At 40.4% G+C, this 144,179-nt stretch overlaps 3 protein-coding genes and 1 long non-coding RNA gene across 6 annotated transcripts; 2 read left to right on the top strand and 2 right to left on the bottom strand.

Moving 5' to 3' along the window:
* Positions 1-3,750: 3,750 nt before the first annotated feature.
* Positions 3,751-12,975, bottom strand: LOC122770182. Of its 2 annotated transcripts, none has more exons than XR_006360500.1 (3): positions 12,734-12,975; positions 5,864-8,336; positions 3,751-5,433 (listed from the first exon to the last, which is right to left on the bottom strand). It is a non-coding gene; the product is annotated as an uncharacterized LOC122770182 (long non-coding RNA). The 2 variants fall into 2 exon arrangements; XR_006360501.1 differs by having other exon boundaries at positions 5,870-8,336.
* A 3,212-nt stretch (positions 12,976-16,187) lies between these two features.
* ela3l (elastase 3 like) lies at positions 16,188-21,174 on the bottom strand. Its single transcript, XM_044025433.1, has 8 exons — positions 21,093-21,174; positions 20,773-20,861; positions 19,749-19,846; positions 18,567-18,695; positions 17,827-17,963; positions 17,333-17,478; positions 16,363-16,515; positions 16,188-16,241 (listed from the first exon to the last, which is right to left on the bottom strand). Exons 1-8 carry the CDS (start codon positions 21,130-21,132, stop codon positions 16,224-16,226), a joined length of 810 nt encoding a protein of 269 aa, XP_043881368.1. The 5' UTR covers positions 21,133-21,174; the 3' UTR covers positions 16,188-16,223.
* Positions 21,175-27,364: 6,190 nt separating this feature from the next.
* On the top strand, positions 27,365-45,126 carry bco2l (beta-carotene 15, 15-dioxygenase 2, like). 2 transcript variants are annotated; one of them, XM_044027108.1, is made up of 12 exons: positions 27,365-27,547; positions 35,977-36,154; positions 36,538-36,749; positions 38,027-38,142; positions 38,233-38,335; positions 38,422-38,562; positions 40,916-41,076; positions 41,721-41,891; positions 42,886-43,023; positions 43,291-43,473; positions 43,649-43,759; positions 44,118-45,126. In XM_044027108.1, the coding sequence occupies exons 1-12, from the start codon at positions 27,397-27,399 to the stop codon at positions 44,232-44,234; spliced, it is 1,782 nt and encodes a 593-aa protein (XP_043883043.1). In that variant the 5' UTR covers positions 27,365-27,396; the 3' UTR covers positions 44,235-45,126. The 2 variants fall into 2 exon arrangements, with proteins under 2 accessions (XP_043883043.1, XP_043883044.1); XM_044027109.1 differs by lacking the exon at positions 27,365-27,547 and adding an exon at positions 32,916-32,996.
* Positions 45,127-53,877: 8,751 nt separating this feature from the next.
* Positions 53,878-135,809, top strand: LOC122770138 (GDNF family receptor alpha-2-like). The gene is made up of 8 exons (XM_044027141.1): positions 53,878-54,514; positions 56,783-57,124; positions 75,108-75,194; positions 93,634-94,012; positions 111,275-111,387; positions 114,780-114,920; positions 123,406-123,548; positions 135,185-135,809. Exons 1-8 carry the CDS (start codon positions 54,463-54,465, stop codon positions 135,326-135,328), a joined length of 1,401 nt encoding a protein of 466 aa, XP_043883076.1. The 5' UTR covers positions 53,878-54,462; the 3' UTR covers positions 135,329-135,809.
* The last annotated feature ends 8,370 nt before the right edge of the window (positions 135,810-144,179 follow it).

The raw sequence follows: 144,179 nt of genomic DNA, 5'->3' as shown, positions 1-144,179 counted from the left end.
GTCGCTGGAGGAACAATAGATGATTCTGGGAGAAAGAGGACAAAGGATGGAAAATCCTCAGAAGCTGGTTGAAAACAAAGAGGAGCAAGAGGGAAGAGGGCGGAAAGGCTTTTCTGGTGTGACCTGGTCTTTGGGAATTGAGCTTCAGTGAGGAAGGTCTGGGTGGTGGAGATTACATAGAGATGATCCTTTTTTTAATTCAATACCTTGCAGTTCCAGTTTATTACCTTAAGAGGGCAATAGCACAACACAGAGAGTCACAACTATCTCACCTCACGTCATTCAATGCATGAGCCCTAATAAATACACACAGAACTGTCCAAAAGAAAATCAATTTTAATCTGTTACCCTGTAAATGCAAATGGCCTGAAAATAGTTAGCCCAGCATAGACTTACAAGGAATATATACATTCCACTGTAATGGATGAAAATGTAAGAAAAACAATAATCTAAATACAAAATAAAACCAAGAATAATTTTACCCTGGCCTTGCTGCTAGCATTGCAGAAGCAGACCACCCAACAACTCATTGCTCTGAAAGTCAATTAACAATCACCTCCATTATGGAAATTCAATTAAAACTGATTAAATTGTTCCTGCTGCTCTGAACCAATTCATTAAAGTACCAGAAATTGTAAATTGATCAGGAACGGAACATTTGTCTGAAGAAAAACTGTAATGAAGAGGTCCTGATTTGTTACCTGTGGTCTGTGAAATGGTCAGTATCTCGAGACTTCACTCTAAATTTCCACTGAGTATTAATGAGGTTGAATATATTGGGCTTCTAATCTAGCAAAAACATTCAGTTTATTGAATGACCATTTCAAATATAAATATAAAATATAAAGAAATTGAGAAACATTACAGCCAACGTTCAGCCTCATGGAATAACTGAAATAACAATAAATTCATCTTTCATATACATATATTTAGAGACTATTTCAACTTTTTATAGAGCAAATGATTAGCTTCCTAGCAAACTACCTAAGAAGTTTTACTTTAGTACATATAGTATGTGTTGTTGACATTTACATTTGTAGTTTAGTTAGATTCAATTATTGTATTACATCAGGTGTTTTCAGGAAATAAATTAATCTGTTAGCTCGCTAGATAGATAGATAGATAGATAGATAGATAATTACTCAGTACAAAATGACTTTATTACATTCTAAATACCTGAAAATTAATACAGATAAAGTTTCAAATTACAATAACAGAAGCATATTAGAATGTGCAATTATACAGCAATCCAATCCAAATGAACTAGCACTGAAAGGTAATTGGGAAAAGTAGAAGAAAAAGAAAAACAACATTCCTGTGGCTTCCACTCCAGAAACTGAGCAATCTCTGTGCCATAGTTCACTAAATTAAACCAAATCAAAACAAAATAAAACTTCTTTATATTGTTATTTACAGCATATTGTGCCTCAAGCTGTTGTTGAATGATGATACATTTTGGCAAGAAGATTTAACAGTGGAAATAAACACCAGATTAGCACAATGGGGGAAATTTGTAAACAAATAAAAAAAATAAAAAAAGAGGAAAATAACATTACCCCCGGGTAATCATGTCAGTGCCAGAAGAACATTCGCAAATGTGTGTCTTGTTGTCATTGATACGTCTGACTGCACATTGTCCGTACCTGGAAATAACAGCAGAGAGCAGTAATAGCATGCTCTGCTGCACAATAATAGAGAAGAGTTCTGGCAGCAGTGGGTTTCTGCTGTGACCAATACTGGGAAGAGTCAACATGAGACTGTTTCTGCTCACATGAATCCTGCAGGTGGCAGTCTAATTCTGCACAACGTTATAGGAGGAGGATGAATGAAACTGGTCTGTGAGCAGTGCACAAAATGTAAGCTGTTTGATATTTGGTCAACATTTGCATCAGATATGACTATTGTAGCCAGTGCTGGGGAAGTTACTCATCACACATTACTTCTTTAAAAAGTTATATTATCCATTCATCCATTTTCTACTGCTTTATCGTCATCATGATAATCACACGGGGCGCTGGTGCTAATCCCACCTAACATAGGGCAAAGGAGGGGTACACCGTGGACAAGTCAAGTTATATTACTACGATACTAATTCTTGGTATCAAAAATAATAAGTTACATTACTAACAAATGACTCCAATAAACACAAATCAGCAGTCAAAGTTGGAAGCAAATCTGGCAGCCTCTCAATTGTTTTCTGCATATTCCATCAACTGTGACCTGCCATGTATATTTACTACCTCATAACATAACATGTCTTCTAAAGGATGAATAAAGAATGCAATAACATATTACTGTATTTTTAGATGTACAAAGAAAGAAAGATAAATGCTCTGTATTTAATAGCACTTTTCTTGATGACCACTCAAAGTGCTTCAATCACTTCAGTCAACCATTCACACACATTAATGCAGCAAATCTGCTTACGCAGCACTTTTTTGATTTCACATCTGTTATAACCATTCACGCCAACAAAGCTGTTTGTGGAGCCACTTGGGGGTCCTGTGGACCTGCGATCCCTGGAATCAAACCCTGACTTTCCACAGAAAGAGGTACAGAAAGCCTGACGTATTCCCATAACCATCATTATTTTGCTTGTTTCATGCAATAATTAGAGCTTTACGATGACTATACGCATTAAGAATAAGCATTCATACTGACCAGATTATAATGATTTCAACAGCAGAGCAGCACTGTTGTAAAATCAATTTAATTAGTGTCTGTCTCTGTGGGTAATTGAGAAAAGTGTTCATGGCACTGTAGGGGTTCTTTGTTATGAAGATGTGATTAAAGGTCCATTGTGTAACATTACCAAGAGTTTATTGGCAGACATTGAGTATACGACCCATAAGTTTGTTTGTATGTGTATAATCACTTTAAAATGAAAAATTGTTTGCTTGTTACACAGTGTGTAACCTCAGGTAAGGGTCTTGCTTTGTGGAGGTCGACATCTTGGGAGAAAAAAATCAAAACAGTAAAATATTGTGATATTTTGCGTGGCAATATATCAATAAACCTTTATTTGCACATACTCAGTGTTTTGCAATATTGTGACAATATCGTATTGTCACTTAAAAAATAGACAGACATCACCTGCAACCAGCACTCCAGACTGGTTTGACATACTGCTTTTTTCGTGTGTTATTCTCAAAATGAGAACATAATTTACCATGTTGACATTATGTTCTGTTGGAGAAGAGCTGGAACTAGTGAATGAGACCATTAATTCTTCATGAAAATGTTCACAGGAATTGTAAATCACGAAAGAAGTAGGCTCCTTTTCCTCAGCCTTGAGTGGGAAACTCCCATGGTGGGTAGTAAATATAATCTTACTTCCTGTTTTGTTTCAACCGGGCAAACGGGAAGACAACAGATAAATCCACTTTTCATACATGGTCTATGATTCGTATCTGCACTGTACCTGTAAGAGAGATCCTAATATTTTTAGTAATTTTTCAGCAGCATTTCATCCATTAATACCATGGTTCTTAAACTGTGGTATGTGAGCTTCCTCTGGTGGTACTTAGAGGAAAATCAGAAATACTGTTTTGATGTACATACCAGAGTATGTGATCTGAGTGGAGCTGAGAAATTTTGACCAGAGCGTTCAGAAAATGAAACAAAATGAACAATAATTAGAGTCACCTTATCTCTTGCTCCATCTTAATCTAATTTCACTATATCAGTGTGTGAAGTATATGTGAGGAAGAGGAGGATGATGAGAGAGCAAATGATCTCATTGGAAAAGTCTGTAGCTGACTTTGCTCGGCCCATTTAGACCACTGTATGTTGGTGATAATGGAGCTCAATATTTCCTCAGCTGGTACTTGGTATAAAAAGTTTGAGAACCATTGCCTCAGTAAGTCAGACACGCCGACTCAGATACCAACATCGCCCCAAATCACTCAGTCTGGGCTGATGTACAGTAGGTTACGCAACCTACATGGAGTGGTACAGATGGAGCCCACAGATTACTGGCTCGTCATATGTCCATTATTAATCTTTATGTGTGTAATGTTTGTACTAATGATTACATAACAGCATATTGAGGTCAGCGACCCTGTTCCATCTCAGTTAGCGGTGAACGACCGGGGGAAATTGTTTTGCAGCTGTGTAATGCATTAGCTGAGATGGCGGGTTTGAAGTGCACTGTCCACGGCTAATCTCCAACCGATGAAGTCAAAGTAAACAGCATCTGAGCCATAACACTCATTCCCGAGATGAGGGGGATCAATAAAAAAAGACTGATGGGCAGGAGAACAGATGTGTGACTGCACAGATGATTGCTATTGCTTGTTTCTCTCTCTCTCTCTCTCTCTTTGGATCAATTATAGAAACTACAGAAAGGACACGGATAGTGCAGCCCTTCTTTTTCCAACAGTATCAATGCACTTTTATTTATATAAATATATACATATATCATAAGGTTATATATATATCATAAGGTTAACAATTCGATCACCAAATCACCAGCAAAATACTAATGTTAATCAACTTGCCCTCTACTTTTTCTACAAACTGTGAAGTCCAGGTAGTAGTAATGCACCAGGGAGAGACTCTAATGGTTGACTTGATTTATAACAATTTCATGAGGAGTTAATGGTCTCACTCTCTAGTTTCAGCTATTGTTCAATAGAACATGATATCAATTTTATATGTCATGTAGAGGAAAATAGACGACAAACATGGCACATCAGCTGCTACCTTCCAAATTGGTCAATAAATTTCATGGTCAAATCTGCTTTCACAGAATGAGCTAATTCTGCAGCTTGAAGACTATGTCCGTAACACCACATTACAATTATGTAGGGAGGAAATACTTTGGTGAAACCATGTTATTTTCTATAGTAATCACCGTGTAATAGCATGTAATAACACCCATTGTAATAACAATGGGTGCAGAAACCCAAATGCACAAAACTTAATTGAAAGTAAAATTAAAACAAAATGAAATAAAGGAGAACAAAACGAGAGAAAAACCAACAGCAAGGCTGGGCAAACATCAAAATCAACGGAGGAAGGCTGGCTGGAGTGGGAAGGGACAAAAAGTGCAGGTGTTCTGGAAAAAAAAGTAAAATAAGTGGCTGGGATCAAAGGTTGAGAAGGCAAGCATGAAGGCTTGTTACCAGTAGGAAGAGAAAACAATTTGGCGAATACTGGTGAGCTGGGGCCTTATTTATAAAACTGCGCGTAGATACAGCGGATACTTGGCGTACGTCATAGGAAACACAGGATTTGCTTATGCAAAAAAAAATGGAATATGCCAAACGTTGTGTAGAAAGTGGTGTGCGCATTCTTCTGTGCATGCACAAGCTTTATAAATGAGGCCCCTGGTCCAGCCTTTTAAACAGGAGCGAGTGAGTGGTGGCAATCAGAGTAATCTGCAGCAGGTGAGTTGGAGGGAAACCATGTAAAGGGGTTTCTCCGGCCAGCCTGCAGGGAAAAAAGACAGGCTGACACACCCACTCATGCAGACGAGGGAAAACAGATAGCCTTATAACAGGAGGGGAAAGGGGAAGAGGAAACAGGACGGGAGACATTTTATGCAGATCCTAACAGTGGGTAATAAGGGAGGATGGATTTTAACTCAATTTTGACTCACAAACATTTTAATGTGAATGTATTACTTTTGAAAATAACTCGATATTTTGTAATATTAACTCTTTGATACCAAATTTAAATACTGCTGTGATTATCAAGGGTGAAATTGCATGAGGAATAAGATGAATTTGCCAAAATATTAACCCCCTACTACAAAATGATTAACAGGAATGTTATAAAGTGTTACTGAGAATGTTATTTGATAACCAGGGTTTTCAGGTCACTGCATTGGTTCATAAAGTGTGTGTCCGAGCATACAAACCCTCACATCCACATCCAAACTGCACACTGCACGGTCGATGACTGCTTCTGTGCATCGCATGGGTTTTGGCACCGGTATAGCTCGAGGGAATCAGGGAAACAAAAGAAAAAGGATAAAAAAAAAAATAGAGGAAGAAAGCCAAAGAGATGAAGAGCGAGAAAACTGGCAGACACATAAATAGAGGCAAAGCAGATAAACACGAGACAGCTGAGCGGTTTCATCTCGACATCAGACCAAAGGCTTGTACCATCTGCCTTGTATGTGATATAAACAACTGTTTTGTTCACATTCACACATGTGTTTGTACAGTTACTGTCACACAGACTCACAAGATATGCTGCTTTATCTTTAAACAAATGGCATCACACTGTTCTTCACATTTGTTTTTCTCACCATGTAAGATCTGGGATAAATCCATGGCTCTTACATTTCTGTTAGTAGCAAATCATCATCCGTAAAGATCAATCATTCAGCCAAATCACTGTAAGGGTTCAGGTCGAGGTGAGTTTTTCTAGGAGGAAGCGGAGACGGAGCAAAAGACAGGAAGAAGTCAGTAATGCAACAAGAAGTAATATGAAATTTACTAGGAAAGCTACCTAGCAAGTTAGCAAAATAGATAGATAGATAGATAGATAGATAGATAGATAGAACTTGCAATACTTGTCATCAACAGATTCTATTTATTTATTTTATCTGAATCAATCCATCAATCAACTCTCCGTTATTCTTTTATTTTTTTTCCCCAGACATTTCACATCACAAAGTTTCCTTTGCTAAAAACAATGTTATAAACAAATACCTGAGATCAGATTTCATCTTTTATTTTTCCATCACAAAATAAGAAATACTTTTAAAGCCCTTTCAATGAAATCCTGTAAACCAGACAAAAGATTATGCAACTCCTTTTTTTCTATGAATGATGGTGAATAACAATTGAAGATGAAGTTATTATCGGCTCTACAATCATGATTTGTCACAGTTACTTGCTGCTGTACAAAAAAACACTCACTTGTTAGACAGTGAGTGTTGAGTCAGTCTGTCATTTCTGGCAAAGGCTGTCAATAAAAGTGCTTGTTCAGTCTTTAGAGGAGTTCACAGGATGAAAGAGAGGCACACCGGGACACGAATAACAATTATACGGTAACTTTTAATCCTTTGGGAGTCAGATCGGCAGAGGCAGAGACGTGTGTCAAATGGGAAGACTGTCAAATACAAGCCGCGAGCTCCCTTCTCTGTAAACAACACATCAAAGCCACTCTTCCTCTGCACTTTATCATCCCTGCCCTTTATCACTCACACATAGTTCCTCCAGCTGCATCTCTCTCCTTCCTGACTTCTCCCTGCTGCTGACAAACACTGCTCGTGTGCTACATGATCTGTACATTAGTATCTCCTGTCAACCCTAAACTTTTCACTTGTTTAGGGTGTTTGTCTGTCTGTTGCTCAAACAGTGATGTTAACACAAATAATGAACATCAGATTTGGATTCAATTCTCTAAATAATTAAATAATTTGATTTTGATGGTAATCTGGATACAGATCAAAATTCTACTACAAAAAATCTGTTTCCAACATGTTTCGTTATAACTGCAAATGTCAGTACTGCTCTAAAAACGTTTATTTTTCTGCACTACTCTCCTGATATCTTCATAATCTTAAGAAAAGTGAATTATAAAATAAAAAAGCTAAAGCTACATATGGTTTCAGAAATGAATGATGCTTCGGAGTGTGTTGACACTTTGGGGAACCTTTGGCGGAGGTTTGTGCTCTCTCAGTGCTTTCTCTTATTTTGCTGTGTTATTTTCCCCCACTTCTCAGCTGACAGGATGAAAGAGAAAAGAGAAGAGGAGGAGATCATGGTCTGCCTGTGTAGAGCAGAGGAAAGAGACTGACAGATGGACAGTCCCTGTGACGCACAGCAGAGATAAGAGGATTGGACTCGCCTCTTGTTGTTGGTGCCACAACTCTTAACGCAGTTATCTCACCCTCAGCTGAGCCCCACTAACTTTCATGCAGTAGATGAGACTGATGGTGCTGATGGTGGAGATATGTGAACGGTCTGGAGAAGACACTGAGCCAAAAATGATGACAGGAGTGTTCGGTTTGAAGAGGACTCAAGACCAGCTGGTCTGCTGACGTTCTGCAGATACACACATTTGTATTTTGTTGTCATGACTAGGCTGCAGTCAGCAGGTACTTCTGTTCTTTCCTCTGCTGCACCTCTGCTGTGAAAACTGGCACTTTGTCCGGGTGTGAAGGCACCTTACAGGCCTTGTAGAGGATAATGAAGAGAATGAGGATGAGGGCGCCCACCACAGAGTTGCAAACAATGGCTATAATGGCCCACACTGACAGACCCGTCCTTAGATCCTGCTCCATGGTCAGCTGCCTCCACACTCACTGTGGTCAGATTTCAGAGGTCAAAGGTCTGTAGTTGGTTCCACGCTGGTCACTCCAGTCCCTCCATTTATCCCTGAAAGAGATGGAATGGTTTCAATGGAACATAGAGTTTCCACACACACACTTTGTCACACTTGGCAACAATTAACCTGCCTATCACACGGGCCCTCTGAGTCTACAAGTGAGGTCAGTTCAGCAGTGATTACTCTCCCTGTGACAAGCTAGTTACTGGGCCACGGCAGCTTTATCCCTGTACAGTAACCAACAAAGTGTAGTGCAGTGTTTCCCAACGTTTTGTTATGGCAACCGACTTTGTAAAGATGACAAACCATTCTGACCCAGTTCATTAAATTAACTAAATAAAGCGTCCCCCATATTGAAAGTTTGGGAAAGGCTGCTGTGCGGTGTATGATATCCACCAGCATTAGTAGGTTTTACACTCAACACTCTGTTTGTAGAAGCAAGTGCTATTTCAGTGTCAAATCGAGAGCATTATAAGGTTCTCCAATAAAGTTACACAATAAAGCACGAGCGCAATATTTCACTGCAACTAATGCACAAGAGAGGTGTCAGAGATGCAGAGGGGAATTCATTGTACTTTGTTCGTTGTAACAATCTGTGGCTGAAAGGAAAGTATTACATGACAAAAAAGTGCCTTTTGGCTGCAGTTGCATGTCAAGGCCCCTCTTTAAAAAAAATAATAAATAAAAATCTAGCGTTCTTTTATAGTGTCAGAGATCGATGAAGTTATTACACAGATAAAGAAGGTGCCAGCGAGCACTTTTTCTAACTGAATTATTCTGAATGAGTTTCAGCAGTAATGTGTTTTCGAGGAGGAACATGTGGGAATTTGGCTGACAGTTTTGTGGCTGATACTAAATGGGTCACTGAGGTGTGCTGCTGCTGCTGCTACTGCTACTGTGTGAGAGAGAGAGACAGTCAGCCCAAGCATGAGACAGAGTGTGAATATTTCCCACTCGGAGTATAACAGATAAAAAGTTGAGCTCACTTCTACACCGCTCTCCCTCCCCTCTAATGCATTTCTAATGAAACCACATATTTCCTTCTCTCTCCAACCGAGGGATACACTGCAACAGTCCAAACCTGCAGTTGAGAACTCATTTCAAAGTCATCCTTCCCTTTATAGGCATTTTATGACCAAGCAAAATAAAGATGGATTGCTCCGAGTCAGAGTAGGTGGCAGTGATGCATTTCATCTGCCCTCCAACTAATGCAGTCGGTCTCTGCACCAGATGGGTCCCTCTCAGGATGCTGTTGGCATCACTGTGGGCAAAATTATCCTCATAATCACTGACTGGGATTACTGTCAATAAAAACAGCTCTTCCAGTTTTGCTGAATATTTCCACAACCATCCATTTTATGTTTCCTGTTGTTGCTGCAGAAGTCAGGTGACAGTAAATGTAGCGTATCCAGTTGACAATTTCAATTAGAGTACAAGCGAGAATGTGTCAGCTATTAGATGACAGCGAGATGTGTGTGTGTGTGTGTGTGTGCGTGTGTGCTGGGGAGAGAGACAGAAATCAAATGAGTGAGAGCAATGTACTGGAAAAGACTGTTTGCGAGTATATATTGATTTCACACAATCAGTGGTGCATTTAACAAGAAAACACACAACCGCCACACCAGCTATTCATTATCACTAATTATAAAACATTTTCATAATGTACACTTAACCAAATGAGATGATGTTGCTTCATGTCTTATTAACCATGAAGGCAATTTGCTCTCATTCGCAAATACAAAGCCATTCCCTCTGAACACTGTGCTAACTATGTTTCAATTAGTGACCACATTTGAGGAAAGTCGATGTAGTCACAATTCACACAGAGCATAAACGGAAGCAGAGGTTTTGACTGGAATCTGTACACACACATGTTTGAGGGTCACAAGTACAAACAGGGCTGTAATTCAATAACAATATACATTACATTGCATTAGGGCTGAACGATTATAGAATATAAAATCTAATTAAAAAACATTTACAATGACTAGTGTGTGTGCAAATCTGTACAAAACAAAGATGTTTTCCTGTGCTCCACTCTGATCACATACCCTGGTATACAGTAGAACAGTATTTCTGATTTTCCTCCAAGTACCACCAGGGGAAGCTCACGTACCACTGGTGGTACACATGCCACAGTTTGAGAACCATAGCCCTAATGATTACCTTATTCAGTGGACTGCGTGTGTAGTAGCAGAAGTGATGTTTATGAGTGTTCTTTGAATGCATCATCATTAGCAGGCGTTTGGTTAGTGAACAGATTGTGTGTTAACGGGTGTATTGAAATTTCTGAGGGCCACTGAATGCACCTCCTCTCTACTCAACACGCTGTGGACCCTGCATTATCTACCCCCGTCTTTTTCAACCTTTTTAGAGGCAAGGCACATTTTTAGATTAAGAAAAATCTCACAGCACACCACAAACCAAAATGTTACAACACAATGGTATAGACTACTATGCTCCCTACTGACACCCACTGACAAGGAGGAGTATTACTCTACCAGTCACTACAACGCTGACAGTGAATAAGTAATATTTTTTTGGACCTAATAAGTGAAATTGGATAATTTTTACATGGCACACTGGACAATCCATAGCTCTCATGTGTTGGAGTTTGTTTGTGGAGGTTTGCCCTAATAGTTGTTTTGGTTATCAATCATCAGGAGTAAATCATCAGTCATATTTCAGCAATAAAATGTCAAATTGGAGATGAGTAATCTGCTAAAATTATAAATCTTTCACCTCTAGTTTTTGGCCATATAAAGCTGCCATAGATATCAATAAAGACAATGAATTTATCCTTTGTGAGTTGGATTCTAGCAAAGTTGACAATGCATCACTGTCAAATAAAAAAAAATTAGTTCAGTTGAATCAATCTGAGGGTTAAATGGCTGGATGTGTGTTTCAGAAGATTCAGAGGTTCAAAGGTTCTTAAACAGCACATGACTGACCCATCACATAGCTGTATGTGCAAACAAACGCACACACTGACTGACAGTCAATGAAAGCTGCTGTGTGTCTGTTACGCAACAACTCTGTGGCTGTCCTGAGAAATAGTTCAGCTTTGGGTCTGAAACTGGAGTCAAGTAACAGCAGCACGCAGCATGAGAAGATTGAGTTTGCATGTGTGTGTGTTTTTTCATGAATTCCGTCTTTGGCTCACACACACGGACAATAAAGGGAAGTTTGTGTGCACAAAACATGCAAATAAGCTACAGTAAATGTATGCAAATATAGGCTGTGCCAAACAATGTCCTCTTTTAAAGGGGAAAGGCATATGGGCACTGCCACACACACACACGCATATACACACACAGAGCCTGCAGTGACCACATGGAATACAGGCGAATACTTGTGCATAATGCATCACCTTGCAGTGCACTATCACAACAGCCTCTTTTATTCAGCCTGTTCATTTGCCTTCCTTCCTCCTTTCAGCTCACTTGGCTGCATGAACACAAATACTGAGCTGGAGAATCACAATCCTGACTGCAGACACACTCTTACTCTATATGTGATTGTTGCAGCATGTTAAATTATAAGTTATAAGTGACCTCTTCCATCTCACTGTAAATGAAAATAGTTGTATCATTTTCATATATCTGGTTGTAAATCTGTAAAAATGGGAAAACATGGCTGATAAACATCATCAAATGATTGGATGTTGGTGTTATTTGACAATATCACGTTACATTTTAAAGATATGTACCCAATAAAGATACTATAGCTGTTGTAAACATGACACAGTAAAAACATTGTAAAAGAAAACATTTTATATACATTTTTACAGAGCGACATTTATAATCTGTCTCCATAATCACGATTTTGCATCTGCACTGCAGTGCACTTGTGTATTCTAAACATTTAAAACTCAACATTATTTAAATTAATCAAATACTCAAAGCTTAACTTGTCATTCAAACTAAAGTATTATTTTAAGTTATTGAAAGTTCTTCCCATCTACCTCTTGCTGAAAGGAAATACTGGGTGTTTTATTACTTGTACCATTGCAGTACCCCTTCAATATGTGGCTGTTTTTTAATGTTTATATAAGCTTTTGTGGGTTTTTGGTTTTCGTTTGTGTATATGTGGTGTGAACAGAATCTCTGTCACTTGTCCACTTGTCTCAATCTCTTGTCCAAACAACGTCAGCAGCCAAATTCCAAGCCTGTCAAGCAAATCCTTAGACAATTGTGTGATTATTAACAGTTCTTTGCATTTATATAAAGATAAGTGGGCTGAACCCAAAGGGGGGCTCCCAATGCTCTATTTTAGCACCTATGAGGCACTAAAATGTCTAGAGCCGGCCCTGAACTTTGCCCTACATTTATGCTGACACTTTTCACACTGTAATCCAAGCACATAAACACCGAATGCTTTCATTCTTTAATCTTTATTGTGTACAAATGTGGACATTTTTTGCCTTCACAGCACAGAAGCGTCTTACCCAGGTTTTCTGTGCGTGTCCATGCGTCCCGAGCTGCAGCTTTTATCCTCCTCCGATAAAATTTCTCTCAACTCAGCAACTTCAGAAACACGTTAGAGAAGCGGAGAACTTTTTTTCTGACCCGAAACAGGTCACAAAACTCGGTGATCGGTGAGCTGGAGGTGTCTGCTGACCGGCGCACGCTGGAGGACAAGGCGGAGATGCAGCTATTAGTGTCGGCTGCTCATCCTTCCCCCACCGAACCTCCCTCCCTCCCTCCCGCGATCCACCCTCTCTCCCTCCTTCCTCTATGTCCCCAATTCTATTACTACTGAGCTATTTATATAAAGACGCTCTTGGTTCTGGATCATCCCATCACAGGCTTTTCCCCCTCACCTCTGTGAAGACGATCCCACATGTAGGACTTTTGGAAACTGCGCACAAAGTGACAGCAACACTCTATTGTTTATTATCCTAGAATCATCATGGGAAAAATTATATACAAATAAATTAAAACAAAGCAGAGGTATAAGGTGTTTTACAAAAACAAACAAACAAACAATAATGCAGATGTTAAAATCATTCATAATATTAAATCATAACAACCAAAATACGGATGTAATTAAATTAATGTGAACAGGTCCACCGTCCACTATCAAAATATCAAAATCAATTGCACATTATTTGATATAGGTCTGGTATTTCCAGCAAAGGTAAATATATCAAATGCTTTAAAACCATAACATCTTTTAAAATCTTCTAAAAGTAGAAGAAAAAGTCCATTTAATGAGGTCTTTTACATATTCAAGGTATTTATGTCAGAGGTCGCAAGACATAATTGGCATTGGCAACGTTCCTGTTGAAAGGTTAGTAAAAAACATAGACGCAAATGTATCTCAAACTAGCCATTGTTAGCAAGTCTTAGCTATTGTTAGCCAGTGTTAGCTATTGTTAGCCATCGTTAGCCATGTGCACAGATACAAATTGAAACAAATAAGACAGAAGTACAATTAACATTAAAAGCAGTAGAGTGTTTTAAGTGTTGACACAAATGCAGCCATCTTTGTAAGGGTTGGCGTAGTTGCTCAGTGGTTCAGAGTTGGACGTTCCGACTTGAAGTCCAACAATTCCTGTTAAAGGAACACGTACCCCTCAACTTGGGAATTCTGACTTCCAACTATAACTGGAAAAACATTTGAGGGATTGTTCATTCTGATAATAAGAATGCCCACTTTATGATTTTTCCAGAGTTCCAAAGTATAACAGAAATGTCCTTGTCACAGTGTCCATGAACATGTGACTAAATATTGTATTTAAATTTTCATTCAGAGGAATTCCTCTTGCAAATGTTAAAAAGTATATTGTGAAATGTTTATTCCCATAATACAACCGAAATTACGAGGTCATGGGGAACTCATGCAAACTGCAGACTGGGAACCGAAACCACCGTGAGGCAACAGTGTTAACCACTAATCCACCATGAATAATATAAATTAATAATGGCTGATTCCAAAAACCAAGATACCAGCAGCTTATCCATAGCTTAGTTGTGAACAGTTTATTATTAAAATTCCCCCTAAAGCTTCTGATCTTTCTCAGCAAAGATCAGCAGAGATAGTATTTTTAAAAACAGTCGGTGCAGCAAAGACTGCACAGCCCTAAACATATTTTTGTCTTAAAGGTGCAGCGAATTCCACTTGTTCTTACAAGAGGAGAACAAGTTGCACAGAGCTGAGACACAGCTGCACAAAATTTCCCACTTTGCCACTTATTTTTCCTCATTGATATGCAGAGCAACAGCAGGGTGTTCCCCCAGTGAGTCTCTGCTGTGTGTGTGTGTGTGTGATGGGGTACGTTGACCCACACAGTTCATGCAGAGACAAAGCATTCTTTCAAGGCCTCAGTCTCTCACACCCTCACTACTGGCATGGGGCAAATGTTTGGCCGAGCAGCACTTTAATAAATGAAGATTCAACGACTGAATTATTCAAATAAACGCGCTGAATTATTTAGATTTAACATGATTTGCAGTAAGAAGTGAAACAATGCACGGACCTTATAAATGAAAATAAAATGAACAGCAAAGTCAATCAAATAAAGTACCAGGTACTATTACTAATGGAAAAGCAAAAAAAATGTTGTGCCGGAATTGTGTAATGGAAATGCACCAATAGTATTTCTCATTTTCCTCCAAGTACCACCAGAGGAAGCTTGTGTACCACTGGTGGTACACGTACCACAGTTTGAGAACCATGGTGTTAAATTATTCAATATTCACTGAGTGTGTTAAATTATCAGTTCAGTGTGCTGCAACAAAGTGAGCTGCTCTTCGGTTTCCTTTTGCATACAGCAGTTCAATGTAGACGGTCAATACTCACAAATCCCTGCATCACATCCAATAAGACTCGTGCTCAAGCCGACATGTGGGCTTAGATGGGATAGTTATCAGAGTATCACAGGCTGAGGCTCCTGAGAACGCTTCTCCACAAGTGAGACAAATGCTCTCAAATATAGTCAGGGAGAAGAAACACATGCACAGGCTGAGTACGTGTCATGTCTGATCAGCAGAGACCCCTGCACACCTTCATTACTCTGTCAAAAATGATCAGAATGTGTGTGTGTGAGTGTGAGACCGCGTGTGAGCTTTGCAAATGTGACACAGACAAAAGAGAAAGAATGAGATTTAAATGAGAAAAGTTAGAGGAATTTTAAATCCGCTCTTGATTATTTATTTTTTTGCCTCGACTTTCTGTTCCTCGCCACAATGTGAACAAAAACGGACAGAAGAGCGAATCTGTCCTCTCTTGCCCTCATCTGAGTGTCACTCTCGTGGGGTAATGTTAGACTATTTTCCAGGATTCTCAGTGACTCGTAGACATAATGTATACCCGTGCTCCTTACCCTAACATCAAGTCTTAACCCTAAGAAACCCTTTAAAATTGTGATGACAGGACAAAATGTGCTCACGCAGCCCAATCAACAAGCAGCCCAAAAATTCTAAGTCTTAACCATAACAATGTAATATCTAACCCTATCCTTAACCTAATAACAACTTAAAACCAGGTCTTAATCCCCCAACAGCCCTTTATAGTTGTAAGTACCAGACCAAAATGTCCCCATAAGTAGGTAGGTTTATACATTTTATTGGTCCTCACAAACATATACATATATGTACAAGTATACACACAGAATCACCTCCCAGCTGTATGTGGGCTGTTTGTAGTGACATGTATTTGTTGGTGTTTTCTTTCAGACTGAAACAGTCTGATCAGTATTGTGCTTTGGAAAGACTGTCAGAACTAATTCCAGATCATGAGTGTATGAGGACACCTGCTGGGCATTTGTTGACACTGTTTCTATTTTCAGAAAATCTTTCCAGAAAAGAATAGAGAGTCAAATAACGCCCACATAGTTGTTTTTGTTGTTGTTTTGTGCAGTAATTTGGTTGTTATTAAAACACTCAAGACAAACCGAGTTTCTTGACTTTTCTTTTATTGACACTTTTTCTTCTTTAGTTGTTCATCATTACCTGAGAAGACAAATATTCAGTCATGATTTACTAAACACAAACAAGAGACAATGTTAAGAGCAATTGAAAAACATGAACTCAAAAAAGGAGCTTAATTCTGTGTTACGTTGCTGTGTCTAACCTGGTCGATCCAGTCATTGAAAGCAGAGACACGGGTGAAGACAGTGGGTTTCTTCTTATAGTTGCAGCCTAGGCCAGAGACGAAGCTGGCAATGCCGTGGACCTCCCACACACCCTCAGAGTTTTTACAGTTCAGAGGTCCACCGGAGTCGCCCTGAGCCAGAAAGTGACATAGTTAACAAGACATATTTTAGTCGTTTAACAGATGTATTGAGAGACTGGCAGGATAGTAGAATGGACACACAAGTAATATGCGTTCTTGGCAGCTAAAAAGACATGACAGAGACCCCCTTAAATTCTTTGGATGTGCCTTCTTTAGAACACACCTGCTGCATATATATATCTATATACGGGGTCAAACATGAGGTTTAGGGCCCCTCAACTTAGAATGACCTGTCTGAGGAAATATAGCTCGTGGAATCAGTGAGCATTTTAAATCACCTCTTGTATCCTATTTTATAAATCGCCATTAATGTGACCTTATATTTTTATTTATTTGACCCTTTGGTATTTCATTGGCGTGGCCTTTTAGCAACTTCCTGTCTATTTTGACGAATCAATCAAAATGGGTTTTGCAGCAATTCAAATGTAAGCAACATGGTTTAGTCACATTGAACAATACATTTCAGCAATATCTGAACAGATCAAGATTAACTTTGTCATGTCTATGTAAGATGGTAAACCTCTATACAGATCAAGAAAGTCTTCTGGATCCGGTGGATCAAAATGTGAAAATATTTCAGGTGCTGTTATGTCAATGCTCTAGATGTTAATGTTGTTTTTTCCTTGCTATTTATCCTGTTTTTGGCTCATAATTTCCTCAACCTGGTTTGTCAAAGCACTTATATCAATAATGTTATTTCTGTTATTCTTAAAATCCTGTGTTGTTGATTTTAATTTGTCTGAATGACTAATGTTTTAAAATTTCCAGTTTCCTCTGTCACGCAAAAACACACTAAGCATCAGCTTACGTTGCATCCAGCCACGATTCCATCCCCACCGGCACACACCATGGAAGTCCTGAGAGCAATACCCCACCAGTCAGGCTGGGAGCAGGTGGCATGATCAGCCACAGGCATCAAAGCCTGCTGCAGCTTATCAGCGATGGGGCCTCCAGCTAAAACACACAGGCAGAGTCTATTACTGTCATCCTCATACACTAGCTGTCTGTCAAATCTGCTTTGCAGCATTTCCCCAAGCCCCATATTTTCAATTTAGAAGTAATCCCCCACCCCCAGCTCCTCCGGCAGGAAGTTTCAGCTAAAGTGACATGCGTGTGATTTTCATCCCAACTTTGGGAGGTATCTCTGATCACACACACGGCTGGTTATGAATTCAAAAATCACACTTGCATCCAATTTTACCACCCATGAGGACACTCTCATCAAGGATCTTTTAGAGATGCTGAAAAAAACAACAAGACAATATAATGACAAACATAGGCCTTCCACAAATAGAGACTTACTGTACAGCCTTCCCCATCCGGTGATGTAGCAGGGGTAGAGGTTGGTCATCACAGTGCCAGCAGCAGGGATACATGCAAACTGCACATGGCTGCTCAAAGTCACAGGCTCTGACAACTTGATCATGGCAATGTCGTTACTGAACGAGAGACACAAAAGAGAGTAAGAAACGGTCTGTGTGTACAGAAAAGATGCCGTACTATTTGTATGCTGTGTCGCGCAAGCGAAAACAAGCTATGTCAAGCAAAACTATCAGACGTAGCCGTGAGAGCCTCTGTACACAATTGGATAGACCTACAATTAATCAGACAATGATTTGGATACGCAGAGTGACGGAAAACACGTCCACAAATGTGCTTGTCGTAGTTTTCTAGGAGCGATGGCCATCTAGTAATGACGTCTAGCGACGTTTGTCCGGGGGAAGCAACAGTCCAAGTGCTGCTCTTGTGGATGCCAGGTTGGTTGAATGCAATGGCTAATCTCTTATCGTTTCTGATGGTTTATCTCTGTAAAAATGTAGCTGCTTATTTGGGCGGTAAACACCATTAAAGCATGTCCTAAATGCTCCACTTTTGTCGATACCTCTGTTGATGAATGAAGAGAAGCTGTGTCATAGGCACAAGCTGGAGGGAGGTGAATAAATAGAATCTGTGCCTCAGCACAGGACGTATGAGTTTATGATGGACTGTCACAGTAGGAGGCTTGGCCTACTCTTTGTACTGCACGCCGGCGCTTGTCTTACCCGAAGGCCACAAAGATGGGATTCCATTTCTCATGCACGATAAACTTCTCAGGCAGGATGGCCTGGGAGCTGGCTTCCTCCTCAACCAGGTTGTGTTTGCCCACAAACACCCTGTAGGAGAGCTTGGAGCTGTGGGACAAAGCAGACGGTTGAAGTTCAAGATAAACTACACAGAAGATTTGCTGCAAAGTAAAAGATTTGCTGAGGTCACACGAGACTTTCCACTTCAGCGTTTGTCCTGTAGGATCTCTGCATGGTTTGTGAACCTGACAGATCAGGTCGAAGGCCAAAATACAGACAGCAACGAAGATTATTGGAGTCAATCAACATCAGGTCCTCCTTTCAGGCAGATGATTCCACTTGTTTAGATCCTCAACACCACCAAGGCATATGTGTACACCTTGTTCAATTTTATTACTCAGTGATGTGCAGATGAGCACATGCAATTGAGAACTAATTAAGTGAAAGAAGTGGAACCCAGTGTGGTCTTGCCTCCATTCATTCACTCTGCATTTAGAGCTCTTAATTCAGAGGTCTTCTGTCGTAACATGTGATTATTTGAGTTACTATTGCCTCTCTATCATTTCCAACCAGTCTAGCCAGTCTGCTCTTACCTCTGACATTAAACAACTACCGCTCACTGGACATTTTATGATTTCTCTGTAATCTCTGGAGCTGGTTGTGGCCAGTAGATTAGCAGTTTCTCAAATAGTCAGACCAGCCTGTCTGGCACTATGTCCAGAGTCACTTACATCACCCGTCTTCCCTATTCTGATGCTCAGTTTGAGCCTCAGCAGGTTGTTTTGCATTTAGTTGCTGCCATTAGTTCTGATATGAGCAATAACAAATAGTGTAACAGGTTTATTTAAAAATGTGGCTGGTGAGTCTGTGTATATGTTGTTTTAACTTGCTTTTATAGTGAACATTTTCTACTTAAACAATATTGTATCCTATCCTATCCTGTCCGTTTCTGTCCTTTCCTAATTTGAGTACAACATTTAAACCTTGGGTCTTCATGTCCAGTCCTAATTGCTCTTGGATAAGCTGGGGTTCAGGGTCCAGAATAAGGCCAAGCGCAGAATAAGTGCTGAACACACATACTTGTATGTGATTTGTTGACGTGTCTACTGGCGGTTGCGCTCGTGTGTTTATGACCCTCTACAGGAGGGATACTTCTCATACTTGATGCAGTGAGCAGCAGTCATGACCCAGTTGGCAGCAATCAGCGATCCTCCACAAGTGTGCCTCCACTCACCGTCCCTCTCATACTGCAGAGAGACCTAGAGGCAGAGAGAAACGACGACGTCATAAAGGAGACTGTAAGTGGTCGTGCTAGGATGCGGCTGCACATAGAGATGGATGTTTTAATGAGCTGATTTAAAACCCTAACTTTTAAACATAAACAAACGGCTGTTCCTTTCAAACCGTAGTCAAATGAGTTCACAACGCGCTGATTAAGGCCATCGGCTCCACATGACTCTCTCTGCATTTCTGAGCGCGGTGGCGTTTAGATCTCATATCTGCACACAGAAGGTGATTTGTTTTGTATCAAGACAGACGGAGGCAACAGCAGGATCACTTACTCCATGAGTGATCTTGCGGGATAAAAACATGCATTTAATGTAATGTTTTTTGTTGTTGGTGTCATTAACTCTATAAAAAAAGGGAAAAAAGAAATGCTGGTGATGGTGTGTAAAAAGTATGATTCTGTGCATTATTTATTTCTCCAAACAATGGTGCATATTTTAAACATATGTGTAATTTCCTAGTTATTCTTTTGTATATTTTGTCTTAATAGTTTTGATTGCCCATTGTATTGACTAGTATAGAGTATATTATGCCCCTATAGGTTTCAACTGCACCTTCACTGAACTAAACATAAACATTTAATAATTTTGCCGTCAAAAGCACAAACAGGTTGGGTCAGAGTTTCACCTGCCTCTGCACTGACACTGTCAGGTCTGACAGTATTGCTTGCATTCAAAATAATGTCACATTGTTTCTGTTCATAAAGACCAAACGGAGAGAGAATAATAAAATAAAAATAAAAAGTTACACACTGCAACTTTAATTCAAACACAATTTAAGTACAGAATTCTTCAATAGCCACTGGGTCTTACATGTAATAACCAGATGTTGGGCCAACTTTGTTTGCCAGTAAATTAAAAAATAAAAAACATTGACAGATGTGTGCATATTAGCATACCTGCCAGGGCCAGCTGTGGGGTTTGGCATCTACTCCGTTGACGACACGGGTAGACAGGGGTTCAATGGGTGGTTTGCCGCACCCGAGGGCTGGACACGGAGGAGATAAGTGTGATGGACACGAGAGAAGGAGAATAGGAGAACAAATAAATGACTTTACACTCCTTCATCAGGCACATCATTTTTCTTTTCATTTCGGAATTGAAGAAAAATTAGTGCGAGCTCCCTGTGTGGCGAGATGTGAGCTCACTCGCTTCAAACTTCAAAACATGGAGAAACAATTATACATAGACTCGTACGCAGACTGCCAGATGTTCTTACCGCCAGCAATGAGCACTGAGGCCAGCACAATGGGGAACATGTTGATTGATGCTTCTGCTGAGGGACGGCAGGACACCAACACTCTCTTTTAAACTTTTCCACCACAGGCAACACCCGCTCTTAATGTTTGATAAAACAATCCCATTGGTTCATCGCTGCCTCTGGGGGACCGAGATGCACCAATGGCAGTGAGGGTCAGTGAAATCGGGAGGTTGACAAATCACACAGGTGTGTTTCTTGGAACATTTCCCATGACCTTCATGTCGGGCCACAATCCAGGCTCCGCTGACATGTATTAGAACGGTGGCTTCAACAGCTTTCAGGTGTATATTTGCAGATTATGTATATGTATGTATTTGCCGAATGCAGAGGGCAAATCATATATGACTTTGTGTATGTTAACTTAGCTTTACCTGTTTTCACAAGAAAAACAAACACAGAGGTTTTCACTGTTGCATAACCGCATGGGAAGCCAACATCTGGGATGACTGGCACTGACCTGTTTTCTCCTAAATGTAAAGGCACATTAGTCTGATAAATAAACTGGACGGCGCAGAAGCAGATGGTATGATGACGACCGCACCAGATTGCTGCGATCTTGATATATATAAAGATTTTATGGTGGTGGTGGAGGTGAGGGTTGCTGATATGTGGGCAGGCAGGCAGGCAGGCAGGCAGGCGGGTGAGGGTGGATGGTGTAATCCATATTTTGATTTCTAATGGCAGCCTTATGCTCAGCAACTCTTCGTTTTAATATTTCATTTTGTCTGACTCAAATACATCTGGCTACAAGGGCATTTCAAGACAGAAACTATGTTTTGAAAGACAGTTAATAGATTCCTTTATATTGTATATCTTTTCTGAATGGAGGTGAGTAATGGTGCATTTCAAGTGGAGTCTGATTTCTGAGTTCCTTGTTGAAAGTTTCAACTGGAACGCCCCCTCAAGTTGGAAAGTTTGAGTGACCTCAAAAACCCCACCATTGGATTCAAAGATCGCTGCCTGTTGCCACACACCAGGGCCACATAATGGTACATTCCAGTTATAGTCAGATGTGGGAATGTCCGAGTCGGATTTCCCACCCGTAAAATCCAAGCAACCTCACAAACCCCACCATAGGATTCCAAAAATGGCTGCCACTTGTACACACACCACTGCTTTTACTTTTAATTGCACTACTGTCTTATTTCTTTTACGTTAAGTCAGTCATACTCAAATGTATTCCATGTAGAGCGCTGTTATCGCACATCATGGACTTGCACCACAACCCTTCAAAATAAAATACAGACGCACCACTTTCGGACAAGCTGTCATTTCATTCCCAGGCAGTAACATCTGGAATAACAGTAAAAAATGTAAAAAAAAAGTTCCCCTCTTAAAGCAGAAACAAGGCCAGCAGGATGTACTGGATGTTTCGTGATATGCTCATATTCCTGAATTCTATTCTAGTTTTCCCCAGTATTCCTTTTAGTTTAACTCAATCAATCTTCTTCTTCTTTAGGCTTCTTTCGGCTTCTCCCTTCAGGGGTCGTCGCAGCATGTGCAGCATCACAGCACATCATCATCTCCCTCCGTCTTGCCCCAGTTCAGTGATCCACATATTGCATTTGGCAAAGGCTTTTACGTTGGATGCCCTTCCTGACACAACCCTCCCCATTTATTCGGGTTGGGGAGTGACATCATGTGAGTCCACTGGATGTGGCCCCCACAGTGGCTGAGTTATAGAAAAGGCAATCAGTCAATCCATCAATCAAAAACCTGCGCTGCAGCATTTTGTGCAATTTATTGCCTTCACGGGCAAAAACAGCGTGATAAAGCTGGTCTTTCAGTGTCTGTTTGGAATAAGACTTGTTGGTTTTTTAATATTTCTTAGATGGTAAAATTCAGTTTTAGTGAGTGAACTGATGTGTGCAGAAAAAAGGATTTTAGAATCTTGCTCGATCACTCTCTCTCTCTCTCTGGACTTTTGCACCTAAAATTAAATGCTATATTTTGTCTTTATTTATGTGTAAAATGTTGTCATCAGTGCAGTAAACCAGTTTGTCATTTGCTGGTAGGACATGTATAGTTGTGTATCATTGGCATAGTGATGAAAAGCTATTTAATCTTTTCTGATGGTCCCAGAATAGAGACCTGAGGGACTCCGCACGTTATTTTACTGACTTTATTTTAGCCAAGGAGTCGTCACCTATGGACACCCTACACCAGAATTGAATATTGGGCTAACATCATACCCTCATCAGGCAAAGTGCCTTAAAATGTCTTCGGTCAGAAGTTTGCTGCCTTAAACTAACAATGTAGATGTTGTCTTGTTCTGAAGACAAATGCATGAGAGATACGTACTCGTACTGTTAATATATATTGTGCATCATTTCAATTTTAAGAATTACTGCTTCTTCTTTGAGCCTAACATATAATAACAGTTATTTGACGGACATTTACTCCGAAAACCTGGCTGTCCATGACAACAGCAGTGTTTTTATCTTTCAAACTAAACATTTAGTTTAGGTTATCTGTCAATTCTAACAACAGAATCTATATGAATAAGTTCACATTTTTCAGAATAAAAGCACTAAACTTTTATTGTGAAGATAAGCAAATAATTTAAGATCAGATTTGTTAAATCATCTGCCGGGCCAGATACTAATGCTGGCTGGCCAGTTTTGGCCCACGGACCACCAATTGTTGATCACTACAATACAGTCTAGGTCTTTTTCTGTGCAGTGTATTTGACGCCATGAGGCCACATGTACTGTACATAAAATCATGTATCAATAACAACTCGACTGAACGGACGTTTAATAAGTTACGAGACTTGGAGGGCACAGACACAACTCCTGAGGTATGAAAGTGTCAGAGTGTGCAGGCCTGCGGTGACTCAGCATCCAGGCTCTGTAAATCTGCCAAAAGCTGCTTGAGTAACATTCAGTGGTGCAATAAAGGTGTAGTAGCCATGTAGGGTCAATAGAAAATGTGTGTGCGGAAATAGTGAGCTTTTGTTGATCATGATTGTTTCTAATGACAGAAGTGATATCAGTTCCATCAGCCATGAGAATCTGAACTCCCTAATCTGAGATTTTTCAACTGACGTACAAGAAATTCACAGATTTCAATTATGGGCACATAATTTACAAAATTGACATCATGTTCTATTGATGAAAACCTGGAACTAGTGATTGGATTATTGGTTCCTAAAGGAAATGTATACTGATGTTATAAATCAAGTGAAAAGTTATTTTCCCATATGTCTTCCATTCAGGAGGAGTCGCCCCTAATAGTGGCCCTAATAAGCTTCCTCAGTTTTCCTCTTTTTTTGGCTGATTCATTTTATCATGATATTTTTTATACCCATTTCAAACATTCATTAATTTACTCACCAACTTCTTTTGCACTTTAAATATTTAATCTTTTTATTCATTTGTACACCTTTTACCACTTTACCAGACATTTGTTTTTTAAGTGCTCCTGTACAGCACATTGAATCTGTCTTTGTGAATGAAAAGAGCTCTATGAAAAATAAAGATTAACTGGCCGTGCCTCATCCTTGAGCTGTGACATCTTTAAATAAGCATTATATTGTAATAAAAGCAGTATTTCAGAAAAGAAATCACATGTTCATCAGACTATGCATCAAACGACAGACTGGACTTTCGGCTCATGAATCAATTAATCTCCCAGTTCACCACTAGATGGGACAATTTATCTGTTTAGACACCAAACTGATTTGGTTTTAAAAGAGACAGACGGGGAGATAGAGATACATTCCGTTGCTTTATTTTGTGTTTGATGCAAGAAAACAGCATCCACGCTTGTTGAAGTGAGCCACTCAGGAAATCAATCCTGTGTCTAAACTGGGGAACGGTTCAGACAGAAAAAACAATGACATCTAAAATAATAGTCAGAGCCCGACATACATATGAGAGTGAGAGAGAATACTTCACAACTTGTAACAGCTGAATTTACGTATCAAGTTTGGTGAGAGCCACTTCTCTGTAGTTTGCAGACCGTGGAAAATTATAGGATTCAAAAAAACAATGACGGAAACAAAATAATAAAAAAAAACACTTGAAAAGCAGCAGCAACAACAACAAGTGAGACATGCTGAGCCTGAGTGTGTGTGTATACATGTATTCATATCTTTGTGAGGACCAAACATGTACAAACCTATCTTTGAGGGGATATTTTGTCTGCGCCCCACTACTTTAAAGGGTTACAGGGTAAGGGTTGTGATGGTTAAGGTTAGTTTAAGGGGTTAGGGAATACATTATGTTTATGATGTGTCCTCATGTGTGTGTGTGTGTGTGTTTGAGCCTCTCCAAAGCTGTGATTTTCCCAAATAATTGAAAAATGCCTCTTGAAATCTGCAGGCATGTGTCCAGAACAGACACTTCTCTTTCCAAATTTCTGATTAAAACCCATGTGTTCATTAATCTGCAGTGGGCAGATGACACCAACATCATGAACTCAAGCTCACACACTGAATGATATAAGTGCATAAAACATTAACCTGACCTGAATACCACCAACCCTTCACATTTGTAGTACAAAGATCCAAAGAGAGAAGATATTCATTTAAAATGAGACATTACAGTCAACAAAAAAAAAACTGCAGTTGATTTAATATAAAACTATGCTCAGAATCTGCTGCACAACAGATAAAGTCAGTAAATATGATGCAAGTGAATTATCTTAAATGTGGAAGTTATGATTAATTAGAAATAAAATAATTTTAGAAATGAAATACAGAAAGTTTGCTCTCTTGGAGCGCACTGGCTATTACGAGTAGATCTTCCTCAAAATTGATTTTTGCTACAGATATCAAAAGGATTATTATTAATAAAATATCTTTTTTTTTTCACTGCTGCAGTTGAAAAAAAAAGAAATGCATTGCCATTTCAACATAGTAACAACAATAGCAACATAAAAGAACAAATAAAACCCGGTTGTGACATACTAAGTCATTATTAAGAGATACTAAGTTGTTATTATGAGATACTAAGTCATGCTATACTAAGTCATTATTATGAGAAACTAAGTCATGAGATACTAAGACAATATTATGTCATACTAAGTCAAAATAATGAGACACTAAGTCATTATTATGAGATATTAAGTCATTATTATGAGATACTAAGTCATTATTATGTGATACTTAGTCATTATTATGAGATACTAATTCATTATTATGAGAAACTAAGTCATGAGATACTAAGACAATATTATGCGATACTAAGTCAAAATAATGTGACACTAAGTCATTATTATGAGATACTAAGTCATGATATAGTCATTATTATGAGTTACTTAGTTATGAGATACTTAGTCATTATTATGAGATACTAAGTCATTATTATGAGATACTAAGTCATGATATAGTCATTATTATGAGTTACTTAGTTATGAGATACTTAGTCATTATTATGAGATGCTAAGTCATGATATAATCATTATTATGAGATACTAAGTCATAATTATGAGATCTCTCTTGAAAGAGAACCTGTAAATAAAAAGTTAAATAAAAAAGTCCTAATCATGAGATATTAAGTCATTATTATGAGATGTTAAGCCATTAAGTGTCGGTAAAGGGCTTCCATAGAGCTTTGTATCCATGTGTCGAATACATTTGTCTTATTTATTCATTTTTATATGTGATTGGTGGTATTGTGGCCGGCTATGAAGGAAACAATGAAAGGGAAATAAAATAACCCTTCACATTTGTAGTACAAAGATCTAAAGAGAGAAGATTTTAAAAAGAAAGGAATGTTCTAATAAAACGAGAGACATTGCAGTTTATTATAAAACTATGCACAGAACCTGCTGCACAAGAGATATAGTCAATAAATATGATGCAAGTGAATCAGGAATGTGTCTTAAATGTGGAAGTTGTGATTAATTATAAATGAAAGAATGAATTTTAGGAGTAAAATACAGAGAGTTTGGTCTCTGATCTCTTTTTTTTTGCTACAGATATCAAAAGGAGTGAGATTATTTCATTTTATTTTCACTGTTGCACTTGAAAACAATAGGAAATGCATTGTCATTTGAACATAGTAACAACATAAGCATCAGAAAAGAACAAATTAAATCCACATGAAACCCAGATGGGTTAAAACCCGGTTGTTTGCTTGACTCTGAAGTTGTTATTGCATCTTATCTTTATAGCTTCAGAGGTTTGTCTGATTCTGCTCAGCAGTTACAATCTAAAGCTCAAAAACAAGCTGCTGGAAATAAAAACAGGCATGAAAAGAGTTTCTGCAGTGAGAAACAGGCGGAGGACGGACACAATGTTTCCTGTTGTAGTTTTATGGGAGAGAGAGTGAGAGAAAGACAGAGAGCGAGGCTGACTGCATTAGTCATGACTCTGTGGAAGATTAGTAGGAACCTTTTCGTGGGCACTTTCTGGCGTTTTCAACCAAGGATGCAGACAGTGACGTCAGACTCTCCCCACTCCACAGGTGAGCATGCAGAACGTTCTGAAGGGCTGATTCTAAGTCCATATCCCAACAATCTCGCTTTGCTCGCGTCGCACTTATAGTTCCGCCTTCACTTCACTGTCAGCTGTAACATGAGACGCACCACTCTCTGTGCGGCACAGGAATGTTGTCAGGTGACACAGAAGCACACGACGCTTTCTGTGCTGAAAAACTGCTGATTGGCAGAGTTACTTTTCTATGCCCATTGTATTTCTAACTTGCAAATAAAGCTTGGGGCTTTAAAACTTCACGTATGTCTTCATCGTCCATTATTTCCTCCACAACAGGATGTCTTTGTGTTGAAATTGTGTCTTGAAAAAGTGGCTTGTCTACATGTTTGTCGAACAGGAGGTTTGGTATCAGTGCATTAATCTTCTTTATGTTATGTACAAACAGTGACCGACAGAGACATTCACAGACTTTGGTCCACACTAAAAGCATATAAATGTGAATGTGTGTGTGACACACCCTCAGCCCCAAGAATGTTGTTTCAATTTTACATGATTTTAATCTCTTGAAGCCTTGAGCTTATTCCTTTTTTGGTTATTGATTTATTTTTTCATTCATCCCTCATTTTTAAACACTTTTTGAATCATTAAAAAATGGTCGGTTTGTATCACTTTAAAGTGATACAAACTTCAACTTTAACTTGTTTTCTTTGGTTGACGTATTTTGGTTGTGAATTGTAATTAGCATCGTTGATACTAAGTCATTATATGAGATAGTAAGTCAGTAAAACCCCATGTTGCAATGGGATTACGTGTATAAATAAAGGTAGAAAAGAGAGCTACTAAGTCAAAATTATGAGATGCTATGTTATTATTATGAGATGCTAAGCTATTAAGTGGTAAGAAATGGCGTATGAAAGCACACATGGAGTGTTGAATACATTAGTCTTATTTATTCATTTTTAAATGTGATTGGTGGTGTTGTGGCTGCCTATGAAGGAAACAATGAAAGGGAGAAAAAAAGAAATCTAACATAGAAAAAGAGTCCATTTGAAAGCCCTGCTCCCCTTACCACATAAATATGTTTACATACGCTTAGATTCAGTCTGTTATGTTCTGAAGTGAGGTTTACTGGTTTCACGGCAGAGTGAGAATGAGCGAAACCCTCGGGGAGTTGGTAACATACACACTTTAACTTGCTCTGCCTATCGGAGCAGATGCTGAACTATGAGTGACACTGTGTGTAAAGTTTATGCTTGGTTTATATCACTTTGAGGCAGTAAACACTGTACCGGTCATTGCTATTCTCCGTGTGGAGCAAAGGCAAAAGATTTTGCAATAATGTGTAAATATTATTGTGGCGGCTTTGGAGCCGTTGGCTGCAGTCAGCTGTAGGGTTTTGAATTGCACCACTGGAATGCTATAGTGAGGTGGTTCTTTTTTGATTTGCAACAAAAGTCTAATTTCGCCACTAACATCCATAATATTAAGCTTGCTGGCCTTTAAAAATATACAACTGCATTTCCCAGTGGCTGCTTTATTTGCAGGTGGTGTAAATCCAAACACTGGCTGCCTGATTTTGATTTGCTTTTATCATCATCCTTTCCTGCTGACGTTAACATCCCCCGTCGCCACTTCCCAGTTGTTACGGCATATGTTTATTTCATTTTGATGCCTCTGCTTAGTGCAGTTTCAATCCGCCACTTCTCGACAGTCATCCTGTAAATACTCCCGGGTCGGAAATTATAATGACTTTAATTAAATCCTCCGAGCAGATCATGACCTGACTGGTTCGTGTACAGGTCTTGTATGCGCTTGTCAAAGTTTCCATTTCTTTCGCGATAAGTGGGAGCTGGAGGAGTGGGACTGAGTGCAGCCTGTCACGTCACATAGAAGCCGTGTGAAAAACTGATTGCTGCTTTAACAACTTACCATTTATCTGGTGGGTGTTCTTGCAGGGCTGGCCCAAACCTTTATGGGGCCCTGAGCAGAATTTGATTTGGGGGGACCACCACCTCAAAATAGCCAGTGCTTGACTATTGTATCACTTACAATTGTAGAGGGATCTCACACATCATTTTATGTCTTAATATAATTCATTTTCATATTTTTGCTGTCCATTTTTTTATCTGACACACATGTGGAACTTTTGTTTTCAGTTGTATGTTTCCCTATTGTCTGGTTTTGTGTATGCACCTGTGTATACGGTCTAAAGTCTCTATCGTTACCTCTTCACTTTCTGTTGTGATACACCAGGAAAGAAGTCCCTGACTTTTAGATCCCTTTATGTTTTTTGCTGTAGCCGCCTTATTTTTTTATTATGTTACATATTTTATTATATTTTCTTGTCATAGTTAATCACATTATTTTCATTCTTTTATTTATTTGGGGGCTCCACATGTGTCTGGCTGCTGTTTTTGGTTTGTTTTATGCGCTTTCTGTCTGAAATTAAACGGAGGCTGCCTCCAAAATAATTTGTGGTCTGGCCCCCGGCAGGTATGAAACTCGATAAATATCAGAGGCAAGCATTTCATTACCATCTTGTCTACATTTATCAGTCCCTCTGTTACTTAAGATTTATTAGTCCGTCTATTTTTACACTCAGTCTTTGACTATTGTTCTTTTGCTCTGGCACATTTGTCATAGTTAAACACAAATCTCTGTCTACGTGGTTTATTTTGGTTGTGGAGTCACCACATCTGTTTCAGATTTGCGCCGCTTGTTTTTTTCTGTGCAGGGTTACGTGGCATAATTGCTCCGCACACAGTGTCATAGAACCAAAGGCGACGCTCATCAGAACTTGACATTATTATTTGACAGAATATTTACGGATTTAACAGGCAAATAGATACGCATGAAAAATAACAACCATTACCTTCTTTTTGTTTCCACATGTGTTTTTTATTGACAATATCGATTACCCATGGAGTCTAATGGTGAATTTTCAGGCTCAAAAGGAAAAAGGAGCTGCAAAATGTTAAATTTATGTAAAACAATTCAGCATGCTATGACCCACAAATTGCAGGAGCCAGACAGTAACTAGTGAGATTAGATAAAATCAGCCAATGTGCACAGACTTCATGACTATGTGTAAAGCTAAACTAAAGGTCATCTGCATCAATGTATAATTGTTCTAAAATACAGCGGTAACAAAGACGAGTGCATACTACCACCATTTAAAATCACAAATGATGAAATGATGATTTCCATGTTATTATTTGCTATTTTTGGAATACTCAATTTTTTGCTCTTCTATATTTAATTCTTATGGCTTCTATACATTCATTTTTATTTTAATTTTTGTTCACGACAGTAATAAATCTGCACTACTGTGTACTACATGTCATACTGTGCACATTAACCAACTGATAACCTGCATCATATGAGCCACAGCAATTGGCACATCTGTTCCAAGTGGGGGCTATAATTATAAATGTCCTTTTCTTTGAGTCGTGCTGTGTCCTTTTATCCTCCTGTTGTATAAATGAGCACGTTTCAAGTCTGACCGGACTGTGATTGATCTGAAAGCTGATTCAAATGATTTTATTCTAAAAAATACATAAAACAAAAATAAAGGTGTTGGGATATCATCTCCAAACGTTCACAGTAACATTTTTTAAATGAAGTGTTTAAAAGTCTAACTGTGGTTGAAAACACCTTTTCTAAATGGGTGTTTGGGGAATAATTCATATCTGCGTGCAATTATTATAATCTGTGTGATCCAAATTTGAAATTGGAACGCTTCTACTTTTGTAATTATAATAACATTAGGATGGAATGAATGTAGCAGTGCAAGTACTTTTGCCCTTTTTTTTTACAGGCTTATTATCCTCTTTACCTTCCAGCTGACCCAGCCTCATGTAACGTCGGGCTGAGTTGTCCCGGCCTTGACTTGCCTCAGACTTATCTGCTTAGCATGCTTTTATCAAAGAAAGCTACATGACCTGTAACATCATTTGTGCAGTAATTTGTGCCTCCACCAGCAGCACGGAACATAAAAAAAACACCTGAATAACTCCCCATGTCTTAAACAAGGTCCACCAGCGTCACTGAATCTATACAGGAAAGCCTTGTGGAGCGACTTGAGAGAGGCTACATAGGTGATGAAATTGTGGTGCACTGAGTCTCCCCAGTCGATATGCACATATTCAGTCTGCTGCAGAGTTTTGTCGCCTGTGTGATTGTTCAGCAGGCTTCACTCGCTCTGCTGATTTACCACATTTGCATCAGCATCTTTGCATTCATTTCTCTCTTTTTTTTCAAAGTTTGGTGCTTAACTTTTAAGATATAAACGCATGGTTTGGTAAAAATTAAACCGTTTTCAAATGAGTTCATGCAATGTTGTTTAAGTCCGTGCACAAGGTTCCACATGACTCACTCCGTGTCACTGGCTGTAGCAGTGTTTGGGAGCTTGTGTCGCCCAGTGACGCTGCACGCAGGAAGTGATTTTTTTTTTTTTAGTTCAAAAAAGATATCAGCAATTGAAAACACAGAGAAATTCTGCTCCGAAACGTTTAAGAAATGAATTCTACTGCACAAAAATCCCAGTCGTTGACTTGACACACAGATTTGAAATAATTAAGTTACCTCCCTTAGGACTGGGCGTGGCATACTGGCTCTATAGCGCCCCCTCATACATTTTGGCCTCCCATCACAACGTGGTTGATCCAGTATTCATAGAAAAAGGCACAAATGGTGGAGACTCCTCAAGTCATACTGGGGCCGTGAGGGCCATTTCCGAACTCTGTTATCGCTTTTGGACCTTTTCTTTCAGGACCAGTAGTCCTCATGGAGACCAAAACCTGGTCCCAGTGAGGCAGACCACATTTCTGAGGAACTGGTTGAGTTTAGGGCTGAGATTTGATTTGGGGATAGGGTCAGGTTACAGTTAGGTATTAATTGGTAATGGTGATCGTAACACAAAGTAGGATTTGCTCTCTGGTTCCCCCTACAGTTTGTAAACTGTATTTTTTGTTCCGGTGAACTCTTTTCTCTTCTAATGCACAAACCATGTCTTCAAACCAGTGTGCAGTCCTAGTTTTGTTTAGTCACAGTAATTGATCGGCTTTTTATAATCAAGTGAATAATTGAACACTTATGCATCCATGGTTTGTTTTGATGAGGATGTGGTCCTTGTATGCATATAATGAACCAGGGGCTGCGTTTGTGATGAATGGATTTTGTGCTCTATTTATAAACCATTTCTCTCTTTCTCTGTGTGTGTGTGTCAGAAAAGCCCTCAGCTGTGTGAGTAGTGTAACTTGATTTGAGTGACAGCGTGGTGGCTGTGGGTTGGTCTGGGATTGGTTCATCGTCAACAATGTTCTGTAGTGTTTACTGTGTGTTATTACTTCCCCAACTTGGTATCGCTCCAAGGGTTCAAAGGTTTTCCTCGGGGCTTGTATAAAACCCTCTGCTTTGGTCTGATCAAATATGTGGGAACGACGCCATGTCCACAACCACAGAGCCTCAGACACACAGCAGTGAGTAGACACCACTTCTGGATTTTCCTTTTTTGTGTGAGTGTGTTATTAGTTATTTTGGAGGAAAGACATGATTTTTGTGAATACCTGTTATCATTGAGAAAAAATACAAATAAAAAAAATCAAAGCCTTGTATTTTAAATGGCAACTTTCCCATTCTAAAAGGGACCATACACAGAAAAACTAACTCCAGGAGCTTGGTATAGTCATAATGGTATTTGTTTCATTTAAATAAAATCAGAGTTGCTGCAGTTACACAAAGACACAGTGGCATTTCCTATTGTCCCTGCTTTAAGGTCTTGTGTTGAATTAGAGCTGGAGAGGGAATATGCACAATGTCTCATTAGCAGCGTTTAGTCATTCTCAGCTGCTAACTAAAAGGAGAAAACTGGTTGACAGTTCCTTTCACGGTTTAAAAAGAAAAGAAAAGAGCAGAAATTAAAAAGACTTGCAGGAAAATAACGGCTAATTCTAACAAGGTCATTTACTCGTATACCGACATGATGTTGGTGCCTCGAAGAAAACAAGTCATTAAAGCATGAGTTGCTATAAATATACTACTGTTGCAAAAAAAAAACAAAAAGAGGGGGGAACAGACAGATAAAAAAGCAATACCTGAAGCTATTATCCACAACAGCTCTGAGCTCATCACTGCTTTGTTATCAAGAGACTCAAATCTGAATGCAGCAGAAGAAAACTACACAAAATCACACCCCACACGCGTACACACACACCTAAAAATGACAGCACACATTCAAGCTTCATTTGCAGCTCTGTAGCAATCACAATCAAAACTCACAAAGTCAACACTGTACGAGACAGTTAAACCCCTATGGTGGTTATCTCTCCGCTGCACATTCTTGCTTTTATTGTCCGCCGCGCTCCGGTCACGGGAATGGACAAAATTCCGCCCTACTGCTGATTGGCCGCAATAACAGCTCACATATAGTCCGGAAAAACTTGGGCTCAGCACGGGGCTCCATATTGACCCGCATTGATTTGCGTTCGCTAATCACGTAACGCTCATATATATTTTACAGTCTCCATTATGTTTGAGATACGAGGTAATGAAGGGGAATTGGTTATTGGATAACAGATAAGACAGTAGATAGTGCAGGTGTCATTCATAGTGCACGGCCCCCAGAGAGCCATGAGTTCACACAGGCAGGAGCTGTTAAAGCTGTAATGTAATGGAGCGTAATGTGATCTCACGGAGCCATTTTAGGTCACTCGCAGAGTCTGGATGTTTAGATTGAGCGTAATTCTGCCAAGAATGGGGGCGACGGCGGCTCAGTGGTAGTGAAGGGTGTGGGTTCGATTCTCAGCTCTTGTAGTCTGCATGCTGATGTGTCCTTGGGCAGTTTTGCTCCTGAGCGTGTGAAAACTCTATATGAAAAAAATAAGCCTCATATCTGGGTGATATGTCTTTTTTTTTTTTGTCTAAAAAGAAAAATAATGTAGTTTGAAGAAAACACAAATGACTGCAGGGCCACAGAGCACCTAATCTGGCCAGTAGGGGGCAGGTCAAGTGAAAAAAGTCACATTTTTTTGGAAAAAGTAAATGATTCAGCAGGGGTGGGCAAAGTGAACTTAAAATTCTATCATTATAATGCAATAAAAATATTATGATGATATATATTTCGCAGAATTTCAAAATAAAACTGTCTGTGTTGATATGGAACGATAAATAGTTCACGATAAAAATGTATGTAAGAAATCCACAGAAATAACTCCATTATTACTTGATATTAAATGCCAGGGCATATGAAATAGGCCACAACTTTGAGACTGCTGCTTTAAGCTTTAATTGCCAGTAAAAAGCTCAAATAAAACCTTTTATGTGGTGTTCACTGCTGGTGTGTATTCAGTTTGTGTTAAATAAAGAAATCAAATTTACTAACACAGAATGCTCAAGTCAACTTTATTTCTAGAACACATGTTTTACAAAGCTTTAGAAAGTAAAAGGCATAATAACGAGGGAATAAAACATAAAAACAATTAATACATAAAAGTAATAATTGGTTAAAAAATTGGTGTATGTGCAAATGTAAGATATTCTAAGGTATATATTCTTAAAGTCATCTTAATAATATATAAATATTTCTTACATGACAGAAGTTCAGGATTACATTTTGGCCTGTTTTTTCCCTCATTTTAAGGCATATAAAAAAGTAGCATATTCTGAAAGTGGCAGCAGAAAGTTGCTAACCCCATTGGCAGATTATTTCGCTTTCAGAATATTTGGCTATTTTCAAATAGGGCCGTTTTTTTGTGTGTGTGCAAAATAGAAAATGCACTGTGAACGTGAGAGTGAATGGGTGAAGCAGCTACATATACTATGCTATAAATACTGACCTTTCACTGTTTACAGATGTGTGAATATCTACATGGATTCATACAGAGGTTTATTCAGACATTTGTTTACGCTACAATTATCTTATAATTAGACTGTATTCATTTGATTTATCACAATAAAGATATGTCACATGCTCATTCATGTCCTTAAAAGGACACCTGTGTGGAGAGAGGGTAAAGTTGTGGGGTCAAAAGTTCAGCCACTGCTTAGGAATCCCCTCCCGTGATGAGGAGTTCCTCTCTGATTGATCTTCACACATTGTTCACTGTCTTCTCTGATTAAAATTTAAATTGTATGCGAGCATCAAAAGTGAAAAACCACCGCACACTGAAGGTTTTATTCATGAGTGAACAAACGCGCTGCACTCGGGGGGGGGGGACAAATGTTTTACAGCTGAGCTGAACTGCAGATCACGTGACCAATCACAGAGTCTGCCTCCTTATTTGGGCAACATCTGAGTGGAAAGAAACTTTCCAAAAATACATACCAAACGTCAATAATATTACATTGGCTCCAGAATCGTCACACGTGTTTGAGATATTAGAGGAGAATGAACGTCTGGTTACAAGAATAGATTTTTATGACTCTCCTCTCCTCTCCTCTCCTCTCCTCTCCTCTCCTCAGTGTCCAGCAGGCAGCGATGTCCACAGGCCAAGGGGCTGGAGAGCGTGGCCCCTCTGGTGCGGACTGGGGAAGAAACTCCTGATCCCATTCCGACCACAGTCAACGGAACCATTCCAACATGGATCAACGGGAGCTTCTTGAGAAATGGTCCTGGGAAATTTGAGTTTGGGAAAGACAGGTATTTCCGAAACAACATTGAGAAAATACTCTTATAGACATCTAACATTTAGAGGATGGATAATATAGTAGAACAGCAACTGATTGCGTAATTAGGAGCGAAAATGATTGTCACGATCATTGACTGAGAAGATAAATGGACAAACTCCCATTTTGAAACCTCAAAATTCTCGCAATTTTGGTGTTAAATTGACTTTTTATTGTTACTTGAACACGATTAGTTTGCACCATTTAAATGTTACACACTGGGCCTTTAAGGCCTTCAGCCATGACAAATGACTCTTTTCCTCAAAATGATGATTAAAGAATAAGATATTTTCCCTCTAAAGTTGTAATTCCTGGTGTCTATTGTCTACTTCGACTTTTTTTTTAAAATGTTGTTAGGTACACCCACTGGTTTGACGGCATGGCCATGATGCACCGGTTCCACATCTGTGACGGCCGAGTCTCGTACTGCAGCCGCTTCCTGCGGAGTGACTCATTCGTCCAAAACTCGGAGAAGAATCGCATCGTGGTGTCAGAGTTCGGAACACTGGCCATGCCTGATCCCTGCAAGAACATCTTTGCCCGCTTCTTTTCGCGATTTCAGATTCCCAGTACGTCTCGCTCTTCTCCTCATACTGCATATTCTATTTCTTGTATTGACTCCAGATGCTGCTGCACTGTGCATCCCGTCTGCAGGCTAATGAAAGCTGATGTGTCATTATCATACGTGTGTGTGTGTGTGTGTGTGTAGTTTGGACCTTTTCTGTCAGGACCAGAAGTCCTCATGGAGACCAAAGCCTGGTCCTAATGAGGCAGACCCCATGTTTGAGGAATTGGTTAAGTTTAGGGCTAAGATTTGATTTTTCGGGACAGGTTAAGGTTAAGGTTGGGCATTAATTGGTAATGATTAAAGTAACATTGCTCTCTGGTTCCCCCTACAGTTGGTAAATGGTATTTCTTTAGTTTCAAAAAATATTGCCCTTGGTAAAGTAAACATCCACTTCTTTCAGTTCAATTCAGAGAGTGAAACCCTGACCAATATTGTCCCATGTCCAGCCTTGTATTCTATTACCCTCTTTATTTTTGTTAGCTTAGCACGAATATAGGTGATGCAGACCAGCCCTGTTGTAAGTTGATAATCTTGGACGCATGGGAAAGGATGGATTGGATTGAATGTAACGGATTAAAAAACACTTTTACAATCTCCATTATGGGTGAGATATGAGATAATGAAAGGGAATTGGTTATTGGTTAACAGATAAGACAGAAGCTAGTGCGGGTGTTATTCATAGGTCAAGACCCCAGAGATCCATGAGTTCCCACAGGCAGGAGCTGTCAACACTGTCATATAATGTAGCGTAATGTGAAGTAATATACGGGTGCCTAGAGTGGCTAAGGTCGCTATTATGTGTTTTCATTGTGTTATCGCAGGATCACGGAAAAATAATCTTGTTATCAGGGGTGTAACGGCCTGTTATCTTGTGTTATCACGACATAACAAGGCTCTTTTTTTGCGATAACAAGATAAATGAATTATCTTGGGATAACATAACTCCTTTCTCTTCTTCTGGCGGTGTTAAAGCTTGACTGTGGTAGAAATCAGTCCATTATCGCAAGAAAACCCCATTTTAAAACCAAAAAAATGAAGCAAGTCCAGACATTTCGCACAGCCAGTAAGCAGTACAAATGTTTGTCAACCTTTTCTCCTTTAAACTCGGTCACAACTGACAAAGTCACATCACAAAGTGCACAAGTAAATTATAAAAGAACTATACTTGAGCGAGCAATAATGTTTTTCATTTTAAAATATATAATATATTTAATATTGGTCATACCGCGGTCCTTCACTCACCTGAAGTTATTTCTTTCTATCTGCACGTGTGAACAGAGACCACAGATAATGCCAGCGTGAACTTTGTCAAGTACAAGGGAGACTACTACGTCAGCACAGAGACCAACTTCATGCGGCGAATAGATCCACAAAGTCTGGAGACAAAGGATAAGGTCAGTAAATGTGTCAGTCTGAGGAGGAAATGTGAGGAACTGGACTGATGATGATGAAGGTAACAAAGCTGTTGGTGCCGTCTGTTAAAGGTGGACTGGAGTAAATTTGTTGCGGTTAACGCAGCTACAGCTCACCCGCATTACGACCGCGAAGGGGCCTCGTACAACATGGGCAACTCGTACGGCAAAAACGGTAACTTTCACTCACTACTTATTTACGTGCTCTGCACTGTACACAATGTACAACACATATCATGTTTACTTTTGGGCATCCTACAGGTTACTTCTACACCATCATCCGCGTGCCTCCTCCTGACGACAATGCAGCAATGGGGGACTCAGCGGATCTGACTGGAACCAAAGTGGTCTGCTCCATCCCTGCAGCCGAACCCCGGAAACCCTCCTATTATCACAGCTTTGGTAAGAGGAAACCCTCCTGAAGCTTGCTCTTTGCTGGCTGTATTCATAAAAAGTGAAGTTTGGTGGATAGTTGTTGTGCCCTGGGATACCAAAAGAGTTTGGACAAGCAATCAGAACATTTCACCGGATCATCAAAGATCTTGTGAAATGGTAGAGTTGGATCACTGCCACAAAACACTCTGAAAGCAAAACTGAGTGATACGGTTACAAAACCGTCCATCCATTTTCTACCGCTTCATCCTCCACAGGAGGGTCGCGGAGGGTGCTGCGCCAGTCTCAGCTGACGTAGGGTGATAGGACAGTCCATCGCAGGGCCATAGATAGAGACAAGCACTTCTAAACCTTAATATCCTGTTTATTTTCCATGCTTTCATTGCGATTTTGAGGCGTTCTCCCAACAAGGATGAGGCAAACTTTATCAGAAAGTTGAAGATGTCATTCGCAATGAACTCTGACAGAGTTTAATTCTGCAGAACCTTTTCGTGTCACCATGGCAGTGTAAACAAACTGAGTCACATGACATCTGGAGCTCTTTTACCACAGTCTTAACAAGATGCATTAGGACCTTCTTCTTTTTTTTTAAATAGTCTGAACACTGGCCGTATTCTGTAGAGGAATTAAGGAACTCTCAAAGAGTTTCCTTTTTTTTTGTCCCCACTGTCAGGACAAGTCTACTTCACTGAAGGAGAACATCTCATTATTAATTGCTAATTTGAATTCCAGTCTTGCGCTGATTCCCTTTGTCAATCACAGCTCCTTTGTCTCACTATCTTTCTCGGTCTACAAATCTGCCTCTGACTCACGCGCAGAAACGAGCGCTTTCTCCTCTGCTTTGTGAGAGCGCTGGTGCCACGATACGCACAGCTTGTGTAACTGCTGTTCTGCTGTCATAACAACATGTTTTGCTTTCATCTGTATGTTATTCACTCAGGGACACTTAAGAATAGACGTTGCTGCATGTAGTGTTTTCACGTAGTTGCAAATGAACCCCCCCCCTGTTTTTCAAGTCTCATATTCACAATTTGACCAGCACATGACATTTTTTAAACGATAATTTACAGATGTCACCGGCAAACAGGCATCATTAAACATAATTCAAAACATTGACATCTTGTTCTTTTGAAGAAAAGGAGCAACTAGCAACTCCTCTGGAAGATGTTTACTGACATTATAAACTGGGTCATTTTCACATGGAAAATTGAGCTCTTTTTGCAACCAGTGGAGTCGACCCCTGTTGGTTAATTGCTTCTTCTCTCCTACTTCTGAGGCTTTTTTTATAGTCTCAGTCTAGAACTTACCACATATATATACACTTCTATAGGTTTTTCACCACCGCTTTCATGTATTTATACATTATTTTTATTGAAAATACTGTGTATTATAACAGTGTAGTATAGTCGATTATAGGCGATTAAATCTAATTTTATTTTACTTCACTTTTATAGCCTTTTCTGTTTCTGTTAAAATATCGTATGTTGGTTGTACAATTTAGTAAGTATTGCATACGGTGGCACGGATGTGTTTAATATTATTTCTTCGTTTTTTTGTTTTTCTTAGTTAACCTTTATTTAACCAGAGACCGTGAAATCAACTTAGTTTCCAGTCTTTCTGCAACATATTCCATGCAAAAGGCACAGAATGGACAAAAGCCCTTTTACCCAATAGCATACTGTTGGGTAAATTTATATTAGTATACTCAATTTCTTTACATGGGTTCTGTAGCTGTAACGATAACAAGCCATCGGCCATAGACAAACCCGCGTCGGTCGACCTCTAGAAACACGACTTCATCGCTCTGTCTGACTGAATGCTCTGTTCTTCCGTTCGTGTTCTTTGTCCTGCACCAGTTCCCTGATTACAACTCAGTCTATATTTCCAGCAGACCACCATTGCTCTGCCAGACAGTCTGGCACCGAGGAATTACACAAGCGATGCAACATCTTACAGTTATACAAGGCATCATGTGATCCGCGAATTGCACTGATGACTTTATGCACTCATCTAATTTAAATGTTTTTTCCCCCTCCATGACACTGCAAAGCTACAACATGATCAATGATGTATGATGAACGAGGGAAAGAAAAGCACTCAGAGAGTGCAAACATCCACTGAGACTACTCGTGAATCCGAGTCTGAATCATCGCTAAAATGTAATAATTTCTTCTGTGGGCCATAACCTATCCCCGGGGAATCTCTTCCAAATCCGTACTTTATATTTTTTGAGTGATGCTGCAGACAAGCAGACAAATAGGGTCAAAAAACATAACCTCCCTAGAGGAGGTAAAAATATCACATAAATACGTGGAATATGATGAGTCAACTTGAGTTTTCTGTGCGTGTGTCTCTTCTCCAGTCATGTCGGAGAACTACATCGTGTTCGTCGAGCAGCCCATCAAGCTGGACCTGATGAAGTTCATGCTGTACAGAATCCAGGGGAAGAGTTTTCACAAAGCCATGACCTGGGAGCCTCAGTGTCAAACCATCTTCCACCTGGTTAACAGACACACAGGCGAGGTGCGTTAAAATGAGCTTCGCACTACACACACACACACACACACACACACACACAGATAATAAACAACAGTAAATTTGAGAGGATTTCCCGTATTCATGAAATTAAAATAAGGCGATAAAAAAGCAGCTTTGTTCCTGCAGCTATTGCACATTTAAACAAATAATAACTGCACATTATCCATTCATTTGGTTTTTATCATTTTTATTCCTACTTAATTCATTTTTTTAAACTTTTATTCTTGTACTGGTTTCAGTGGTTCTGTTTACTATCACGGCTCGTTTAGTGAAGCCTGAAGCACTTTTTAATCAAACTATTTAGTGTTTTACTAAGTTTTAGTATGATTTTTATTTCCCAAAGTTGTTATGTCTGTCATGGATGTTGTTGAAGGATGTTATTCACAGTAGAGTCGCACTCAATATAAAAAGTGTTTCCGATAAATTTTTATTCTCAAGTTCCTCATCTCATGACACAGAGAACCCATTATAACAAACTCCCAGAGTGTGAAGGTATAACACTGTAAGCAGCCGTGCCGAGTGTTAATAACAAATCATTTTCCACGCTCTGTCTGACCACAATACTTTTTAAATTTTTTTTAATAAATACGTTCTGAATCTTGACGTGTTTGATGTGATCGGTCCAACAGCGGAGCAAAGTGAAGTACACCGCAGCGCCAATGTTCACGCTGCATCAGATCAACGCGTACGAGGACAACGGCTTCTTGGTTATGGACATGTGCTGTGGCGACGAGGGACAAGTCATCGCAGAGTTCACACTGGAGAACCTCCGCAGAGAGTCAGGGGAGGAGATGGACAAGGTAACTACTCAATTACATACAAAAGACAAAGCACTAAAACTTCATCTGTCCTTCAGACAAAAATGAAAAGCACAGACGATGACACCTTCTAAGGCCCAATGTGAATGGGCTCTTTCTGGCAAAGTAGCACACAGCGCAGCACAGATATGGTGAAGACGCCTATTCAAGCATAGGTGGACTCAAAATGTATACTGCACTTCTTATACCCACAGAGACCCACGCAGTTGTGGACTGGTAGACGGCGAACAGGTTTAAAACACGTCAATAGTGATGTTTAATACATTTCAGTGATCTTGAGATTTGCTGCGTTAACTATTCCATGCAGAACGTTCCCTCAAGGATAGTGTTACTGTTCCTTGGTGGAATAAGGATTGTTCTAGAGCAGTGGGAAGGAGAAATGTGGGTAAGAATTCCACTCTGGACGAGAAGAAGAGATACAAGAGATCAATCATTTCCTTGCCTTTGGCACAGTTTTGGTATTCATGCAACTGCTCTATAGGTGAGAATGTAGATAATCAGAGGCCACCATTGAGTCTCTCACTGTGCAGCCTGTCGGAAATTACAGAACCCGGATTTTAAAAGGGAATAACAAGTGAAACTCTGATTGTCTTGATTAATGTTACACCACAAATACGCCTATAAACAATTCAGACTCTATATAGAACCTCTTTGAACCTTGTGCCTCACTTTGCTCCAAGATTACATGCCACGTAATTTACAATACGCCCCAGTCCACTTGTGCCGACCATGTGCTATAGATGTTAATGTGCTTCATGCTCTTACATCCATCAATAAGCAGAGGCAGTCCCGCTGTGTCAGATGAACACGTGAATTAGTTCCTGATGGAACATCTCTCTGATTTGACTTTAGTCGAAGCACACTTTTCCAAAACACCTCACAACAATACTGCTGCTGCTCTGAGTTCTGTCTGATTGCCCTGCCCTGAGGTTGTGAGTCTATTAAATTTTCATACCTCTCTGATTTCTTTTGGCAGTTTTACAATGCGATGTGTAGAAACCTTCCAAGGAGATACATCCTGCCCCTGACTGTGGATGAAAAAACTCCAGCGGACCAAAACCTTGTCACTCTGCCAAACTGCACAGCCACAGCAAAGAAGACAAAACCAGGAGAGGTAGGAAGAACGATGAAAGAATAGCTGTACATTATAGTGTGATGTGGTATTCTTGCAATCACGCACACATCAATGCTTTATAACCGCAAGGGTACATATTCCTCTCACTGTAATTATCCAGCATGAGGAGAAACTAAAGGTATACTTTCTGCAAGATGGTAATTTCACGACTTCCTGCAGATAAAATTGGTAAAACGAGTGTTCACTGTGTGACTGAGCAACTGCCCTTAAGCAGTTAAGTCCCTCGCTTTTCCTGTGACTCTACAGGTTCTCATGACCCACGAAGAGCTTCATGACGACCAGCTGCTGCAGTACGGCGGCCTCGAGTTCCCTCAGATCAACTACGCTCAGTACAACGGCAGACCGTACCGCTACTTCTACTCCTGTGGCTTTGGACATGTCTTCAGCGACTCTCTGCTCAAGATGGATGTTCACACCAAGGAGCTTAAGGTCGCTTATCAATCAAAGACTACTAGACAGAGCTTATTGTTATCAGGGCAGGGGTATTAACACATCAAAGCTGTTTCTCTATCGTTGAGTGTGGGGGCAATAGGTTAGGAGTTGGTTTAAGGACATGAAGCAGCTCAGAGTGAAAGCAGGCATTTATGTAATCTTCCCTTTGTAGGTGTGGCGGCATCCCGGCTTGTTCCCGTCTGAGCCTGTCTTTGTTGCTTCGCCCAATGCTACTGAGGAAGATGATGGAGTGGTTATGTCAGTCATCATCACACCCAGAAAAGTAAGTTAGCAACAAGAACCAACCTTTCATAACAATGTGCATGAGAGGCAGCAAACATTAACTTAACATTAACAGCAGTTTGGGTCCCGACTTTTTTGTTCGTCTTGGGCTATGACATCTTTCCACTAAGTTACGTGAAATTTGGTGCACCTCAGTTTCGGCTTTGTCCTACCTGGTTTCACCTTTGGGGGCACTACCGAGCCATTTTGCACCACTTTTACATATTTTTGTCCGTTTTCACCGACATTTACTACTTCAGAAATGCAGTCTATGGCGAGAGTGCTCGGGGCCTAATAATAACAGCTACATACAAAAATCTTTAACTGTGAATAACTTATCCACTCTTCTCTGTTTCTAGGAGAAAAGTACATTCCTACTTGTCCTGGATGCCAAGACCTTCACTGAACTGGCCAGAGCTGAGGTCCCTGTCAATATCCCATATGGGACCCATGGTGTGTTTAACGAGATGGGCTAGGTGGGATAGTGTTTGCAACTGTGGGGCAAATTGCTGAAACCCAACCTGCAACCGGCCACTTTATCCCCCAGAAAAAGAATATCTGTGTCCAAAAAACCCCTGAACTGTGAAAGAAGAAAAGAACAGGGGACAACCTCCAGATTCATGCTATGTTTTTGTGCCACCTTAATAGAGACAGGTGCATGTGCTCTCGGTGTGCTGCCAGTACAGTCACTAACAAGGCAGAGAGCCCAGCGTGGCTTTAGCAAAGTTTGGCCTCAATGTGTAAGATTCTGAAAACCAGATTTGTCGAAGGACCAACACTTGATGTGGAAAACATTTAGAAAAAAACATGCATGGAAATCAATACAGACATTAAAATAAAATCAATTTCACTCTTTTTTCCCCCGCACTGTTAAAACCTGAGGTGTTTTAGCATCATTGTGCCACTGGAAACGCTATACTCCCAGTGAGGACAGAACAGCACTTAGGATACATAAAAATGCATCAGAGGAAATTCAATTTCTGTCAAAGTAATGTGATAGAAATGGACAATGTCTGTAATGCCTGGAAAACAAATGGATCTAAATGGTAAATAGCCACCAGAAAGTCTGGCAGAGGTCACAATCAGAAAAGTGGAGCTTTTTATACGGTGAAAACCACCTTAAACTAATTTCACTGTTATACATCAGCGATGGCACTTCAGACCTTTTGTTTTGTAATAAAATGTGAGTTAAACTGAAAAGTGCAGAATGTGACACACAGGCCTCATGCAGAATGTATGAAATAACCGTCTCTACAAGTGATTTTATTACAAAGGTCATTTTCATGGACCTAAAAATGGACTGGTTTGAATTTACTCTGATACAGGCTTAAAGTGTGAATTTCACAATAAATGACATTATTATCATTCCACAGGCTTCAACTCTATTATTTCACAATATACAGTCCTACCTTTTTTGTATTTTATTGTGAAATCAACATTAATTGTGTGGCTGTTAGATAAAACTAAGTCAAAGTATAACATATTATGGCAACATCGTTGTGACATTATAGTCGAACAAAGTATTTATACTGGAAAATACTGCCATAATATATGGCATTACCGCTGTGGTAATACAGTAAAAACTGTATTCATAAAAGAACATGCTGACAAATCACAGTAACATATGGCATTACCACTGTAATAATACAGTAAAAACAGTATTTATAAGTGAAAATACTGCAAAAATACCATAATATGGCATTACCATTGTGTAGTTACTGTCAAATACAGTATTTATACAAAAAGAAATACTGCTAAATCACAGTAATATACTATATTTACATAGTAAAATATTGGTGAATCACAATCACAGTAATATATGGCATAACTTTGACATTATACCCACAGCTGTCAATTTACTATAAAATTATAGAGTAACCTTCTGTGAAACTTCTAGAGCATGGTATTATACTGTAAATACACACACATTTGTGGCGAAAGTAATTCAACTTGTAGCCAGAAATTTACTGTTAATGTCAAATATATTACACTGTGCAAAAGCTGAGATGTTTCAAACATATTATGTTTAATGCATTTCCCTGCCCTTTATCAGTCTTTCAAAATTGAATTTTGCTAAAACATTCAACAGCGGGAGAGAGGTATTTTGCAACAGCATGTCCCTACTGTCTATAATTTATAACGACACATCCAGGCAGAGGGTTCACTGCTCCATTTATTACACTGAACTGAATTAAATGGAAGTAATAAAGCTATTCTAGCATATGTTTTAATAAATTTGATACTGGGCATTAACATAACTTGTGTTTTTGTCTTGTTTTTCTATCCAACTGAGGCGCCGTCTCCTCATAAACATGCGGCCCAGGTCTCCCAAGATACACATTAATTAGCTCATAATTCCTGATCTAATCAGTCATGCTTAACTCCTCTGTGTGTGCTGTATGTGTACGTATGAATGTGTGCATATTATTCACTTTCATTACTTTCTCCAGCAGGCATGACCAACAGATAAGGAAAGATACAGTGACCTTTGCCCTCTCGAGATAAAATTTTGTTTGCAATGCACTGAGGCGGAGCAAATCCTTATCAGTGTCACCACACACGCTTTTAAAGTTTAAAAGTACAATGGAATGAGCAATTAAGGTGGAGGATGGAGGATGGTGGCGTTTTCCCAGATAGTTACCACTTTAATAAAATGTCTAAATGTCCCGGACTATATCTTGGGTCGAGATTGAATGGCGGCCCAGTCGTAGCTTCAGGAAACAAACAGTAACACAAATGGATGTGAGGTAGAGTATTAATCCATTTTGCCTTTTCCAAATAAGTTCCAGACCTTTATTGTTGTTGTACAAGTTCAGCAAAATTTGGTGGCTGTCCTAGAGCAAGAATACACAAGAATACACAAAATTTTAACCAGATGAATAGAATCAATAAAATACATAAATCACAGCCGAAAACAATGTTGGTGGTCATTTTTCAATATTCCACAAACATGACGAGTTCACTCGGTTCATGTTGCATTTATGGCTCTGGGATGAAAGCTGTTTTTCATTAAGAAAACAGGAAAAACAGCTGTTGGAAATGCTGACTCAGCATTCCCCTTTATAAAGAAAACAGGAGAACAATAGTTCGAAATGGTACCTCTGCATTTCATATTCATAAAGAAAACAGCAACATGATAGTTGGAAAGGCTGACTCAGCATTCCCAACTAAAGAAAACAGGAACATTATAGTTGGAAAGGCTGACTCAGCATTCCTACCTAAAAAAAAAACAGGGAAATTATAGTTGGAAAGGATGACTCAGCATTCCCAAGTAAAGAAAACAAGAACATTGTAGTTGGAAAGGCTGACTTAGCATTCCCAACTAAAGAAAACAGGAACATTATAGCTGGAAAAGCTGACTCAGCATTCCCAACTAAAGAAAACAGGAGAACAATAGTTGGATATGGTACCTCTGGAAAACAGAATGGTTGGAAAGGCTGACTCAGCATTCCCAACTAAAGAAAACAGGAACATTATAGTTGGAAAGGATGACTCAGCATTCCCAACTAAAGAAACTAGGAACATTGTAGTTGGAAAGGCTGACTTTGCATTCCCAACTAAAGAAAACAGAAACATTATAGCTGGAAAACTGACTCAGCATTCCCGACTAAAGAAAACAGGGAAATTAAAGTTGGAAAGGCTGACTCAGCATTCCCACATAAAGGAAACAGGGAAATTGTAAATTGTAAAAATTGTAGTTGGAACCAACTAAAGAAAACTGGAAAATGATAGAACTAAATTTAACTCAAAATTGTATTGTTTATTGATTGATTTGTTCATTTCATGAAAGTGCGTAACACAATGGTCAGCATTTACTACTAATTAAGACAAGAGGAAAACGATAGAGCGAAAGGCTGACTCACCATTCCCAACTGAAGAAAACAGGAAAATTATATTTAGAAATAATTTGGCATTCCTGATTAACAAAGAAAAGAGGAAAAGGATAGTTGGAAATGCTGACTCAGCATTCTCGACTAATAAAGAAAATAGGAAAAACTATCGCTGAAAAGGCTGACTCACCATTGCCAACTAATAAAGTAAACAGGAACTAAACAGCGAGAAATGCTGACTCACTCTTTTTAAATGATAGATCTGCTGTATAAGGATATTTATGTAAGTTCACACACTTTTTCTCTCAGAAACAAATGCTGCTAAGTGCACTTAAACATTATTATTTTTCTCATTCATTTAATGTGTTTACTCTTTTATTTAAATGTATGTATAAGTGCACTGCAATGCAGACACAACACGGAGAATGGAAAGACAAACCATGAGTAGTTCCAGAACACCATTTATTATTATTCCACTCTTTGCTGGCTTGTGTCCATCACCCTGTAGCACAGACTTGGACCAACATTGCAGACTCGGACACAGAGTTTGAAGCAAAACACAGTCTGGAAAAATTCTAACTATCATGCAGAGGAACAAAAATAACAGACCAAGTCAACAAACTTTACAACGACCTATAACACAAGAATGATAAGATCCTGACAAGAGACCAAGACAAACTGGCAAAGAGAGAGAGGAGCACAGAGACTTTATACTGTGAGGGGAGACAATTAGAAACAGGTGTTACACATTAGGACAGGTGCAGGTAATCAAAGAGGCGGGAAACACAGGAGGGCAGGAAGTGAAGACTTCAAAATAAAAGAGGACACTCAAAACTAGTGATCATGAAAGAAGTATAAGTTTAGTCTAAAGTTTTCAAAGTGACAGTGACAGACTTTCTGTACTCTTATTTGACTCTTGAGAGTGAGCCTGCTGTCTCACCAAGCACAAGTCATTATATTTTCTCTGACTCTTATATCATTATTTCATATCCCATGAATTCATAAAGATTATCATCTATATTCACCACATTAGACACACTTCTCAGAGGCAGTGGCTGATTTCCCTCAGTAGCTGGAACAATGTCTTTCTATATCCAGATTTGTCATTCCCTATCTTCACGGTCTTGAGTCGTCTTGCGAGGATGATGATGATGGCTATCTGACGAACAGTTTATATGCATCTGCGTGTGAGTGTGTGTCTGCCAGCATTTTGTGCAAAAAGGTATATGTTCATTTTTGAACGTGCGAGACTGCTGTGCCGTGTGTGTGTGTGTTTCTGTGTGGGCTCTTTCTAATTGTTCATGCAAGAACAACTGCAAATGCTGTATGAAGTCAGAACAGAGCAATTACAGATCCTTGGAGAAGGTGAATCGCTTCTACTTCAACAACAATTAACTCTTACCCTGGACCTCACAGGGTGTCCCAAGAAGACAAAATGCAGAGTTGATTTTCCCATTACTATAGTTATTATCATGGTTGGAGGTGATGTAGTGACTGGAAAAAAAAAATCACAATGCAAATTTTGCCAATTTATTCACTGTATTTAAAGCTTCTGTTTCTTCATTTTAGTATTATTACAATTGTCTCGGTCCTCCCTCCTGAAACGACTGCTCAGGCAGTTGTAAAATTTCTCTAATTTATGCAACTGCTCTTCAGCAGTGTTTGAATTGCTTAATGCCTTCTTTGTTATCTGCTATAATAAAAGAAGGGAGTTGGTGTAAAGACATAAAATAACTGCTTGAAAGGCAAAATGGTTGCAGTCTTGCATCAGAATATAAAAAAAACCTACGGTATAACAGACATGAGATAGGGGATAAAAACTACAATTTGTGGCCACAAAATGATAAAATATAAAATGGAATTTGTACGGATATGACACTGGAAAAACCCTCACTAATTATTTGCTAACTAACCATTCTTCTTCTACCACTTTACCCTGCACATTAGAGTCATTGCCAATCGCTGAATATTAATTAGTGGGCAAATCCCATTTCAAAGTTGGGACTATGAAAATTGGTTATTTACTAGTGCCTTTATTTAACAGACAAAAGGACCAACCAACAAACTTAATTTGACAAAACAAATTCACATAGGCAACCCTTGTGTGAGTGGGAGGGAATTGGGCTTTTATCTGTAGGGTTTCTGGTTTCGAATCCCCGCCAGGTCAAGGGCTGGGATACCCCTGGGCAAGGTACCCAATCCCCATCACTCATTGTTAAGTGGACACTCTAAACTGACCCAGGCCATGGGGGACACATCTAGTGTACTCCTAGTGCCAGGAACAGCATCTGGCATGATAATAAAACAAAAACTGTGCCAAATCCAATACTGTATGTAGTGACCCCTAGAGCGACCCTTAGAGAAGCCAAAACAAAACATACAGGGCCCCCTTAGGTTTATATTCAAGTTGACAATATGGGTTCTAAGTGGGTTAGTCCATGTGGTGGTTTCCATAGCGGCCCTCACCTCAAGCCCATGCCTACTTACTACATTTTCCAGCTGCTTGGGCACTAAGTGGGTGCTAAGTGGACATGGGCTTGAGGTGAGGAAACAAGGGTGGGCATGTTGATCTGTGCAGCTTTTGTTGATTATAGTTTGGATGTTTTTTCATCTTTGGTACATACAATCTAATGTCCATTTCTCGCAGAACACGTTTCTTCTGCTTCTGCAGTCCATCTCAGATGAGTTCAGGCCAGAGAATTCAGCAACATCTCTGCACATAATTGATATAAGGCTCCTCATTTTGCATAATACCATTTCAGGTTGCATTTTGGACTTTGGTTAAGTTAAGCAATGATTTTTTCCCAAGCCCATGTGGTTACATCCATCACAGTAGTATAATAACACCTGAGGGCTGGATGTTCACACACATTCAGCTTGAGTTTCCACCTTTGGCCTTCACGCAACAAGATTTCCCCTGACTCCCTGAATCTTTTCACATTATGTACTTTAGGTGGTGACAGACCTAATTGGGTTTCTTGCAGTCCTGAGCTCTGCAACTTGGTTTTTGAACTGAATCAATTCTTTCACAAAGTTTGACACAGAGTGGCGAGCCACGACCCACCCTTGCCTGAAAAGCCTTTGGCGGATGCTTCTTTTATATTAAAAATGTATACCCTCATCTGTTACCAGTTAACTTGGTAATTGTGGAACCTTCCAGAATAGTGTTACTTTTATAAACGTTCCAGTTTTGCAAAATGTCCCAATGTTTTTTTGAGTGGATGATTGCAAAATCAAAATCATCTGTCAGTGAAAACACTGAAAATATTTTCAATGCACTTTTATTGGTTAAATAAACGTTCAAGTCACTGCAGCAAATTAGAGGTTTTAGTGTTTATTAGTTATTTATTGTTAGTTATTGATTTGGCAGATATTTTTATGCCGGATGCTCTTCCTGACACTACCCATCCATTTATGCGGGCTTGGAACTGGCACTGGGTAACACTAGATGCAGATGCTGGGGTCAATTTTGACTCTTTTTGGGCCTTTTTGGTACCTGCTCTGGTGTGGTTCCAAGCAACCTGAGCTGTTACTAAAATGTGATGTCAACAGACTGCCGGCCACTGATTGGTCAGAGAACGTTGTCATTGGAAGAGTCATGAGTGATGTCCGACACGAGAGTCAAACTGAACAACGGTCGTATTTCAGTTCAGTTCAGTGACTGTGTCAGGCAGAGTCTGTGCTCCGGTCATGCAGGAAGTACTGAACAATTCCGTGAACAAATATTTTTAATTAACGGACTCATGATTCAGTACACCGAAAACAACTGCTAGTTTGGTAGTTTGGTTGAGGTACAATGAAGTAATGGAACACGACATGTCTGATACCAAACTGAGTAGCGTAGAGCCGAGCTGTGTTAGAACTCTATAATGGAAAAGTGCAATGTCCAATTAACAATGAGCATTTTGGGATTGAGTGTTTTGCTACTTTAATACTAAAACCTGTAAGTGCTGTAAATACTAACAAAAAGAAATCTGTAATGCGTGTTCCAACCTTTCTGTAAATGGAGTCTGAACATGTCAGGCAACTGGAATGCACCAGTCAGTGCCACATTCATGCAGGACAGATACATTTGTGGTAGTGGATGATGTTTTACAGTGTCCTAATAATGACAGAGACTTCAGACTCTGAAGGGGAGAGGAGAATAAAGCCCAGGCCAATATGAGCAGAATGAGGCTGATTTCGCCGTTATAGCAGCGAGCGGCTGCTCCCTCTTGGTTGGCAGCCGCGTCTGACAGTCAGACATCATTATGAGCCAGTGGCCTTGCAGTTTGTCACTGTCACAGCCTCTAAATAGAGACGTTGTTTTTCGAGATTTGTAAAGATTTATGACATTCCAGGCACTTTTTTTAGGCAACGATGCACAACAATGTCATTTTGTTCAATGTGAAGCCACTTTGAAAAATGGCAGATTCTGTGGTTTCGTGGGCTGATTTCCTGTGAACACAAATATAATGCGAGACATTGTGTCCGTCTTTCTTCCCTTCCTTTTAATATGTCTTTCAATCAGAGGAAACAGATGTGATGTGAAGTGCTGGGATGTTGCCGAAATGAATGATGACATTTTCATCATCACTGTTGAGGTCCACCTTTGAACCTTTGGATCATTGACACATTTCTGTGCATTGTAGGGATGCCGGCCTGGCGGCAGATGGAAACTGATCGTCCCATGGACCTTAATTACTTTAAAGGCCTATATTTGTCTGAAAAGTACAGGGAGATACAGTCTTCGGTCCCAGGACTGATTTTGTGTTCCAGTTGTAGTCGGGACGTGGAGTTTCCCAGTTGAGGGAGAGTTCAAGTTTAGCTAAAAAAGTCAGAGCAACCTCTCAAAGCCCAACATAGGATTCCAAGATGGCTGCTACTTGCCTCAATAGTTAAAATGTTCTGCTATTTTTCCTGTTAATTGTGCTTCTGCGTTATTAGTGTCACATTAAGTCACTCGTACACATAGAACTGATCAGTTTTTATCCACAGCCATGTTGCTTAACTGTGTTAGCCACCGTTAGCTATACCAGTGGCTAAGAATGCTCAACACAGTATTTTGCACACAACCTGAGATACGTTTGTGTAACTTTTTTTCAACTTCTCAACTAGTACGACATACATAACTCTGAGGCTACGTCAACTCCAGTTTCAACCAGTTAATGAACTTTATGTTCACAATCAATCAATTGGTATAGCTAACAGTGGCTAACAACAGCTAACCAGGGATACGTTTGTGTGGTCTCAACTGGAATGTGGCCAACTCACGAACTAACAAACTAAAAAACATTACATTTACAAAGGACCACAGATACAACCAGATTAGCTTAGTAGTCATTGATGTTGTTGTTCTTCTTCTTATTTATTTGTGTATTTACAGTATTTTAAAAAGTCTTATTTCAAGGGAGTTGAAAATAACCCACCATGATAAAGTTATGAAGAGTTACAACTAACTAACTAAAATACACGCAGATCAGCATAGTAGTCGTTGCTGTTGTTGTTCTTCGTATTCATATCATCATCTTCTTCTTCTACATTTTATTATGGTCATTATTATTATGTTCATTATTATTATTATTATTATTATTATTATGATTATTATAATGGTGTGGGGGCAAGTGGCATGTCACACCCTGGAGGAGGTGATGATGATCATAGTGATAATGATAATGTCATTAACTGATGTTGTTTTTTGTAATATCTTCTCGCTTGTTCTCTTGTGATGTTGTTGTCTGTTATCTGCTGAACTCCTCTGTGGCTCTTCCTGAGGTTTCTCTCATTTTCCTCTGTACAAGGTTGTGTGCCTTGCTTTATAGCCCTTCGAGGCATGATGTTGGGCTGTATTACATTACATTACATTACATTACATGTCATTTAGCAGACGCTTTTATCCAAAGCAACTTACAATGGAATTGAGTACAATCAGGTAGGGGTGGAGTCAAACTTGCAACCATTGCGACCATGATGTGTTTCGCACACAGGGTACCGGTCTTAACCACTGAGCCACTCCACCCCTTCTCAAACAAACAATTTTATATAAATAAAATTGACATGACTAGTATTATAATTATTAGTATTATTTCATAGCTGAGGACCAAAGCAGTCTCTTTCTTCTGCTCCCTGCAGAGAAATGTCAAGCACGCAGAGGTCATTTTTCTACAGAGGAACCGTCATATTTTGTTAGGTGTGAACGTTTTTCCAAATCAGTGCAACCCCACCAGCAGCGCCCTCTGCTGGCTGCCCCAGAAACTCCTCCTCTTTATAAAGTGCAGCGGAGCCTCGACGCGCTTGCAGTCAGTGCAAAAGCAGGAGCGTTCACTCCGCACCACAGGAGCGCACGGTGGGGTGTTTTTTGTGTGTGTGTGGATGAGCCGGTGGTGGTGAAGAAGTGACGGGGGAACCAGAGGTCCAGTGAGCGGTCAGTTGCACTTGTGCTGCCCGGTCAGAGAAAGCTGAAGAGCTGAAAGAGCAGCGGAGACCAGTTTAAAGGATGTTTTAGGCACAACTTGTCTCCAGAGGACAAGTGGAGCGGTCCAGTCAGTGACTGTGCGTCCTGATGATGCGGAGAGATCAAGTCTCAGTAGTTTGTCGTGATGAACGGATCCTGAGAAACAGCTCACGGGGATTGATTGATTGACTTGATTGGCATTTGGAGATTTTATTTTGTGTGTGTGACGTTTTTAGTCTCTCACTCATTAATAACTGTGGATTATTAATTTGGAGACTTGGATTCCCCTTTCTTTTTTTCTCCCTGCGTTTTTATGCTGAAGTTGAAAAAGGGATTTAGATTTTTACACAGTTAAGGATCCGGAGAGTGGAATTATTATCCTCCCACACGGTGGAAATATCAGTGTGATTGGAGCCCAGTTCATCTGCTCTCACCGACAATATGAAGACTGTCAAAGTGTGGATGTGCGTTCACATCTGCCTCCTGCTCTTAGGTGAGAAGTGGAATAAATGTAATAACATGTAGCTCCGAATTGTGCCAAATTGTGTATTTCAAGGGTCATAAAGATAATTTCTAACATCGTTAATTATTGTGCTGGGTTGGGGTTATTTTTTTATTACATTGTTTGCTGTGTGCCCACTTCTAAAACACGTCATTACATGAGAACAAGGTTATTTTTTATGATTCTGTGCAGGGAAAATACTGATGGATGATCATCTCATGCGTAATTATCACTTAAAGCTGCAAGTTGGTGTGTGATTGAATCATTTAGATTAAATACCCACAGCTTGCAAAACATAATTAGTTTGCTATTATAATATAAGGCAGTTTTTAGTCAAGGGAAATCATATTTTTCCCACTTACACATCTGTATTCGGTTGAATATGAGGAACATCATCACCATCACCATCAGCAGCAGAACCATCAGCAGACATGATTGTTATCATTTTAGTCCACAAACAGCAGCACTCTCATTAAAATCGTGTGACTGATAACATGAATCCACAGTTAACTCCATGCTTATATCACATACTGATGCAGCATCACCTCCTTGCCTCTGATCTTAAAATGCTCAAGATCACCACAAGGGGTCTCTCTTGTCATTTCACCTGAACTGTTGCCACTGAGCGTGTGAATCTCGACTCCTGTCAAACTGCAACAACTGTGTATCACTGTCTGTTTGCTCAGTTTAAGCTTCCCCCCCCCGGAGACCCAGATGTGGATTAAACGTCGCCGTAGCTGAAGTCCTCATTTGTCATGAGACGATTATTAACACTCCTGTTGTCGACGCCTTCTCTTGATTAGGCTCTAAGGAGGCTGTGAAGTGTAGTTTGTTCTAGATGCAGTAAAGTGTGGGGGGGATACGGGTTATCACAGGTCAGTCACTTCATGTGAAGCAGACAAGACATGAAAAAGACCCCGGGTAGACATGTGTCAGGTGAATGTGCACACAGAGGAATGTGACAGAACATGCAGGGGCCAGCAAACCAGTATTTAGAAGTCCATCATCCAACCTGGTTCATGAACTAATGCACTGAACATGTTGCCTGAATAGAAACATAGGACATTAAGAATTTCACACTAAAGTTTTTAAAGCACCTCATGCGTCTGCATTTTGCTGCACAGGAGGAAAAAAAACACAACGTTATGGCATTTACGAGAGGCACATGTTACGACAATTATGAATCGATGTCACTGTCCGAGTGTGAGCGTGCAGCTGTGTCCTTTTCCTTTTTGCTTTATGACAGTCGTGATTGCCACCAGAAAACAACAACAACAAAAAAGAAACGACTACTCTAACCCCTAATTGCCAAATATAACATTCTGTTTGAAACTGTGAAGCCGTGAACTGTTTCGACAGGAAGTAGCCAGACGCTCCACATGCATAAGACATAAAACCGGTTTCCTGTACAGATCTAGTACCATATATAACACAGCTATAACACACTTAAAATACATAATCAAGTTCCTCATTCCTGGGGGCCAATGAGTATTCAAGATTCAAAGTGGTTAATGTCAAAGATTCAATTTTAGATATTTTTTTAGTATTTAGAGTGGCCAGTAGGGGGCCGTTTTTTGGGGGGGGGAAAGCAGTTAACCAGGAGTGGCGTTTCATGCAGAATTTCAAAATAGAAGTGGCTGTGTTGATATGGACTGATGTAAAGTACTAAAAAAAAACATACAGAAATTATACAGTCATTATAACTTGATATTAAGTGGTGGGCCATTAAATTGAGTGGGGAGCCGTGGGTTTGACACCTTTTGCGCCACGACTACTCATCTTTGTGAGCTAACTCCCATATCTTTGCTTTATCGCAGCTGATGGTAACAAATCTTTTACCGAATCTGGAAATTCAGTTGAAATTTGTGATACATGCCGTACAGTCACACAGTGCACACATGGCTAGCACTGGTGCCTCACAGTGAGAAGGTTGCTGGCTCGTGTCCCAGTTTGCATGTTCTCCCTGTGTGAGTGGGTTTTCTCTGGGTTCTCCAGTTTCATCCCACATGTACAAAAATGTGTTGTTGGCCCTGCGATGGTTTGTACCCAGGGTGTACCCATGCCTCTTGCTCTATTGTTGGGATTGGCACCAGCAGCCCTGTGAACCTCATGTGGAGGTTAAAGTGGTAGACGATGTACGGATGGAGGGAAACTAGCTACTGACGCAAACCCAAATCTCTCACAGTAATTTTCACCATTACCTATACGCCCCTCTTCCTCCTGTCACCTTCACTTCTTGTCTCCTTGTTTCCTCCCTAGATGTGGCAGTAAGTTCATGGGAGGGCCCCTCAGCTCTGTCTGTGTCCTTGAGCACCAGCGCTCCAGGATCTGGGCCCGCAGCTCAGCCGGAATGGGTGGACTGCATCCAGGCGAGTGACATGTGCAACCAGAACCCGCACTGCAGCTCCCGCTACCGGGTGATGCGCCAGTGCCTTGTGGGCAAAGAGAAGGAGGCCATGCTGGACCACAACAGAGAGTGTCAGACTGCCTTGGAGGTGCTGCTGGTTAGTCCTCTGTACGACTGCCGCTGCAAAAGGGGCATGAAGAAGGAGATGCAGTGTTTGCAGAACTACTGGGCTATCCACATGGGACTCACTGAAGGTAGGAGGCAGATGGCTTTTTCATCCCATGTCTCACAAAACCCTGCATCACATCGTGGTTAACTGTGTGGCAATTGCAGAAGGTGCAAAGAAGTAAAAACCTCTTTAAGTGGTGCCATTCCTTTGTAAAACTGAAAAAAACATTCAAGTGGAATTAGCATTGTTTTCACCCGCCAACTTATTCTGAACAACCCAGGGCTTCAATGTCATATCTTTCTTTGTGCATTTCCTTTGTTTTCAGCTTTTCATGTCGTGTTCAGTGGGGTGATAAGTGAATATGTAGCAGCCTCCAACAGCTCACATGTTCTTTGATAACCTAAATATCACCGGCAACGTTCCTCTATTTATATATATGTATGGATATGACACAGCACATTCTTCATCTCTATAATATCTATTTTAAATGAAGACTACATGTACCAGTGATCATTCGGAGCAAAGAAAAAAGAAAAACACACAACACCCACTGTTGTTGATGACTTTTTCCCCAGTGCCTGCTTATAGTGATACCCAGAAGCCTCTGATGAAAAATATATGCTTTTCTACTTTCCTCAGCCTCTCGAACGTAATGGAGCTATAATAGGATTACATTAGGTAGACCTGTTATGGTAGACTTATTGGTTTTCACCTAAAGTGTTCCATATTACCATATAATTAGGTTATAATCGTATAGCTCAGTGCCCTTTATGTGTCCACTTACACAGGACATAAAATAGCACTCTTGTTGTAACACTGAAACCTTCTGGTTTTTACACTGCAACACATTTAGAGAGCATAAAGCCGCCGGCTGGACCGACATTAATTTTCGCTCATCCTTAAGAGTAAAAAGCACAGAGTGTCTCACGTTAAGACAAATCTGCTGTTGGATCAGGGATGCTGGAGACGCTGCGCTCTTGGATTGGGCTAAGGCGGGACTTTAACCCCAGAGTGACGTCCCTCCACGCTGGTCAAAGTCAGCGACTTCGGTGTCACGCCATGTAAACATGTGGGACATCGTGTCCTTAGCTGTTTCAACACGTGGCTGGAAGCATTGCAAAGTCTCCAAGCTTTGAGCATTTCTGGGCTTCTGTGTCGTGATCCATGAAGTGATTTGCCACGCTGACTGCTCATAGCACCAGCTACGCTTCATCAGACTGATGGCAGCAGAGGGTCCCTGACATGAGTTCAAGGAAAACACAAAGACGTGGATCCTCCCTGGGCCTTTCTCCTCTTTACTAACTTTATCCTTTGTAATGATCGGTCTGTTCTCTCCGCTTGCCTTTTTTCCCTCAATCTCTGTCTTTCTCCCTGAACAAATAGCTGCATCAGTCAGTGTTCACAATTGACTGTGTCATGCGAGTCGTCCAGCTATTAGGGACGGAGACCTCAAGCAGCTGCAGTATGCCCTTCATAGAGCCAATGCTTCTTTTTTTTGGAAAGAATACCTTCTCACTCAGCAGTGTCCTGTTTTGGCCTTGTCACCCTCGGAGATAAAACCCACTTTAACACAAACGAAAAGCTCTTACAGTGCAGCCTTAATCTAATCGCGATCCATTGTGCAGTCAAGCAGGCTTTTGTTAAGTGGAAACAATCTATGTACAACATCCATCTCTGGAAACAACCACATAGGGCTGGATCCCAGCAGACCCTCTTGTAATGGCTCAAAACCACTTTAAAAGTCATTTGTTGACAAAACAGGAAGGTTTCGGTGTAGTTGTTGGGTTCAAACGGCACGTAATGTAGCGCTTAGAGTTTTATATCACTCATATAAATGATATAAGCGTAGGAAAAGAAGGAGGGATAGAAGAAAAATAGCACTTCAGGTGAAAGGACGTGTACGGCTAAAGACAGGAGAGAGAAGGTGCTTCTCAAAATCAAGAGTCCTTCGTTAGTAGAACGGATATTTCCAAGTGAGGTCCTGCAGAGGTGAGCGAGACTCTCTCCGAGCATTGTGGGGAAGCATAAATGGCACCAGGTGGCACTTTTCCTCTATACAGTTCAACAACTACTCAGCTGGACTCGAGATAAGCTACGTCTCATATATTCACTGGTGTTAACGCTAAGTAGCGATCACAGCTAACAAACGCTGCCATTACAACTCAAGTTAGCTTTAATTTAGCTCTTCAGTGATCCGTTTATTGACTTGTTGAAGGCATTTTACTTCCGTGCAAGTACTGTATGCCTAATGGCTAAAGGGCAAACATTGTCAATTTGCACATATTTGTGGCAACCTAAGGCCAATATAAGGTCTAAAGTGAAATCCAGACGAGCTTGGTATGTTTTCCGTGACTTGTGTTGACCAGGGGCGTGAGGCTGGCCTGCAAGCTTCAGGGCTAAGCCACTGAGTCTGTGAGGAGAAAGCTGATCAGATCAGAGATGAACTGAGATAGAAAACAACACTCCGCTCCCAAATCGTCCCGACACGAGCGACGCACTGTTGATTCCACTGCCTCGGGCAAGGTTATCTCACCATCTTAGTGAGGGAGGGTATTAATATCTTTCATTTAAAAGTTAAAAAAAACAAATTAGTGATGCAAATGATTTTAAAAGTGTGAAGGAAGAAGGTAAATGTGTAAAGAAATGGCTGCAGTAAAACAGTAATTACCAGGGACTGGTTTCAGCTTCCAAATAAATGAGCAGAAATGCTTCCAATCTTTACTGAAGATTTAGGGTTTTATATATTCTAAATAGAGCTTCAACTAATTGGTTGATTATTTTCTCCATTAATTGAGTACTTGATGATGATGTTTTCAAATGTCTTGTTTTGGCAACAAAGCAAAAGTGATTCAGTTTTAATGATTTCTTTGTTATATGGAGCAATGAAGCCAGAAAATATTCATAATTTCCACACTTAAAAATCCCACTAAAACTGATTATTGATTGTCAGAATACTTGACTGATTTTGTAATCGATGAATAATGGAATAATCATTGCAGCCCTAGTTTTAATTAACATGCTTAAAATGAAGTTGTGATTACTTTGTCGAAAATTAATCTCAGAAATGTTTGGTTTTACCTATTCAAAAACAATATTCTGGGAGAGAAATGGTGGTTAACAATAGTCAGTTGTTATTTGCACACATTTGCTCTTTTTCACCCCACACTTTATTTATTTATTTATTTTAAATGGCTTGCAATAATTTGTCATCTTTAAAAGTGGATGCCCATAAAAAAGTTTGGTAAACACTGGCATAAAATTGTGATTCTCTTTGTGGGCCACAGGCCTCTGGTGGTCTCTGCAGGTACTGCAGGTGGTCATGACGTGGTAATAAAAATCCTCATGTATTTCTGTTCCAAAAAAAATCCTTATGTGGATGGATTATTAAGGATAATATATTTGTTTTGGGGCCAAGCCTGAATTCAAAGTTGAATAAAATTATCTACCAGTTAAATAATTGATATCGATGTAAATTCCAGATCCTGTGGTCTTGTGGTTTGATTTAAGAATTTCGAGATTTAGACTGAGCTGGAACTATCTTGAGGTTTTTTGGGAAAGGCTGATGTAAAACATCATTCAATCGATTCCGTTCATGTAAACTCTGCAACCAAAACTAGTGAGAGGAAGTTGCGCAGATACAGATAACGATGATCAGGTGAGACGGACGACTTTCAATTCACACAGCTCATTTTTATAATCACACATTACTCCCAGTCATTTACCCAGGGACACATTGGCACGAGGACTAGAGGAGTCAGGGTTTGAACCTCCAACCTTTCATAATTAAAATGGCTTGTGATGTCAGTAGGTGTAATGATCGGATCCAGTCGTCATTTAACAGTGCTGTGAATGTCAGAGTGATAAAGTGAATATTGTTCATGTACAGGCTTCATACCTCTGCGTTAATCTGTCCAACACGAACCTCTCTCTGTCTCCCTGTCTCTTGTGGGCGCTTGTGCTGCTTCAGACTCATAACTGGAAATGTCACTCTTATTAGAAAGAAAACCGCAGAGTCTACCTTGAGACTAAAGGGCGGATAATTCACTTCTGAATCACCGTAAAATGCCCCGGTGGAAAGGCCGCCGGGCTGCAGTGTCCTGCGTCCGTGAGCTGTAACCTTCACTGGCAGCAGTGCACAAGGTCCAGACACGCGGAGGGTTTCCATTAGACGGTTTTTATGTTTGATTTGCACATAAAAACACTTACAGGGAAACAGGAAGAAAAAAAAAAGTCATCTTGAAATATCACTTTAAAGTTTTCACTCTTGTGGGAGGTTGAAAAGTTGACGTATTGATTATTGATGAATGTGAATACGTGAAGGAAGAATGATGTTTAAAGACGACTGAAACCTCACTCCAGCTGCAGCATTTCCACGGCTCTGAATTGACAGTAGACGACTGATGAGGAAACCACCACGTTCCTCAAATTAGCAAATACAACTGTAATTACAGATGCAAGCTGCACAGAATCATTTATCAGCATCTACTGTTGCTCTTTTCTCTCTTTAGCCTTCTTCTGCGGTGACTCAGACTTTGACTTCTAGACTACTAGACTACTCTATACCATTTTTGTTACTATTGCAGGAGCTTTTCTCATTTACCCGGGATTTTGCAAAAACATGGCACGTTTCTACCGAAATTACCCGGAGGGAAAACTTTCCCTTGACCCCAGACTTTCACAAAGAGAAGTACCTACTCGCGACTATACGCACTTTTCAGATTACGAAGAACTCTAGAGGGGCGGGGCTGCATGTGCTGAAGAACCCTGATTGGTGTAGCACGTTTTGCAACTGTTTACGCCGGTGCGGCTGCAACCCAATGTTAAACAAGACCTTTAGAAGAAGAAGAACGTATTCATTTTGCTATCAGTCATTACAACGAGGTCCAGGCTCTTTTGAGGATATTAGCAGAAGAGGGAGGTTCAGCGGGACTTTGAGTGCGCGACGCGAAATGTCGGTTTCCTGAACTTTCCATCTTCTACCGCTTTATCCTCAACATAAGGGCCACTGGTGCCAATCCCAGCTGACTTAGAGCGAGAGGCAGGGTACACAAAGGAGAGTTCGCCTGTCCATCACAGGGACACACACATAGAGACAAACAACCATCCACTCTCACACTGGCGGTCAATTTCGAGTGTCTAATTCGCCTAATCCCCAAATCTACACACACGTGGAGAACATGCAAACTCCATGCAGAAAGGAACTTATTCTGCCTATTTTTGCCAGGTAAACAAGTTCCTGTTCCTGGTAATAAAAGTTCCTGGAAATGTTGGTGGAAAAGTGGCTAATGTGGACAAAAAAATCAACCCTTTTTTTGGTGATAAAGATTAGATCAAAACAAACATTAACATCAATTCTAAGTTGTCGGAGAAAAAAAAATACAGTATCATTTAACTGTAACTGTTATTTCTCTGAGCTTCAGTGTTTCACCACAGTTTCATTACTGATCAAATCGATCGGCTGCTTCTTTTTGTCGTGTTGCTGGTCAGACACACACACTTGTGTTATATCTGTTGAGTAACTCTGCCTGTAGACGTTAACAGAAGGGCTGCAATGACTAACTACTAACTGAGTTCATGGATTCATTGCTAAATGAATATTGTGTGTCGATATTGGGATGACTGATTAATCGGATTGAGTGCTTTTTAAATGATTAAATCTTTGTCGGAAGAAATCATTAACACTGAATAGATTTGGTTTGTTAATTAAAACATCATTGTTTGGTTTGGGAAACACGGATCAACATTTTCTGACTTTTTATTGGATGAATTAAAACAATCATCAACAGATTAATCACTGATGGAATTACTTGTTCGTTGCTTCACACTTGTATTGATAAATGAGTATCTGCTGTAACCTGCTGCTTAATTTCTTGTATCGACTGCTAATGCTCATTGTAATTTTGAAAATCCATTTACTCCATGTTAATAGAATCCAGACGTCTGAGCAGGACGAGTGTGTCTGGTTACACAAGGCCAGTGAGAGTCCTGAGTGTCTGAAAGGTGTTTGCACTATATTGCTGCTGCTGCTGCTGCTGCTGCTGCTGTGCCTCAGTGTGACAACAACGTGACTCACGTGTCACATGTTCCTGTTCTTGAAATACCGGCAGAGAGCGAGTTCACAGATTTCAACACAAAGTTGATGGAGACGTCTCTGAAATATTTTGAAATTCAAAACACATTCTTTATTTGTGTGAACCTGTCCCGCGCCCTGCAGGTACGATACGGGGTCAAATTTCCTTCTTTGATCGTTATTATTCAGTTGCTTCTAGGCAACAGTTCGCCCCTGTTTTTTTTTTTTAAAGAAAACTCACTTTAAGGTTGTGTTATAATACCAGCTAATGCTGACCTGTTAACTATTTTTTCCATCTTCCAACATCTAAGATGGCAGCTGGATTTAATGCGTCAATGCGGCCTTTCTTGATGGATAGTGGGTGGTTTTGTGTGGTGAGTGGACCTGTGTCAGTGTGAGGCAATAACGTCAACAGTTTGAATCCATAAAAGAACTGATTACTGCGAAAGAAACATTGAGTACAGGCAGCTGTGGATCTCCAACAACATGTGCCTCGGGCCTCATGTGGATTATCGTCTGAATGTTTGCAGCAGAATTGACACTTTTAAAGATATTTTTCACGCCTACAACATGCATTACTTCATATGGGCTTTGTGCTGAAACCGCTGCCCGTCTGGGTCGGAAAAGTCAGAAGATCTTTTGTGAAAAACCCTCTCGGAGAAGTTTAATTGCCCGAGACAACTTTAACTGCTGCGAGGAGGGTGAGCTCCACCAGTGGACCTCACGGCTCTGTTCCAGCTCATTGTGGGTGGAGACGAATATCTTCACACGGAGAAAGATGGGTAGTGCAGACAATTAGGCGGAATGATGCATTGTCTCCATTTTCATGAAAGTCAGCACTGCAAAAGGTCGTCGTTCCGATACTACATCATGCTAATACCACACGTTGGTCCCTTACGCAGAGCATATTACAGAGGAGGCACTGTGTTCTGCGCTCAACAGGATATAAGATGCGTGTGCACATTTATTTTGGGCACAAAAATGTGAATGGAAACACAGTTTTAGTGAAATGGAAGGGGACATTTAGAAATCGCATGACTGGAACGCCGCTCCCACACTGGGAAAGTAGCAGAAACCAGGGCCGCATTGACGATTCAATGAATTGATTATTAATCTATTACTAAATTAATTTTCAACTTATAACAAAGAAATAATTAAAACTCAATCAATTTTGGTTTGTGGACAAAAACAAGACATTTGAGAACATCATCATTTCCAGGTTTGATCAACATTTTCAACATTTTGTGACCTTTTTCAAACCCAACAAATACTCGATTAATAGGTCGAGGTAAAGTTGCAGCCCTACAGTGAACTGTAAGTAGTAATATCGTGATGGTTGTTGTTTTAAATATATGCAAAATGACCTTTCACCAGCATCCTCCCTCCCACACAGGTTGGCCAAGTCTTTGAGATTGTTTTATTATTTGCTGCACAATTTTTAGTCTTCAATGTTTCTAGTTTTAAGTCTCTGAATTTTTCCTTGAATGCTTTAAAGGAAACAAGTTGTTTTCCTGGTGTAATCTGTAAGCAACAGCTTAAAAATATTGACCAAATATCGTAATCGTTAAAATCCCCCAAAATAAATAAACTATTATTGTGTTATTATAGTGTATCATAACACCAACTTACATTTCTTACAAAAACAATTAATCGATTCGTCAATAAAATGATCAACAGATTAATCAATTATGAAAACAATCGCACACATTGGCACTAAAGGCCGCTCCCAAGATGGTGGCAACATAATTCTCCAGCAGTCAATCTGGCGTCTACATACATACAATTGTCAACAGAGACACTGACTTTAGCGCCACCTGCTGCTGAACTCTGTAAACTAACAAAAGTGTCTTTTTCTTTCACTGTATATTTGAAGATATAAAAAACATTGCCGTACATTTTAATGGAAGTCTAGCCATGGAGAGAGAGAGAGACAACAGGAGGTGAGGGATGGACAGTGTTGATAAATGATGAGAGGAGAAGAAAATTTAAGCGAGAGATGGAGAAAAAACAAAGATTGAAATGGCGAGAGGGAAGAAAGAGAGCGTTATGGGGGAGAAAGCACAGAGGGGGAGGCAGGGGAGACAAAGGTACACAGTATTCCTGGGTGAAACCATCATTACTATGAGCAATAGTCGCAGTCACTGGTCATTACCTTAGCCATCCACTGTCATAAGCAGAACATTTTTCCAGCCTGGCCGGTATGTCAGGGGATCGCGGGAGGAGCAGACTCCTGCATGCTGAACGTGTCCTCGCCGCCTCGTCCCTCCTCCGCGCTTGAGACCTGGGCTGGCACGTGCTCGCTGGCAACTTCATCATCAGAGGAAAGGACCTGTCAATATTTCGTGGACGTGATCAATAAAGTCTTTCAGAGCTTTTCATCTCTTCGCCCCCTTCTCCTCTTTCATCCTTCAGCCCATCTCAAAAATGCAAAGAGGGATCAGTGAAATATGACGATGACAAAACAGGAGCCGTTTGTCCCCCTTAAATATGTCTAACGATTTTCTGTACGTGTGGAGTGAACGGCGCGAGATGACTCTCATTCACCGCGCGGAGAGTGAAAATGGAGGGCCAGGTATAGCGAGGCTTCAGATTGGCCTTTTGTGGCAGAGTGAGACCTCAGTCTCTCTATCAGGGGGAGAGTGAGTGACGGGCCATTCTGTTCACTGAATACTGTCATGATGCGAGCATTAAGACTCACTCCTGACTGAAAGGTTCACAGTGGTGCTGCTGAATGAGTGTGAACTACAGGAGTCAAGTGCCAGGCCCGGCGGCTGTCATTACAGCTCGGCCGGCCTCGCCTCGTCTCTCTTCCTCCCCATTTCACTCCTTGCATCGTTAATTGAAATAGCTGCTCGTTAGAGTAAGAGTTTTCCTTCCCACCGTATGGAGAAATTCAGAGCACAATTAAGACCCAAAAACACTTTATTTTGTTTGATAATTTATACGTCTGCACTAATCATGTTTACAGAGAATACTAACGTCGCCTAATATTGGCTATTTAAGTTATGAACCTGTGACTTTATGTGCTTTTCCTCCTCTTTCATGTTGATCTGAAAAGGTAAATGCGGAGGAGAGGCTGATATATTGGATGGTGGCGCCGCTGCCGCCTGTTTTAATGTTTCCCTCAATATGCTGCAATCCCATAAAGCTGTTTTTACTGAAATTTTTATCAGGATTTACACCGTATTCCACATTTAGTAGCTGACACCATGCAGGTATTAAAATGCTGATTTAGGGGTGCGGGTTTGTAACAATTCATATTAACATTACAGCTGCATCGCCAAAGGGGAGACTGAACATTTCAGCACTCTTTTTCCCTGTGCTGTGTTTGCTCACGGTGCCACATTGGATTGGAATTGTGACTTCAAATATTATTCCGGGCTAATCCAATATTCTATTTGTATGGATTTGAAATTGAGTTTAAAATGTCAATATCACTTCAAACGCTGAGCCGTTAACTGAGTTTACGGATCAGCTCGAGTTCTGTTGAGTGCAATTTGATGAAAGATGCATCTGTGGTTTCATTATATGTGATAAAAGGGCCCATTGTTCATTTTTACAATTATTATTTTGCATATATTATGATAAAATGAGGCAAAGGGACAGTGTGACGCTTTAAATCAGAGGTGTCAAACATATGGCCCGCCGCTCACTATCATGTTAAAATGAAAACATGACCCACAACTTCTTCTTCCTTTAAAAACAGCATGTGTGACCAGTGAGGTGATAGAATATAGTAATTATCACACTATTAAATTCAACATCAAATGACAGCTTTTGATTATAAATGACATTCAAAACAATGGTGATTAAGGTCAGATCAGTTCCACACGACTCTCTCTGTGTAAGTTTGAGAGGGAAGAAGCACATAGCGCAAGTAAAGCGAGACCACTCCACACTGGAAACATCTCGAGGAGCCTGTGACAAGTTTCAGAAGTCGATTAATTTGTGAAATATAAACCTGGACATCCAGTAAGACTTTACAGTCATATTTTAATCACAATGACACTTTTGTCGCTAATGTGGTTATGCGATTTTGAACAGTGCCTAGAGCAATCAAGCCTGACGACAGTATGTGCCTCCATGTTAGTGTTTCTTTCACTATGGTTTGAGGTTTGAATATTCTCTGGCTTCTTTGCTCAAAGAAATCATTAAAACTAAATTATTTTTGGTTTGTGGACAAATCACGGCATTTAAGAACATCATCATTTCCAGGTTTGAGAAACACTGATCAACATTTTACAACATTTTCATTTGACAAACGGTGACTCGTTTAATTGAGAAGATAATCAACAGATTAATCGATTGTAGCCCTAGATGCTATATTATTAGACATGTAGATCACATAACTTACCAAAGTACTGTAGAACCATCAAAAAGACTCCACAACTTCTCTAATAACAATAATAATATTGATTGTATATCAATTTAAAACATCATCAATTCATTTGGCTTTAAGGGAAGTTTTTCTTCATTTCACGTTATTTCACGTTAAACAAACAAAACAACTTGAGCTGCTAAATTGTTGTTTTAGCTTCATATTTGTGATTCGGCAAAAATCTGGATAGGATTAACCAGTCGCAGGAAGTACAAAGGCAAATCTTCTCCTTCCAATGTCTCAACAAACTGAAATCAAATTTCATGAATTTGACTTCAATTTTGCTAACTGAATGTGAAGGTGCAGAGAGAGAGAGGCTGAAATGCACTTTCACAGCATATCGATTTGATTTTATTAGGTTTATTGGAATTCATTACCCATCTAATAGATTTAGTTTCATATTTTATAATTCATTAACAAACTTTGAGGGCGTTGACGGCAAAGACTCTGTCACCTTTGGTTAGATGAGTCGAGTTCATGAAACCACCAGCAGCATGGCTGTGCAAAGAACCTCCGGCTGTGCTGCAGGCTGCTCCAGCTGTGCCAGGGCTTTGTTTCCATGTAATTAATATAAAACAGAAGTGGTGTTGCAATAACGCTCTATTAGATAAATAAGAAGCATAACAGGAGTATTTCTCTCTCCAAACTGGCCTGATGCACAAAATGGGAAAGTATATATAATCGATATTAAACAGGAACATAATCAGTACAGAGCACTTTTATAAAACACAGTGAGTTGAATGGCAGTTATTAAAATTGACTGTGCTTCCAGCCATAAGCGGTTTGCCAAGAATGTCACAAAAAAAAAAAATGAAAAAAAAAATCCATAGGACAGTTTCCATCACCCCAGGAGTTAAGCTCACTGATAATGGATATGAAAAGGATGAGTGATGGCGACTAATGACTTCATAATATCCCTCATGGCAAAGGAGAGGACCGTGAATCCATTTAAAAGCAGTATTCCTCTCATGCTTTAACTAGGGAAAGGCTTGCTTGTCTGTCTGAGCCTTGCCGGTCATGCTCCATACTGTCAGAGCAAATGAAGTCAAACGAACGCGTAATTACAGCGATAAGTTGTTGCCCCGCAGCTCAAACCGTCTTATCACTTAACAGCTGGGAAGAATTTTTTATTACTTGATGGATGCATAATTGGGTCCAGGGTGACTATCAAAGAGCAGCTTTATTTATTTCATTTGAAGTACAACAAGGCTCCTGCTGTGTGTGTTTTTCAAGGTGGGTGTGAGTACAGTGTGCACTCTTTTTTTTTGTTTTGTTTTGTTCATTCAGCATGGATAGTATCATCCAAGTAAAGTAAGCACAGAAAATTAATTAACCACAGCTCCTGTGGTTTGGAGTTTGACATTTTAGTTTTAGGGGTCACTGCAGACCTTGCTGTGCCTTTGGACTTGTGTAATTTAATGTGCTACAGTTGTTGAGCAGGACACTTTACAAACTATTATCTATCATGTAGAACCCGGACAATTAACCCTCCCCACCACGCACCGGATGGACAGTGAAGGACCCTGTGTAAGAGACTCTAAGAGTTTTGCTGTCAAAAGGACAGATACAGGAAATCTTTCCTGCCAGCTGCAGTAAAACTCTATAACACATCTGTTCTGTTGGACAGAGAACTCTCTTGACTCTGTGTTATGTAACTAAACTTGCAAATACAGCTGCGCCTGTGCAACTTCATAACTTTGCACAACTGGACAATTGGACTGTGTGCAGTATATTCTGTTATTTGGTTAGATTCCAAATATTTTATTCCATATTCTCTTTACCGCTATGGTGTATATCCTTCTATTACATCTACATACAGCTGCAACTAATGATTAAGTTCATAATCGGGTAATCTGTCCATTATTTTCTCAATTAATCAACCTGGAAATGATGACGTTGTAAAATGTCATGTTGTTTTGTCCACAAACCAAAATTATCCAGTTTTAATGATTTATTTGTTATATGGAGCAAATAATCCAGACAATATTTTTATTTTACAAGTGAATTGTAGTAATGTAGTAATCGTTGCAGAGTCCTTAATGGACCAAACTACAACCAACAATCAATTAAGAAAATAATAAATAAATGAATGGATTAATAAAATAATCATTAGTTGCAGCTCTACTTGCATAAAATGCCAGAAAAGGTTGATCAGTGTTTAAACATGGAAATGAACCAAAAATTATTCAGTTTTTAATGATGTAATTGTTATATGGCGCAAAGAAAGCAGAAAAAAGTGTTTTAATTCCTAAAAGACATTCATTAAAAGACATTCATTTAGTAATCGAATATTTTCCTTTATTCTTGCTTAGATGTGTATTTAATCTCTCATATTTCTTTATTCTGAGTTGTAGGAACAAAGATAGTATGTAACTAACTAGTTGTTCACTTTTAAGGTAGCTTTCTTATCTATTAAGCTACTTAATTAGCTAACTATTAAGCTAGCTATCTTGCTAGCAAGCTAACTAAGGTACGTGTCTTGATTTTGGCAAATGAGAACATTGCTGTCACACTCTAACACAAAGACAGTCCAGGAAAAAGCCTTCCACGTCTTTCCCTTTTCTCTTTTTTAAACACACTGTACGTGTTTAGCTACTATAAGTGGTTACAGCCTGGTTACTGCTCCAAAAAAATGACACGGAAGGAGGGTTAAGGTGATTGTTTGCAGAGTAATTGGTAGCCTTGAAAACACTGCTTTAAAGCCTTTCGCATAATTGTTGTAATTACACAGACAGAGACCTCGAGTCCAGCAGCCCAACATTTACAGAGGTCACACGGAAAAAGACACCGAAATACACTGAAAGTGCCGTACGTGCATATAGGCCTATTATAACACATATACACACAAAAGGTAAAACAAGAAAGTAGAGGTTGATTATCATGGATAATTCTATGGCAGATATTGATGCTGATCATTAGAAATCAGTGTAGCTGATGGTTGATTCAGCCTATGATTGGGGCTGATATATTAGGCCAATTATCTTATAAATATACCAGTTTAATAATAACAAACATTTAGAGAACCATTTAATGGATAACACTTTCCATTCTGCATTTTATGGCTGCACTGCAATGCAGTTATATCACTGGCACTTTCCATTGTTATTTGTGGCCGTACTTAATACAGTGTAGGTGTCACTGTGTGTTACTATGTGTTTTTACGTGTTAATTATGTTGCATCTATCTGTCTCGGGTCTACAGATGGAAATGTATACACTGAATGTAACAGGTCATCAAAATGTCAAATAAATTGAGTGAACAAAAATAGTTTCAAAGTGTACTTGGCAGCATTTATCAAGTTTCTTATAAAAGAAGAGTGTGTTAACTTACATAAATAATACTCTACGGCAGAGGTCCCAAGACCCTTGTAAACACAGCACCTGTGGCCAAGACGCAGCTGCCAGAGACATGACCGAATGTAGACAGAATACTAAATATAGTTTGTTAGCAATATTTTTATGATAACAAGAGAGACATTTGGTGATAATGATCACATTATTAAATGTATTTCATTCAACATTAAGCTTGTTTAGTGTTTAAATTACAGTTTTCCACATGTTATTATCTCTGTTTTTGCTTTTTATAGATTCACTTTGCATCATTTTTTTTATTGTCAGCTTTTCATCATTCCATATCAAAAGAAGCACTTTTACTTTGAAATTTGATGTGAAATATCATTACGAATATCTTTATTGCAATATCACCATGGAATATTGCGTTTTAACTTCTCATATTGACCCACCCCTGACAGAACTAAAGACTCAATGCTCATCCCAATTGAGTTAGAGACCCCTGCTCTACGTTTTTTTACTTCAAAAACCTACATTTACAGGAAGGACACTTTTCTACCAACATTACCAGGAACTTATTTATCTAGGGGAAAATAATTGCTGGTAATCTGTTTGGTTTGCATTTCCACCGCACCTCAAAGTTCTGGGAAAATGTATCAAATCAGGCTGATGATGTATGGGGGAGGGGTATAAGAAACTGCACTACATCTTCAGTCCAGTAGGTGGTGGTAAGAAGTAGTTGAAAGGCGCCCAACGAGCCCGCGTTGGGCGCTGCTCAAGTTGTTCAGCTGCTCCTCTTGTTTTGCGACTCATAAAACCATCTGCACGTAAAAGGGCGACAGATGTTATTATCAGACAATCATGAACATCTAAAGAGAACGCCTTAAAAAAAAGTGAATAAGTTCTTCCTCCAAGGTCTTGTTTAAAGGTGGTCATCGCGGGTAAGTACTTATTTGGGTTGAAGGAAAGTTTAATTTAATTTCCCTACGGTGGAAAAAGGGGCTTTACACTCAGACTCATGTGATTTTCTCCACTGCCTTCTCTACACTCCTCTTTTCTCTCTCAAACACACAAACAATCCTCTACTCTGCCAGATGTCAATAGCTACATGTGCTCAGAGAATGGCCGGCTGAGCTGCTCCGCGTTGTTACAGTTGTCAATATTGATGTAAATGGGGGTGGATAAAGAACTACCCGTGAAGTATCGAGTGTGACCGTGTTCACAAATCTTAGGCCATTTTCTTTTCTCCGCGTGGACCAAACAGAAATTATGATCATATGAAAAACCTCTTCTTCACCTCCAGCAGTAAACTGTTCTGCTGCTGCTGCTTCAGCCGAGAGACCAATAAACAGCAAAGTGTCCCTCACATTAGTGCCAATTCTTTGTGCCGCCTTTAATTTAGCACAGCACTTACTTGTGTCACAGTTGCTGAGTTTGGCACATTTCATAAAAGTTCCTTAAGCTCTCAGGTCTTTTGAGTGCCCTCATTTTTTTGTCTTCAGTCTTGTCTCCTCTCTTTCATATGCCCGCCTCACCAGCTCGCTCTTTCACCCAGGCCGACCCAATCATTACTTGCTTTTGATTAGTTTTCATTTGATGAATTCAACTCACACAACTTTTTACCACTTTTTAGAATTATATTATGCCTCTTGTTGTTGATTCTTGTTTTTTTTTTTAACTCTTATTTGAAATTGAATTGTTCACATGACACACATACATTCTTGTAGAGCATTCTTGCTGAGGAGAAAGAGCCCCTTACCCTAACCATAGCCATCACAACTACATGCTTAATCTTAACCCTTAATTTTTTTTTGACCCCAGACAAAATGTCCTCACTCCCTAACCCAAACCCACAAATACAATAACACACACACACACACAAAGTTGTTCTTCCCTTAGTGAGGACACCTCATAGACATAATGCATTACCAAGCCCCTTACCCTAACCATAACCATCACAACTACATGCTTAATCTATATAACCCTTAACCTATCCCTAACCCTAAAACCAGGGCTTAACCCCTGAAAAAGCACAGTTTTTGGGCCCAGACAAAATGTCCTCACTCCCTAACCCTAACCCACAAATACAATAACACACACACACACACAAAGTTGTTCTTCCCTTAGTGAGGACACCTTATAGACATAATGCATTACCAAGCCCCTTACCCTAACCTTAACCATCACAACTAAGTGTCTAACCTAACCCACTTCTAACCCTAACTCTAAAACCCTAACAACAGGTATTAACCCTGAAAAAGCACCTTAAAGTTGTGGGGCCCAGACAAAATGTCCCCATAAGGACCTCACAAAGACATAAACACAAGTGTACACACACACACAGCTTGCAGATAGGAGACAGCTTTTATCAGCCTGCATTATCTTTTCAGAGGAGTCCATGTTGCAAACAAACTGTAGTGTATCTATTGATTGGATCTACTGATTGGTTGTCGAGGCAGCACAGTTTTGCACCCACTGGGGCTCTGACTTTTTTCCCCCCCTCATTTGTAGCAGTGAGCCCTCAGACCCGTCCCCCACAAACACCCTCTCTGTGTTTCTGCTGGGATCAGAATGCCAGGCTATTAAACACTGGAGGGTTTGTCTCAATCACACCGAATGGCTATGAATTTTAAATGCAGGATTAGGGCCTACAGAGAAGCAGGCACACGGGAGGGACTGAGTCAGTTGAGTGCTAATTAGATTTTTTTTGAACAAACAGATCCGGCAACACGTTGTTTGCAGAGGAGATGTACTGAACATTTTTTACTCTGTCGGTTTAAACTGTTTTTTAAAATTAAACCTCAGCAAAGACGAATACTCCACAGGACTAAAGCAGCCTCTGGCAATGGGAGCGGTGTTAATCGCATTTTCATAGTCACACAGGTTTTAAAAAAGCTGGGTATATCTGTTAATTATAGTGTGAAAGAGGCTATAGTTGGCACCAGAGGCAACATTGTAGTATTGTGTTACATTTAAAGCTGTAGTATGTAAGTTATAATGCAAACAAAACTCTCGTTATATTCAAACCATTGTTGAATGACTTCACACAATATCAGCTCCACGCGACTCCTCTAAGTACTGTGCCGTTTAGATCTCATGTTGCCTGCAAAAAATACGCCGCTGCACACAGGAAGTGATTCATCTTATGTCAAGACAGATGGGGGGGGGCAGCAGCAGCGCTGAGCTAGTAAATCGAGACGGCTGCAAACTGTTTAGAGCAGTGTTTCCCAGTCCTGGTCTGTGGCACCCACTGCCCTGCATGGTTTAGACGTTTCCACGCTCCAACACACCTGATTCAAATAGTCAGCTCATCAACAAGCTCTGCAGAAGCCTGGTAACGACCCAGTGATTTGAGTCAGCTGTGCTTTTTGGTTTTGCAGTTGCATCATCCAGGTTACCTGTACGGATTGCAGTTTTGTGCTCAGAGAGTTGTTTAAGGCTGGATTTGGTGTGTCTGACATATTGTAGTTGAATTTGCTTTTTATCCATGCAAATAAATCATCAAAATGTCATAATTTTTCATTTTTGTCTCATATTTTCAGTGGGTACCACAGCATTGTGAAGGTACATATAGAGCTGAAACAATTTCTCAGTTAGTTTTTAAAAGAATTAAAACAAGTTTTCTGAATTTTGCAGCTTCTTAAATGTGAATATTTTCGGGTTTCTTTGCTCCATATAACAAAGAAATCATTAAAACTGAATAATTGCGATGATCAAATGATTAACATTTTATGTAATTATAGCTGCAACTTCTGATTATTTTCATAATAAATTAATCTGTTGATTATTTTGATTGGTCACTTATCAGCTAATCAGTTAATACATACATTTTCAACTATTTTGATGATCAATTTGATCAGTCTGAGTGTTCTTTTAATAATTAAATCAGGATTTCAGATTTTTCAGCTCCTTAAAGGTGAATATTTTCTGGTTTCTTTGCTCCATTTAACAAAGATATAATTTAATCTGACTCATTTTTGTTTGTGGATAAAACAAAAACATCTTCATTTCCAGGTTTGACAAACACTGATCAACATATTTCAACATTTTCTAACATTTTATGGACCAAACAGATACTCTGTTAGTAAATGACTGATTAATTGATCACATAAGTTGTACATATGTCTTTCAGGGAACTGAACTGCACTTAAACTTGCACAGTTTTGACGAGCTACAAAAATGGACTTTCACTAAATGCTAGAAAATTGTCTTTTGTCAGCATTTGTAGCCTTTTAGGCACACATCACTACTCCTACGTTTGAGTGTGAATTCAATTACCTCTCTGTTTTTGTGGCGCGATAATGAATCTTTGTCATTATTTTTCTTTCAGGTGGAGATATGGATGATTCATCTCCGTATGAGCCCGTCGCACCGAACCGACACCCCGACGCTTTCCGCTTGGCTTCTATCTCATCAGGTATTACTGCTTTCATCTCAAATGAATGCTCTGTGCTTTGTCACATGAGTGAGAATGTGACGTTAATATTCATCGCAGACGGGGTTGGAAATGGAATTCCTTTAGGAATCCAAAAAATATAATCCATAGAGAAAGTCTGAGGAGCCTTTGTTGGTCTTCCCTCAGTGGCATTCCACCATTCAGCTGTCCTTGTCTGGTAATGAATATTAGTGCAGCGGTTGTTTATGGACTTGTGGGTTCAACCATATACAGTCATTACCCCATATATTTTCCAGCCATTGATTTTGCTTTCCTTTGGTTTAACTAATTAAACAGCACACCACTCAACAAGAGAGCTATAGCCGGGCTTTTTTATTTACTGATTATTACCATCACGGTATCACTAATCAATACAGGTCTTATTATATGTCATGGCAACAGTGGCTAATGCAGTGCAGCGAGAACGCGGCGTATGAGAGTGGACACAGGGAGGATGAGGATGAGGACGCCTGTCATTTAAAGATTCTATTTTTTTGTTTTGTTTTGGCAGAAATGTCCACAGGATGTTCTCTCCCTTTTTTTTTTTCTTTTCTTTTCTTTTTTAGCCAAAAAAGAAAAAGAAAAAGCAATCTGCAAACACTGCAGACGGCACATTTTCCTCTTCTCTTGGCTGATGTATCTGGCTTTGTTTTATCAATGGGAGGTTAAGGAAAGACATGCTTTTTTGCATAATCCCCTTGGCTTGAAATCAGCAGTGTATCACTTGTGCTGCGCTTGTCTGATGTATTGGAAGAAGTAGAGAGCACCAGAATAAGAGTGCAGGCTTTGATTAGTTTGGACTTTTTAGCGATGATGGCAAACTGCCTCCTCTGATTTAAGTGCATGTTCAGCGTATCTAGGAAGCGCAAACTGAAATTTGTTGTTTTGATGACAGAAAATGTTTCAAAGTTTCGTCCTGGATTGAAATATTGCGCCTAAAAATTTCCAATCCAATCATGCTGATTTACAAATAGTTCTTTCATTTGAAATACGCTTCCTGTGTTTTGGCCACTTTTATTTCCTTTGGCTGCTTTTCTCTAATAAATGCAGCAAATGCACCGTCGGCTCAGCAATTATAGCAGAGTAAGATTTAATAGACTTTCAAGAATGTGGCAAATAATGACAAGAAAATCTACAATTCATGAACACAGTAACTGAAAAACAAAAACCAAAAAAAACTACAGCGCAAAAGGTGACACATGGGGGAGTAATTAACAAATATGAAAGTGGAATAAGTTGTAAAACTGTTTGTGCAATAAAATCCACTCCAAAAGTTGCAAGGAAAGACTTTAGGCTTTGCTTCTTTGCAAAACGTATAAAAAAACACAATGATGCAAAACAACACAAAAACACAGAAGCTACAAATCATCCAACAGTTTCATTTAAAAGAGTTGCAGGCAGTGAGATGATGTGAAATGTCCAAGTGACGCAAAAGGAACTGAGGTTTAGATCAGATTAGAAAATATTACTACAAAAACACTGAAAGCTGTTTTTTGTGAGTCATTAGTTACATAATAATCAGAGTTTCTCTGTAACAAGGATATAATGTATGATTTTAATAACTGCTCATTTCAAAATTGACTCGTTTGTCATTAGAAATTAATCCAATAAGAGCTTTGAAGATAAAGATAAAATAACTTTTCCTTCACGGACACAGTGAGTGCTGTAGCCGATTCTCAGAGCTGAGTGGGAAACTCAATCTCATGTCAGTGAATCAGGAGCAAATGGACTTGAAGACGTCTCGCCTCTCATCCAAGAGGCTTCCTCAGCTCTGAAGGTTTGTGGTGAGACCTCAGGAATTTAATCTTAAGGTGAGGTTAACTTTATCAATGTGGGGAAATTTGCTCTCTGCAATTTCTACTCGGAGCTACACAGCAGCAGTGAGCAGCCAACCGAGCAGCGCCCGGGGGAACAACTCCAGGTTGAATGTCGGCGCTTTGGTCAGTGGCACTGACAGGACACAACACAAGTTTGGATGGTGGAAGGAAACTGGACCACACGACGGAGGAAAAGCCACACCAACACAGAGAGAAAGGAAAACAAAGGAAAGGATCTTTTTTTTTACTGATGTTATATAACAACAATTGCCAAGTCAGATGGAGGGATGATCAGAGCTGCTGCAAACTATGCACGCAGCCACAAGGGGCCAACCTGCCCAGAATGTGTCTAACATTACAAACATAACAAACATTGAAACATGTTTTGATGGTGGGAGGAAACCAGAGAGCCTGGAGGAAACCCACGCAGACAAGGGGAGAACAATTAGAGCTGGGATTTATGTTTTTTTGAAGTGAGCCGGATATTGAGGAGCCGTTCCCTCCAAAAACACTGGCTAGTTCTTATATTTGAATTATTTTTTAGAAGGCAACTTTAGGATTTTTTTTTATGAAATATTGATTATATTTTCATTTGGCTTGTATTTTCATTGTAAACATTCCCTGTATGCTTTTACAGTGATATCACTATTTTGGCTTTTCCCTCACCTAAAAAAACACAAAAATACACAATAATATATAAGAATAATGAATCTGAAAAAATGTATATATATGATAGAAAAACAAAGGTAAAATATAGAAATACAGAAAAAACGATGGCAACAATAGCAAGGTGCAAACTAATTTGAAATAACGAGTTACTCACTTGGTCAATCGGGCTGCGCTGTGTGCACGGCTCCTCCCCCTAGTTGACACAGAAGATGTCACGAGCCGGTCACGTGAAGGCAGCGTGGTCAATTTGTATATAAAAAAGAACGGCACGCAACTGTGACTCGTTTCTCATCGTTCATTTAAAAGAGCCGTTCAAAAGATTCGCCTCATTTGTGAACTTCAATACTCTAGAGAACATGCAAACTCCACACAGAAAGGTCCCAGACCGGGAACCCAGCACCTTCTTGCTGTGAGGCAGCAGTGCTAACCACTATGCCACTGTGTAACATGCAAAGTCAACACAGTACGGTCCTGTCTCTGTGAAATGTGGAACTCCACGCGTGCTGCTCCATCACAGAAACTGCCACTGAGAGTCAACCACGCTCCAGGTTTGTTAACGATGGTCGTTAACCAGTGTTAAAGTCACCTGTGGTCACATGACGCTAAACGAGACAAGTTGTTTCCTCTCCTGGGGAGAGATGAAAGAACAGCTTTACTAACTTTAACACGCTAATGACCGTCATTAACAAACCCCGAGCTCTCCTACGACGGTAGTCGACTCTCACAGGCAGTTTCTATGACAGGTTGGAGGCTAATGAGGGTCATCAGGACACACTGGAGTTTAAGTGTAACTAAAAACTCAGGTGAAAACCAGTGAATGTGGGTATCTAGTAATGTTATACTGCAAAAGAATAAGAGAAAAATAAAAGACAGAAGTAAAACGCAGATTATCGCAGATTGACAGATTCAGCTTAATCAAGTAAATGAATATCAGTTGTATTATTTTATTAATTTTTAACATTTCTTACCTGATATAATGTCTTCTCTTGTGATAAGTACAACTTTCTCAGTATTTGTCTAGTTTTTGGTCTGTTTTTCCTCATTTTAAGAACATTATAGTCTGAAAGTGGCAAATTTACAAGCCAGTTTGAAGTACTCTAGACTTTTAGCTTACACTATAGGTAAATTAATTTTCTTAATAAAAGACAATCTTACATTCATTCAATAATATCTGGCTTATTCCTAACTGTTTTTGCAGTGTATTTGTTGATCCAGGTGCAAATTCACCACTGTTTGATTTAGTTTTAGTTACAGTCTTATGACTAAAATACCAGTTTAGTTTAGTTTAAGTCATATTTTCAGTCATCGGAGATGTTTTAGTTTTCGTTTAGTTTAGTTTTAGTCGACTAATTCTAGTGTTTCTCATCATTTTATCTATTTATGTGTTATTTTTAAGGTTTGACTTTACAACACATTTGTATTTGTCTCCACAATCAAATCAAATATAGTTTTTCTTTTTGTTACATTACACTTGGACTGAATTCCTGAGTTTCACTTCTTGGATGAAGCTGAAACATCCTCATGAAAACAACAGTGCACTTGCTACTGATTCAGTGACTTTTGCAGAACTATGACCTGGATGAATGAGAATCTTTCCATATTTTTTTTTATCTATGGTGGCAGCAGCATATCTGTAAACTGCTCAATTCAGTGATCCTTAATCGGCACATTAGATGAAAAAAGGGATCTATTCCTGTTTAAGAAGTCTATCGTATGATGTAGCTCATCTGATGTGGATCTTAAATCTTTATAAATGGGTAAAATTATGGAGAATTAATGTGGTCGTTTCTTTGGTACTTTGTTCCTGGTATCTGTTTTTGACGTGCAACAGTCAAAGATGATAAAAGTGCAGCTGCTGATGTTTATTACCACTGTACGAGAACAAGTGCTCTTATAAAACATAGTGCGGTGCAGTTCACCGCGTACATATTAAGACATAACAGGGGACTCATTACTGTATCCATTTTGCCACCTCTATTCTCTCCAAGGTGAAATATTGGATTTGCGCTCAGAAAATTGTTTAGCCGCAAGGTTTCCTCATTATTTATCATTTCTGAAGACAGAGTAATTGATTGTGGCTCTGAGAAGAAACTGTGGGCAAACAGATAAGTAATTACACACTTCTTTTATGAAAATGCTTCTCACTTAATTTTCCAAACCATATAAAATATTCATTATCATGTCTTTAAATGTTTAGACTGCATAGGGAATGTGATATCTGGTCGGCTGACGAGGGCAGGGGAATGTATATTCTCTTGAAGCAAAGGTAGCAAATTGAAAAATAATCTCTGTTTTAAAAGTTCTTTTTTTTTTGTCTGAGAGTAAGATAAGGGACAAAAGTTGTGATAGAAAAGGAGAACTCTGTTCGACTAAACACTCTCACACTGCGAAGTCTAAATGAAACGGAGCATATGGAGTCTGTTTCTGCATTCTCCCAAGTGACACCTGCAAAACTATATCACACAGGACTTTCACTCCTAATGAGTAGTTTTATTTTAGCCCCTCAGTGTTGGCTTATCTTCAGAGGGAACATTTGCATGCATCGTACACACGCAGAAAGACAAAAGTTTAACACCCATGGGGTTTTTTGTCTTAAAGAAGGGCAAAAGTATTTCTTCTCTTCGTCCTCTGTTTCTCCTGCAACAGTGACGACAGTAAAAAAAAAAAGGAAGCCTGGTTTGACTTCTGCTTTTCCTGACACTGTGCACCTGTATCAGCAGTGTTTTATCCCCTGATTGTGGAGTGACCACTTTAAACAGTGGGCTCTTTTTTTTGTATTTTACAGCACTTTCTATGCTGTGTGTGTGTGAAGGCAGTGCTGGCGCTGGCTCCTCCTCTTCTGTGCCTTCCCCTCTCACTGTTGAAGAATCTGTTTTTACAGGATGAACGACCCGCAGAGTCCCAACAACAGCACATTCCTGGTGTCATTAAAAAACCAAGTGCTGCACATTTTGAAGACAGATTTGCGGAAGAGATTAATTATGTACGATGAATTATGTAAAATGATGGTAAACATGCAGACCCACCTGCAGGAGAGACACTTCCATCATCCATACGAGGAAATTGTTAAATGGTCTGTATTTACTGTAGATCAGGGGTGTCTAACGTACGGCCAATGGGCCAGAATCGGCCCACCAGAGGGTCCGATCTGGCCCATAGGATGAATTTGTGAAAATTGAATATTGCAGAACAATTGTAGATCCACTGTGATCTGTTAATTGTAATACAAGTTTGTAATGAAATATTTTTCTCTGCTTGGTGGGCGGGGATTAAATTCCACGCACACCCAACTCGTACAGTATACCAGGGCCTTACGCAGTAAACTTAGGCATAATATTGTTTAAAATTGCATTTATTTTTCTCAAGAAAGTTCAGGTTGTTCATAATATGTTTTGTAAAAAACCTTGTTGTTAATAGATTATTATGCTATTATTTGACTGGTCCGGCCCACTTGAGATCAAATAGTGCGGTATGTGGCCCCTTAACTAAAATGAGTTTGACAGCCCTGCTGCAGCTAGCGCTTTTGAGCCTATTCACTCAAACATTACACAGCACAACCTTGTGCGGCACTTTTTCCATCACACGTCTGTCATAGCCATTCGCACGCTGCCGACACACAGTGGGGGAAGTGTGTTGCCCAGACTTGTAGAGGTAGCGGCGCTGGAGACTGAACCATTCACTTTGACAGTTGGAAAAAAAAAAACGGCTCATGAATACATGATACGACGCTGAGCGTTGTACATGTGTTTGACGCGGGTCAAAATCACACATCAGGACAAATGAAAACATGAAATTTGATACAACACTTAAACCTTAAATATAACTTAGCAGAAACTCAGCGACAGAAGCAGCATTTTGGCTCAGGCACGTTGAGTGATGTTTACTTCTGCGTCTTCTTTCAATGAAGCTACTCCCCTCCCCAGGGCTTAATAAAATATTTCTTATTCTGATTGTGATTTATGGGAACAGAATATTTGGTAGACAGTTGGAGCATCATGCTTTTGAAATGGCTGGTTATGACTCAGCACAAATGTGTTGTGAACAGCGAGTTCATCGTTTAAAACATGTAAAACCACAGTGTCGGTGTAAAGCTCAAGGTTGTGACCTTGGTATCAAGCCAGCCCCAGTTACAGAACCAACCTCGAGCTCAAAAGCATCGACTGTATATGCCAAAAATGGACGTAATTCTCACTTACTCATGCTCTAGCTCCATGGTTCTCAAACTGTGGTACATGTTGCACCAGTGGCATGCGAGCTCCCTCTTGTGGTACTTTAGAAAATCAGGAATACTGTTCAACTGTATATGAGTCGCCTCATCTCTCTCTCCATTGTAGTCTAACGTCACTACACCAGTGTGTGAAGCATATGTGAGGAAGAGGAGGGTGATGATTATGGGGAATAAATCTGCCTCCTCGACCTATTTACACCACTGTGTACACAAATGAAGTGCTGAATATTTTCTCAGGTGGTACTTGATATAAAACATTTGTGAAACTCTGATCTATGGGGGCGGGGTCACACCCTGGACCGGTCGTTAGTCCATCACTGGGCAAACACACACACACACAGAGAGAGAGAGACGAAGAACCATTCACTCTCACATTCACACAGTCAGTTTAGAGTGTCCACTTAACTTTTGCTTGTTTTTCAACTGTGGGAGGAAACCGGAGAAAACCCACACACACACACACACGGGGAGAACCCACAAACTACACATGGAAAGTCCCTCGGTTGAATCAAGAGTTGAGCAACGGTACGAGTCACTGCTCTGCCGTGTGACCCTGGACACAGTCTCTGGACACTGGGGTTTCAAAATTGAAGCGTAGGAAGTCGAAAGGACGCAAACTCAATGGTAAAATGAGCTTCTCCTTTTCACGTCATGATACCAGTGTGAGTGACAGCTAGTATCATCTGATAAGCGTCTGGTTGCAAAAACTGACAAGGTGCCGGTCATATATACAGTATATGGCCACACCTCTGAGAAATAACTCATAGAATTTGTTTATATCAAGGCAAAATCAATGCAAATATTATATGCAAACATTTGAAAATGATGTCATTGACAGATTCAATACATACAATACATTTAAAAACAACAAGCAGCTGTGTTATACAGTAGTAATTAAATAAAGAAACAGGCGTAAAAAATACATTTAAAAACAACAAGCAGTTGTGTTATACAGTAGTAATTAAATAAAGAAACAGGCAACTGTGCAGGGGCTGCAACTGTGAAAGACTGATCTCCTCTGAGCTTCAGCTGTGTTTTAGAAACCACAAAGAGCAGCTGATCATGATACAAAGCAGCATTAACACCAACATATTAGGAAGGAACAGAACTTGAAACAAGTATTATAGTGAGGCAAAAAGCCTTGGTTAGAAAACGCTCCATCACATTCGCTAAAACTGCAGCCTTTGTGGTTTCTACTGTTTTTTTAAATTGCAGTTTTGATTTGAGTATAATAAGCTGTTCAGCCCCTGTTTACATTACACTGATATTCCCAAAAAGCACTTCTTATTCCCATGAAGGTGAGAAACGACTGATCTTATCTGCTCAGATTGTATTCAAGGAGTCTCATTTCTGTTCTATGAATATATAGTAGTAGGTTTTCTTCGGGTTATTGTTCGCTTTGGTGTCGTCGAGCCCAGAAAAAAACCCCAAATGACAGTGAAACAGCTATGACAGCAGCCGCTGACAGCGCGACACCTGTGTCACATCAGGGCAGAGGGTCCTTGTCAGGACATACATCATGTGATAAATGTTGGAGATGATAGTTGGACGGAGAGCAGAGGCTGCAGAGGAGAGTGAGTGTGTGAACACAGGACGACACTGACAGCTGACTGCAGGGAGAAGTGACCCCTGGTTACCAGTGAGTGGAAATGCCATTAATAAAACAAAACAAAACAAAACAAGAGCAGTCCGAGAGCACAGCTCTTCTCCAAGGCTTAAAACTTTACGTGCCTATAGCTATGACAGTTTTACATAAACATGACAAAATTCATCCTGAACTGTGAAGATGTCGCTGAGATAAACACATCTCAACTTTTTAGATGGGACTTTCCAAGTTAAATTTAAATCGCCGCCAAATCCCTAATCTGAATCTGATCCTGATGAAACCCAGTATGCTGGTAGAGCGTGTGATCCTGCATACACTTACCAAATTTCAAATTTTATTTCCAAAAAAATGTATTCTCCGTTAAAACGAAACAAAAAAACGGGTTCATGCTTTTGCCTGTGACAGTGTTAGTGAATGGGTGAATCAAGTTAGTCAGATTTGTCTGGTTGAGCTGCACAAGATTGTCAGAAAAGATACTCTGATTGCGATATGATCGGTACAACCAATCATTTCCACACATCATTTTTTTAAAGCGCATTAATATGAATTTTCGATGAACAAACTTCATGTATTCATTCAGTCATATTGAGACTTGGATTATTCTGTGATTAACTTTGCAGCCCCAATGTCTACATTGATAATATAATCACACTTATTCAACTTAAAGTTCCAATGTGTAAAAAGTAGGTCAATTTGGCAAAAAAGAAAGAATATAAATTGAAGATACATTTATGATCATGTTTTTACAGTAGCCCACAGTGGACAAACTAAACTAAACTGTTTTGTGTTTTGACACTAAATCTTTAACACTGTACCTTTAAGTTATGCCGCCCATTAACCTGAATGACTTGTGACCAAAAATAGGAAAATAAGAGCACCCTAAATTCATGCTCAAACAAGTATTAGAACAGTGTCAATTAATATATAATCATTTATAAAATAATATGCAAGTATAGGAGATAAAAAAAAACACACTAGTAGTGTTCATGAAACGAATTAAAGTGTGTTAACAAAAGTCTGTGCTGCGATCAGCAGTAGAAGTATAGATCTGATGACTTAATTAGACGCAGGTGTGTCCAGGTAATCAGCACAATCAGCTTCTGCTGTGAAGGAAAAACTCACACACACACACACACACACACACACACACTGTGCACCACAGAAGCATGAAAAGCGTTCAAACGGAGCCTTAAAGTGGAAACAAGTCTGGTCACGTTTACGCCTTTCAACTCTACAGAGCGCCCCCTACAGTAAGTCCATATTTTTACTCCACCACCGTAAACATCCATCCATCCACCGTCTACTGCTTTATCCTCACTTTTGCAAAAAAAAAAAACAACATGTGTGTGAATTGGTGTGTGTGTGTGTGTGTGTGGAAGCAATTTGTGTTTCTCAATTCTTCCCGAGACCCCCTGAAATTGAAAACTCTGGGGTCGGTGGCCCTGATTCTTGCAAGGCTGGTTTTCCGCTAACAGACAGCAGGGTGCAGTGGAGACAGCCCCCCTATCTCATGTTTAACCCAACATGTCCTACATCGTTGAAATTAAAAGATACAATAATACCACATGATTATGCTTTGGCTCAGTGTGACACTGATATTATCAGCATCAGAGCTGCGGTAACAGTGACATAATATATGTAAAAAAAACAAAAAAACAGCACTGTTCTGTTTTATTTTCTCCTCCTGCTAACAATGTTCATATAAACTTTCATACTCATTTGTACCTGTGTGATATGGTTAGGCTTGTGAAAAGAGAAGACACACACGCATGACACCCTTTCTTTGTTAGTGGGAGAAACTCAATCATCAAATGATACCGAATATCGCCGCGTCATTCTTTCCCCAGAGGAAATCTGTCGAGAATCCCCGTTTGGCTGCTGTATAAACCGAGCACAATAAGTAATATTAATGCATAGTTTCACCGGTTAAATCAAATTGGACTGAACACTAGTGGGAATATAACAAAATCAAATCAAGTGATGAAGCATGGGCTCGCCATAGAGGGACACATTTGTCTTGTTTACAGTCGCACACCTTCTTCCAGTCGCAGGCAGTTCCGTGCTCCACTAAGTTTTGTTGCCTTAGAAAATTAATCACCCGTGCTGCTCGGTGTGGCACTGGTTTGTTTGATGCATACATTGCAGAGTACACTGCAGTTTTGTATTAATGTGCTAAATGTTTTCTCTTGTTAACTAATGAATAATTTGCCTGTGAATTATAATTTGGGCTGGAACAGTGGCCTGTGGGGTCACTGAAACATACGCTCACCCACTTTATTATATCTCATTCTCACTGGTCAAAAAAGCCTGTTTACTCCTGCATTTAAACTGACTGTTTACTTGTTTTAAGTGAGTTGAATCGCCATTTGCTCCCAGGTAAAATTATTCTGCAATACAGGGTTTTTTTTTTGTTTTTTTTTTATCAGCTTCAACTATCATTAGTGGTGACGGGACCACACTAATTTGTTCTTTTTTCCTTTGTGGCAGCAATGCAAATTCCTCTGTAATTTCCAAAACAACCCAAAGACACACATCTTCTGGCCATTTACCAAAATGAAAAGCTATGGCTGTGAATTAGTCGCGACATGACGCACAATTTTGGGCAACTGTCCTCAGACAAAACGTAATTATGCAGGAATTAAGACTGTATGTATGTTTTAAAATAGACGTCCCTAGTGGTATAAATAACAGCAATCTACCACTACACCTTAGGTACGTATGGGTCGTATAACACACAACTCCTTATATGGATATCCTAGGTGTGTGTTGTTGAGTCAAAGTTATGATTCATTTTATATCGCGTTTTGAGTAGCGATATAAAGTAGCAATAATTGTGCAGAGGTCACAAAATAGACCGTTTTTAAGTGAACTTTGAACTGCGATTGCCTGTAGCTTGTGCTGAAAAAAGGCATATAAAACACTTGATATTGCACATTCTTATAGCCTCTGTATATACTTTACGTTTTCACATAATAATGGAAAAAAAGCAGCTGAAATGCTCCGTGTTCTAAGGGTTAAATTTGCTCTCGTCATATTTTATTTTGCAATTTGGGCTGCGATAGTTTGCCAGTTTTAAAATGTGGGCCCCCCCATGTAGAACATTTGGGAAACACTGCAGTAAAAGATACAGATACATTACGCATTAAATACACATTTGATAAGGTGGTTTTAAGGGGGGACAGTGAGCAAGAATGTCTTAGTTGTTTTGGGGGGATTTCAGAGGGAGGGGGGCAGCAATGATGAAGGCCCTGTCCTCCCAGGTTTGATATTTGGCGTGGGGGTTAGCAGGGCGGTTGGTGAGGTGAGGTGAGGAGGTTTGTGTCAGCAGAGCATAGGTTGTGGGTGAGTGTGTGGGGGACAAAAATGTGCAAACCCTTTTCATCTTAAGAAAAGTGAGACAAATGTTAAGTGTTTTTTGTGTGTGTGTTGTAGAACCCCTGCAAGAGGGCTCTTGTGTTCGTTGAACTATAGTTCCAATGCACAACCATTATTATCCCACTTTCAGGACAGAGAGGCTGTGCGAGTCAATAACCCTCCACTGAAATCAATAAGACACCACGTCTGAAGAATGTGGGGGTGAATCCTTCCCCCGCTCCGCGACAAAACCCTCATCAAAGTCAGACCACTGCCATATTTTGTACAGCATGCAAAGATATCATTGATTGTAATTGTTAATATGCGCCGTGTGAAATGTATTCTGTGCTCTTGACCCACAGCTGAGCTAATTAACTTATTACAGAGCAGAGGGCAGCACAGAATCCTGTGTCCTGGGGTCCCTCCTGGAATTAGGTTTAAAATTCCTTAGTTAGACCTTCTAACTCTCTGCGCTAAGCCTCTCACCTCTCAGCTCATTGTGCCCAACATCCAATTAAATCCAGAAAGCTCCATCCTCTGCTGGGGGAAAAAAAGGACCAGTGCAACAGCCGTGCTCAGCATGCTGTTGAACAGTTTGACATTTTCCTGTTGTCTTCATAATAATTACCATTATTTACTCAAACACCATAGTCTTTGTTTTTGGCCTGGAGTCTGACTGTATCCGTATACTCGTGTTTGTTTGGACCAGATTGGAGTTTTGTATGTGTGTGGTTGTATACCTGTGTGTAATTATATGACTTTGTTTATATGCTTCATTATTCTGTGTGGAGTTTCTCATCAGTTTAGCCGTGGCCCAGACTAAGATTGTCTTTGTGTGGGTCAGCAACGCGAGCTGTTGTTTACAGCTCACTTAACAGCCTCCCTATTTGTAGTCAGCACTTTTCTAACAAGTTTGAATTAAACAACGGTGAATAATTCACAGGAGATTGTTCTCGTTTTTTGTTGGTATGTTTATTTATTTATTCATGTACGCACAAGCTGGTAAAAAGCAGATTATTGATACAACATTGTTCTGCTTGACCTGTGCATCAGAATAAGGAGGAAAGGTGATTTTGGATGCTGGTGCCAGATGTTTCAGAAACTGCTGATCTGATGGGATTTTAGACATAACTGTCTCTAGGGTTTAGACCTGGACCGCACTTTAAACACTGTGCATTTCCGCATGCTAATTCAGGGCCGTGTTTCTTAAAACATGATTTTGCACTTGTATTCTTTGAGTGCTGAGTTGTACGCGTGTGGGGACCAACTGACTACCTCGTTTCAAGCAGGATTCCTTGGTCATTATCTTCTTTGTTGTCTCTTTTAACCAAAAAAGGAGCACACCACCAATTGGACCAGGAAGTGTGGTGCTACAGGGAGCATGTCCAGTGAGCATGTATGGTCCAAGTGGACTCAAACTGGAGGTGTGCTTGTGTTCATCTACGTAGGGTCTTCACAGACACCCTCGGAAATAGACAAATGGCAACATTTATATCACGCAACCCAAGCTAACCCATGCAGACCGACCTCTGCAGACATGCAAGGTTGGTCTGTATTGCCCAAACCATGTAGATACATCCAATCCATCCATGTTCTACCACTTTATCCACCACATGAGGCTCAGGGCGTGAGGTAGAGTCAATCCCAGCTGACACATGGGCACAGGCAGGGCACACCCTGGACAGGTCGCCAGTCCATTGCATGGCCAACATACAGAGGAACCACAGTTCACTCTCACAGTCACACCTATGGCCAATTTAGAGTGTCCAATTCACCTAATCCCCATTCTACATGTCTTTGGATGTGCAAACTCTAGACAGACAGGCCCTTGGTCGATTCAGGAGCTTATAGATGAAAGTAAGGTAAACGAAAATATCCAGTGTGCGGCAGTGCTTGAGAAGAATGGTTTAAAAGGATAGAAAAGCAGCAGTAACTCACAGCAATAACTAAAAAAAGGTATGCAGGAGTGTTACTCACAGCACGTGGAACCTTGAAGCTACAGCAGCAGAAGACCACACCAGGTGACACCATTAGGGTGTCCTGTGTACATTTTAAAGTGGCTAGTGAGTTTCAATATGCTGCACAGAGACAACTAGAAGAGCTAAACAGCTTGTGTACCGCAGCTATTGTAGACGCTGCTTAGAATTACACTGGAGAAAGTTCAACATGGAGGCAGATGCTCACAAACAACACAAGTATTTTGTTTGTTCACGAAAATTCAAAACTCATTTGGACCCTGCTTCCCACCTGAATTCTCACACACAAATATTTAACTTTCTCTCATCATTTCATCGTCAGCGTGATCATTATTATTATTATTACAGTGGAGGTAAAATCCACTTTATTCTTGAGAACAGAGGACTTTATGAACTCTACGGGTCTTTCCCTCTCTGATGACGTCCACACATCTCCTGCTCAGGAAGGCGTAGGGAGATGATGTCGAAGCTCCCGCACACGCACTCTTCTACTTCCCCTCTGGAAACCGTGCTGCGACACAGAGTACTGAGCTAATGACTGATGAGTCCTTTGACACGGAAATGCTTGACATGCTCCTCAGGGTCCGGACTAAAGACTTCTCTAACAAGCTCTTGCACGTTCACCGAGGGCCGCATTAAATCCAAACTTTGGCACCTTTCCTAATTACTGAGAACATACCCGGAGCCAAGAACCTCCTGCTAACCTGAGCTGAACTCCACTCTGCAGTGCTCGAGTCCCTTGAGTATGGGATGATATATGAAATGCAGAATTCAAATTAGGCTGACGAAGAGCAATTACGGGGGTAGTAGGATCCTTTACTCTTAAGGAGAAAACCATCAAAATCCAGCTACAGCATACATGAATGTTGTAACCACATCCCCCACCTTTCTCTTTGTCTTTTAAATATTCCTTTCTATTTTTGCAATGCGTTTTTTTTTTCCTCACCAGAACACAGGTCTTATAGGTAGCTCCCTCCATCTGTCTCCTATCTGGTATTTTACCCCTCCGCTTCGTTCTCATTTGTTTCCCTCGATTCCCTTCCGCCTCTCTCCCTGTGCGTGCCTCATACGTGTGAAGAATGGATGGTTATTTTCACTACGCTGCTATCAGTGGGGTCTAATTTATGATGCTCACCGAGTAGCGAGGCCTATTTAAGGCCTATTTACAGTCAAGCGGCAGGATCACCGAACGCAGTGGCGGTGCCTTAACTGTTGGGAACATCAACCAAATGTTACGAGAGCACTTTCTCTCTGCCCACAAGGCAGTTGTGAGTAAACAACATGGGACAGTTTGATGCGCCGGTGTTTATTTATGTGTTACGTTACCCAGATTAATTGTCACACTGTGCTGCACGCACATGTAAAACACATCTGCGCGTATTCGTGTCGGTTTATTTTGCTGCCAAAAGGTACCAAAGAGAGAAAAACACATCTGCCTGCATTTATTGACAATGATTGTTCTGTGGATTCTCATCCATCTCTGTGTTCATTCAGTCAGTCAATATGCATTGTTTGCTTAAGCAGCAAGGTGGGTTGAAGATGCTAAGAGATGTTGATTGTACTTTTGATGGTCTGGGTTAGTATTCTGAGCAGGAGCTGCACATATTTGCTGGATTAAGTGAATCTCCAGCACGTCCGTCCAAAGACGTAGTCGTTGTCCTTTTATTGCATCTTTATCTGTCACAATCAGCTCGAGGAATCAACTTGTCTCCTCGCCCTCTGAAAGCTTTATACGTCTCATATCATTAGCTTATCAACCCCATCCTCTTCACATTATAGTAGGAGATATGTGCCGAGAACCCCTCATTGTAATGCACTTGGAAAATCAATTATAACTCGGTAACACAATCATACACATTTCCCCACTCATCTCCACTTCTTTGCCTCCTCGCTCATGCTCTTGCTTATCATTCAGTTTGTGTGTAAGCACGACGTCAGAGCCATCAAGTGGGCTTTGTGTCTTCTGTTCTCGCCCCAGGACATCTCCAAATTCAATCTCAGCTCTCCAATCACAAGTAGTAAAAACCCATCCGTCGCTGCCGCCTCAAAAAAAGAAGGAGGGGGGAAAAAAACGAAAAAACACTTCAGTCCTTCTTGGTCAGATAAATCTTAGTAGCTCATCCTTCTCCTATTTTCTTTTCATCCTGGACCCCCCAGTGGCCCACATTAGAGTCTGCAGATGGCCAGGGGAGATTAAGGAGCTGCAATCCATCAATGTTATGTAGCCTGAACCACTGGACAACCGCCCTGTTAACCTCTCCTCCAGCTGGACTGTACTACCCCGCGACTGGTCAGCTTCAGCCAAGCTTGGCCCACTTTATTAAAACTTTGGCTCCACTTTTGTGTCCTCATGCCGAGACCCCGAAATCAGTTCGCCTTCTGATTCCTCACTGTAATTACAGCTAAACTGAGCCGCTCCTACTTGACGGGTTTGTCTAATTGACTCAAATGCCACCTTTGAGGTTTGATGTTTGCTACTGGTGCATATAAAAACAAGAAATTATCCAAGCATTTTTCTGTCAGTGGTTTCGCCGTTTCACGAGACTGAGCATGCAGCGCTCGCAGACATTTGCAATGGAATGTTTATACTCGACCCTCAGAGAATGCAAGGATAGACACATTTAGTTTGATAAAACAATTATGTGTGTGTGTGTTTTTCTGGAATAAAAGTCAAGTATTGCTCCAAACATTTAAAAACAAAGTGGGGAAAGTTTCTCCCTGGAGGTCTGTGCATGTACCTACATCTGTTGAACTCAGAACACCGTGTTTGTTTGCCAGAGCGACTGCCACGTTTAACCTTGATACGTGTAAACAAAAGCCTTGTGTAGAGCAAGTCAACTCTCTCCTCAGCGATGAACTCGCGATATTCTACTTCAGCTCTTCTTCAGCGGCAGTGACTTTTGTTTTATCTGACGCATCTGAAAACACAAAAACATTCATTTAGAGGCTTTTATCCCCACCCCAACACGTGGTGTGCTCTCTGCATCCACATTTTAAAGATTGATAAGGGGCAATGTACCATTTGGAAACAGTGCAGCGTCTCTAGCAGACCCTTTTCCCTTGAAATAAATGGTTCTCTTCTTGTTTCAGGCTGTCTGATAGACATAGTGTGAGATTGGTTCTGTTGAATAAGAGATGAATCTCCCTGTGTGTCACCATGTGGCTGCGACCTCTGAAATATCATTATCTACAGGTTGGGGAGGTTAACTTCACTAATATAGCCTGAATACAAGAGAGGGGCACCTCAAGTGAACATGTTTCTGCTTTATTATTGGTATATCTCAAGGAAAAGTGTGATTTCTTTCTCTTTTTTTTCCCCCTGCCACTATGCCGTATATCAGAACACCCAAACACACCATTAGTTTTGCACAAATTTGACGTACAGCCTAAGGGGTAATTGCAATGTTTCATTTTGAAATTACGCAGTAAAAAAGTATGGGGAGTTAATCTTGTACTTGAAGTGCAGTGTGGAGCTTTGCCAAGTCCTTGAGCTTCACATGTTTTCAGCAGATGATCCAGATTTTAGTGCCGTTTTCCTGCTGACCAGCATTTGCATCAATGTGCTTTCTCGTCACTATTTTCATAAGGACCTTGGTTAGCTTTACATTTTTTAAAGAAACATGTAAATGCATTCACCTCATTACAAACTCAGATAGCAAGAAATGTTGGAATTAATATAATTAGGATTAAAGTCAAATATTCCGACAATCACGTCATAATGTTACCTGGAGCTGCAGTCATCTCTCCCGTGATGTACTGTTGGCAGGAGAAGTATAGAAGATATTGAAGAGTGTCCTTCAGTGCTCAAGTCTAACATTTGCAATGAACTCCCTGACGGCTGGAGATGCAGGGATTATTGTTTTATTTGTTGATCATACTGCAGCTGAGCCCGCGGTAAATTGTGGGAAAGATTGGTGATGTTGAGTCAGAGAGGAGATTTTTGCCCACCTGGTTTTGCTTGAATAGTAACAGTGCTTTCACGGAAATGGATATGTCCACAGATGGTGTTCATGCGACTTCTTGTTTTCAAGAGATTGTGACATTGAAAGAGTTAACCTGCTAAAAAAGGCAATGCCAGTGGTTGCGTTGTATTTTTGTTTTTCCAACCGTGTGTAAAAAGAAAATCTTAACAACACAAATAAATCATACACTTATTCCTATTTTGTATCTTTGTTTCTTCACTTCCTCATTCAGTCTTTAAGTATAACAATCTAGGACTTCCTCTCGGGATTAGGAAATGGTATTATCTGTTAGATATTGTTGTCCGTATGTATTTGTTGCCATGCCAAAGATACCATCAATATCTGGGATAAGTAGAATTTGGTGCCGAACCAAAAATCGGTTGTTACTGGTGTAAGTTGACATACTATAAAAATAATCTTGGAGACATTATTTGAAGGTCAAAGTCCTACATTGTGTTGCTTCAGTGGTGAGTAAACATTTATATGGTGCTAATAAATGGAAACAAAAAGATAAAATAAGAAAATATTGAGCACTGTTCCAAGCTGTAAGGAGTAAAGTTTGGTAAAAAAAAACATTCATGGCTAACAGCTATAATAATGACCAGAAGATGCCAGAAATATGAAGAAGAAACTAGCATGTTCACCCATTTGGTCCAAAAGCTAAAAAAATGCCTGTTTGCATTTAAGAAGATTTCACGCCTGGGAGGGAATGCCAATCAAAGACATGCCCTCCAGTCTAAAACCTGTTTTTTGACCAGTAGAAACGAAGTACGAGTCACTGAGTTGTCTTTCTTTGTCAACTCTTTCAGGAATGCTCACAGCTGCACCAAAAGGATTCCACTGCCCAGATGCCGAGAAGAACTGCAACCCCTGTCTCGATGCGGCCAAAGCCTGCAACCTCAACAACAGCTGCAAGAAGCAGCGCTCCTCCTACATCGCCACCTGCAGCAAGGAGGATCCCAACAAGGGCGAAACCTGCAGCAAGAAGCGCTGCCACAAAGTGCTGAGAATGTTCCTGGACCGCGTGCCCACCGAGTTCAGCCACCGCCTGCTCTTCTGCCCCTGCCAGACCGAGGGCTGCGCTGAGCGTCGCAGGCAGACGATCGTGCCCGATTGCTCCTACAAAGAAAAGGAGAAACCAAACTGTCTGGAGCTACGGAGGGTCTGCCGCCAGGACTTGCTCTGCAGGTGAAGTAAACGGAGAGTTTGAGTATGCGTGTAGTTTGAGCGGTGGCATGGAAGACATTCATCTTATGTCTATTCATGTGAGTTTTGTTGCTTGGATTGGCAGGCTTTTGTGCTGTGTACCTGAACTTCTGCCAAACACCTCTGAAGATTCTTCATCTTCTTCCCTTCATGATAAATGAGAGAAGGAAATTGAATCCCTGAGTTGGAAGAGAGTTCTCGTGTTTGATGGCAATTTCCCTGCTCCTGTGGTGTCATAAAGTTTTTATTTCTCTGCTGTAACTTTGCCAGCAAAGTAATTAGAGTTTCAGGGAAGCTGTGGCTATTAGACGCAGGATGAAGATGTGAGGCTAAGTTGAAGAGACAACGCTCAATTAAGCCGAACAAAACATTAGTGGATCACTTTGGCTGCATGGGGCCTCTATTGGATTCAAGCGGCCACATTCAATTCACACCTACCCAGCCGTGACATGTTTCCTTGTGTTAGCGCTGCTGAGAGCAGGTGAAACACAGCGGCTGCACTGTCAGCCCGTTGAGCTGTCAAGACCTTTTTACTCTCAGAATCATGTCTGGCCCTGGACAGGGTCCACGTCTGACCACTTTGAGACAATATCCCCCACATTCATTAGTCTAATAGCATACAAATGTGACACATTTGAATAATTCCGAGCATTTAAAACCTCATTTATGAGCCTAATGGTGTTCGACCAAGTGTTAGACCCTTGGAAGCTAAAAATAAGACTCATGATGTGAGACTTATCATAAGGCTATGTGTTTTTGGGCTACTTTTTCATTTCCCAGTGTAACAGATGATTAGGCAGCGGGTGCAATTTAGTGACAATCTAAGATGGATCTTTAAGTGTATTTTTTTTTTTCTATTTTTCTACGTTTTTTCTTTCTGTGGATAGACACCATGAAACAGAGGCGGGGTGAAAGAATCAGGTAGAGAAACACTGCAAAGATCAGGTATATTTTTGGCTGAAGTTTCCTCTGTTTTCAGGTGCTGTTACGCAGACTTTCACTTACACATGATAAACTTTGTCATAATTTCATCTTCAATTGTCGGCTGGTCCATGTTTCAAAGAGTCTGATGGTACAGGTCTGTTGTTAGTGTGAAACAGGCTGTGGGTTTTAGGGTTAGAACTGTGTTTACGTTTGAGTTAGGTGCAAGTATTTGAATGAATACTTAACCTATTTGCATTTAGCTTTGTATTACTAGAATAGGGGTAGTATTTTTGAAATATTGTGCTTCTCAACCTCAGTTTCCCCTGAGTTGAGAAATATCGTCATTCCTTTCTTTGTTACGTGCCCACCAGTGACACTTGTTCCTGTTAGCGTAACTATTAGCAAAGATGGCGGACACTGTTTACATTCTGGGAATGAGGTCCCGTCCCCCTACGAGTGGGTCTAAAAATTGCGGAATTAGCGTTGCAGTTTCAAGCCTCGGATCAAGGCTTGTACCAAGTGTCACTGGTGGGCACGTAAAAAAAAAAAAAAAGAATGAAGATATTTCTCGATTCAGGGGAAACAGGTTTGGAAGCTAATTTTTCCAAAAATTCTACATCTATTCTAGTAACACAAAGCTAAATGCAAATCGGTGAATTATTCCTTTAAAGCCCACATAGACCGGAAGCTCCAATTAACGCTGCGTTTGTGTGTGTGTATCTGCGTCATTACCTTGTTTATGAAACCCTAAAGTTTCAGAACAAACAGTTCAGCCACTGCTGAGAAAATAGTGTTGTATTGTTTTCCTGGGCTCTGCGAAGCGGATCGGCACTTCCTTAATTTGATGTCGTCATCAAAAATCCTCACCACTCCTCTCACCACCGTAGCGCCTCCCGGTGCGGGCACTAGTCCGGGCACATCCGGTTGTCTACATTCAACCGCAGAAGAAGAAGAACTACTGTTGTTGTAGCTGCTGAGATGCAGAGCATCCACCGTGCCAGAGGGGGAGCTGTGTATCTGAGAGCTGGCCTATCTATTACGTCACTTCCAGGTACCTGGCCAATCACAGGACAGTGGGAAAGCTCTCGTTGACTGGCCAATCACAACACAGTCCACATTCTAGGGGTGTGGTTTTGGTCTGAAACAGCACGGCCGACGAGAGCGTCAGTGAGGAGATATTTTGATCGGCTCCTTTGCAGCGATTCGGAGGTTTTTAATCATGAAAACAAGTTAATATATGTAAGTAGACCTCCATAACTAACATAGATGTGTGATACAAGGATTCTATGTCACCTTTAACTGTGATGCATAAGGTTAGAGTTACAAGCATGTTAAGACTGTTGTACAAGAATATGTGTGATTACTAGGATTTGTTGTCTCTTTAGCACCTTCTTTGGCATAAACATTGACCTTGTCAGGACCACTAGTCCTCATGGAGACCAAAACCTGGTCCTAATGAGGCAGAACCTCGCGTCTAAGGAACTGGTTTAGGTTAGGGTTAGTCATTAACTGGTTATGAATAAAGTCAAGGATAAAGCTTTGTTTAGGCTGTCCAAATGAATGGAAGTCAGGGCTAAAACGATAGCTGAGTGAAACTGTGTGTGTGTGTGTGTGTGTGTACATATATATATATATATAAACATGTGTAATGGGTCATGTGGATAAATTTAGATTCAAACCTATATTTCAGAGGATATTTTGACTTTGTGAGGACATTTTGACTGGTTCTCAAAACTTTAAAGGGCTTTTTGTGGGTTAACACTGGTGCTTGCAGGAATGCATTATGTCTATGATCAGGTTGAAATAAATCACTGTCTTCTTGGGCCTCATCTAACTCTTCTGCCCACTGAGGGAGTGAATGATCACACAGCTCCGCTCATATTATAGACAACCACAAAGACATAAAACACTGAAAGTAAAATGTCTGACATACACACTTTAAAAACACTCTATCAGCCAAAGGTCAAATAGCGTCTTGTGGCACAAACAAGAAACTCTCTCTCTCTCTTTATTTCTTAAGTTTGATTCATGTTTCCCCCTCTTGCAGCTGGACAAGCATATGTGTGTGTGTGGGGTACTTGATATCTATGTGAGGACATTTTGACCATTTTCAACTTTAAAGGGCTTTTCGGGTTAAGATCTGGTCTATGATGTGTCCTCACTAAGATATAAACATAAAAACAAGTTTGTGTATGTGTGTATTTATATTGGTATTTTCTAGATATAAATACTGACTTTGTCAGGACCATTCGTCCTCATCGAGACCAAAACCTGGTCCTAATGAGGCAGAACCTCGTTTCTGAGGAGCTGGCTAATATTTGAATTGTGGTTAGATTAAAGTTATGGTTGAACCTGAGTGAGAGGGAGATGGATGAATCAAAACTCTACTCATGCTGTTGTTAGCCAGACAAAATAAGAAATCAATAAATGTCAGCATTGTGGTGGTGGCTACAAATGAATGTACACATTTATGCTGATTAATGTAAAAAATATTGTGAAAATACACCGTTATTAGACAAAAATCCCAATATACTGCCCAGCCCTACAGTGGAGAGATGAACGGTTGAACAGCCAGATGGTTCCTGATGATCAATCAACTCGTATCTTGTGCACCACAATGAATAATATATATAATGTGTTGCACTATATAAATCATAGTCACACACGAGTGTGAAAAACACTCCTTTGCTTGTGCTCTATTTTGAATAACAAACCAATATCATTTGTCTCTGTACGCAGGACAAAACAATTCAAATCAGACTCACTAACAATGCCGAGCGGTGACTCGTACTTCTTTGGTATGTCACATTTATCCTGTTTGCACGGAGGTGAGCAGCCTCTGAAGCTGAGCATTGTGGTAAAAAAAAAAAAGCCAATTCCTTCCCACCAACACTAAATCCAACCACTGTGCTGCTAAAGTAGGGAAACTATTGCCTCTCCTCCGATTTATGGTTGCCTTGATAATTACCTGCTTGCCTGCACTGTGTAATCTGTTTTCAGGCTGAGTTGCTTTCTTTGACCTTTAGGCCCTCAGGTGTCTGCTGTGCTCCTCCTGATGAAATAGAACGTTAAAGCTTATTATCTGTGGCTTTGTAATGCCCCACTGAGGGCAACAGCTCGATGAGCGCATGCCCTTATACAGAATGGACACACGCTGGCCTGCACACAACACACCGAAAACCATTAAGCAGCCACGCACATTTACAAACACTGCCCCTGTGAGCTTCAATGCGACTCTAATAATCCACTGTTTGAGTGTTTCCTGATTGCTGCATCCTCCCACAGTGAGTAAGGGCCACCATGCAAGCGAATGACACTACAACTTAATTAAATTGAGATGTGTGCTGGACTGAGAGTGTTCTGGTAAAAATTTGTCTGCCCTTGAGGCATCTGTAGTCAACACGGTCGCTGCGACCATGTGAGCTATCCTTGTCTTTATGTCCTTCGTGCTGCACAATACCAAGGAGACAGCAGGAACGCAGGTTATTGTTTATTTGTTCTATCTGATAATTGATGAAATATTGCCATAAGCAGCACATTCTGTTCCTAATGTGCTTTGCACCTTCAGTATGTTACGCAGCAAATTGAATTTGAACTCATTTGTCACGCTAATGGAGATAAAGTCCACAAATTAGGGGTTTATTTTGAGCAAAACTGGTGATAAACACAAATGAAAAAAAAAATTTCTTCCTAAGCCTTTTGAACACAAGGTTAAGTACAACAAACCGAGAATGGGAAACTACTCTTCAATTTTCCACTCTCTGAGATGAAAAATCAACAAGTGGCCTTTATACTCTGGAGATGCCTGGATTAGGTTCCATTCAGACCTGATATTAACATCCGTCCTAATAGAGCCAACTGCATATGGACTGTTCATTCAGACGGGATTAACATGTGTAATGGATGTGTCTTCTGTGAAATCAACAAGCACTGAGGAGAGATAATGAGACATCGTGAGAGGGAGGAGAGAGAGAGAGGCCTGGTCACAGAATCAATGCAGGCTGCAAAGCTACTGCAGCGGATTGGAGGTCAGTGTTTGGGTCACACAGACTCTCTTGGCCATCTCAAACATGAGCTTAGCTCCCTGCAACACACTCTGATCAAGAGTAGGTCAGGGGCTCCACAAAAATAAATAAACGGCCAACGGATTTAAAAATGTATACCCAACAATGTATTTATTTTCACCCTTCGAATACCAGCAGTTTCTTGCCATGCACTGTAAAAATCCTCAATTATTTGCACCTTGAGCACATCGGATGCCAGCTTGGCTGTGATTTCGCCTTTGGAAACTGTTCAGATTGTTCCAAGTGGAGTCCAGAGCTCAATCAATTAAAAATACATATTTGAAAGGTTTTCAAAAACATGATTTTTGGCTTGGGCTTTGGTGGCATATTGCACTGGAAGATTTCATTCTCTTTTAAGTCTCTGCGGAGGCATATGTTGACATGCTCAGGAGATCTAGGGACTGTAGTTGGACAAAGAACAACCATTCCTTACACCTGGTTGTACTTCAGCTGCATTTGTTGTATTATTTTCTTTCATAATCCTGCACAAACAGACACAAACGGATCCCTGTGTCCACCTCTCTCCTTTCGACTTCACACTGTGTTCTCACCATTCTTCCAATGGATACAACACCTATTCATTTGGGACTGCACGGCCCACGCAATGACAATAGTCTATATTTGGATGTGCTGATTTTAGGGGTAGTGTAGAGGGAGCATGTGTGTGTGTTCATGCATGTACCCAAGGAGAGTAACTTCTTATTCCTATTTCCATGTCACTTCAAACAGCGCAAGCCCAATGAAGCCAAACCTAAAGGGCATTGAGTTGTATACATGCATCGTATCGATTCTCTGTGAAATCAATGCAACATTTCTATCGTTGATTTATATCCTCTGGTCTCCAGGCTCATTGGATGCTCCTTGATTGAGTTCTTTAGCCACTGGTTTTCAAAGTGGGGAGCTGAGAGACAATCAATCAGTTTACACACAACCTGGCCCAGTTTAGGGGATGTACTGTACCAGGACACTTTATTTGCTTATATAAAAAAAAAAAACAGACTACACTCTGTCACAGACATACACACTCTGGTCCCCCATGAGGACTACTGGTCCGGAAAAATTCAGTGTTTTACCAGAAATGTAGCTAACAAAAACAGATATACACACACAAACTTGTTTTTGTCTCGTAGTGATCGACATAAATAATTCCCTCGCCCCCTACCCTAACCTTACCCCAACTAAGTGCCTAACCCTAACCTATACCCTCAGGTCTTAACCCTGAAAAAACACTTAAAATTTTTTGGGCCCAGACAAATGTCCCCACAAGGTCAAAATGTCCTTACAAAGATTAGTTATATACAGTATATATAAATTTTTTACTCATCCACTTGGGCGGTCTTGTGTCTCCTCCAAGCTCAGGTCCTCTACCAGAGGCTTAGGAGCATGAGGGTTCTGTGCTGTATCTTGGCTGTTTCTAGGACCGCCCTTTCCTGGACAGAGGTCTCAGATGTTGTTCCTGGAATCTGTTTGGGAGTTACAGCTCCGGGTGTTGCTGTCACCACTGGGACCACAGTTGCCTTTACTCCCCACATCTTCTTCTCTACAGCTCCTCTCTCAGCCCTTGCTATTTCTCAAGCTCCTCATGTTCCTTCCTCTTGACGTTGCTGTGACTTGAGTGCCACATCTATCACTACTCTTCTTCTACTTAATTGACAACCACTATGTCCGGTTGATTAGCCACCACCAGTTTGTCTGTCTGGATGTGGAAGTCCCATAGGATCTGAGCCACTGTCGTTCTCAGCCACCTTTACAGGCATCTTCCATTTTTGATCCTGGTACCTCCAATCCATACTTGGCACAGATGTTCCTGTACACAGTTCCATGTAGGAACTTGCTGTGAACTGCTGTGATGTGCTGCACCGTCTCACAGGCATCTTTACAAGGTATACACCTTGGCCCCTGCCAGTGTGATATCAGTTTCCAGGCCAAGCACTCACGAAATATCGGCATATTGGATATCTGCAAAATATCCAATACCTTGCATTGCTAACAACTGGTCATCTGTGTGTATTTGTACACACATATTTATTCCCATAAGGGTATTTAACCAACGCCTTATTCCCCTATCCCAGAGCAACCAAACCTTAACCTAAACATTAAAAATAAAGTCCAAAACTAAACATAAAAGACAAGACATCGCTGCACAAAACAGCAAAACAGATCTACGCTATTGAAGCATGTAACCCTGTCTTTAATCAGAGTCAGAAAGGACTTTCTGCCTTATTAGGGCTGGGATTTGGTCTCCATGAGGACAACTGGTCCTGAAAAAAGTGTCAAAGATGCACTTAAACAAACCCTATACCTCTCACCCTGAAACCAAATCCTCCCCCTTAAAAAGTCCATTGACGTTATAAACCAAGTTGTTCATTTCGAGAATTTATCCTCACCAACTAATAAAGACATTTATATAAACAAACACAAAAGGCCCTTACTCAACATCCAGCTCTGTCGTAGGTAAGAAATCGCACCTTCATTAATGAGGAACAGAACAGAGAGAATGAGTGGCCTTGCCTTTATTAGCCTGAAGCAGCTTTAATAGACAAAGCTTTAAAAAAAAAGGGAAAAAAAAAGAACGTCTTTGCTGTTGCACTTCTGTCACAAGTTTTTCTCACATTCTTTCTCACTCTATAATTCTAACGTTAATTCTTCTCTTCATACGGTCACTTATCTATGATGTGCTGCAACTTTAATTAGCAACCTGGACGCCGATAAGAAAAGAAGCCTCGTGGAAATAGATTATGTGAGAGAGTAAATTCATAATGTGTTTGTACAAAATGCAAATGCAAAGGTAGACAACTATTTGAGATCCGTACAATCAGCTTAACCCTTGCTTATAACGTGGATTCATTTGCCCTCCTTATCTTATTTCTTCTTTTGCTATTTAATGGAGCGTAAAATTGAGATAATTTTACCCAATTTCTCCCAGTTGAGAGCAGTGAGAATGAACCAGACTGTTAAACCAAAGCTGAGAAACACTAAAATGCTTTGTAGAAGGGCTGCACAGAGTATACTGTGATATCCAAAACTGCTTGAACTTGATAAATGTGGATTATTCCTCAGGCTTGTTGTGTTTGTCCAAGAATGAACAGTGAAGGGAGTAGTAATGGGACAATAAACAATATTATTGCTCATCTTGATAACACTAACAATACGTCAAACACATTTTTTAATGAGTTACAGGTTTTTTTTTGTTTTTTTAATGTGCCACACTGGGGAGCTGCATCTTATCTTGCCTTGTGACTTCGTAAAGTGTTAGTGAAGTGTTATTAGTTATTTTGTCATTAAAATATGAAAAAACTTTATTGAATTTTGGCTTCATGTATATATATATATATATATATATATATTTTAAGTAAGTAGAGACAAAGGAGGAGAGGGGATCTATGACATGGGCTGATTCTGCCACTTCAATGAGACGCGGTATCAGTGTGAATTGTCCTTTCTGACTGGGTGAAGCTCCGATTCTGCAAGCAAAGCATGTGTGGACTGGTGACCTTTTCCCTCATACATAGTACAGTTTTCTGCAAGTGTGCGACTTTAATCAGGCCGTAGCTTTTTAGAGACGTGCTCAGCTTGCCGCGGCTACGCATGAGAGCAACAAACGGGGGTGAGAGGCGAGGAAGAGGAGTCGTGAGAGGGATGTGGCGGGGAAAGAAAAATATAGGGAGTTGTGCGTTCAATTCCAATGCATGGATTAGCATATGCCCATTTACTTTCCCAAACGGTAATCTCCAAGGGAACACGGTGTAGCGGAAAACTGCAGTCATTACCGACTGGGCCTCATCCTTTCAATTGTACCGTATGTATTATTAATGCACACATTATCAATAGAATGGTCGATATGTGGTTTTGAATGTGTCAGTAAAGGCCACTCTTCATCACTCTCACTCTGAACTCCTCTTTGTACTTAAGGAGGCTAAGTGAAGGCTGCAGCGTGTGCCTTCTTTTCAATGTTTCATACAGAACTGTTTGATATGTGACTAATGGCTATATAATTACTTGTAATAAGTGTTTTGCCACCTTTTGCCAACTCTTCTCTTTCAGGGACATTTTGTCTGAGGTAACGGCTGTTTTGTCTTGCTCAGAGACTATTTAGGGAATTCAGATAACCTTGAATAATCTACTCCACCAAGCAGACAGTGCTGGTTTTTGTGTGATGCAGCATTCATCCCAGTGACATAACATTCAGTAGGGGGCTTGCACTGTCACTTTCCCCAAAACTCAAATTTGAAAGAATATTATGTGCCATGCCATAGACTTTCGGATGCTTGTGTTGTCTATTTTCTGGTCGTATTTTTCTGGTGGGCCAAGTGAGCATTCAAATTGATGTGAGGTCGAGCTGCTCTCATGCAATAATTACTTCGCACACTCTGATGTGTTTCTCTGCTGTTTATTATGGACTAGAATTAAGGTTTGAGTTTTGAAGTGAAAACACAAGGAAATGTCCACCAAAAGTTCTACTGCTCAGAAAACCCAGATATCTGCTGCTGGTCTGATAGTATAGCTCTCAGTGCATGTTTTCAGATGAAGGTCATGGACATCAAACGGAGGCAGAATAACAACAACAAAAAACACCCAAAAGTTACTCACTGCAGCTTTAAAGGTGCAAATAGTTTCTATCACATCATCGGCAGAGCTTTTAGATTTATTGACCTGTCAAACCCAATGAGCAACTCATTTTCAATAAAGCAACAAATCTGACAACTTTTTTTTTTTAGATAAAAACCTGAGCTATTTTCTGTTGGGAATAGTCACAGGCACACACAACTTTGTCTGTCTGAGGGACAGAATAGTAGAGTAAGAATAGTGAGAGGCAAAAGCTACTTTCGCTCACACTTTACAACCTTGTCCAAAGGAGCTGAACGTGTGAGAACAAATGTCCATTTCAGTTGAATTAGACATTGTATGGATTTTACCCTGGGAACAAAGTCAGTGCACAAACAGATGAAAGAGCTTCGCTTGGCAGAAATACGATACAATGACATCGTGAATATGCTAATTATATTGTGGTTGCACAAAGTTCCATCCTCAAGTCCGGTCACACCAGGATTTGACCTGGTCCTGTTGCCTTTTCAACGTAATAAAGCAAAGGTGAGGTTGAGTCACCAGACTTGTTTTTTTTTTTTTTGTCTCAATTCTCTGCTGAGTAAGCAGGCGAAAGGTGGCGTCACATGACAGCAAGGCTAAACTGCCTTGTGTTTTGACTGGACGCCATCTGCCTGCATTGCCCTTTCAGAGTATTGACCAGGAATTCTAATGAGTACAGTGCTGCCAAAAAAGGCAGGACTCCAGTAATGTCCAGCAATGAGGGGAAAATAGCTGTGGGTAAAATGGTTGCTCATCCCTAACCGGGTCAACGCAAAGACCGTCTTCGGGGTCAGCGGCTGAAATTAAGGTTGTTATAGTCTACTGAATAACAGTAGTTTTTTTTTTCCATGCCACTACACTCACAATGTTGAATTTGTACTTCAGAAGGAGTTTTAGCAACAAGGAAAGTGAAAAAACGTTGAAAAGGTTGTGCCGGAAAAAAATCATTCAACCTTGGAGGAAGTGCATGACAGAGAGATTACGTTGTATCCCAAGATACAATAAGGTGATTGATTAAGTCGCTTGATCCTGAGGACCTGGATCACAGGCGTGCGCGGCGTCTGAGACGCAGGTATCCCCGCAGCGAAGGTCCCAGAATAAAGTTGACACATCGATACATACTTTTTCCTTCATGCGTGGCCCTAATACTCCGTCGTACACCTTATCATTTGTCTTTTATCGTAAAAAGGTTATCAAGTACATCTGCACAAACTGGAAACAGAGTAATAGTAGTCATACACCAGCTCTGCCTACCAACATTTGTTTACTTTGCCATTTCACATGGATCAACAGAAGGACACTCAAGGCTGTTGCATATTTTCCCTATGAGGAGACAAGAGGAGAGGAGAGGAGAGATAAGGTCGGAGGAACTCAACAGGCACAAAAAGAAAGGGCGAGGAGGGGGGGGAAAGGCGATGTCAGGCAAAAGAGAGGAAAACATCTTTTGTTTTTCTCATTTGCTTCATGTAACTGCCATTATGTCGGCAGCCTTGTGTGATGCTTATTGTTATGCTCTGTGTAGATGAGCAATAGATACGGTTTTTCAAAGCCTCCCTCGACTGAAGACTATGGGGGAAGAGATAAGAGTGAAGAGCTGTAATTTCGTATTTAACTGAAATGATCAACCGTAGAACTCATATTTGTCGACGGAGCGGAGAGGGGAAGTCTCTAAACCAGATAGGACTCTCAATAGACTGTGGTTTTAATGTAGAAAGGAAGCTCTTAGGAGTTTGGAGTCTGATAACCACCCCGCCCCCACCGCCTCTCCCTCTACATGAGAAAATGGTTTCCATGACTGGCACTCATCTGATTTGAGTCGCATTGTTTGTCATGGGCATCAAGTGATAGGAATAAGAATCCATATAAAAAGCCATTAGTTTTCTATTACTGCCAAGCTGGATGGACAGGCACTCAGTGCTCAGCCAAATCACTGTGTTTAAAGTGTCAGGTTGGATGAAAGAAGTCTACCTCAGTGGGGGCTCCCGTGCCACTTCCCTGGGGGCTGAGTGGCTGAAATGACCATAAAACTCTGTTGAGCTAGACAGCCTGTAATTTTCAGCAGCGAGTGGCGTTTCGCCGAGGTATAATGGAAAGCTCTTGGAAGCCATGAAATGTGCTGCATCCTGGTTTTGGAACACCATTGTCTGAACACTCAGGACACCTCTCTAAACTTTAAATTACTGTTTTTAAACCATCATTGTCTGAAGATAAAAAAAAGGCCTCTAAAAAGAAACGCTCTTTCGTTGTGGCCTTTGCCCTCCCTTCAGAAATCAGATATTTTTGTGCCCGTGAAAGAAAATAAGAGACCCTCCCCCACAAAGAAATAGAAAACACGCTTCTAAAGGTTGTTTGTACATGTATGAATGCGATAGATTTGTTCTCCCTCCTCTCTTTTGATCTCCCTTAGCGTGATTGTGAGCACAGCTACCCTCTTTCATTGTGAACAGGATGAGGACGGATGAGAGAGGCTCGTCGCCGCGTGTACGCGTCTTGTCGTGCTTTGGTAACATCAGACATTTATGTATTGACGTCTGAGCATGCGGCATGTGTTCTTCATGTGTGCGTCTTTATCTGCCGCTGCAGACGTGATAAAGCAGCAGGAATACGGAATGTGCCATTTTCTGATGCGGGGCATTTATAGTGTTCGCAGCATGTCCTGTCAGGAGGTTCTCCTGCTGGTTTGATAGGAGGGTGAATGGAGATGGGGTTGGAGTAATGAAGTGAGTCCGAGTGGGATTTTCTGCTGGAGGCCCAAGCTAATCACACTACACTGGCTGCACACACACACACACACACTCATATATGTGCAGATTGTTACCTCATCTTCCTATATTGCCTCTTAGCCATATTCACAGAGTTTAAATGCAACATAACAGTAAGCATGTTGGTTTCAAACTCACAACAGTCAGTTTCTGACACAAAGCATATGCCTCTTATAGAATATAGAATAATATGTTCCAAGCAGCACCATCACTGAGTCTCCTGGAGGACAGATAAGCATGTAAACAGAGGCTCAGTGCATCTCATCACCACATACTTTAACTACTGCAATGCGTATTTAAAGACAAAGCAATATGAACATTTCTGTGACAATAACATCCTACGTGTTTAATTATGAATTTCTTGAGGCCAGAGAGTACAATGGATTAAGATAATCTATGTCCTCCGAATGTCAAAGGAAGAGCCTCGGAAGGATTGAGTCACATGTCTGTCAGTGTGAAAACACAGTATATGCATGATGAGCATCCTGTTTTTAAGTTTTGAAAAAAAAAGAACCCTTCTGTTTATAAGGTGTTACATTTGTGGTGTTTTAACATGAGGTGGTTATTATCACATCCACTTTTATATAGACTTGTCTGAAGGAAGCCATCATCAGGTTAAGACACATTTTCTTTTTTTGTAAATTGCATTTCCTGAACTGAGTAAAGTGGCAAAAGGCACCGCAGCTTGCTGTCAAAGTGAAAACGTCTGACTTTGACACCAAGGTGAAACAGTGGTGAACAGGAGACCCTGCTGTAAGTGACATCTTCAGCTTGTGCGCTTAATGTGAGATTTTAATGAGATTCGCACATTGCCTGTTACATATAAAGGTACAGTTTAGCTTTAGCAGTTCAGCTTGCTGAGCTTGAGCTCATGAACACTGAAAACAACGTTTAACAGCTATTGTGACAAAGTTAAGTTAGAAAAAAAGAACTACATTCAAAGTTTTTGCAGGTATAGAAGGTGGTTGGACACAAGCTGACTGAAACATGCACAAATCTGATATTAACATCCATCCTGAGAGATTCAATTGCATGTGGATCGTACGTAAAACTGTTCACATCACATCACATCATTAAAATGTGTCCTGGATGTGACTCCTTTGATTGCTGGAGATCAAATCTGGCTTCCTCCACCCAGAATTCAAATACATGCTGACGCCATGCCTGTTAAAAAGAACATTTTCAACAAATCTGACAATACAAATGTGTCAGCTGTCAGTGTGATTGCTGGTGTGTGTGTGTGTGTGTGTGTGCGTGTGACCGAAAGAGAGCGAGAGAGACATGAAAGAGGCTCAGTGAAAGAAAGCTCTGTACTCCCTCTGCTGTAACATGAAATAAGATTTGAACCATTACAAAATGAAATCATACAGCAATCAGAGTTCATTTTGTGCGCATGGTTGCAGATTAGTGTGAAATACCATGAAACTGTAAATGGTGATGTCCTCACATGTGTCCTCAGACCACCTCCGAATGTGGAGTGTGGGATTCGGGTTGGACTGGCAGCATTCAGACGTGTATTTAGCTCAATCTGCACATGATTGAATCACTCAGGATTGGCATAGCGCTGTTTCATTACATTACATTATCTCAAGGCACTTAACATGGTAAGGTCAAGACCTTACAATTACTATAGAGAAACCCAAGAGGAACACAATGAGAACTTGGCAACAGTGGAGAGAGCGAAAAAAAACTCCCCTTTAACAGGAATAAATCGCTGACAGAACCAGACTCAGTGTGTACGGACATCTGCCTCGACCGGTTAGGGGGGAAGGGAAGGAGTTAGAGAAGGAGAGGTGGTTGAAAAGAAGAAGGTAGAGGAGATGTAGAGACCAGTAAATAACAGTTGATGCTCATCACTATCATCTTGTCCAGTATGTATCATCTGATGATCATCTTGTCCCAACACCATACAGGATTGGTTCCAGCGTTTTCATGTGACCCTCAGAAAAGGACAAGCCGTAGATGAAGGATGGATGAGGAAAACGGTATCATTAGTAGTAATAAAAATAGTAAAAAGTAATGGAGCTTAATTTATCTCGGTTTCGTCTCTACTTGTCGACCTCAAAACTTTTAACGTAGCAGTGTCCTTCTCTCTGGTGCATCAATGTTGTATTCTGCATCAAATTCAAATCGCTGATGCTAGCCTACAACGGTCTGCTCCCACCTACTAAAATGCTCTCATAAATGCTAATGTTACCCCTCAACTGCTCCGTTCATCAAAGGATTGTCGTCTGGCGGTGCCAACACCCTGCACAAGACAATCCAGACTCTTTTCGTGTGTTGTTCCACGCTGGAGGAATGACCTACCGAGCGCTAACACAACAGGGCCGTCCCTGTCTATCTTTCAAGAAGCCCTTGAACTCCCATCACTTCCAAGAGCATCTTCTGTCCTAGCACTCACCCTCCTCTGCACAATCTCCTTCTGCACTTGGATCCACTTCTGCACTCTCACCCTCTGTCAGTCCACTGTTCCTGTCTAGTGGATTTCTTTCCAAAACCTTTTCTATGTAGCTTATTCCTCTTTCACTTTGGATAAAAGCCTTACTTAAATGTAAATGTAAGGTACCGGATTGCTGTTATTTATACTACCACTAAAAACGCCTATTTAAAAACATACCTGGGTCTTAATTCCTGCATAGTTACGTTTCGTTGGAGGACAGTCTGGGTCTGTGACATGTCACTGACGCACCTGCGGGTCTTTGCAGGCCATGTCTTTGAATGTGTGTTATCATTAATAACTGACAATAACCAAATTGATAAAAGGGAGACTCAAAACTTGTCAGCAAGCAGATCATTAGGCTGAAAACCATACACTTTGCACTGGACTCTTATGCTTATGTAGTTACAGGCACAAGGATGCTTTGTCAAAGTCAAAGTTAAACTATTACATTTTGCAAGCAACCAACATAACTGGCAGAGATAAAAAAAAAACCCTAGTAATTAAAATGTGTCAAATTGAATCAGATAATGATGTACTGAGTTTTGAAATCACTCTCACTCTCACCTTTAAAAACAACACCCTAACAAATGACTCTATGACAGTGCGAGAAGGAAGGAGCAGCTGCCATGGATGAGTCAGCGCAACGGTTGTTTTTCAGATATCTCAAGTTTTACCAAAAGTTTCAAACCAACTGGACACGAGCCAGGGGACACATTCAGTCAGTTGATTTTAGTAAGCCTGTTTATTTGTGTGAGTGTGCGTGTCTGTGCTCGTGCTTGTTTGTGTTCACGAAGGGCAAGACTGCCTGAGGTACGTTACCTTTGAACCTAAGGCTGAAAAAAAGGAGTCACACCAGTTCAGAGCGAATGAGTCACGACAGAGTGAGAGGAAGAAAAGCACCGAGGGTAAAAAAGAGAAAGGGAGAGAAATGTGCAACGGACTGTGATTCACTCAGTGCTTCGCTGTGATGTGAACAGTACAGACAGACCAACTTTGCACACGCTACTCCCAATAAACCTGCTTAAGTGGATTAGCAATGCCACCCTCGGGGCGTCCGCAGACTTAAAGCTCTTATCACAAACACACACTGAAACAAAACACACTCTCTTTATCAGTTCCCTCAGTTTGTGAGGGGAAGTGAGTTCGGGAGACCGTCGCGATGTCCACAATATGCATGAAAACTGAGGCGGGGGATGTGATTCTAATCCTCACCTGTGGGCTTGTGCTGCATGTTGCAGAGGGAGTCACTGAAGGTTGTGTGAGACCAGGTCGCTCGTCGCGACACCTGTTGCTTCTCGAAAAACAGATGTTCCAGATACTCTCTCACGCTAGTGACAACTGACAACTGTAAACACAGTTTATTCACAAGAAAATAGTGAATGTGCATTCAATAAACAGAAATTGGTTGACAAACTATAAAAAAAAAAGACTTAAATTGGTACACCTTGATGAATTAAGTTCAAACTAAAGTAAGCAAGTTGTATAATTTATTCAATTTAGTGTTACCATTTAAAGTTTTTCTTTTTCAAGTTCCTCAATCATTTTCTTTTTTCAGTGTGGAAACAATGTTTAAATTTCAAACATTGTAAAGTAGTGCCAAGTTAGTTATGTGGTGTTCATATCACTACACTGTCATTCAGTCAGGCTGTGGAAAAAAAAACCTCACATCACAACCCACAGGAGAGAGTTTCCTCCACAACTATTGGTGAGTTCCATTTACATTGGAAGTCCGAATTGGGAGTGACATCATCTCCGAGTTGACTGCATTCCAGTTGAGAAGTCGGGGGAAAAAGATAACCAATGTAAACTATTGATTCAGTGGCAGCCATATTGGAATCCCATGTCGGTTTTGTGAGGTTTGTTTGGCTTTCTTGAGTTGGAGTTAAGTCTCACTTACAATGACAACTGGAACCTAGTGAAGGGACAACTCAGAGGTCCCTTCAACTAGTATTTTTTTCCATCCTTCTTTTAATGCTAAACACATTCCTGCTTTGGTTAATGCACGTAAATCCATGGTTCTCAAACTGTGGTACGCGAGCTTCCTCTGGTGGTACTTGGAGTAAAATCAGAAATACTGTTCTACTGCATATACCAGGGTATGTGATTGAAGTCGAGCGGGGGAATTTTGACTGGAGTGCGTAGAAAATTAAACAAATAACAAAACAATTGTTATTCAATAATAATAATTAGAGGCACCTTATCTCTCGCTCCATCTTAATCTAATGTCACTATACCAGTGTGTGTGGAAGAGGAGGATGATGAGAGAGCAAATTATCTTACTGGGAATAAATCTGTTGGTGATAATGATGTAACTTCAGGTGGTACTTGGTATAAAAAGTTTGAGAACCACTGATATAAAATGATTATAAATGTTAACTGCACAGGATATGAGGTTCAGGGGAAATGATGTAGCTCGATAATGAATTAATACATGCTGACTGTGCTGTGCTTTGTGTTTGCTGTGCAGGTCTAGGCTGGCCGATTACCTGGTCAACTGCTGGATGACTCCACACACACTGAGCACCTGTCCCAACCAAGACAATCACCAGGCCTGCCTGGCCTCCTACACAAGTCTCATCGGTCAGTACAACCAAGGCTGTGATGGAGTGAGAGTGTGTCATGTTGAAATGTGTCAGATAAGGCAAATGTAGAGCCAAACATTTGTATTTTGACTTGACCGACAGACATGACAGACCAAGGCTGTGTATTGGCAAGAATGTGGATATACAATGCAAATAAAGGGGTGATGGTAAGATACTGTACATTACAAGAGCATTCAGAGAGCACAGACATGCACCAAGAGTTGCACTTTGACATCTGTGTTTAACGTACCAGCACCTTGAATGTGCACACTTCTATGCTGTGACTTGATGGACAAAATTGACTGACTGCATGGAAAACACTGCAGAAAACAGCAAAAATCAAATATGCCTGACTACCTGTCGGGAGGTTGTGAAGCGTCCCAGACGTGGCCTTTATTGTTCTTCACTACTGCATGGGCTAAAAGATCAATATTTGGGTCGGACAGGTCCTGAAACTTTACAGTAATGTGCAAAAGTGTCAAAAGCTTTGTTATTTTTATGTCTGTCAAAGTCTGTGGACAGTGGCGCTCGGATTGCAATGACGTGATTGAAATGTGGTCTTACATAATATGTAAGACCAATACGTGCATGTGCACGTTGCTAATATTATTAGCAAACACGTGTATGTAATGTTCGAGCAAGGTGTAATAAACCTATTTTACAGCAGATATTTCTCAACACCAGTAACATTAATTAGAGTTCCACTCCAGTTTTAAGAGCGCCAGGGTCATGGTATTTTTCCAAGTATAAAGGTGGGTCACACTAAATAGCTGGCACTTTCACCTGTTTGTGTATGTATTTTCTGGATGCGTTTGAATTAAGGGATTGAGAAATAAATATAAAACGATCTAGGGAAAAACCCAAAAGCACATCGACACAGGTAAGCGAATCCAGGTCTCTTTAATGATGAAGTCTTAGTAAGAAGTGAAAAGTGCATCTGGCAGGCAGAGAGTCAAGGCTGGTGAAATCCTGGAAGTAGAGATCAGCATCAGAGTAGGTTTTTTTTTTTTTTGTCCGGGAGACAAGGAACTAAACTTCAGACAAACAGACAGCGGGCAAGAGTTGCACATCAACCACAGAGTGTGGTACAATGATTTGGCAGGAGCTGGCAGCAGAAGCAGGCTTCTTAAGGTGAGTTGATTAAAGGTGATCTCCAGGTGTTCTTGACTGTGATCATGAACAGGTGTGAGGTGAGCAAAGGTTCAGAGTGGAGAGAAGGGAGAGTAGAAATAACAGACAAACACTCCCTTATTCCAAAAGACAAAAAGAAAAATAAGGAAGAAAATCAGCGAGTCAGGGGTCACGGGTGGGCCAAATCATTGATATGGTATCAATATTGATATCTAGACTTCAGTACATTTTTCTTTCAATAATGAAGTGATATTGCAGATTATTGTAAAATAGTTTAATTTTATATTTTCTGCTCCAAGACTTTTTTACATCCCGAAAGTGGATTCATAAAGAAAAAATCATAAACATTACCTTCAGTGTGATTTCAAATGCCATTCCATTAGTTTTATGTATGAGCACTTTTGTATTTTCTCCCCTCAAACATAAAAAGGCAGTAAACCTTTAACAATAAAATGAGTGACCCTCTTAGCTTCTTTTATCCCAGTGTCAATGTTTTGTCATTTGATGTCAGAGTTGGCTAATAGGAGAGTACTACTTATAGGCTAGTAGGAGACTAATGTGAAGACAATTAACGACATAACTCAGGTGTTATGCTAGATAACCCTTTAATAAGCACCTTTTAACACAGTGTAAGAAACTAACTAAGCAAGTTGAACTTCAGCTAGTAACAGCAAACCATCACAATAGCTTCTGCTATAGCTGAAGTTCATTGTTTGCTAAACATTCATGTTACTTGCGAACATGTACCTAGTCTTAGCCTCGCTGTTGTCTTCAGTAGATGTTCTGGCTCCTCAGGTAAAGAGAGTTTGTCGTGACATTAACCTCTACATAAGGTAGTCATGGTGTGTTCCAGTTGTAGTCGAAAGTTGGAATTTCCAAATCGGAGAGTCAGACCAACCTCACATATATTCCTAGACGACTACCACTTTAAACACTCTGCTTATGTCCCGGTTAATTGCACTTATGTCTTATTTGTACATGTAGAACTGTTTAATTTTTATTTGTGAACATCTTGTTACGTTGTTTGTGTATGCAAAATACCGCATAGAGCGTTCTTATCTACTGGCCTTGCTAACAATAGCTAGCCCGAGATACATTTGCTTCTGTGGTTTTGTTTCTCACCTTGAATGTGGTCAACTCAGAATTGAGGTCTCTCCCAGTTTCGACTTCCGATGTAAATGAAACGTACAATAACTACCGAGACTGTCCTCCAACGAAACATAACTATCGTTTTTAAACTAGGCACCCCTAGTGGTAGTATAAATAACAACCTAGCGGGCCTGTCTAACACTAACCTCAGTAACACCTAGTTGAGTTGCAAAATACCAGTGTGCTAAAAACATACCCACGGGTCGTATTTATGGGTTGGCCAAAACGACCCATAGTTATGTTTCATTTGGAGGACAGTTTGTAACTTGGTACTATTTCAGACAAATGGTGAGCTAAATAATGATGATTTTTAGGGAGTTTAAAGGAGATACAGTGTGACCGCTGTCTCTTGTCCCTTCATTATTATCATGACAAGCAGGCAGAGCAGTGTGACACACTTTGTCCTCCCTCCTGGTCTGATATTTCCCCCCAGTGCGCTGGACATCAGTTCACTACGAGAAGTAATTAGGCAGTAGAGGCACAGAGAGCTTGTTTACTTAATTAAAACACTTGATGACCATCTGTTTGCTCACAGAGAACGTTGCTTAAACAATGTGCACAGACTAGTACTTGCAAATGTTTCCGTCCCAGCCGCAGTGTTCGATAACAGATGCCTGGTCATGTTGCGGCAGTGTCAGGGAGCTCGCGGATTTCCAAATGCAAATGTAGCTAGAATGTCTACTTCTTTTTTTTTATAGCTTAGTGGTCACATCACCATATTTCAGCATCAGTCACCTGAAGTGATAATATGCAGTAGTGCTTCCTGGAATTGTTTGGAATATGTTACACAAAGTGCATCTAAAACCCCTGACTCCACCTGAAAGCATCAAAGCAGATAAGTGCAATGTTTTAGTACAATAGTGTGATATTCAAAACAGCACACACCTGCTTTCAAAAAAACATTCATGATATAATGCTCTCTTTACATTTAAAAGTAAGTACAACAAAATACTTCACCTTCAAGAGTACAGACCCATATCTATGACTAACATCCTGTTGTCTATTTTAAATAATATCTGCAACAAATGTAGTCCATTATTGTCCATTAGTGGCCTGTAACTGTTTGTACTAATGTGTGTATGTCTGTGTCTGTGCGTTTGTCCCAACTAGGGACCGAAATGACTCCAAACTATGTCGACAGCAGCTTCTCCAACTGGACCATTTCCCCATGGTGCACCTGTAAAGGCAGCGGAAACCAAGAAGAGGAGTGTACGAACTTCCTGCGCTACTTCACCGACAACACATGCCTAAGTGAGTCATCTCGACTGTGCATGCATTTGAAATGTGCTTTGTAACTGATCAGGGTCCAACAGTCATGTAATATTGATAGGAGCACAAGCACGTGATACGGTAGTTACTCTTGCTGCCATGCAAGAGTGGAGGGAGCTGTGAACATCGATCTAATGCAACTTTAATAGTTTCATGTCAGATTCTGTTTTTCAGTGTTTCGGACGTCTCCCCTGAGACAGCTGTGGATGTGATGTTGTTGAGGGGTGGATGATGTGTGGCGGAGACTGGATGTGGAAATAATGAGTGGTGTGGCATTAGGGTGGGTGTTTCCAGCTACTCTGTTCTCTCTTGTAACAACCCAAGTGTATACTTTGACTCTTAAAGGGGTTGTCGGTAAGAAATGCATTGTATTGGGTCATAAAATGACTATGACATGTCATCAGAGATTAGGGACACATGTTAAAATGATATACTGTCTTCAATGAGAACAATAGTGCAGCCAGGTTATTCATAATTTAAAGGTTTGGGCCACAGACTGTGTAGATGTTTTAGTTAGGTGTTTTTGGCTTTTCGTGCCAACCACTGACAACCTCCCTGTAACACAGCTCATAACACTTTGACACCCACGTTGCAGGCAGAGTTGTCCTCAAACATAGGAAACTGCAGCTATGGGTTGGAAATGCCAAACCTAAAATGCTTCACAAACCCACTCAAAAAACATCTCAACAATAGCAGAAAAAAAAAGGTTGGAGACAGATATGCTGGTGTTGGTCATTTTGTCCTGGACAGGGAAGCAACTGAGTTTCAGCCAAGGATAGCTAACACTCTCGCTGTCTCTCAACCTGCTCTCATCATGTGTTATAGCATAATTATGCTGGATTTTTACCCTAATTTAACAGCTTCAGAGATCAGGGCTGAGAAACACGACGTTCTTCACGGCAGTTCACACACCGTAGCCAGGTACCAGCATCATTCATCATGGCAGAGCCAATGAAAAAGAAGCAGAGAAAACCGTTGTCGGAGGAAGCGAGGAAGAGGAAATGACCATAAATGAGCATGTATAATGGATGCCGATGACCAACATCGTCATGGCCACACGGTTTGTGTTCACCGGCTGAAAATAAATGCATATGGTCAGGAGAGGGCAGCGTCAGCGGTGAGGATAACGTGGTAGACAATGGATGGATGTTTGCAGCGGTGTCATAAAAATATGTACTCTGAAAGTGTTGGGGGAGCTCCGTAGAGGAAAAGGCGGAAAAGTGACCAGACTTGCAAAGTTCCACTTTAATGCTTCTGCTACTTGGAGCAGAAACACTTTCACTTTGACTCTCCGCCATGTGGGATGGTGGGACAGTTATGTAAGTGTATGGGTATGGATGCAGCCCCATGTTTGAGTGCTTCGTGTTTGACATTGTGTTTTTGGGGGTGATTGCACTGCCTGTTTTAAACGATAAGTTCGCTGTTTTACAGACAGTATACCCCCCTAGTGTGCAATAAATAGATAACGCTGCAATCTCCCATACTCTTTAAAGGTCGGGTGTGTTTGCACTTTGGTGCCTTCTTATTATGAAGGTGCTAAGCGAAAGATAGAACCTCTCTCTGCTGAGAAAACATTTTTCCCTGTGTGCAAAGCAAAAGAGCCCAAGCAAACCATCTACAGGAACAGCGGGATGCCACCAAAGCACCCGGAGGTGAGGCGGGTAATAGGAGGAGACACACTTACACTCATTGTCAGAAGGCCTATGAAGGTGCATGTTACAATTTAAAAAGAAACTACTGTGTCACTGACTCCAGGAAAGGTTTTTTGCTGTTCAATCGCTTCGCAGTCGACCATTACTCCTTTTCAGACTTATACACCCATGGACTGTGGAGTCACAACTAATGATTATTGTAATGATCCAGTAATCGTTTTTAATGGTTTCTTTATTATATGGAGCAATGAAATCAGAAAAATATTCACATTTAAGAAACTCAAGGGAACTTGCATTAATGATTAAAAGACTCTGAAGCTGATTAAAGGTTTATCAGTACAGTTGATAGGTCATTTTCTAATCGATTAATAGTTTCAGCCCTAACATGGACACAAGAGCATTGACAATTTAAACTATGTAAGGAGAGAAAAATGGCAGCTGAGTCAGTCAGACACCAGCAAAGACGAGTGCGCGTGTGAAAGACTGGTCCCTGGTATTAATATTTCAAAAGAAAATTAAGTTGATTTAAAATTTAATCTACTAATTTCACTTAAATTACACTTGAACCATTTATAATTCATTACAATTAGTCATTACAAAGAAGGAAATAAAGCTGGAGGGATTAAGAGAATGTATTGATGACGGATGGATGGATGGATGGATGGATGGATTTGTCTGCTACACTGCTTTTCCCCTCATAGCTTTTGCCCGATATCAAGTCCACAGAAGCTCTTAGCGACTGATTAAGTTGAAATGAAATGTTCTCACTACTTTCTCATCAATCTCATCCCTCCTCAGGGCAAGATCTGCCCAGGCGTCAGTACAAAAGAAGCCAGTTTTATATCATTTTCACATTCAAACAGAGGAAGTTAAAGGACTCATTCCTTACAGGAGAGAAAAAAGCCGTGAAAGGTAACAAATCCCGCACAAATGAAATAATAAGATACGCTAAAATACGTAACATCTGTAAATCTAATGCGCAGAGTGCAGCGTGACAGAGTAGTTACCTGAAACATCCTCGCGGAGAAGTAGACCGCCAGAGCGAGCAGTGTCATCAGTGCTACAAGACACCATTGCCTTTAACATGTTCCATTGTGTGAATAATGCTTTCAGACCATTTCAATAGATCGCTGGGTTACCGTTTTAGCTGAGTGTGCCGGATGAGGGATGAGGCCGGGAGGTGAGGAGGCGTCTTGAAAAATAACACAAAATGCAGCATCTCCTCTCTGCAGTCAAGCGATAAACTTCAACACACCAGGGAATAAAATACAGTGTGAATACATCTGGTGTGTACACACAAACAAACACACACTCTGTGTACAGACACACAAACACAGACGTTTATGCAGCTATTCTTCTGAGGACACTGCACTGATATCCATTCATTTGTATGGTGGAGACGAAACATTGTCCAGGTGAAGCCCTCAACTTAACCAGGCCAGAAATGAGGTTCTGCCTCATTAGGACCCAACTGTAGGGGTCATTTAATTTCTTCTGTAGTGAACTTAAAATAAAACTCAATGTGAAATAGTCAAATGAAGATATTGATATTTCCTTCATTGTGCAAAATAAATAAACATAAAAAAAAACAATAGTTTGAAAGGAAGCCAGCATATAAGTCAAGGAGGTAGCAGCCTATTGTTTCAGTCATTAGTCATATCGGGGGATGTTGGCTTTTTGCCGATGTCTGGACCAGTCGGCCCTGAAAACTGATCCACATTGAGTGTCAATTATAGACAGATATAGAACGCTTAACGACTTCCAACAGAAAGTCTGCCATGTTCATTTTCTCTGCCGTCAGCGTTGTTGCTGGATTTTGTACGTAGTTCTCTCTCTTACCTCCGCTCTGCTCCACTGTAGCTGAAGCCAAACAACAGTTATTGACTGAAGACCGTACTGTTTCCATACCATGCCATTTCCTCATAATATCGTGAAATTCACAATATCTGTATATGGCCCCCTTGACACCTGGCATAACAAAACGTTTTTTTCGGAATACAATTGGATAGCACCTGAGCGCTTCTAAGTACAGGTGTAAATACACCCAGGACGGATTGTTGCTCTGCTCAGTTGTTGTTGGGTGGATCGGAGACCCATCAGAGACCCATCAGAGACCCATCAGAGACGCATCTGTACTTTGTGGCTCTGAGCACAGCTAACTTGACAGTGGCACTGCAACTACTTTCAACAGTATTCCGCTTGTCAGAGACGACTCCTTCAATAATCCATACAATAGTGTGACTTCACATTGTTGTTGTTGAAATGGCAGCGCACAGGCGGGGGATGACTGTGATCGGATAGCGATGGGATCTCGATGTGGACACGGGAGACACATGTTAATACTAGGTGTAAATGGGGCCTTTGTGTCTGCAGTGACAAATTATCTCTCTCTTCCCCGTGACACCCATCTATCCAATTTTCCACTATTTCTGCAAGGTAAATTGTTTCCTTCATTGATCAACAAACCAAAATTGCAGCGCAAAAATAAAATTGTGAGTGTAAAAATTTACAGTCTGCACCTCTTCCCCGTCTTCCAACTTCAACAGAATAATAAATTGTGAAGACTCAAATTTAAGGGGGAAGCCAGCATTCCATCTGAAAGGCTATAATAATGGTCTGATCTTTGATTCCGCTCTCGCTCTCTATCTCTGTTCATCTTGTTTTTTTCCCTCCCTCATCTCCTGTTCCATCTGTCCCTGCAGGTAAGGGCAACACAGGCTGTGCCCGCGGGTTAAAGGAAAACTGAGCCGGGGTCATTAGAAAAATGAATTGCTATTGACAATGAGCTTAATCACTCAGTGGAACATTTGGGCACAGTAAAACATCCTTTGCCGAGGCCCTCCAGCCAAGTGCTTTGATTTATGTCTTTACTTCCCCCATCTTATAACATCTGTGGAGAGATAGCTAGCAATAGCCGACCCTGAAAAAAAACAGATGCATATCATCAAGTGTGTCCGCGGTGCTTCACCAGCTCTTCTCTGCTCAGCTTTTTCAAGTGTTTTGACGTCTATGTGTTTCCCTGTCTGCTTTTATTTTCCAGCAGCTGCTTTGAAAAGCTGCTTTACACAATGGGAAACCAGGACCAAGTTCTTGTTAAAGTTAGAAATGAGATCTGAACCATGGTGAGGTTAAGTTTACATTTATTTATTTTTACTGACTTCATACGCAGTCTTGACTGGAGTATCAGTCAGAGAAGATGTGGCAAAAAGCCAAACAACACAATGCTTTAAATCACTTTCATATCACTCTGTCAGCTCCCAGGTAGGTTATATCACACATTTCTGTGTAGAGGAAGCTTATTTATCTTTCACACACAAGTGTACACATCTGAAGTGCACTGGAGTCTCAACAGCAAGAGTTTTTGGAGTATTTCGCTGAATTTGTTTTGCCTGTTAGGCTTCAATTTGTCCATGTACCACTTTAAAAGTGCAGCGTTCTTTACACACAAACTACATGTTCAATTAAAACAATGAAGTTAACGCCTCAGTTGGCGTCCTGCATTGATGTTCACGATCCTCTCGGCTGACAGCTTTTTCCATATATTGTTTCCGCACACAAATCTTTTGAGTTTTTTTGATCAGAGACTCAATGTTGTCATTTAAGCCAGTTACTCTCTGCATAACTAGTTACGGGGTTGCCCAAGGCCAAGTGAAAAGGGAAGTTGACTTGTGAGGGCAAGGTTGCTGGTTCAAATTCCCGCCAGCTCAATGGCTAGGCTACCTTGAGCAAGGTACCCAATCCAATCCCCAATGCCCGTTGTTAATTTGACACTCAACACTGTCAGCGTCAGGAAGTAAAAATCTCTGCTAAATCATGTGTGCGGATTATCCGCCGTGGCAACCCTGAGAGAGAGAAAAGCCGAAAGCCAAACAAGTTACGGCTAAGGTTAGGTGAGGTTACAGTGAATGTCATCAGGTGCACTGTCACAAGAGGTTTACATATAATTAATAATACAACAGATCATCAAACGCTAATTAATAGTTGAACAATTATGATGAGGGATGGACATGAGAATTTTATTATCTGATTATTCACTTGATTATAAAAAGTTCATGTGTTATAGTGTAATATATTAAGAAAAAGCTATAAAGCAAATGTTTTGCATTTAGTGAGTACATTGAGACATTGTGATGACATTTGAGAGGTTTCTTGAATGCATTTTGAAGGTGCTCCTCAAAACACTGTAGATCCCACAGAGGTGATGACATTTACTTTGAATGCATCTCATTTCCTTCTCCCATTAGTGAACCCTGCATGACTTTCACTAGCTCTCCTGTGCTGGAGTTTAGAATATCAACACATATTACCACTGAATATTCAAATACCATTTTTGCTACAAATTCCCAACCCCAATTATGATCCTTTTTCTTTTTAAAAGACTTGACAAACACTGAGCATCTCCTGCATGCTTCACTTTACAGCGGGTTATGTCCACGACTTTGATTCACGTACATTTTATTCATATGTTTCCATTAATTGTGCAACCAGAGGAAAACGGTGTCTGTCCAGAGTTGCTTTGGTGTTTTGGATGCTGTTAAGCTGTTAACTCTGGTGAGTTAACAGCTTGATCTTACAGTTCATTGCTCCGTCAGTTCCTGCTCTCAGCAGAATGTCTCCAGTAACTTTTTAATGAACTTTCAGATCTGCAAGACAGATTTAAATTTTTTTTTGCAGGCAATACTTTCTGTGTTCCCAATGCATTACAAGTCATCATGCTTATATTAAGTATCTCACCTGTGCCCACTCACTGGATGATCTTCCTCACAGGTGTCACATCAGAACAATGTCCTCTGTGTCTCCTGACGACTATTCATAATTGAAATGTTATTTCTGGAGAAAGTCATTTTCAGCCTAATTTGCGTAGCGTAGGTTGATGGCACCAAACACTCAATGTATTTAATGATTATTATGAGCACCTGTGAAGCGGAGTGATACTGCGGTTAAAAGTCCCAGTGCTCAGTATCTCAGTATCAGCACTGAACTAACTATTGTGTAGAATACTTTATGAAACACTGATATGATTAAAATCATTTCAAAGAAGTTAAAAACAAGTGCTGCGCAAACATCTGTGTGTATTTGTGTATTTGCCTTTTAAGGGTTAAGACTTGGTTTTAGGGTTAGGGTTAGGGTTGTGTTTAGGTTAGGGTTAGAGGAAAGATTAAGGTTAGACACCGAGTTGTGATGATCGGTTGGGGTAAGCGTTATGTCCATGATGTGTCGTTAATAAGATATAAAAACAAGTTTGTGTGTGTTCTTGTATGGGCATCTTTGTGAGGACCAAGAAACTCATAAATTATAGAAATTGGGGACATTTTGGCTGGTCCTCACGTTCTGTCTGATCATAAAGGGGCTAATACTTTATTTTAAGGTTAGGATTAGGTTAAGGGTTAGGGTAAGAGTAATGGTTAGGGTTCAGCACTTAGTTGCAATGGTTGATGGTAATTGGTCTGTATTTATATAGCACTTTTCTGGTCTTGATGACCACTCGAAGCTGCTCACACTATGGTTTTGCCATTCACCCATTCACACACACTTTCATACAGTGTCTCTATCTCACATTTTCATACCCATCCACACGCTGGCTTCACTGCTATCAGGAGTGTCTTGCCCAAGGACACATCGGCTTGTAGACACACGGAGCCGGGAATCAAACCCACAGTTGAAAGACCACTCACTCTACCACTGAGCTACCGTCCAAAGGGACTAGGGAACGCATTATGTATCCGAGTGTCCTCACGTCCGTTTGTGTGTGAGCACGTCCATCTGACGATGTGCATGTGTGTTCCACAACTATCTGTCCTTTGTGTGGCGGTGGTGAAATGGCATTTTATTTTATATTTCTTTTGTTTTGGAATGTTTTGAATTTGATCAGTCGCATAAATCTGTTCAAAGTCATCTGTGCATGCTGACCTTATAATGGAAGTGGTTGCCAAGCAATTACAGTACATGTCTTTCCTTCTCTCTGGCTGAACAAAGAGGAACAAGCCTCATGTTTTAAATGGATGAGCAGTGAAAAGGTGCTTCAGTCCCTATTTTACCATAGCTGGCTGAAAAGCTGACTGAACGGGGATTTATCACATTTTTGCAGAGACTCACGCATGCTCTTAGTCACAAAATGACTCGCATGCATACAGACACATCTGCACGTCGACACACCAACACTCATTCTTGTGCGTTTCACAGGCTGCGAGTGTGAGCTGATTGATTTGCTACTCTCAAAAAGATTCCATGCCTAAGTGGACAACTGCTGGCAAAAAAAAAATTGAGGTTCATCATCTCAAGAGCATAAACTATGCCACTGTTTTGGTCAGCTTGTTGTAATTTGACAGCAGCTCTTGCAGCATAAAAGGGTTTTTCTACCAAGCCAAGGACCGGAGTTATTTGTTTTTGGCAACGGTGTCACAGCAGTATTCACTTGTAATTAGTGGCAAAGTTGATAGCATGAACATTGTTCTTGTTCAAAAAGGAAGGCAATTAAACTCAGACTGTTAAACACAATACAAAATGCGTGTTTTTTTATGACAATTTAAAAACTTAGAAGTAGAAGGTTCAGCAAACAATGATTCGATTGTTGCTTTGTTAAGTTTGACAAACAACTCCCAAGTGTATACCGACAAAGCAGAAGGAGTGTCTTTCCATACTCTTTCTAGTCCCTTCCTTCTCAATCCCTCTTCTAAAACCTCCCTCCTTCCCTCGCTGCCAAAGCTTTGGCAGTGGACCAAGACGTTGACTTAGAGCTGTCTGTCTGCTCGCTGCATGCTGCTTTGCTGGGATGGCAGTGGAAAACAAATGACTCTATATCTCTGTCCCTGCAGGAAATGCCATTCAGGCCTTTGGTTATGGGATAGACAACATGCAGAACAAAACCATGTCTGTCCCCGGCCCCACGGCGATGACGAAGATGGGGTGGGACTGGTCAACGGGCAGCTCGGAGCCTCCATTTGTCTCCATCCCAAAGGTAATGTCGGCTCGCACTGATTGTTGCATTGCAATTTATATGCTAAACATGCCACAGATCATCATGTTCTGCCTGTGTGTCGTGAAACAGGTATGCTTTATGAGTTGAGGGCGTTAATCCAAAAAACATCTTTCACACTGAAATGAGTGAGTGTTGGTGAAGCTGTTAAAATGTTTGTTCTTCCCTGAGGTGTTTCCCTTTTCTCAACCATGGATCATAGTAATAATAGGAGTAAACTGGTTGTAACTATCACATTATTAAATGCATTACATTCAACATCAAATGACATAAATATAAGCTTGTTTGGTGTTTTACTAGATGTATTCTCATAAATGTTTAATTTGTTTTTGATCTCTTTATTAATATATTTATTTTGCATCATTAATATGTCTTTACTGTGAAGTATACATCATTCTATATCAAAACAAGTAACAAGTAACTTTCTTACATTAGACCCCGGAGTGAGCACCAATTAAAAACATTCCCACTGGTCAAAAACCTTTTTAAATCTCAGTTTGAACTGTGTTTGTTGCTCTACAATTTCCATTAGTGCCTTTGCATGAATCTGTTCAAATTGGCCCCTTACAAGAAGAACCACAAAATCAGTTCTCCACTCCGCCTCCATGAAAGAAGGATTTTGTGACACTGGCAGCATAAAACTCAACACGTCACACCATTCAGACTCACATCACATCCAATCTCTACACTTGTTAAAGCAATTGGCCCATTGCAACGTAGCCTTGGTGATAAGACAGTTTATGCTACACCCAAGATGATGACATTTGGTTGAAATAGTATGTTTTGCTCAGGCACAATGAAAAAGTGAAATGGAATGCAGGGGTTTGGGTTTTTTTGTTTGTTTTTTTAATCTGGATTAGAGATTCTGAAACTCTTAAGACTGCAGCCAACACTGCTATAACTAGGTTCACCGTCTGGAGCAGAAAAAGACATTAGACTTTGCTTTGCTACAAGAATGCATGACCATTTTGTCTCCATATAAAGCGTGAAAAAGACAGAAGCACATTGTCTCTCAGTATGTTTCTATGAACAGTTATAGCACGACGACGTCTGTCCCTGTCCCAGAATACAAATACTAGTGGGAAATTGATTAACGTAAGTGTCTCTGGCTGCACTTCACCAGGTGGCGATATGTCCATTTCAGCTTGTTAGTCTTAAACTGGGGACACTGAGTAGTAGTGAGACAGTCGACATGGCCGGTTTGTGTGTGAGGGTAACAGACCCAACGCAGTCAATCGAACATGTTTGATGTTTGAACTTTTTGAGCCGCGATTGGTCAGTGTGTTCCCTAACCCTAAACTCCGGTAGTGTGTAGCTGTAAACACATGCTGCCAACAGCCAATGAAAAAGAGTAGTTGGGACACAGTACATAGCGTCAGAAGACAACAGGAAGTAGTGGGGATGTCAAACCAACAACAGCAACAGTGAGCCACTTGTCTTCCATGTTTGTTTACCCTTTAAACCAGGGGTGTCAAACATACGGCCCGGGGGCCAGAACCGGCCCGCCAGAGGGTCCAATCGGCCCACAGGATGAATTTGTTAAAATTTCACACTAATCTAAACGTAATGTCAAATGCTCCAGATACCCGTGACTAAATGTTTGTGCCTTTATAGATCCAGTCTGCTGTGTAAATAGTAAATTTAGGCTTGAAATTGTTGAAATTGCACTTATTTCTCAAGAAATTTCATGTTTTGTAAAATTATCCTTCATTAAATGTAAAACAAAGGAGAAAAAACAAAGGAGTTCTTGTTGTTCATAGGTTATTATGCTATTATTTTACTATTTTTACTGGTCCGGCCCTCTTGAGATCAAATTGTGCTGTATGTGTCCCCTGAACAAAAATGAGTTTGACACCCCTGCTTTAAACTGTCGCTCTCATAAGAGTTCAGTTGGCTTCAGTTGGTTTGACAAATCTCGTAGTCTGTGATCCCTCATCAGGCACAATCTGCTGAAATCATTCGGTTATTGTGTTTAGCTTTAGACATTCTCCCGATGACCAGATCATACTTAGTGTGTTCCTCATTTACGCATTTTCACACATGCCCACAGTTGCATCAATACTTTCCACACATGCGCATTTGATGTCACATTCTATTCCCACCAGGAAGTCAGTACACGTGTGGGAACTCGTGGACTTCCTCACGTAACTTCAAGCACATTTTCTTCTTCATTGTGTCGTTTGACCAAACTTGAAGTGTGCGCGCATTTGTCTATGTAGGGTGACAAAGCGTGGTGACGTAATTTTGTCATACGCCCATTTTGCCCTAGTGGTCCTCTAGCAGAAAATATGATCCTGGTCTTACATCACCGAAAACATTAGCTGGCTGCTAATGTTGTTGTTAGCATTCAAAAACCTCAAACACATTCAATTATTTTGGTGAACGGAGCACGAATTTGCCCCCTTTTCTTCACGTTGTCTTCTTTGTGCAGCAGCCTCTTCTTTTATTTCCTGGTCAAAGCCACAGAGCGTCTAGGCCAGTTTGGGTTAGACATGCAGTAGTAATTCAAGTATGGATTTAGTTGCACCAACTGCTAAAATACACTGGTTGCGGAACGGTTGTGTTGCGTGTCCGATACGGTGTCGAAGGTGATACGCATGCGTTCTAGTCAATGCGTCAAAGTTCGCTGGTTGCGAGCGTCTGCGTAAAAGCTACATGTGGCTTAAATTCAGCAGAATTCAGCACAAGTGGGAGAGGAAGTAGGAAAATCAAACAACTGGTTTACAACACATGCAGTGTATTTCCTCGTCTCATGACTCTAGCTATCCAGCTGTGCGGAAGTGGGCGGATGTGTGATGCAAGCGGGGTAAATTGGTGGAGCTGTGCGGATCAGAGCGCAGCGCATCTATTGCACGGCGCATCCATTCTGCAACAGTATATTTCGGGGGTAAGACAGTAATAACCTTTTTTCTAATGTCGTATAAACATACTAACCGTCTCTCCTGTTCAGGACAGAAATATTCTACTCTGCACTTTGAGTCGAGGAGGTTTGCTTTTTTTTCTTTCCCCCCGTTTTTGTCAGGCCATTGAGTATGATTAGTTTTTGCAGTGAAATATTGTACCGTTGTTTTACAGATGTATTTTAGATAGATGTGCCATGCAGCCTTCTGGTGTAAGACTAATGATGTTTTTCACCTTTGCAGGAAACCCACTTTCCAAGCTTGGCTGAATTAGACACAGTAGTATGAAACTGTGCTGTGTAAAAACCCCCGGCTCCTGCCACCGCTGTGGTCGTTGATATCAATGTTCGACTTTCCAGAGACAAATGCAGATCCACACAAAGTCCAAGTAGCGTGAAATATTTACCACTGCGAATTGGCACGTTGAAAGAACGAGTCCCATTGAGACATCTGTTCTGAGTAATTCCAATGACTTTTATAGCCATTAAATGGCCACGCTGTATCCCAGTCACGCAGTATTGTCCTTTATACAGAAACCCTCATTGTTGTGAAGACAGCAAATTAAAACCTTAAAAAATGTCGCAAAGTGGAGAATTAATGACCACACACCACTGTGATAACAATTACAGTGTGTGTGTGTGTGTGTATGGGAAAGGTATTGGGGAAAGAGCGAATGGATGGTGGAAGTGCTTTCTCCGAGTATGTGTGTGTGTGTGTGTGCCAGTATTGATGCACCGCTCTGTGCCTGTCTCACTGCAGCATGGTGTTTAATTTATTGTAAAAATGGTAATTAGGAAACAATAAGACGTGCGATTACTCAAGCAGGAAGTTTATAATTAGAGAGGGAGCTGGTAGGGACATTTTGGGCGGCCCTGCCTTCTCAGACAACTATGCCTGGCAATTAAAACTTGTCAAACTTCCATGGCAGATAAATTGGGGGAGTGTTGTTGTGGTATGAGTAGTCCTGGCAGAAGATTGACTGTCCGGCGACTGTCAGTCTCAAGGCAGTCACACACACACACACACACACACGCATGGACAGACAGATGCAAACCTATAATGAATAAATAAAACAGATACACAGTAAGTGAAGAGTGATGACGGGACACTCTGTGACTAACCTTGTTTACATGATGCACCTCATCACCCTGCTGTCTTGTGGGTTATTTGTTATGTTTTTCTGCTTGTATATACTTTCAATCCTATAAATTAGATTAATTATTATTCAAAATGTCACTGTCAGTGGTTGTGGGCTGTATTCCGCACTCAGTAAGTAAACACATCTGCTCAGGCTTGGTGCTTTGATCCTTATAATTCCAAAAAACTGCAGCCAAGGCAGCTGTTTGGTTTATATGGAGAAAAACATTTATTTTTATTTTTAAATATGCTTATGTTTTTTTGTTTGTTCAAGTGATTGTAATCTCTGGATCAGTGTGATTCTCACAGCCAACAGAGATGTTGTATGTTTTATGATTGTTATCATGATTAGAATTTGAATGCCCTCGCCCAACAGGTTCTTGAGCAAGAAATAGTTCAGCGTGAAGTGTTCATTTTCATTGTCGAAGAGTATTAACCAACGTGGGTGCATGTACGCGTGTTTGTGTAGACTCGTTGTTGTTTGTGATCCTATGTAACACCACCGTGTGTTGATTTTCAGCTCAATTTAACTGAATTGATTGCGGACAAACTACATAACTCTGAGGTTTTCGATAAGTAGCCTCGGGGAAGTGCAGCCACACCGCACTAAATTTGACAATACGGGTCAATAATGAAAACTCGAGCCCTCGCTCTACATCTGTAGTAACCTGAATTACCCCAAAGACCAGCATGATTCACTGTTAACAGTTTAAATATAGGGCTGACATCAGGTCAGCGCTGAAAGGTTAGATTGAGAGGTAAGAAGCCCAGAGTATGCAGCTTTAACTCCAGGCTGGTGTTTTATTTCTGAGAGTCGGTTTCCTCTCTCCACTTCACTGTCTCTGTCCAAATCATGGACTGTATATTTAAAGTGGACATCGTCCTCGGGTTTTGCAAAGTAAATCTCTGATGGAACAAAGGTCTTTCTGCAAAGTAAATCTCTGATGGAACAAAGGTCTTTCTGCACGTTCCATCAGAGATTGTGTGTGTGCGTCGGTTTTTCCCGGGTTCTCCGGGTTCTCCGGGTTCTCTGGTTTCTTCCCACAGTCCAAAAACATGTAGCTTTTAAGTGGACACTCTAAATTGGCTGTAGGTGTGAACGTGCGCGTGCGCTGTGATGGACTGGGTGTCTACCTTTCGGTCTATGTCAGCTGGGATTGGCTCTAGCGACCCTCATGTGGGGGATAAAGTGGTAGACAATGGATGGATGGACATTTTTGTAGTCATATAGCTATAAGAAACAAATCTCACAAGGAAGTAAAACTCTGTTTGAATGGTAAATTACTTAACTTGTCACTTGAGATTTTCTGAGACGCTAATCGACTCAATGGCTAATTTCAGGTCTTCTCCAATAGAACGTAATCCAAATGTTGAGGAAAGTAAACATTAAAACACAGCATATATGAGTGGACACCAGTGTGATTGACACCAGCACCTGTTGGACGACGCTACAGTAGCTGAATGTCCAGTTGGTACCTGGTTGAAGGTGACGTCTAAGAACTGACGTGGTGTTAGTCAAATGGCTAATCTCAATGTGTCCACTTTTACTTTTTTAACACAGTCTATTGTCCAAGTAAAGGCAAAATGCCAACATACACTTATTATATTAACTGCTAAAGTTTTTCCTTCCTGTTTCCGTGTAAACGATAAAGTTAGAGTAAATGAGTGTGTGTGTGTGTGTGTGTGTATGGATTTTGTGTATTCCATTATGGTGCTTTTAAATTTATGTGCATGTGTTGCCTCCACACATACTGTGTGTGTGTGTGGGTATTGGCTGCAGACAGAGATCTGGACTCATGTCAACAGGCTGCTGCCACACATCACTGCCCTTGCTAATTAATTGGCTTTTAGTCGCGGATGTGTTTGGTACATTGTCAAGCTACCCAAAGCTTTTTCCCTCCTATTTTGGCAACTGTCACTTAACCGTTTCTTTGCAGTGTGCAGCGTGTGCCTGCACTCAGTATTGCACTAACTGTGGCCATTTTCCTTCCCTCGCTCTTCCCTTCTTCCTCCTCCTCTCCTATAGGTGAAAAAGAACACCTGTCTTGTTAATGTACTTCAACACAATGTTCCCATTTCATTATTAATTTTCTCCTTCATGTGTTGCCTTGTTCTGTTTCGGAGATGAGATGCTGCTAGATAACAACTGAGTAGACGCTTTTTTTTCTTTTCTATGTATAGGGAAATTGACTAAAGTGCAATCTCTCCGAAGGTTGCATTGGTGAAAATGGGGTGAGGAGATGGCGGTGGTTGGAGGAGGAGGAGGAAATGTTTAATGTTCCCCGTGATGTGCTTCTGCATGTGCCACAGCGCACGGCTGCAAATGGTGCTTTCCCAAATTGAGCAAGACTATTTTATCTCGCAGGCAAATGGTTCCGCGTTGTGTGACATGAATCAGAGCAAATTGAAAAAGTACTCAACATGTTAACAATTTCGTGGAAAAGTACATAATAAGTCCATTACAATGTGGATAAAACAGTGGAATTCAGGAGGCCAAAGGATTTAATAACTGTACTGTTGTGTTCCCTCTCCTCTTTGAGGTTATTATCGCCGAGGGGGGGGTTATGTTTACTGGCCATGTTTGTCTGTTTGTAAGCAGCATAGTTTAAAAAATAAAGGACAGATTTTCATGAAATTTGTGGGAATGCAGGTTATGAGCCAGAAAAAAGAAAATGCTTACATTTTGGTGGAGATCTGGTTCCACATCTGGTTTCAGGAGATCATTGATACTGTGGGAAACTGAGCTTTCACTCTGTGAGGGCTTTCTCCAGAGTGTGGTGAACCACTCACAGCTTCCTCTCAGATTATGTAATACACAGTACATAAGTTTAATTTCTCTTCTGCACAGGGATAAACAATGTTTGGTTTGTGCAGGGGCCACACGGTTGGTGTAGTGGTTAGCACTCTTGCCTTTGCAGCCAGAAGACCCAGGTTCATGACCCTGTCAGAACAAGGTCCTTTCTGCATGGGGTTTGCACATTCTCTCCATGTGTGCCAATAGACCGTGAGAGTGGACTTGTCTCTATGTGTGGCCCTGTGACGGACTGTGAAGGGTGTACATATGTCAGCTGAGACTGGATGGACGGTTTGTGTACAGTCACACTTTAAACAAGGGGCCTTTCCAACTGTTCTGTTATGTTTGACTGCTGCTCGTTGTAATTTATAACTTACAAGCTAACAAGAGACGCTGACTTGACTTAAGACGTGTTTCACTACCGTTCCTCTTGTACCAGAGTTACATCGTACGGTAAGGTCAGGGTGGAACTAGACCAGCTCCACGTGACTCCCTTGTGACTGGTGTTTCTAGTCTCATCCAACAGCCACAAACAGATCAGGGGAAAAAAGAGCCGCTCGATGGCCTCCATTGTTGTCTGTTGTGTCGCGTTCAGCGTCGTTCGTTGTCGTCGCACATTCCAAACCGAACTATACCACGATGGAAACACAGCACATGTTGCCAGTACATGTATGTGTTGCCAAAAAAAAAAGGTAGAGGGATTTAATGATATCAAAAATCTCACAATACCACTATGATTTGGTAACAAGTCAACAGTACGGTATTTATTGCGATATTGTGACAGTAGTAAAGATGTTAGCTGCTGCTGAAGTCCATCCGTCCGTGGTGAGAGAGATTTGCTGTGGTTGCTTGAGGCTCTGTGTAACTGAAGCTTTTGTCTCTTTGCAGAGAGCTGGTAATAGTGTTTGACTGAAGTTTGTCCGTGATGACACTTTGCCTCCAGTTTGTTTACGAACCAAACAAATTATTTGGGGACCACTGCAGAAAATGGCCCCATGCACTTTTGTCTGCATAGTCACACATATATTTGGTGAATGCATTTCATTTATTAAGATCCCCGTTAGCTACTGTACACTATCCTCAACCATGCATATGATGGAAAACACTCAAACATAGTAAAACTATCTTGTGCACATATTCTTTTATTGCTTTTTAATAAAACCCACACACACAAACACACAGATAATGAGCCAATAGTATTGGCTATAACTTGTTTACAGAGTATTATTACTGTAATAGTAATAATATAACTCATTTGCACTTTTCCACCATGTGCAAGTATTTGATCTAGATTGATGTTTCCCAAACCGCGAGTAGGGGTCCACCAGTGGGCTGCACAGGCACTGCAGTTCAATCATCACCAAAACCATCCCAGTGTGTAACCCCGAGATAAACAGCACACAAAAGAGGACTGCTGCTACAGTCTCAGGTTCAAGAATGACCACTCTATGAACACATGAATTGTAAATTAAAGCCAAAGTCTAAGATAAAGCTATGTAATACATTAATACACTATATGGACAAAAGTACTGGGACGACTGACCTAGTTTTTGCAGCGATAACAGCTTCTACTCGTCTTGGAAGACTTGTCTCAAGATTTCAAAGTGTTTCTAAGTGAATCTGAGCTCATTCATTATGTAGAGCATTTATGAGGTCAGGCACTGATGCTGGACTCGATAGAAGATCTGGCTCACAATCTCTGTTCCAGTTCATCCCAAAGGTTGCGGTCAGGACTCTGTGTTGGCCAGTCAAGTTCTTCCACACCAAACTCAAAGTCAAACCATGTCAAATTCACAATTGCTGAGCGTGTGTGTGAAAATAGAACACAATCACAAATCACCGCTTAAAGCAGAAAGAAAATGTCTCCATATCCACATCACATCTTTGAGAACAACCCAAAACAGAAATGATGTACTTTCCAATTCCCCCCGAGTAAACAAATACCTTTTCAACTATTTGTTGAAACATTGCAAAATCAAAAAAAAAATGCCTCGGTAATATATTCCATGCCAGTGGTGCTCGATAAAGAACTGTCCCCTGTTTTGTATTAGCTCTACAATGAGGCAATGAAAACAGGCTGTCTGATGATGATACTTTATCTTGCTTATGTGTTAAAAAAACAGGTTACGTTATTCTCTCGTGTGCTTTATTAAGAACATTGTGCAAACCAAAATCCCAGAGATACTTTACAGCAACCTAACTTTCTTCTCACTCCGACAACATTATCATACTCGACCATCATCCTGTGATCTCTGGAGTTCTCGAGCTGTTCTATGGAGAAGTTATGGAAGAATCTTTTGGCCTGAGTGAACGTTTTTATTCATATTTTTTCACACAAGAAAGAAAAAGAAATTGTAATGAGTTGCCAAGTGGCCTCTCATATAACTCGTATCCCCTGACGTGTAGGTCACCACAGTCTGGCAGTGTCTGCATATTGTTTTTTTGTTTGTCTGTCACCTTTTCTCCTTTCTTATCTTGTGACACAGGGAAAAACAAAATGATTCTACAAATAAGATTTAAAGGTTGCTGGAGCATCCTCTATCTCTCTTCTACATCCATGTTTTTTTTCCCCTCCAGCAACACGAGCATTGGTGCAAGGATGGTGGATTGTACTTGTTTCTATCCAATAATTATTCAATGTTATGTCTTCTCTCCATTAGGGCAATTCATTGATTATTAAACAATTATTAACTTAATCGTCAACTATTTTGTTAATTTTGTTTTACAGGGGTTTTTTTAATTATTAAAACCTTGAGGTTTCTGATTTTTCAGCCTCTTAAATGTGAATATTTTCTGGTTTCTTTGCTCCATTTGACAAAAATCATTAAAACGGAAACATGTTGGTTTGTGGACTAAACAAGACATCTGAGAGCAACATGATTTCCAGATTTTGGTTCAATTGGTTCAATTTTATGAGATTTTATGGACCAAACAAGACCAAACACAAATTATCTACTGATTCATTATGAACATAATGGTTAGTTGCATCTCTGCTCTCCATTATTGATATTTAAAATCCCTTACTATTTTTAACTCTCCATGGAGTCTCTTGTCCGTCATCCTTTGTCCCAATACATTTCAAGACTTTTTATTTCAACCTTCTGAAACTAACTAGTGTCAGTTTAAAACGCCTGCCGGTGCCTGTGACAGTAAAAATAAAAGCCTGTTGAGGCGACGCATCGATTCCACACAAACGCAATATTCTGCGATGTGACCACGTCAGCCGAGTCCCTCGTGATTCTCCACCCTTCACACTCATCATCACACTTCACAGTTGACATTTCACTTCTCCCACACTCCAACAAAACACCCACAGAGACACAGATGGACAAAAAGAAAATATCCACATACTCCTGGATTTATTAGTTGGTCGCTGTTGATGTCTGGTCTGTTTCTGTTGGTGGGTAAATATTGAAAGAAAACAACAGCAGCTGCTGGCTGCTGACGTGCTTCATAGCATGTTTTTCTTTTCCTTTTTTTCCTGTAAATAAAGTTTGTAATAGAAGCTTTAAAAAGTGTTTAGAGACTTGCTGGCGTGACCTAAAGGAGAAAGCTTTTATTTAGTTGCCAAGTTGTTTAAGAGGCACAGAGCATACAAAGCAGCAGGGCCCTTGAAATAAACTGCACATGGTTAACCATTTGGTGGATCAGACACTTCACGTTCATGCCAAAGGGTTTTCTACCATGAAACTTTGTAAATTACAACTCGCACTCTGACTTTCTGGCCTCCTTTACACCCGGAGGAGGCCAGAAAGTCTGTAATCACATGCATTTACACCCGGTGTTAGCATGCGTCTCTGGCGTCCACATCAAGATGTGATTGCGATGTGATCACGGTCATCCCCACCTTACATCGCCTCCTCTTCTTCTTCAGCAGATTTCCAGCAGCAGACTACAGTACAGCATCACATCCCGTGTGACGACAACAATGCTTTACCGCACATGAATAAAAAAAACAATGAAAGCAGAGGAGACCACATAGTTTTTGTGGGTGGAGTGGAGAGTAGTGGCGGTTGCTGGTCTTTGAAACCGAGGAAGCTCATTTCAGGTCCAGTAATTTATACATAAATTCTGCAAACGAACAACTAGAACTATAGGAAACTATAATTATGTAAAACTGAAATGCTATAATAGTGTTTTTATTTACACAATATGTACAAATGAGGCCACACAGTTAGTGTAGTGGTTAGCACTCTTGCCAAATGAAAATGGTCTATATCGGCGAGCAAATGACACACACGCTGTGTATGCGTCTGCAACGCTGTCAATCAAAAACTGGTTCCGCCTTTCAGATAGTTCCTCCAATCGGCATGCAGAAGCCCAGCGTCCGCGCTCGCCCCACTGCTCCACTGACTACCACTGAAGCTGAGCTTCCGCGGAAGTGAATTTTTTTGCCACATTTGTCCCACTGTCCCACTGTCAAGCTCACAGCAGTGATAGAAACCCATTCTGTGCCATCACATGCATATTTTACTTTGACATGTTAGAGGAAGCTGAGCTTCCCTTAGAGCGATCGCCACTGTTCAATGTGGCCACACTGCGTCTCCAAACAAACCAGAAATCAGACGCTATCCGATTGTATTGTGATCACAGAAAACGCCTTTTAATGCCAGGTGTAAAGGAGGCCTTTGACTCATGTTCTGACCTTATCCTCTCTCACGTCTCCTCCTCCTCATCCTCCTCCTCCCCTCCTTCTGTAAATGCCACCACAGGAAAGCATTATCTGAGTCACCGTGTCTAACCTTTACTCATTTATCTCTCTTTTGTGTGTCCCTCTCTCTGTCCAGTATCCTGAACCAAGGGACGGTGGCATGGGCAAGACCCACGGCCTGCAGGGGGATCACTCATCCTGTCTGCATGCCAACATCTGGGCTCTGCTCCCCGGCCTGGTTCTGGCTCTGGCTCTGGCTCTGGCCCAGCATGCCTTATAGAAGCACGCAGTGGAGTAGGAGGAGGAAGAAGAAGAAGAAGAAAAAAAAAAAGAGGTCATCCACCCACAAGCTGATCCTAAAAGCAGAAGGTGTTATTTCTGTGACTGATTTTAAGAAGACTGAATCTCCGCGGCACTTGACATACAATAAAATGGCATTTATGAAAAGGAAAATTGAAAGAAGGAGAGAGGTAAATGTAGAATTCTTTTTTTTTTTAACAACTGTGAATTTGTTGTTCATTTGGTGTGTTGTTAGGGCGAAATCATTCTTTTAGAAAAAAAAGAAAAAGAAAAAGGACCCTTGGTAGCAGAGGCCGCAAAGGCCATTCTGTGCAGGAACGAGCCTCACTCTGATTGACTCACCAAAACACGGAGGACTGAAGCTGATCACGAGCAAAGACTACTTTTCTCACCAAAGAAGCGGCCGGGGGAACGGACGACTTAATTAAAAGCGCTGACAGAGGAGAAATTGTCGCGGAAAAGAAAAAGGGAATGAGCATGAAGTAAATGGAACAGAGTGAAGGAGAAAGAGAGACATATTTCTGCTATCAGTCACACTTTCTTTTGTCTTGAATTGGTTCTCAATGTAATCTTCTCTTGGACAAACAGGAACAGAAAATTCAGGGGTTTTGGGAGGGGATGATTACATTTTGTCTCTTCAACACTAGTGTAAACTCTAAATTGTAAAGCCTACTCAGTGTTCTAAGTGTTGGTATAGTATCTGTGACCATAATAAATCTACCGTACAGCGCTTTCATTCGGGCGCCCGCCACCGTCGGGCCTCTACTTTTTGCAGCAGCCGGCGGAATGGACTTAAGATGGCGACATTAACAGTTAATGGTTCTTCGGTCATTTGAGATGTTGTTGTTGATGACTGTGGGTGTTCGTCATACGTGCGCCCGCCACGTGTATATTTCTGTCTTTATGTATATAAATAGTTTTACTTTCATTCGGCCTAATGATGTCCACGGACATGACATGTATATTGAGTTTGGAAGAATCTACATTATCTGCGTTTATATTTGTCCTTCTTGAGGTTCGATCACAAAGAATGTATACAGGGATGAGATTAAACGAGCTCAATCTGCTTGGAAAGCCATAACCGTTGTCTGAGTATCATGCTGTGTGTTCACTGAGTTGTGTTTGGACGGTTAATACACCGTGTGTTTGTGTTTAAATGTGGGAGAGAAGGAGCTTATAAGGACCGGGTAAAATGGCCAGCCAGAGGTTTCTTTATTCCTCCTCAGAGAGCACAGGTTATGATGCACTGTTTAATTAGGTTTCAAGAGAGCTTGAATGTGTAACCTAAAAAAAACAAAAAAAAAACATTAATAAACTTACTTAAATATAGGTTAAGTTGAATTTTTAAATGGAAACATGTCACACACACACGTGTTGAATTTGCCGACAACATGCAGTCGCCATGGCATCGCTTTAATAAACGTGTTGTTACAACGTTCATTTCAATCAACGGTTGCATTCTTTCTTTCTTTGTTTTTAACCAAAACCCTTATATTGAGGATCAATTCACAAATCTCACTTTGCCTGAGTTTGCCTAGCAACATCTTCTGTGGTTGAGGAACATCTAGTAAACCCCGTTTAACCCTTCTGCTACCGAATCCTGCCGTCGCCGTCATGATGTGGCATGCATATTCTCATTACCGTAACTCCTAAACCGTTTGTGATATCTAGAAAATTCAAAAACTACCAGAGAGCAGAGAAATAGAGCTTTTTTACCGTAATTCCAAAACGGTTGAATTACTGCCAGATATTGAAAGTTATCTTGGAAAAAGGGGGCAGAAGCACTTTTTTGACAATTCCACAGCCTTAAAATCGAAATATTATCATCATGGTCGTAAGAGGGTTAAAAAAGAGGAGGGGGAATTAAGACAGAATTCTTTGTGTATTAAATAATTGATGTAGCCAAAACTGAAGCTGAGGAAGTAAAGGATGGAAATTGCAGCACACCACCAGGGGGCAACTCCACTGGTTGCAAAAACAGCTCTAAAAATAAGCTTCTACTCCTCACTTGATTTATAACACAAGATAATTGCTCGTCTCTGGTCTTCTACAATAAAAGATGATGCCAATTTTGTTCCTATTTAGTGGAAATTAAACACAAAAAGAATGCGCGCTGGTATCCTGGCTGCAGGTGATGTCTGTGAAGTAATCCTGAGACTTCACAACAGGAGTTTGTCTTGCAACTGAAAGATCACGTCCATTTTAAATAAAGTCTTTGAGAGGAAAGAGGAGGGATCCCTCTTCCAGGATGGACGGATGTGCACAAAACGTATCGACAAGAAAAACCTTATTTCTCACCACTCTGACAACAATGGTGGTGGCGTTGTATCACATGCAGAACTTTCTCAATGGGGGTGAAGGTCTGGACTCTGTGGTGGACGATCCATGCGTGTGGAAATGCTGACTCATGCTCCCTGAAGTGCTCTTTCACAATTTGAGCCTGATGAAGCCTGGCATGGTCACGCTCTTATTGTGAAAACCTGGTTATTATTCAGTGAATAATCATTGTGTATTCATGTGGATAAACTGTCACACAAGATAATCAATAAATTGTTAACCGTGAAGAAAATGCCTACAGTTGTGCTGTATATATATATGTATATGTATATATACATATATACATATATATGTATATATATATACATTTAAACTGTACATATATATATATATGTACAGTTTAAATGTTTTAGAATCAAGCTGACTATCATACATTTGCTTAGACCTTTGTTTACTACAAAACATGAATGCCACCTCATGTTTTTCAATATAGACCAAGTTCAGTAGTGATAACCAAAGACTGGGTCGGGACCCTCAGAAGGGTCACAGGAGAGGTTTTTGTTAGGTCCCCAAACAAGATTTATATATCTATGTTTTAGACAATGAAGAACATGTTCTCCTACCTATTGAAAATGATATTAGGTGTGGCAGGTGAGGTTGTACATTTGTACAAATGTGTGATAATGAATGATAAACTGGTCATTCGCACCACATATTATAAATGTTCCTCCTTCTCAGCAGAAGGTCGAGGAGAGAAAATGTCCCTGAAACACAGTGATTTTATCTCATATGTATTTTTTTTTTATATAATATTTGTAGTTAAAATGGTAATGTAATATTGTTTACATTAACATCAGTTAATCTGTTTCCTCTGTATCAGCATGTTTTCAGAAAACAGAAGCTGAAACAGCTAACATCATCAATATTATGAAAAACATTACTTTTGTTCTTGATAAATGCAAGAAAATGTATTATAAAATATAAAATGTTCATAACACTACAGAATTGGCAGAATTTAGACTGCTGAGAGAACAAAAGATGTGAATCATTTCAGCTTTTTATTCACACGAAAGCATTGTTTTGGAAGCTGTTTTGGTACTGTACTAGCGACATTTTCAACCAATAAGCAACTTTGGGAAAACAATGATGTCATAGCCCCATCGCATTGCAAGTCATTTCTCCGGGTTCTCTGGTTTCCTCCCACAGTCCAAACACACGCACCTTTGGGGATGAGGTCAATTGGACACTCTAAATTGAACGTAGGTGTGAGTGTGAATGGTTGTTTGTTTCTGTGTGTCCCTGTGATGGACTGGCGATCTGTCCAGGGTGGATCATCATTTCACTTCTTTTTCTTTTTCTTCTTCTTTGGAGTTTTTTTAATTTTTTTTATCAATTTGCTTGATGTTGACTTGTCTGGCTTCTGTAATTATATTCATTGTAATGTATTACTTATAGCCTACAAAGTGCATGCTCCATGTGTTCTTCTATGGCAGTCATTCTGAACAAAAATGTCTTGAAACACAAAAACCTTTTAAGAATGAAAGAGTGTGGATAAAAGGCTTTAATGTGTGGAGTTTGCTGTTTGCTGTCTTCTGCGTCTCCTCACCTGCTCCTTCAGCTGCACGTGATCAGCTAATCAACACCTCAGTCCTCTGCAGTACAAATACCTGGTGAATTCACACACACTCTGCCAGAGTCTTAAGTCACACACGTCATGGCCAACTGTGCTGACTTTGTCCATTTGTTTCCCTGTAATCACCTGCCTTTTGCTCATTTTGCTCTTCCCGAGCCTCAGGTCCACGATGTCAGTTCTGCTGCCAGCTCATTCAGTCCCTGGTTGCGTTTCCCTGCCAGGTTGTGGTTAAGCCTCATGTTCTGCTCAGCGTTTCCTCCATTTTCAGCTGCCGGCTCGGTCCCTTTGCTCTCCTCAGCTGCATGTGTGTGTGTGTGAGTGACTCTGCCCCGGCTGGAGCCATGCACCGCAAACCAAAACAAACTTTCCATCACAATAAATGTTCCATTCATCATCTCCCGTCGCCTTGTTTGTACTTTGGTCGTAAAACTGTTTATAAAGTTGAAGCTATCACTAATAAATGGAGTGGGAAAGGCAGCGTGTTTTGTCAGAACCAAAAAAGAACCTGACCATTTACCGGCTCCTCTAATACATTTTTATTTATCAGAATAAAAATGAATTAGTATGACAAAAACAAGCCCCCCTCCTCTCACAGCCCAAAAACACTTGAAAATGTTGGAAGTTTGCTGGTGGGAAAAAAAAAGTGTAAATGTAACTGTGAAAAGAAGCCACAGTTTATTCATGAATGAATGAATGACATGACCCACAAGTCAGCAGCCCTTTTTTTGGCAACGCTTGGGTGGAAATAATCAAATCCAAAAATCCTTTCTTTTTTTTTTGCCATATGAATTGTAGGCACACACACACACACACACACAGCGAGCCAAAAAAAATACCACTTTTTAATCCAAAAGACACACTGAAATTTAAGATTACAACACAATGCAATTCATGCACAAGGCTAAAAATGGACACTATATGTTAATGTATGTCTGTTAATGACAACATAATGTGTCTTTTCTTTCTTTTTTCATTCTTTATTATTTGATTTTCACAGGTGACATCATTCCCAGTTACGACTTCTGACTTCTGATGTAAATAGAACACACAATAAGACCCAGAGTAAAACACTGACCTTAGACTGACCTAAGACTGACCTTAATAAAGGCATTTTGGGTTTTTCTTTTCTTTTCTTTTGTAAAGTACTCCCCTTTTATCCATGTCTGACGGTACTAAATCATTCAACACTAAATGATTGCAGTCATGGTAGTAAATAAACACTACCAGATTTACCAGTTTATACCAAAATAATTAAAAACTGTTACACTTACACTTTTTGCCAATGTGTATATGTAGATTATTATCCTTAACATTTCCAATAAGGATTTATACTTCAAGCACACGGTCCAATTTTATTTGGTGTTGAAACAAATTAACATTGAGTCCAAATACTGAAACCATGACACCTGTGTGCCGACTGGCTCACACTGAATCCTTAAAATGTCACAATATTGTTATAAACTGTCCTATGCTACACTAGGTCAAATAAAAAGAAGAAACATAGCACATCATTAAATGGCTGACAGTCCAAAAACATGCACATTTGAGGGTTAGGTAAATTGGACACATGGTTGTTTGTCTCTGTGAGTCCCTGTGATGAACCGGCGATCTGTCCAGGGCGTGACCCCGCCTATGGCCCTACAGCACCTCCCACACAACCCTCCATCCAGCAGATGGATGGATGGATGGACCTTTCACGGCCCACCTGTAGTACCGCCGCGGCCCACTAGGGAGCTGCGGCCCACACTTTGGTAATCCCAGAAGACTCACACAAGTCCTAACAGGTGCGTGTCAGGCAGTGAAGTGTCGGAAATGATACCATGATAATGAGATGGACGGATAAACCTAAACAGAGTTCTGGTGTCTGTGTACCTGACAGAACTGGCCCACTTCAAGCCCTGATGACAGTATGTACTGTGCACAGCAGTGCATGAACACACTGAATGAAAAAATGCTAAAAATAATACACTCAAAGTGATGAATTGCTTCCGTTTTCATTTCAGGGAAATGCTTATTGGCACTTTCTTGGGTTAAAGATATATTTCTTTTGGTGTATGTTCATACAGATTCATCATTTTTTTTCTTCTCCTCTTGCGGGGAGTGAATACTGACTGTCAGCTCGCAATCACTGTCTCCACGGAAATGTTTATGTCTTCAGGCGGCACATCAGCGTCAGTGTCGTGCCACGTAAATGAATGTTCCCCAAACCAAACGGCTTCATGTTACCGCCTGATTTTTTTACTTTCAAAGAGGAAAAAAAAAAGAAAAAGCTCCGCAATTTGTCAACAGTGAGCGATGGAGAGCTGAACCTTCGTCAGTGTTTTTGTTCAGTGTGGTCCGATCTGGCAAGAAATTACACTCATCTCCCACAAAATGGTGCGTTCACTGCTTTCAGGCCCTTTGAAAACTTCAAATGTCAAACACTTGTATAATTATGTGTATATGTTTGTCCTTGTCAGCTCCACATTTTAACTAACGTGTATTATGGTTGTATTTCTCTCTCTCTCTCTCTCTTCATGTCAACATTTAATATATCATTTATAAGTTTAAAAAATGTGTTCAAAGTTCCATTTGTAGGTCTTTTTTTTTTCCACCACCAGCAGTCTCGTTACAAATAACCACACAGCTGTGAACATCAGTCAACATCTCCAGCTAAAACATCAAATTATACACAACAAAGCAGTAATTTGTGTTTGCTGTCAGGAGTAAGTCAACAGTCCACATGTCGTAAACTTCTCTCCTCTCTTCTCGGGCAGCTATTGTTCGCCTCGATGATGATGATGATGATGATGGTGGTGCCGTCTTCTTTGAATTATCATTTACAACTCTGGAAAGTTTTCAGGCTGGTGAAAAGTTGCACTCAAGACACCGGCTTCTCCAAATATTTATATATTTTTTTTAATGTAGTGGTGGTGCGCACATTTGTTTGTTCAAATGTAAAGGTTTCACATTCACCCATTAATCGCAGCATTAACCGTTTAACATCAAATGTGTCGCCAACGTGTGGTTATTACTGTAATTTCACTCGTGCTGTTGGAGGAAGCCGGCGAATTATGATTATAAACCTTAGATATTTACAATTCTTTTGTCGGATGTCGACGGAGAACGAGTTCCACGCGGACAGCGACTCCAAACCTGTCGCTCCAAAACTCAGTAGCCAATCAGCAGGCAGCTCCCTAAGGCCCGCCCACAAGCAAAAAACTTCTTAAAAAGTGTTGTTTGAAAATATTGACACAAATCTATTTCCATAGCGAATCAGCGTCTTTGTCACCAGAGAGGAGAGAGTTGGATTAAGTTTCCATTTTTTTGGCCTGTTTTTGGACATCGAGTCAAAGACTCATTTTAAATATGTGTTACAACTGTTTAAATTTCAAATTTAATATGTAAAATCTGGTGTTCGTGTACAACTGCTCATTTTTTCTTTATTTTAAATTGTTAATACATTATTATAATATATATTATATTGACATGCGGTACACAGATATTGAAAGTTATTCTGGAAAAATGGACTTATTAAGCACTTACTCACAGGTTATTTCACAGGTTAGGTCATTTTCTGGCCCTTTTCTGGTTAAAATAAGCTAAAAAACTTAAGGTTAAAGGGTTAAAACCAGTTATCTGGTTTACACGCAGCCTATGTATAATATGTAGTGCACATTTTTGTGGCATGAGCAAAGCAAATGAGAAACAGTGGGTCCAGTATTGTACGTGGTTAATTATTAGTATCCCTCGCAGATAATTAATGGTAATGAAAGTTTGAATAATTGTTTTTTTTTTAATTTTGTCTGGATGCAAGATTGCAAATGAGTAATTATCTTACGCTGAGATACACATCTCAACAGTGCAAAACAATTTTGGTATGTCTCTCTATCTGGTTTCTAGAAAACACGGCCAATTTATTAGGTTCACGTGTTCGACTGCTGGTGATCGCTCCAGTGTCTAATAAGCCGCTCACACGGCGACGACTGTGTACATTTAGTCGTGAAGTCGAGGTCACGACGAGCTGTTGAAGTTCAAAGTGAGCAACAGACTGAAGAAAGGAAGCCGATTTAAGAGATTTGAGTATTTCACAAACTGCTGATCTACTGGATTTTTCCACACAACCGTCTCTACTGTTTACAGAGAACGGTCTGAATAGGAGGAAAAATCTGAAAACACTTTGTTGATGCCAAAGGTCAGAGGAGAATAACCAGACTGGTTCAATGTGAAACAAAAGGAAGGTAACAAAACCTTACATCAGTGATAGCAACACTTCCTTTTTTTCTATTTTTTTAACAACCTAGATGTGCAGAAAACCCTCTTTGAACCCAGCAGTTCAAACAAACTTTATCAAAGCTCCAGTCTGTCGCCAGCACCCCCACCCACCCCCACCTCTTCAATGAGGAGCGTACAGAACAGGCAGAGCAAGTGAATCAAAGACACTGAAGGTATTTACAGACTCAAAGAGCCGCGGTGGTCTGAAAAGAAGACCGACCCATGTCCAAGAGGGAGATTCCACTGAACACCACTGTAAGATTATCTCTTGTGCCATAAAATGTGTTTCACACCCTGAGGCTGAAATGTGTCGATTACACACACACACACACACGTTTGTTTTAAAGCAGAACTGTGCAGGGTAAACATCAAACGACGAGAAGTGAAAAAAGGACCAGGAGTTCGCTTCTTTGGGGCGGATCAGGTCCCAAACGAACCGGACTTTCCGAGCAAACGAACTAGGATTCGAATAAGAAGGGCCGGTGTGAATACGACTTTCTAGCGTGTCCAGGAAACCCACGCACACACAGGGAGAACATGCAATGTGCCTGGTTAGATACTGCATGCCTTCTCTCTGTCCGTTGTGATGCGTGCAGTGCTGCAGTGTCGTCACAAACACGCACGCACAAAAAACCCCCCACAGAGAGTCAGATTCTGCTCCGTCAGC

The sequence above is a fragment of the Solea senegalensis genome, linkage group LG5 (assembly GCF_019176455.1).
Source record: "Solea senegalensis isolate Sse05_10M linkage group LG5, IFAPA_SoseM_1, whole genome shotgun sequence".
NCBI classification, from domain to species: domain Eukaryota; kingdom Metazoa; phylum Chordata; class Actinopteri; order Pleuronectiformes; family Soleidae; genus Solea; species Solea senegalensis.
The sequence above is the reverse complement of the archived record's forward strand: the minus strand, read 5'-3'. Positions and strand labels throughout refer to the sequence as shown.

What these genes read in the sequence shown, in the direction of transcription:
- ela3l (XM_044025433.1), bottom strand. Translation starts at nt 21,132, where the DNA reads ATGTTCCCCATTGTGCTGGCCTCAGTGCTCATTGCTGGCG. An exon ending in CCCACAGCTGGCCCTGGCAG is followed by an intron (nt 19,847 to 20,772) that starts GTATGCTAATAT and finishes CTCTGCCTCTAG; the next exon opens with GTCTCTCTGCAGTATGAGAG. An exon ending in CCCATCTTTGTGGCCTTCGG is followed by an intron (nt 17,964 to 18,566) that starts GTAAGACAAGCG and finishes TCTCTCGTTCAG; the next exon opens with TAACGACATTGCCATGATCA.
- bco2l (XM_044027108.1), top strand. Translation starts at nt 27,397, where the DNA reads ATGGGAGAGAGAGTGAGAGAAAGACAGAGAGCGAGGCTGACTGCATTA. An exon ending in TTAACAGACACACAGGCGAG is followed by an intron (nt 41,077 to 41,720) that starts GTGCGTTAAAAT and finishes TCGGTCCAACAG; the next exon opens with CGGAGCAAAGTGAAGTACAC. An exon ending in TTCACACCAAGGAGCTTAAG is followed by an intron (nt 43,474 to 43,648) that starts GTCGCTTATCAA and finishes TTCCCTTTGTAG; the next exon opens with GTGTGGCGGCATCCCGGCTT.
- LOC122770138 (XM_044027141.1), top strand. Translation starts at nt 54,463, where the DNA reads ATGAAGACTGTCAAAGTGTGGATGTGCGTTCACATCTGCCTCCTGCTC. An exon ending in CTCCTACACAAGTCTCATCG is followed by an intron (nt 111,388 to 114,779) that starts GTCAGTACAACC and finishes TGTCCCAACTAG; the next exon opens with GGACCGAAATGACTCCAAAC. An exon ending in CACCGACAACACATGCCTAA is followed by an intron (nt 114,921 to 123,405) that starts GTGAGTCATCTC and finishes CTGTCCCTGCAG; the next exon opens with GAAATGCCATTCAGGCCTTT.